Source organism: Meriones unguiculatus, chromosome 14 (genome assembly GCF_030254825.1).
Source record: "Meriones unguiculatus strain TT.TT164.6M chromosome 14, Bangor_MerUng_6.1, whole genome shotgun sequence".
In the NCBI taxonomy this organism is placed as follows: domain Eukaryota; kingdom Metazoa; phylum Chordata; class Mammalia; order Rodentia; family Muridae; genus Meriones; species Meriones unguiculatus.
The window spans coordinates 29,751,666-29,863,431 of NC_083361.1; the positions used below are offsets into that span (position 1 = coordinate 29,751,666).

A 111,766-nucleotide genomic window follows, 5' to 3' on the forward strand; every position below is an offset into this window, starting at 1 on the left:
GGGCCCCTCCTAATAATGACACCCCAGTGTCAGCCTGAAGTAGCCATAGACAATCACCTTGCCCCTCATTCATTTATTTTCAACAACAGGCTGAGATATTGGGTTTCAGACCTAGGACAAGCAGCTGAGGCTCCTATTTGAACACATCAAAGCAGACCAGGCCTCCCAGAATCCCTCAGTCCCTACTGGTTATAGGGCACGCTGCCACACCCCACCATCTCCAATGAACTCTCCAGCCCAGGGACTGGGCTTCCTCCCCTGCCTTCCCCTTACCTCCCAGGCTCTCTGCTCTTCACTATATAATCCAGACATTTTGGTTCTCTCTCTCTTTCCTGTCTTCTCTCTGTGCATGTGCATACTCTTTCTTTCCTCCTCCCCTCCTTCTCTGTCTTCCTGTCTGTCTGTACGGCCACTTCCCTGACCTCGTTCCTTGGAACCAGTGAGCCCACCCTGATAAACTTGCCCCAATAAACCTGCCTTAATACTTTAATTTGGCCTGAGTTGACTCATTCTTGTCGACAGACTATGGGCTATAACTAGCCGCCCCACTCAATTTTAGTTGTTTTATTTTGAGCCAAGGTCTTACTTGTAGGCCTGTATAAGTATCTCAATGCTATGTACTCTACATACTTGCTAAGTTGCTAGGGGGTGACTTTGAACTTCTGATTTTCCTGCCTTCCACATCTGGTTTGTGCTATGCAGAGGATCAAACCCAAGGCTTCCTGCATGATAGGACAGCACTCTTCCACTGACCCACATCCCCAGCACTGCTGACTTCTCTCACTTAAATGTTTTAAATTCTTTATTTACTTGTGTATTGAGGCATGCATGTGCGTGAGCATGCACGTGGCAGGACACATGTGTGGGGATCAGAGGAGGTGAGTGCCTTTACCTGATCTATCTCGCTAGCCTTGATCTCTCTTGTACCTATATTCATATGCTTAAACTCTCATTTCTTGCCAAACGGTGATGTGTCACACCTGTAATCCCAGCACTCAGAAAAGCTGAACACCAGGACTGCTGTATTCAACACTAGCTTGCTCTGTAAACCCCAGCCTCGCTCAGGCTGCAGTGCTCATGTGCTCTTAGACCTATCTCAAAAAAAAAAAAAAAAAAAAAAAGCAAAAACAAAACCACAAACAAACCGAAAACCCACGAAGGCTAGAGAGATGGCTTAACACTCTAGGAACAGTGTGAGGAACACTGGCTGCGCTTTCATCGGGCCCAGCAAGTCAGCTGACAACCATCTGTAACTAGTTCCAGGGATCTGGCGCCCTCTTCTGGCACTGTAGGCACAAGACACATACATGTGCACAGAGATAAATGAGGCAAAACACTCATATACATACATAGAAGAGTGATAAATGGATTTGAAAACAAAACCCACCAATACAGAAACAAAAACTCACCATTTAAACTTATTTTCTGTGATTTATTAACCGCCCATGCAAAAGACTACTGTTTGATGACAGAGTCAACAGGGGCAAGATGTGGGCTGGGAGAAGGCTGGCTGGTTAAAGAGTGCAGACTGCTTTTGCAGACCACCTGAGTTCATCTCCTAGCTCACAAGCACCTAACAACCCAGCTCTAAGGTTCTAACTCCCTGTTCTGGACACCAACCCACACAGGTCATTCCCTCACCCAGACACACACATTCACACACACGATGATAAGAATAATTGTTTTTTATTTTTAGAGACAGTGTTTCTCTGTGTAGCCTTGACTGTCCTGGACTCACTTTCTAGATCAGGCTGGCCTCGAACTCACAGAGATCCACCTGCCTCTGCCTCTGGAGTGCTGGAATTACAGGTGTGTGCCTGTCGGGGGCGGGGGGGATAAGTCTTTAAAGAGAGCAATACAGAAAAAGTAGTGGGCCTGGAGAGATGGCTCAGTGGTTGAGGGGACCGGTTGCTCTTGAATTCAATTCCCAGCACCCACATGGTGGCTCACAACTGTCTGTGAGGGGATCTGATGGCCTCTGCTGTCACACAAGCACGCATGCAAGTAGAGCACTCACATGCATAAATTACATACATAAACAAATCTTTTTAAAAAAGTATTAACTAGTTTTATAGCATTAAAACCTTCTGAAGGTACCCAGGAGTAGTACCAGAACACTTGAGGGAGAGGCAGATAGATTTCTGTGAGTTTGAGTCCAACCAGAGGGACAAAGTAAGACACTTTCTTTTTTTTTTAATTTTATTATTATTTTTTTTATCAGTTACATTTTATTAACTCTGTATCCCAGCCGTGTCCCGATCCCTCATTCCCTCCCAGTCCCTCCCTCCCTCCCTCATCTCCACCGTGCCCCTTTCCAAGATAGGGGGGACCTCCTCCCCATTCATCTGATCCTGTTTTATCAGGTATCTTCAGGAGTGGCTGCAAAGCCCTCCTCTGTGGCCTAACAGGACTGCTCCTCCCTTCGGGGGTGGGGAGGTCAAAGAGCCAGTCATTGAGTTCCTGTTAGAAATAGTTCTTGTTCCCTTCACTTGGGGAAACCAATTGGTTACTGAGCTACCACAGGCTACATCTGAGTGGAGGTTCTAGGTTATATCCATACATGGTCCTTGGTTGAATGTCAGTCTCAGAAAAGACGACACTTTCTAAAGAACAAAAACAAAACAACAATGAAGGTTATGGAAGGAATGACAAATTCAGGGGTCAAGAAAAGCAAGATAAGCCGGTGAACACCTGCAGTTTCAGCACTAGGGAGACAGAGGCAGGCAGATCTCTGGGAGCTCAAGTCCAGGACAGCCAAGGCTGCACAGAGAAACCCTGTCTTGAGAAACCAAAAAAAAAAAAAAAAGAATCTGAGGCAGGGGGATTGAGAGTTTGGGTATCTAGCAAGACTTTGTATGTTGTGGACATTTTGGTTTATGATATATAAACATGTTTTTGTTATAATCCCAAGTAGGGGGATTTTAGCTTGTCCACTCCTGTTAATTGTCTTGTGTGAAGTGTGGTCTTTGCCAGCTAGAATTAGTTGAATTCTGAGGACTTTGAGGGGTATAAGCATGATAGCCCAGGGGAAAAAAGGCACAGCAGCGTGGAGAAGGCAGAGGAAGGCTACTTGCTGTGTTTGCTGGTTACTTGGACTTCTGGATTTCCTGACGACACATGTTCATATTGCCCCCAAAAGAATCCTATGACCCTACCCAGCAGGAAGAAGAGGGTTCCATCCCCTTTCCCTTACCACCTTCTTTTTCTCCTACCTGGGGCTGGAAGTTAGAAGGGAGGTGTAAGTTTTAAGGAACCCCCAAATAAAGTCCTGTTTGAAAAACTAGTTGACCCAGTGGATAATGACTCAGCCACCAAGTCTGATGACCTGAATCTGATTTCCAGGACCCACAGATCCAATGGTTGCAAGTTGGTTGAAGTGCACCACGGGGCATGTGGCCCACCTAGGCACACAAAGTAATAAAAATGAAAATGTGATGGGTCTGGAGAGTTGACTCAGTAGTTAAAAGCGCTGACTCCTCTTGCAGACAACCCAGGTTAGACTCCTAGCACCCATACGGTGGCTCACAACCATCCATAACTCCAGTCCAGGGATCCAATGCCCTCTTCTGGCCTCTGTAGCATCAGGCTCACAAGTGGTGCACACCTTAAGTTCCAGCGCTTGTGAGGCAGAGGCAGGTGGATCCCTGTGAGTCCCTACAGAGTAAGTTCCCAGACAGCCAAGGGTATACATAGAAATCTTGCCTCAACAAAACAAGACACACAAACAAACAAATCCAAGTGGTACACAGACATACATGTAAGCAAAACCCTCATACAATAAAAATAAGATAAATCTAAAAAATTTTTTGAAAGAAATGAAAATGTATACATAAAAGGAGTATGACTTACAGAAGAAAGAAAAACCAGGACTGTGGAAACGGTCCTGTGGCCCTGTGGGAGCTTGCCACAGGACGCATCAGGACTTGAGTGCAGTCATAAAAAAGAGAAAACCAGCCACCTGGTGGATGTGGCCATAATCCCAGCGTAGCAGGAACAGATGAAGGGTGGATGAAGAAGCAGAGGCTCCCTGAGGCTTGCTGGCCTGGTGACCTGAGTTTGATTCCCCTACAAAGACAGAATGAAAGAGCCGGCTCCCAAAAGGAAGCTGCTCCCTGACAGATTCCACATGTGTGCTGTGGTACCTAGACCCCCCACCAAAATAAATACAAATTTAAAAAGCTCTTTTATTTATTGAGGTTTGTTTGGTTGTTTGGTTGTTTGTTGGGTTTACTGAGACAGGGTTTCTCTGAATAGCCCTGGTTGTCCTGGAGCTCTCCATAGACGAAGCTGTCCACCATTGCCTGTTTTGTTTTGTTTTTCTTTAAATAAAAGAAGGAAAGAAATAAAGGAAACAAACAAACAAAATCCAGCCAGAGAGGAATGTTAAGAGGTGAGAGGCCAGCGGGTGTGGTGGTGCACGCCTATAATCCTAGCACTCAGGGAGCAGAGGCAGGAAGATCTCTGTGAGTTTGAGGACAGCCTGGTCTACAAAGCAAGTCTATCCAGGACAGCCAGGGCTACACAGAGAAACCTTATCTCAAAAAACAAACAAACAAAAAACAAAACAAAACAAACAAACAAAAAAAGAACATACTAGGCCGGAGAGATGGCTCAGAGCACTGACTGCTCTTCCAGAGGTCGGGATTCAATTCCCAGCGACCACGTGGCAGCTCACAACTGTCTGTAACTCCTGTTCCAGGGGATTGGACACCCTCACACAGACATAGATGCAGTCAAACATAAATGTACATAAAATAAAAATAAATTTAAAAAATGCATGCAATAAAAACTGTTGACTCCTGACATTGTTGTTTAATTCCTTTTTTGTTGTTGCAACAGAATAACACAGACTAGAACATTTATAGAGTCAGACTTTGTAACACGCACCTGTAATCTCAAAGCCTGAAGGAAAGAAAGAAGGATCAAGGCCAGCCTTAAAGCTATTAAAAATATTATTGAGCACAGCCTGGTTTACATAACGGTTCCAAGCCAGCCAGGACTATATAGTTAAACAAACAAACAAACAAACTCAATAGTTCTAGAGACTGGAATGATTTGCTTGCTAAAGATCTCACCTCTTTTATTTTTATATTTTTTAAACAAAAACAAACAGGCTGGCCTCAAATTCATGGCCATCTTTCTGCCTCCACTTCCTGTGTGCTAGGATTGCAAGAATGAGCCATTACACCCATTAATCCCTTATTTTACCCAACTAAATCTTTTTTTTTTAAAAAAAGATTTATTTTTGTTATTTTGAATTGTGTATAAATAGTTGGGCATGGTAGCACATGTCTTTAATCCTGGTGCTCCGGGAAGCAGAGACGATGTGTGTGTGGGGGGGGGGGGGGTGTCTCGGTGAGTTTGAGGCCAGTCTAGTCTACAAAGTGAGTCCAGGGCAACCAAGAAAAACCCTGTCTCAAAAAACCAGATAGATAGATAGATAGATAGATAGATAGATAGATAGATAGATAGACAGACAGACAGACAGACAGATAGATTGTGTATAGGTATCTTTGTGTGCACGGACAGGCAGGAGTCTGGGGAAGACGAAGGCCCCAGATGCCCCAGAGCTGGAGTTGCAGGCAGCTGTGAACCACCTGACATGAGTGCTATGGACCCAGCTCAGATGCAGTGTTAGTAACCATATGACTTTATCTCCAGTCCCTAAACTCAGTGTCTGAACCTTCAGAGGGCTGAAGGGAAGTTTCTTTGGCTCTAACAAAGGTTAGACAGACCCTATTCCTGCCAAGACAAAGCTAGAAAGGACATTTCCCCAGAGGTGGGGCTGTAGAGCGTTGCCTGCACCTCACAGTGCCTCCCGCTGATGGCCGGGGGCAGCCTGCCCTTCCCTCCTTTCTCATTGCTGCTAAGCAGTGTATCTTGGCTCCCCTGAGCCACCAGTCCAGGACCATCCCACACAGTCCTGCAGGGGCACCAGGCAGCGCGTCCACACAAGTTCTTTTAGGATGCATAGTTCTTTTAGGATGATGCCAACCCATAACACCATTCTCAGTATGATTTTTCTACGTGTGAGAGCATGTCCTTAGGACACAGAATTAGGAACACAGCCAGGGTCAAGGGCATGTGCCCTCTAAACCTATTTTCTTGTATTCTTTTTTATTTTATTATTATTATTTTATTATTTTTTGGTTTCTTGAGGCAGAGTTTTTCTGTGTAGCCCTGGCTGCCCTGGAACTAACTCTGTGGACCAGGCTAGCCTGGAACTGACAGAGATCTGCCTGCCTCTGCCTCTGAGAGTGCTAGTAGCCGATCTACTGTTGCTGTTTCTGATTACAAACAACACAGAAGCAGTTTCAGGATGTTAGAAAAGCCTCAAGGGAGAGGAAAACCTGTCTGAGCAGCTTCACATGGTTAGCTGTTACCTCTGCCCTCCTGGGGTCCTAGGGCACAAAAATTATTCACATTGAGCAAAGATTTCCTATTTTAAAAGATAGGCAACCCTCCCAGCCCCAGGGCACCAAGATTTTTACTCATTCTTTTCCCCTTAGAAACCACAGGGTTTCTGTGGCAGGTCCGGGGACTCAGGCTGCAACCCAGAGCAGAGCTGTTTCCAGCGTCCTTCTTTAGTGCCTTGAGGCTCTGGGGCAGAGTTCTAGGTTCTCGGGAGTCCCTGGCTTCTAAGGGAACCCTACAATAGGTGAGACAACTGGGGACAAAACCGGGGATTGAATCTGGGCAATGGTTCTCAGCCTTCCTACTGCTGGGACCCTTTCTTTAAACACGGTTCTTCATGTTACGATGAACCCCATCCATAAGATCATTTTCTTTGCTACTTCATAAGTATGTTCTTGTCACTGTTATGAATCGTAGTGTAAATATTTTTGGAGACAGAGGTTTGCCGACCAGGTTGAGAACCACTGGCTAGGGCCTTGTGAGTGGTAGGCAAGCACCACACTGTGCCACTGAATTCCAGCTCTGAAATGACTTTTAAGACAGATCTTAAGTCATTTTTTTTCTTCACTTGAATGCATAAAAAATTTAAGAACTGCTTTTTTGTTGTTTTGTTTTTTGAGACAGGGTTTCTCTGTGTATAGTAGGCTGTCCTCAAACTCACAGCGATCCTCCTGCCTCTGCCTTCTTGAGTGCTGGGCTCTAAGGAAGTCCATTGAGATGCCTCATCATGCAAAGGCATTAGAGAAGAATCAACTTCTGCAAATTGTCTCTGACTTCCACATAAATGCACATAGACACACAGACACACACATACACAATGAATATGAAAATGAGAAAAAAACAAAGATAACTAGGTATATTAAGTGAAAGAACTCAAGGGATGCACATTTCCAAGATACATGTTGTACACCTACACGAGCAGTAGGAAGAGAAGGGCTAAGAAAAATGTGTCCCAGAAAGGCAAGCTGCACCATCAGTGTGGCTGAGCCCAGGGGGAAAATGGGTCTAGCTGGGAGTGGGAGCGCACACCTTTGAACCCAGCCCTCAGGAGAAAGAGACAGTTGGATCACTATGAGTTTGAGGTCAGCATGGTCTACAAAGAAGTCCAGGACAGTCCAGGCTACACAGAGAAACCCTGTCTCAAAAAACCAAAAGAAAAAAAAAAAAAAAGAAAATATGAGTCTTCTTTGTCAAATAGCAGGAGAACGTGCAAACAAGTAAGGTATGATTCGTCAGAAACTGAGAATACAGGTGCCAGCAGCAACACTGGGGAGGGGAGGAACAGGGAGTGAGCGAGAATGACTAAGCGTCAGTCTGGGCTGAGAGGCTGATGAGAGGCTGATGAGGGTTACATACCACATAAATGTACTTAGTCCCAGGGCTGGAGAGGTGGCTGGGGGTTAAGAAGGAACCCTGCCCTTGCAGAGGCCTGAGTTGGATTCCTGGCACCCACACCAGGTGGCTAACACTGCCTGTGTAATTCTGGCTCAGGGCTCCCACACATCTGGTTTCCCAGGATGCCTGCATGTGTTTGCCTATACAGTTTTTCTTTTTTAACACTTTAATTATTTTTTTAGTTTTTGGTTTTTGAGACCGTTTCTCTGTGTAGCCCTGACTACCCTGGAACTTGCTCAGTAGACCAGGCTGTCCTGGAATTCAAGCGATCCGCCTGCCTCTGCCTTCTAAATGCTGGATTAAAGGTGCGCACCACCACCACCACCACCCTACTATCAACATTTTTAAAAGATTGATTCATACTTTCAAATTAGTTGCATGTGTGTGAATGGATATGTTCGTGCTGGGGCCCAGGGAGTCCACAAGAGGTTGCTGGATCCTCGAGCTGGAGTTCCAGTCCCTGGCTTGGTGGTGGTGCCTTTACCTGCTGAGCCCTCCTTTCTCAGTCTCCTTTCTCCCTCTCCTTCCTCTTCCCCAGTTGAGCGTTCATTGCTGCTCCTCTCCAGAAGGAAGTAAGCAGAATGTGTGGCTGAAGCATGCAGCTAACAGCATTATACCAGTACTCCCCCCTCCCCCCAGCCTGACAGCCTCGCCCAGGAGACCTTCAGGTTTCCTAGAGTGCTTTCACTGTCTACAAGACAGGGAGCCCCACCCCCACTGCTCCTCACAACTAACTGGTGACTCTTTGAGGTCATCAATTTCCCTTTGAGGTTGGTCTGTCCTGACCAATTGGGTTTGGCCCCAGAGCGAAACTGGGCTTCATGTCCGTGAGTCTGGAGGGCCCCTCGTCTCAGGAGTCACCCTAGCTTAGAGCACAGCTCCATCCTAGTCAGTGGCATGAAACTAGGCCAGAGGGAGGTGACATACTCCTTGAATCCCTACACTCAGGAGGCAAGCAAATCTCTGTGAGTTCAAGGCCAGCCTGGTTTACAGAGCAAGTTCCAGGACAGCCAGCGCCACTATACAGAAAACCCTGTCTGTATGAACAAAACAAAACTGGGTCTCACCCCAGCAGCAGGAAAGCTCTGCAGGGGAGCCTCTGGGGGTATTGCACCTTCAGTGAGGCCTGGTCTTCAGGCCCTTCTGACTCACTCCCAGGATGTACTGTGAAACACTGATCACGATTTGATCCTCAAAGAGAAAATTATTTTCTTTTGTAACACAAACGTGCCTGTTTCCTCTACCAGACCAGGAAAACCAGCTACTGAATGACACATTAGATCACACTTGGATTTCTGTTCCCATAACCCAGAAAAGAGTGCCAAGATTTCTTTCTTTTCATGTGTAAGAATTGCTGCACTTTACCTCAGTGTGTCTAGTGCAGAGGCGGCCAGAAGAAGGCACCAGACCTAGAAGAACCGGAGTTACAGATGGTTAAGAGTCACCACATGTGGGTGCTGGGAATTGAACCCTGGTCCTCTGGAAGAACAGTCAGTGCTCTTTAATCACTAAACCATCTCTCCAGCACCTAAGATTCCTTACAACTAGCCTTCCATAGCCACAGGACTCTCAACTGTGAGCAGGATGTCATCTGTCTTCTTACTAGCCCATCTTGCACTAGTCTTCCTTAAAGCCAGCCCTGGGAAGTATCCTTGACGCTCCTTCCTCTGCACACTCAAGGCCCTGTTCTGTCTCTTGCTTCTGTTACCAGCCACCCTTCTTCTGTTCCCTCCCTCTCTCACCTCCCCCGTTTTTGCCCAGAGGGCTTTCCCCCTCCAAATCTGGATATATCCTGTCTCTCTCACACAGCTGCTTAGGAACTTCATATCAGGCCCTCAGGGACAAATTAAAGTGACTCCTCTCTCCCTCAGAGAACGTCCTTCCCCTTCTCTAGGTGGCCAATGGGGACTTTGGCACTATTCAGGCACATGTCCCCTTCCCATGATTAACTTGTCCCAAACAAATGTGTGCCTTATCTGCACCCTATATCTGGTCTGCTCTACAGCCTAAACTACTGGACACACAAAACTCTATTCCCCTTGGTCCTCTAAGAAAAAATAGCCTGTTAGTATCTCCTCAGATTTCTTCAGGAAAACAAGTGCCTTTTGTATCCCAAACTGAAATTACAAGGTTAACATGTAAAGATTCTTGGCTAGTTCCTCTGCCTTTGTTCATAATAGACATTTGCTCATTATGCAGGGTCATTTGGTATCTTCCCCAGATCTGGCAGGACTGTAACACTATATAACTCTCAGACTCTTAGGAGAACAAAAAGATGTACAAAGGAACCCTTTAATAAATCCAGGCACAATAAAATAAGCCCGAGACCTACCACAGATGAAACTTTATAGCTTAACAATGTTAACAGGCAATTTGAGTTTGTTACATTCTGTCACGATTATAATTTAGATTCAACTCTCTTTTAGGAAACTGGTAAAACAGTGTGTTATGCTGCTCTGTAATAGGACTTAAGGGTCCATGCCTTTAATCCCAAGGCAGCGGAGGCAGGCCTCTCTTTGAGGTATCTCTTGCAAGCCAGCCAGGGCTACATAGTAAACCCCCCCCCCCACACCCACAAAAAAAAAAAAAGAAAGAAAGGAAAGAAACACACACGTGGGGCTGGATGCTCAGTGGTTTAGAGTCCTCTTCTTCTGGCTGTTCTTTCAGAGGCCCTTGGTTCAGTTCTCAGTAATAACATGGTGCCTCACCTCTGCAACTCCAGAAAATCCACTGTCTTCTTCTGGCGCCAGGCACACTTACCCCCTGAGTCATCTCCAGAGCCCCGCTCTTACTGTTCTTTGGCAGCATCCAAAAACTGACCCACTCTGTTGTGAGCATGTATCCTATACTTGTTCCTCCAGGCAGGCTTAACTATCTCTAGACTGAGGCCCTCAAGCTCCACATGGCATTGTCTCAGGTTCATCTACATTATCACGGCATCTATGCCTGCCTGTCACCTCTGAGGACCTTCTGATGACGCCGACAACTGACCCCCTCACTTCTCTCAAGTGACCCCACAGCCCTATCTAATGTGACAGAACACCGCCATCAAGCAGGACCCTCCAGCCTCCAAGTATTCCTACTCAGCTCTGCACCAGCTCTAGAAGCTAACCTTGGTCCCAGCGGAGCTTTGCCCTTGCCAATCTGTGTGGGGAGCGGAGCTGCCACTCAGTGCTGATGGAAATAATAGAAGTGCTAAACTAATCTCAACAAGACTGCTTTGGGCTCTGATAAGGCTGGGCTCGAGAGGAAGGCCCCTGCTGCCTCCCACCAGGATCAAAAGGAGTTACTCTTTAACAAGGCCTGGCTGACTGCAGTCTCTTAGGGCATCCTGACACCCTTGAGAAAATACCAGTCTTTAAAGGAGCACGCTCATTTGACCCCTTGTGACCTTTGCTGCAATGCACAATAAGCATGTCCCAAGGAGAAACAATTCATACTGTAAAACCCATTCATCTGCAAAATAATGAGGTATTGCCTAATCATCCAGATATGAGCACCACACAGGTGTCTCAAAGAACTAATCACCTCTGAGCCCCATGACATGGAGACACTGACTGACAAACCACAGAGACACCACCCTCTCCCAGGACCCCCACTGCCAAAGGGAGTACTTTTATACAGTTTCTCCATACTGTCTTTCCTGCTGAGGCTGTAGTGCAGTGCATCTTAATAAGCCTGATAACTTTTTTTTTTTTTTTCCCTGAGACAGGGTTTCTCTGTGTAGCCCTGGCTATACTGGAATTCACTCTGTAGACCAGGTTGGCCTCGAACTCAGAGATCCACCTGCCACTGCCTCCAGAGTGCTGGGATTAAAGGCGTGTGCCGCCACCACCACCCTGCTCAAAGCTTAGTACTTTGTGTCTTTGTCTTGTAGAATTCTTTTTGTTATTTATTTATTACTTTTTTCCAGAGCTGAGGACTGAACCCAGGGCCTTGCACTTGCTAGGCAAGCGCTCTACACTGAGCTAAATCCCAACCCCTGTCTTGTGGAATCCTTTCACAGCCTGCACTACACCAGCCTGCCACTGTCTTCCCCGGCATGGCACCAAGTGCAAGGCCCGTAACTAGGCCTGGCGTGGAACTTCAAAGACAAGTTTGTAAGAAAAGGGGCTGGAGAGATGGCTCAGAGGTTAGTAAGAGTGTGTTCTCCAGGACCTGAGTCAGTTCCCAGCACCCACACCAGGTGACTCACTACAGTTCCAGCTCCAGGGGATCCAATATCCTCTCCTCTCCTAGGGCAGGCACTACACTCCTGTGCACAAACTCGCACTCATATAACTTAAAACAAAACAAAGTTTTAAAATTACAAACTTCAGCTAGCAGCCACAGTGCCTAAAAACCTAGCTATAAAGTGTGTGTGTGTGTGTGTGTGTGTGTGTGTGTGTGTGTGTGTGTGTGTTTCTTTGGTCTGGGATTAAGGGCGTGTGCCACCAGCTGCCCTAAGTGTAGGTTTCTTTTCCCCTTGGCAACAACCTTCCACTCTGGCCGCTTCTTTTTTCAGTTCCTGATTATTGTTAAATAGTTGCTGACAGGCAACTGATTAGCAGTCTTCTTAAAAAAATATTTAAGCTGGCTGCCATGACACACAGCATTGTAATCCTAGTATTCAGGGAGGCAGAGGCAGGCGAATCTCTGAGTTTGAGGCCAGCCTGGTCTATAAAGTGAGTCCAGAATAGCCAAAGCTACAGAGAAACGATGTCTCAAGAAAACCACCCCCCCCCTTTTTTTTTTTTTTTTTTTTTTAGCAGAACTGTCCATTCAGCACTGCTCAGTCCAGCTAGAAGGGGGCCTGGGATGGAGTGAAGCACTCTGGAATCTTAGGTTTCCATGCTGGGAAGAGTAAGCTTATCCGTGCCTGGAGTAGCAGTTCTGCCTCTCTGAGAGGTCACAGAGATCCGTCTGCCTCTATCTCCCAAGTGCTGGGATTCAAAGCATGAGCCACCACTGCCCAGCTAAAAGAAATCATTTTTTTAAATGGCTTTCAACTCTTGCTGAGAGCAAACAAAAGCTAACACGTTAGGTGGACAGTAGCAGTACTGTGGGTCATACGGGAAACTTTCCTGTGTGCAAAATCATCTGGGTACCTAACTTGATTTAAGACAATTCTACAACAGAGGTGATCTCAAGAAGACCGGAAGCTGGGCAGTGGTGGCAAGTACCTTTAGCCCCAACTCGGGAGGCAGAGGCAGGCAGATCTCAGTGAGTTAGAGGCCAGCCTGGTCTACAAAGCAAGTCCAGAACAGTGATGGCTACATGGAGAAACCCTGTCCCAAAAAACAAAAAGAATTGCCAAGCCTGGTAAACTGGAGACAATGAACTTTAAAATTTCACAAGACTGTTGAATACACAGTAATATATAGAGTAGTGCTTGTTTTGTGCCTGTACAGGATATACTCTCTGCTGTGATATAAACATGTTTTTGTTTTGGTCCTAGGTGTGGGATGTGGGGATGATTCAGATGGTCCACAGCAGTAGGCTATTTGCCTCCTGCAGGCTCTGAAAGGAGCTCTTTGCCAGCTGGAGATCTGAATCTGAAGACTCTGGAGAGAGAATAAATGCCAGAACCTAGACAGTGTGGAGCTGAAAGAAACAAGGCAGCTCCTGCTTTCCCCTTGCTGCTACTGGTTGCTGTTGTGAGACAAGAAGTTGGAGATCTCCTGAAATGAGGACTGGACTGGCTCTAAGGAACCAGATGACCTTCACACCGGCAGGAAGCGACTAAGAGAACTGTGCCCCCTCTCTCACTAACCCTTTCCCTCTCCTACCTAGTGTCGGGGTGTTGGAAGGGATTGGTATGGGGTAGGGTGAAAAAGATAAAAAACAGAAGTAAGTACACCTACAGGGGCATAGGAGAAGGAGGCGGGAGGGGGGACTGGGAGGGGATGGGGGATGGGGCTACAGTTGGGATACAAAGTGAATAAACTGTAATTAATAAAAATAAAATTTAAAGGGGCTGGAGAGATGGCTCAGAGGTTAAGAGCACCGGCTGCTCTTCCAGAGGTCCTCAGTTCAATCCCCAGCAACCACATGGTGGCTCATACCCATCTATAGGGAGATCTGTGTGCAGGCAGAATGCTGTATAAATAATAAACAAATCTTTAAAAAATAAATAAAAATAAATAAAATTTAAAAAAAGTACACCTACAACTCTCTCTCTCTCTCTTTTTTTTTTTTGAGACAGGGTTTCTCTGTATAGCCCTGGCTGTCCTGGACTCACTTTGTAGACAAGGCTGGCCTTGAACTCACAGAGATCTGCCTGCTTCTGCCTCCCTGAGTGCTGGGATTAAAGAAGAGGATAGTGCTTAAGAGTATGTACTTAAACAAGAGTACGTTCCAGCCACCACTACTAGATAGAATGTACTCTTGAACAAGAGTGCAAGGTTATGCTGTCATATTGTGGATACCTGTCTAACATTCCCCAACACCAGACCAATTTAATGAAACAAACAATAAGTATTATTTTAAAAACTGTTGTATTCAAAATCAATAATAAACTTTAGGGTAAGTAAGCTTTAAAACAAAAGCTTAGGAACAAAAATAAATAATTTACATAACCCAGTTTTTGGAGTAAATCCATTCCCAGCCATAGGACTCTAAGCCTAGGACAGACCCATGGGAAACTCTCATAGTTGATTATCATGAAGAACAGTAGCAAAAAATCAGAAGGCTGAGTAGAATCTTAAACAACCCAAACATTGGCTTTCCTTTCTTTGTTTTAAGAGAGTATTTACTCTGTAGTTCAGACTGGCCTGAAATTCATTACATATACTCAGGAACAGTCTCAAATTTATGGTATTCTCCTGCTTTAGCTTCCTTAATGCTGGGATTACAGGCACAAGCTACCACACCCAGCTTCAAACACTGAATTTAATGTTTTAATTTAAAAATAACCAAACTTTGTAATTTTATACACAATCCAATATAATGCTAAAATAATCAGCATTTTAGCTTGAAGAAGTGTTGTATAACAGGGGTGGGACACTATAGATGAAGTCTTCAAGCCCTGAAGTACAAATAAAAGTGGGTATGTAGTGGGACAAAAAAATCCAGACACTAACCCGAGGGACATCTGAAGGCTTGCATCCTTTATTACTGTGATGGCTTTGAAGTTACGACTGTTTGACATGTAGAACCTTCAGCACATTAGATACAGGCTTTATTCTCTCTCTTTTTTTCACAGTAATTTAAAAACTCATCTTGACTGTGTTCAGACCTTCAGTCTTATGGGCAGATCCCAGAAGTCTGCCGTGTGATGAAGAGTAACATGAAGAATTGCTGTAGTGCCCTCATTTCATACTTCCTTGTACACAATGAATCACTTTGGGAATTTATTCCAGGGTCTATGTACACAAAAGCATCAAGAAGAAAGTGTTCTCCACTGCTGCATAAAAATGTGTACAGTGCTTCAGGAATGGAACGTCTGCTCTGCCAAGCCAGGCTTCAGGCATTTTTGCCGCAGAAGGTGAAAGGCTCCTTCTTCCCGTTTTATTGCTGTATGGTTCTGCATATTAATCATCCAGCCCTGGCGTTTCTCCTTGTTGGATCCTAGATGCTATTCTGATAGCTTCTTCCAGAGATGGCTGCTCTCCAAGCTGAAACCAGAACACACACACAACAAACTTTAATAATCCACAGCCTACCCTGGATAATGCCAGAGAACTGTTAAATGGTAGAAGCGCAATTTCTCTCTGTAATTCTGATGCTTGGATTGCTGAAATATTAGTGTTAACTCGATCACTAATAACATAAAAATCAAAACTTCTACATATGAGAAAAATGGAGCTTATTTAAATTCTTCAAATGTGGCCTATTTAAGTCACCACAGACAATGGAGCGACTCCTCAGCCACTAGCTTCTATACTCATAACAAACCAGTGGCTGGCATTTTCCTGTTTATCCAGTCAACATGAGGAAAAGCTACTTCCCCTGTACAGAGGGTCTCTGCACCTGGCAGGCAGGATTTTATATTCTCTATTGGGAACCAGGGACTCTTCCCCAGTAGTTGCTCTTTCCACAGGCCTGGTTTTGAGTGGGACTCTGTGGGCGCTCTTAACGGAATTACTGAGGGTTTGTTTAGACCATGTGCTTTATAGAAACCTGCCTCATTAGACACCATCTTGACAGTGAAGATGGCTGCCTAGGTACACACATAGACACATACCTAACAACTTCTCTCTAGCTATGAATTCCCCAAGAATATGCACAGCAAAGGTGGTGAAGAACATGTTAGTTTATGTTTTGAGTAAGATCTCATGTAACTTGGGCAAATGACCTTCTACTTCTGATCTTCCTGCCTCCCATTTTTGAGTGCTCAGATGACAGGCCCACGCCAGCAGGCCTGGCTCATAGGATGTTGGGACTAGAAGCCAGGCCTGCTAAACATGCACTCTATCAACTAAGCTACATCCCCAGCCCAGGTTGGTGGTTATTTTGCTTTTCTCAGACAAGGTCTCTCTACATAGCCTTGGATGTCCTGGAACTCACTCTGTAGACCAGGCTGGCCTCAACCACAGAGATCTGCCTGCCTTTGCCTCCTAAGTGCTGGGGTTAAAGGTACTTGCCACCACTGCCCGGCTTCTGGTCTTCCTGAGATCACCTCCATTATAGTAATCGTCTTAAATCAAGTTAGGCACGCAGATGATTTTGCACATGGTATAGACACAGAAAAGTTTCTTGTACCGACACACAGTTGCCGGTACTGCTTCTGTCCACCTAATCTGTACTCACCTGAACTGCAATCTGGGTGCCGTTGGATGTTGCCACTAAGGTCAGAGGTCTGGTTTCTGTAGTTACTAAATGATGGCTATGTTGTTGGTGTCCCATTTCTGAAGAGGCTGTATGGAATGCTGTCAGGTCTTGAGCCACAATTGCAACCTTGAGTGAAGCAAAATAAATAAAACACACATAGAAAAGTTAATATCTATAACTCAAAAAGTCTACTTTGTGTGAAGGACCAGAGATGTGTAGGCACTTACTGCTGGAACAGACCTTAGGCGTTGCCTAGGCTGGGCTCTTTAATTTGAGGAAGTTAAGGCTCAGAGAGAGGACTTACCTACAGTCTACAGTCATGAAACAAGGTAATGGCAAAACAGTTACAAGATACTGAGAAATGGATCTCTTAGTTTACCTCCTAGGGAGATGAGGCTGTCCCTAGGTTCTGTTACCTAAGTAGATGCTGAGGAAGTTACAAATGTTGACTAATCCACACCACAGATGTCTATTTGTAACTGACTATGGATCGGACTATCTTCTTCTTGCATTTACAATTAGATTTCCACTTAACTGCTGAGCCTGGAAGGATTGGTGACATTACTAACAAACAGTAACATCTCCGTAGACACACTCCCCACCTTAGACTCATGGATCTTTGCAGCATCTCCTGAAACCTCTAACTGGAAAGGATAACCCAGCCACAATTACAGCTTAAAATCTCTTTATTTTTAGGTGTATGGGTGTTTTGCCTGCATGCGTGTTTGTGTACCACTTGTGTGCCAGGTGCTGAAGAAGGCCAGAAGAGAGAATCAGATACCTTGGGACTGGAGTTAGAGATGGTTGCTGTGTGTGTGTGAGGGTGCCCTTGGAGGGCAGCTGGAGTTTCAGGGAGCAAGCTGCCTTATGTGTCCTGGGAACTGAATTTGAGTCCTCTGGAAGAGCAGCAATCACTCTTAACCAATGAGCTGTCTCTCCAGTTCCTCATTTCATCATACTGGGAACATTATGGTGTTGGTGCAATTGTAACTCCTATTTACAGATGGAGGAAAAAAACAGCTTCAAGGACTAACTGGCTAAAGAAGTTATAAAACTGGGATCCAGCATGAAATTCATGTGCCTAAATAGAAATGTACAACACAAGTTCTGAACAAGTTTTGACAGTGATGTATATATTGACTAACACCAAACAAAAGTAGTTACCTGCTGTCCTTCTGTGCCCTCAGTAGTGACCATAGCAACAGAGTGTGTTCCTGTTGAGGAGATGACTGCATCGTGAGTGGGGACTGTGATGGGTGTGCCGTCCTGTGTTACCATGGTGATGGTGTTGCCAATGGCCTGCATGTCTGCTTGAGATATGTTGACCTGCAAATACAGTGCATTTTACAAATCAGTAAATATTTTTTGTTAAACTTGACAATCTTTTTTTTTTTTTCTCTCTCTCTCTTTTATAATGAAACAGAGTTTCTCAGTGTAATAGTTCTGGCTGTTCTGGAACTCACTCTGTAGACCACGCTGGCCTTAAACTCAAGAGATCCACCTGCCTCTGCCTCCCAAATGTTGTGATTAAAGTCGTGAGCCACCACACTCGGCTCTTTACAAACTTTTAAAATGTATCTTCTATCACTTCAAATCTGCATCTGACACTACTGTCTCAAGAAAACCCAAAAATCCTGTCTCAAAAATCAGAGAGAGGGGCTGGAGAGATGGTTCAGAGGTTAAGGGCACTGGCTGTTCTTCCAGAGGTCCTGAGTTCCATTCTCAGCACCCACATGGTGGCTCATAACCATCTGTAATGAGATCTGGTGCCCTCTTCTGGCGTGCAGGTGTATGTGAAGATAAGGTACTCATATCCATATAAACAAATAAATAAATATTAAAAAAAAATCAGAGAGAGAGAGAGAGAGAGAATTCCAGGCCAGCTTGAGCTATATCAAACAATTTTAAAAACAAAAGCTGTCAAAACAAAGAAAGGCAGATTTGTGGTAGCTCCCACAAATCTAGCTTTAGACCTTGGAAAATAAGGCAGGAGGATGTCCATAAAAAGTCCTGGTGTACAAAGAGCTATAGGCTAGCAGGGCTACCTAGTGAGACCCTCTGTCAAAAGCCACCAAAGCAAACCAAATTCCAAAACAAAATAAAAAAACAAAAGGTACACTGACTGCAGGAGGCAAGTTTTAATACAGATGGGCAGAAAAAGGGCTCTCCATGCAAGACTGCAAGACACAGCATAGGAGGGCAAAGAAACCTGGATAGCCATGTGGTTTTTTTTGTTTTTTCCCCCCCTCTTCTTGTTTTTTTTCTTTTTCGTTTTTTAACCAAAACTAAAACAACTCTAGTAAATGCTGGGAATTGAACTCAGGATCCCTGGAAGAACAACCAGTGCCCTTAACTGTGACACATCTCCATTATTTTTATTAAAAATTCATTTATTTATGTATATTAATACTCTATTTGCGTGTTTGCCTGCATGACAGAAAAGGGCATCAGATCCCAGTATAGACAGTTGTGAGCTACCATATGGTTGGTGGGAATTGAACTTAGGATTTCTGGATGAGCAGCCAGTGCTCTTACCACTGAGCCGTCTCTCAAGCCCCGTCTCCATTACTTTTGAAGCTCACAGTCTCCTAGTGATTTTGATCTTCACTTCCCCTTTGAGCCATACCCCAACATCATTCAGATTCTATGGACACAAATATCCTCTACTATTATTACTTCATACAAAAATTTTCAGCAGACTATGGAAAACCTGTGGGAGATCTACCACTGCCTACAGCAGCAGTTCTCAACTTGCGGGTTGTAACCCTTCAGGGTCAAATGACAGTTTCATAGGGGTCACCCAAGATCATTGGAAAATAGATGTTTGCATTAGAATTCCTAACATTAGCAAAATTAGTTACATATTAGCAATGAAAATAATTTCATGGTTAAGCTCACCACAACAGGAAGAACTCTATTCATGGGGTGCAGAATTAGGAAGGTTGAGAACCACTGCACTAGGGGCTTAAGTTCAAAAATCATGCTTTGCGATTCAAGGGTCTCCTCCGCGGGGACCCAGCCATCTTTCAGTCCCAGGTGCGGAAAGATCCCCTGGTAGACACTTACATGCTGAGTCCCATCCTGGGATATGAGCGTGACCTGCTGACTCAATCCAGCCTGGGTTACTGTGGCCACTTGTGTAGACACAATGTCCTCTCCTTCTACACCTGTGACGTACGTGATCTGGGGCCCTTTAAGAACATCATCACCTTGACCTGTTTAAAACAAATAATTTACTTGAACAACTCATCTATTTGGACAACATCAGAGATTTTAAATATGAAACAGAAAATGGAATTGAGAGCCAGGCATATTAGTGCATGGCTGTCATTCTAGTAGTTGGGAAGTGGTTCAAGGGCAGCCTTGGTTACACAGGGAGTTCAAGGCCAATCTGTGCTGTACAAAACCTTGTCTCAAGAAACAAACAAAAGAAAGCAAAACCCTATTTTTATATTCTAAACCATGAAAATAGATTTCAGGACCATTTCTTCTTATATCTTCACTTCTACCAAGCCAAGCCAAACCAAATCACACCAAATCAAACCCCATCCACCAACTTGAAGTGTCCTCATTTTGGGAGGCCTCTCCTTTACAGGTACATGGGATGATCATGTGCAACTGTGCACATCTATACTAGGGACATGGAAGGGAGGAATTATACACAAAGATAGATTTGCCTTTTCAGTAGGGCAAGTCCAGACCAAGTTTCTGAAGTCACTTCAGACTTATGAAGGTAATAAAAGAGTCTGTATAACATTAACCACAAAACCCAAATGGCTTGTACACACAACCTGATAATTTACTTAGTTTTTTACAGACGTGATCCATAGTACACAATGACATCACTGTGTAAAGACCATGCAATGACTTGTTATCTGGGATAAGGTTAATCATTTAATGAGTGACAGAAAAGGAACTCCAGTCCAGTCCTTCCCCCCACACACAAAGAATCAGCAAGCAAAGGACAATTTTAACAGCCAGAACTACTAGACTGGGCAACTAGGAAGATTACGACCTCTCTCTTCTCTAACAATTACCAGCTTCCATCGGGCAAGAAAGAAAGGGAAACTGATCTAAGAATACTAGTATATGAAGGATTTTAGTGTGCAAATCTAACTAGTATGTGTTCAGATGGCAACAGTCACTGAGTTGTTCTACATACATTATTTTGTGCCTTTTCTTTTCATAGTTGTTTATATACTATTAATTAAAAGGTTTACAAACCCTGGGTATCATGTGAGAGAAAGGAACGTATATACACAGACATGGAAAAAGGCAGGCTTTTCCCTTTGCAAGCTCCCTGCAGGTTGGTAGTTCAGACCATAGACAGGTGCATGCATGTGCATGCTGAGGCTCGAGGCTGACAGGAGTCTTCCTTGATAGCTTTTCATTACTCATCAACGCAGGGCCTCTCAGTTGACCCCGGGGTCACTGATATAGCTAGTGCAGCTAGCCATACACTCGGATTCCAAGCATTGGAATTACAGGCAGAACCCCAAGTGACATCTGGTGATCCTAACTCTGGTCCTCACATTTGCTGCTACAATAGCACTTTAACAATGGTGTCATCTCCCAATCCCCACCGCCTATTTTTTTTTAAATTAAAAAGATTAGCAGTTATATCTTTGTTTCTTCACTCTCATTAGCAACTTTGAAGTATAAAGCATGTTCTTATTAAGTGTAGTCACCACGCTGCACAATGTCTCCAGGACTTACTCCTCCACTGAAATGAAAGTTATTGGCTATTCTGTACTTACTTTGTAGACCAGGCTGGCCTCAAACTCACAGAGGTCCTCCTGCCTCTGCCCCTCTGAGGGATGGGATTACAGGTGTTCGCCACCACACCCAATTCAACAACTTTTTATTTATTTATTCATTTATTCATTCATTTATTTATTATTACAAGGTTCTGTCTACATGTACACCTGCACACCAGAAGAGGGCACCAGATCTCATTATAGATAGTTGTGAGCTACCATATGGTTGCTGGGAATTGAACTCACAACCTCTGGAAGAGCACTCAGTGCTCTTAAGCTGTGAGCCAGCTCTCCAGCCTTCAACAACATTTTTTAAAATTTATTTATTTATTATTTATTACTATTTATTCACTTCATATCCCGGCTGTGGTCCCCTCCCCTGTCTCCTCCCAGTCAACTTTTTTTAAAAAATAATTTATTTAATTTTTATTTTATGTACATTAGTGTGAAGGCATCAGATTCCTTGGAATTGGGGGCATAGACAGATGTGAGCTGCCATGTGGGTGCTGAGAATTGAACTGGAGTCCTTTGGAAGAGCAGACAGTGCTCTTAAACACTGAGCCATCTCTCCAGCTCCCCCCCTCCCTTTTTTTTAACTTAAATATTTCTGAACATTTCACTCAGTTTGCAGAAAATGAGAAAAGAAGTCTCCTTTTTTCCCAGCAGAACTGCTATATTGGCAAGGTTTTCTCCAAAGTCTCCAACTTGCTTTCCTGTTACCAAGCACCCAGCCCTTTCCATGTGCCAAACTCTCCTATGTGCAGGACCCCTGCCTTAGACCTGTTCCCTTCCTTCCCCCAGACCTTGTTTCTTTGCCTCCTTCACACCATCCGCCCTCGTAATCTTTCCAAAAACACTTCAGGAAGCTTTCTCTGCTCTCCCCTAAGATCCAAAGTTCTTCCCCTTTCACAGCTCAGAGCACCTGTGTCTTTCTGAGCACTTGCCACAGTTGTAAATGAAGTTTGTGGATTATACAAATGAAACTGAAGGATTTGAGAAAACAGCATGGGTTATATGGTCATAACTGGTTTTCAAACACAAAACAGATATAATTGTCAAAGCCCTCACCTGGGGGAGGCTCAAAGAAGGCTTCCTGCTCCTCCTCAATGGGCTCTGTGTCATTGTGGGCTGTCCGTTTGTGCATGGCCAGCGTGGAGATCTGTTTGTATGTCTTCCCACAGTGGTTACAGTTGTATGGTTTAGAATGAGTGTGAACGACATGGTGTTTATACAAACTGGAATATTCTGTAAACCTTTTGTCACACCCAGGAACTGTACAGACATATGGCTTTTCTCCTAAATAAAGAAGACACACAAAAAAGTCAGTTTTTACATAGGTAGGCATAGTTTCTCTAGCTGAAGAGTGAGACTTGTAAAAACAAACAACCAAATCATCTATTGATATAACTCTGGTAGAACACTGGATTAGCATGCATGGTGTAGAGCCCAATCCTAGCAATGGGGAGGTATGTTTGTGTGAGGTGTCCCTTCTCTTTTTTATTTTTTATGTGCACTGGGGTTTTGCCTGCATGTATGTATGTGTGAGAGTGTCAGATCTTGGAGTTACAGACAGTTGTGAGCTGCCATGTGGGTGCTGGAAATTGAACCCAGGTCCTCTGGAAGAGCAGTTAATGCTCCTAACCATTGAGCCACCTCTCCAGCTCCAAGGTGTCCAGAGGTGTCCCTTTTCATCCTGAGATCAAATAACACACAAGAAAAAATTCCTTATGTTTTTGAGCCTGAGTGGCTGGAGAGATGGTTCAGTGGTTAAGAGTGCTCCCTTCTCTTGCACAGAGCCAGAGTTCAGTTCTCAGCACTTACTTAAGGTGGCTTACAACCAACTGGAACGCCACCTCCAGGGGACCCAATACTGCCTTCAAGTCTACATGGGCCTGCACTTGTGTGCATACCCTCTCCCTCATACACGTAATTAGAGAAGAGAATCCTTGTGAGAGATGCGGCACACATCATGACCCCAGCACTTGAGAGCAGAGGCATTCCTGGGAGTTCAGTGGTAGCACGGTTGATCTATATAATGAGTTCCAGGTGAGTGTGGGTCATAGTGTGATTAAATACACGTGCTAATCACCTATTACTGAATCTGAAACTCACTGATTTGACTAGCGAGGCTGCTCTCCTGTCTCTGCCTCCCCAGAGATAGGATAAAAGGCACATTTTTGCCATGCCCAGCTCTTCCTGTGGGTGCAGGAGATCTGAACTCAGATCCTCGTGCTTGTGTGGCAAGCACTTATCAATTGTGGCATTTCTGCAGCCCATTACAGTGTCTGATTCTATGGTGTTTGACTGATGCTTTCAGTTTTGGGCTAGGTGTCAAGGTATTAGGAAGAATTACAAACTAATTTCTAATTCTTCTTATAAATTAAGGAAAAATTATGTGTATATCTGTGTAGGTGTGTGCACATGAGTGCAGGTTCCCAAAGAAGCCAAAAATCAGCATAAGATCCCCTCAAGCTAACGTTACAGGCAGCTGTAAGCCATTTGATGTGTGTGTGTGTGTGTGTGTGTGTGTGTGTAACCAAATCAGGTCTTCTGCATGAACAAATTTCAGGAACAGTACTTGCTCTTAACTGAGCCATTTCTTCAGCCCTTTATAAATTAAAAACAACAATAGGTTTTGTTTGTTCATTTGTATGAGACAATTATTCTATGTAGCCCTGGCTATCCTAGAACTCAGTATATAGACCAAGCTGGCCTCCAATTCAGAGATCCTCTAGGCTCTGCCACTAAGAGTGCTGTAATTAAAGGCATGTGGCACCACACCCAGCTATATTTACTAAAATTTATGTGTATGGGTATTTTTCCAACATATATGCCCAACTGTGTGCAGTGTTCAAGGAGGCCAGAAGAGGGCATAATTTTCTCTGGAAGTGGTTTAGGCCCCATGTGGGTGCTGGAAACCAAGTCTGGGTTCTCTGAAAGAGCAGCAGTGCTTGTACCCACAAAGGCATCTCTTTAGCCCTTTTTTTGTAAGCTTAAAAAAATTATGTTCGGGGCTGAAGAGATGGCTCAGAGATTAAAAGTACTGGCTGTTCTTCCAAGAGGTCCTAAGTACAATTCCCAGCAATCACATGGTGGCTCACAACCATCTGTAATAAGATCTGGTTCCCTCTTCTGGAGTGTAGGCACACATGAAGGCAGAACACTGTATACATAATAAATAAATCTTTTAAAAAATTTATGTTCATGCTGGGCACGGTGGCACATGCCTGTAATCCCAGTACTCAGGGAGACAAAGGCAGGTGGATCTCTGTCTACATAGAGAGTCCAGGACAGCCAAAGCTACACAGAGAAACCCTATCTTGGGGGGAAAAATGTTTATGCTGGGTGGTGCTGGTGTACATACACCTTTAATCTCAGTGCTCAGGAGGCAGAAGTGGGAGGATTTCTGTGAGTTCCAAGACAGCTTAGTCTACAGAGTGCCAGGACAGCTAGAACTACAAAGAGGAATCTTGTCTTTAAAAAAAAAAAAAGTTCTTATTTTGAAGATGGGTTGCAGAGGCAGACTGGGTGAGGGAAAAAGAAATTACAGATGATTTTCTTTCTTTCTTTTGAGATAGTGTTTCTCTATGTAGCCTTGGCTGTCCTGGAACTTGCTTTGCAGACCTGGCTAGCCTTGAACTCAGAGATCCACCTGCCTCTGCCTCTGCCTCTGCCCCTGCCCCTGCCTCTGCCCCTGCCCATGATGGGATTAAACGCACCTGCTATCACTGCCCAGGGCAGTTGATTTTCTAAACAGGAAAATGGCTGCCAATTACAATTTGAAACATCAGCCTAATTGCTTTTTAGGCTGAAGCAGAAACCACCACTAGGTGGCACCAAACAGTAAAAAAGGGAACACATTTGACTGCTTTGTTTCTAAGTGTCTCCTTAGCTTAGGCTGGCCTCCCACCCATTTTATAGCTGAAGATGACATTGAACTCTGATTCTGCTGTATCCATCTGCCAAGTGCTGGGATTATGGTGTGCACCAGCATCCCTTCCCAAGATTTTCCCAAGAGCTTCCTCTTGCTGGCTGGACTGCCTTACATAATGTGCTCCATTACATTTTGAATCTTTTCTTTTTCCTCCCTCTTTCCTCTCCCCTCCCTTCCTCCTTCCCTGCTTCCTTCCCTCCTTCCCTTCCTCCCTCCTTCCCTCCTTCCCTCCTTCTCTCCTTCCTTCCTTCTCTCCTTCTCTCCTTCCCTCCTTCCCTCCTTCCCTCCTTCCCTCCTTCCCTCCTTCCCTCCTTCCCTCCTTCCCTCCTTCCTTCCTTCCTTCCTTCCTTCCTTCCTTCCTTCCTTCCTGTCTCTCTTTCCATAGTTCTGGGATCTAAACAGACGCTTACATTCAAACACTGTGTGGGGCTTTGCTGGAAGTCTGCAAAGGTCAGGCTGAAGTCTGCCAGCCCTGGGGAGACATCTGTTCGGGCTTGCTCTATCGTGGTAGATTCCCTTTTCTTAGTGGGGTTCTAAAATTCTCCCCTGATCTGGGTGACCTCAAATCTTGTAAGGAGCATCACATAGTCCTCAGGGCAGATTACAGGCTGGACTCTTTCTTGATAAGGAAACCAGTCCAGCAAGTATCTGGGAATTTCTAGAAATAACCCATCCTGATAAGGATTTAAGTCTTCAGTAGTGACCTTCAATTGTATTTGGAGATTCTTCCCTTCAGCCCTAAGATAACTAGGTACTGTGTTCTCCTTCTTGTGATAGGACCATGCTATTACATGGAAAATGAGGCACTGTACCACTACATGTAACTCAAGTCTCCCTGACGCCCTGACACCAGAGAATCAAAACATATTCACCCTTGAAATCCCTCCCACTGCCCAAGATTTATAAATCCCTGCTGGGTTTTGCACTTTGAATGATACCATCAGCCTCCACCACGGCTGTCTGAGATTCCTCATTTACCCCTTGCTGTGCTGGGTCTCTGGACCTGCCCTCCATCCTATCAGGCCTGCTAGGACTGGGCCTTGCCAGGCCTGTATCTCAGCTGCAAACTGACCAGGCATGAGGTTTCACTTGCACCTCTGCCATGCTCAGCACAGAGCTTAACCAAGAGCTGAAACACTTTGGTATCACCATAGGCTTTGGAATGCTCTGAGTTTCTACTCCCACCAGCCATCTCATTCTAAAAGAGCCAAGTGGTTAACAGTCTGTGGAAAACCATTTTTCACATCCCGACTCAGTACACTCAGGCCTCCACCTAAAGCGTTCTAGTAGATCCTGAGAGAAACCACTCCATTAGGAAGCCAAGCTCCAGGCCCCTGCTGAAATCTAGGTCCCACTAAATGGAGAAGGGCACATTGAGGCACTTACAGGCCTGCCTCTGGCTCTGCCTTCCCAGTGCTGGGACTATAGGTATGCACCAGCACACATGTTGGCTCATCAAAGAAATTTTGAAGCTGCTTAGCCTCTTTTCATCATGTGAACTGGGAGGAAGAGAAGAATTGAAAGAATCATTGAAAGACAGGGTCAAGACAGCAGCAATCATTACCTGTGTGTATCCTCACATGGTTTTTATAATTAGTTGCGCTGGCAAATGCCCTCCCACATCCTGGTTCTGTGCAGTAATAAGGCCTTTCTCCCGTGTGTGTCCTAATGTGCACTTTTCTGATATTTGATGTTGTAAAGGACCGACCGCAGCCTTCGATAGGACATTTAAAGGGCCTTTCTCCTAAAAATACAAAAAGGAATGAATTAAACAGTGCAAAAAATAAAATACACAGAGATGGAAATATCTCATCACATGGCTCCACCCATCTGTAGCCTGTTGGCCCGAGTTTCCCTTCTAAGTGTCGCTGTGTTTATGCAGTGTACCTTCTACTCAAAGCTTGGGTTCACAGAAGAAAACTCAATGGTATTCAACACTCATCAGTAACTATGACTTTCCAAGATAGAATTGTCAAATGAGCAAGCTAAAAACTGAGCTGAGAAAAGCATAGGCCAAAATTTCAAGAGAAAAGATAAACAAAAAATAGGGCTAGGAATAGGATTCAGCAAGATGGCTTAGTGGGTATAAATGCTTGCTGTCAAGCCAAACTGTCTGAGTTGGATCCCTGGAACTCAAAGGATAAAAGGAGAGAATCAACTCCTGAAAACTGTTCTAAGTCCCTCTGCATGTGCCATGGTGCACATGTATAAACATACATACAAAATGCACATACAACAAAACAAAAAAGTATGATCAAATTTTATTTTTAAAAAGGATTAAGTTTGAATCATGGGATTCACAAAAGCTTATTCCTACCTTATTTATTCTATTCTACCATAAAGAGAAATAATTTTGGGGGCCAGTGTTACAACCTTAGTATCAGCTTGAGTTCTATCCCTGGGAACTCCATGGTAGACGGTGAGAACCAAGTTCTGTAAGATGTCTTCTGTCATCCACACACAGTATAGTGTGTGAATCTATAATAATAAATGCAATAAAAAAGAAAATAACTTGCTTTTTCCTTAATCCAGTGTCTCACACAAAACATATCAAAAATATCTGCTGAATATATATGTGTGTGCATACATATATATATATCATTTATTGGATCTTTCTCTTTTCTGGTTTTTTGAGACAGGGTTTATCTATGTAGCCTTTGCTGTCTTGGATCTCACTCTGTAGACCTCAAACTCACAGAGATTCACCTGCCTATGACTCCAAGTGTTGAGATTTCCTTTAGCAGCAGGTTAGAAATCCTGTACTTCAGGGTCTGTTCTCAATACGGCTACTTATCAAATGTGTAATCCTGCCTGGCATGGTGGCCCATGCCTGTGATCCCAGTACTCCAGGAGGCAGAGGCAGGCAGATCTCTGGAAGTTGGAGGCCATCCTGATCTACAAAGGGAATCTAGAACAGCCAAGGCTACACAGAAAAACTCTGTCTCAAAAAACAAAAACAAACAAAATTCCTAGCCTAGTGCAGTCATACTACCCTGTGCTCACAGAACTGGAGAGGCTGCTGCAGAAGTATCAGAAATCCAAGGTCAGCCTGGGATCTGTGATGGGTCAGCTTTATGATAAGACCCATCAATCAAAAGAATAAAGACAAGAATTCTTGGTCTAGATATGATATTCTTTTTGTACTGGTACCTGTATGGGTTCTGATATGCTTCTGTAGGTCTCCTGAAGTTTTGAAAGATTTTGTACAATTATCTTCTGAACACCGATATGGCTTTTCTCCAGTATGAGTTCTGAAATGACTTTTTAATCCATAACCTTTAAGAAAAATTTAACAGAGTTAATAAAATGTAACTAATAATAAATTAATTAATTAACTAATAAAATGCAAAAAAAAAAAGAAAAAAATTTAAAATTAACTTTAGCAATACAGTACTCCTCTAAACATGTATTTGGAGATTAACCTACGGAAACATGCAACAAATAACAAGGATAAAATACTAGGCAGATATAATAGGTTGACTATTAAAAATATACGAGGCAAGCTAGGTGTTGTGGCTCATGCCTATGATTCAGAAGGCTGCAACAGGAGAACTGCCATCAATTTGAGGACAGCCTGGGATGCAGTACCTCAAAACACAAACACACCAAAAAAAAACCAAACCAAACCAAAACAAAACAAAACAAAACCCCAATATTTAAAAAGGGTGGGCTTGAGAGATCACTCCATGGTTAAGTACAGTACACTAGCTGCTCTTGCAGAGGCCCTGGGTTGGCTTCCTACACCCCTGCAACAGAAGGCTTAGTTCTCTGTGGCTTCCTAGGCCTGTATTAGTTTTATTTTAAATCAGCCCTTTTTTTTTTTTTTTTTTTTGTGGGAGGAGAGGAAAGAGGGTTTTTATTATTAGCCTTGGCTGGTCTGGAACACATTAGGTTCCAGGCTCGCCTCAAACTCAAGAGATCTGCCTGCCTCTGCCTCTCCAGTGCTGGAATTAAAATCACGCACCGCCAAACCTGGCTTTTAAAAGCAGGGCTTTTCTTTTTCCTGGTAGTAGATAACAGATGGAAAAAGGAGCAGCAAATATGTAGGCAGGGCTAGATCTCTGAAAAACAGTGGCAACACAGAGAGGGACCCAGAGCAAGCAGGACAGAGGCTTGAGAGACTGAGGGGCTGGACAAATGGCTCCACAGTTCAATGTATGCTGCTCTAGCACAGGACATGGGTTTGGGTTTAGCTCTCAGCCCAGCACCTACATCAGGTGGCTCACAAGTGCCTCTAAGTTCAGTTCCAGGAGATCTAATCACTTCTTTTGATTTATAAGAGTACCTACACACACATGGTGGACATAAATCCATATATATAAATACAGAAAAAAAGTAAAAACATGACCATACGTTCTGTGGTCTTAGGAAATGGAAGGGGTCAGTTCCTGCCTTGGCTTGCTCTGGGCAATCCCTCACTGGAACTAAGAAGTAAAAAAAAAAACAAAAAAAAACGTATTTTTACCTGTCGCAAATGCTTTCCCACAGCCTGAATGCTCACACTGATAAGGCCGGTCTCCTGTGTGTGAGCGCTCATGGACCTGTTATTAAAACAAAAGCATGACTGTTTCTTTTTCTCCTCTGTAAGATGTTCTCAATATAAATCTATGTGTTTCCTCTACTAATAAATCGTTTTATCCCTCCACCCCTCTTTTTCTTTTATCATACTGGTGATTGAACCCAGGCCCTCAGATATGAGACACAGTGCCTATCACTGAGCTATGTCGCTAGTCCTGTTGTATACCTAGAAAAAAAATTTAAAAAGCAATGACCACAAAAACTATGGCCCAATAATTCTTAAAGCAGATGCAGATGTTACATAGCAACAAGGATTCTTTAAAGCAAAAAATAAAGGGGTCATTTGAGTGCTTTAGAGTGGTCACAGGAACTCCTATGACAGGTGTGCCTGATGAGAATGAGGAAGAGAACATGTGGACAGGCTTCTCAAAGTGAACTGTGGCCCAGGACCAGTGCTAGCAAGCCATGCATCTGAGCAAGGTTACACTACTGCCCGGAGTACCTTGGGTACCTGCTTTATCTCCTCCCTCCCTTTCTCCACCCACCTGTCTATCTATCTTTTCAGGTTGGCCTCAAACTCTCTGTAGCCAAGGATGACCTTGAGCTCTTGATACTGTGTCCCACCACACACAGTTATGGGGTCCTATATCTAGATCCCAGGACATGCTAGGCAAACATTGAGCTACATCTCCAACTTGGAACCTGCCCTTCTAAGCCTCAAGGTCCCTTCTGTAGAGTCAGGCACACTACCCACCATCATGGCTGCTGTGAGACATGAGTATGCATGCCAGTGCCAAACATTCATTTTAATGGGTTCATCTTCTTCATAATTTATATGAACAGTATTAATTTATTTAATTTCCATACCCTCTCTGTTAAGGGGATGTTATGTTATAGACATATATAGAGTCTCATGTACCCCAGCCTGCTTTTGCAGTGAGGGTGACCTTAATATTCTGAGGCATCTGCACTGATTATGGGCTGTGCCACCATGACCAGTTTAGGTGGTGCTGGAGAATGACCAGGATCAGGCAAGTACCTTAAAAGATTCAAGCACCTTAAAAATAATTAAATAAACAAAGAGAATGCTTGGCTCAAATATTTGAACAGTGGGATAGTCTTTTCCTTCTTGTACAATGCTGAGGATTGAACTTATGTCCTGTGATAATAGACAACTGCTCTATCACTGAGCCACATCCCCAGCCACAGGACAAATCAACACCAACTTCTGCTAGATTTCAATGACTCACTGATACTAGACTGACGAAATACAACTCTAAGAAAATTTTGTAAATTTTCTTTAATCCCAGCATTCTGGAAACAGAGGCAGGTGGATCTCTGTGAGTTCGAGGCCAGCCTTGTCTATAAAGCTAGTCCAGGAGAGCCATGGCAACACAGAGAAACCCTGTCTCAAAAAAACCAAAAATGAAAGTAAGTTCCATAACTGAAATGTACTAATTGTGTGTGCATGTATGGGCATCTTCTGAATAGGAGTGAACAGGGCTGTCTGAGCTCAAGCACGTGAGCACACAGGTCTGCCATAAGCAACCATGGACTAGCTGCTTCTCTCTGCTATGTACCTTGAGATGATGAGCTGTTGTGTAGAGTTTGCCACACCCGTCATATTTACACCGGAATGCCTTCTCTCCGCTTTGTTGAGATTTAGGAGTTACTCTCGTAGCATGTCCTTGTAAGACAATCTAGAAAAACAAAATACGACAGATAAAGTAACTATTCTCACAATAAAAAGATAAAACGGTATCATGAGCTATAACTCAAGAATATCATTTAGCTGAGAGTCTAGCACTTCAAGTTAAGAAGTTTCATTCTGTTCTAAGGCTGCAGTCAGTGCTCTGGAGCAGATAAAAATGGCGGTGGAGGGTGGAGGCACACACCTGTGATCCCAGCACCAGGGAGGCAGAGGCAGGTGGTTCTTTGTGAATTGGAGGCCAGCCTGGTAAAACAAAACAAAAAGTGGTACTCCAAGAGTGCAATCTAACCTCACTCACCGATCTCCTGCCACCTAGAAAGCCGCCTATATATATGTTAGTGCTATGAAACATTCCTGAAATCCCAGGATTTAGGCTGAGGCAAGAGGATCAGAAGATTAAGGCCAGACTAAGCTCTACAGTAAGAGCTTACCTAAAAATATCTAAATTAAACAAAATTTCTGTTGTAAATTGCTATTTCCTGATATACTCAAAGGATTCATCTCAACAGTTTACATATATACATATATATATATATATGTATATATATAAAGAAAATGGAATCTTGATATCAAATGTATATTTAATTTCAAAAACAATGATAAGGAGGGTGCTAGATCATTTGAATCTCCCATAAGAGATATAATCCACATGATCCCAGTTTACATTTAGATTCATCAGAAAGTCATTTTTCTGGATGCAACACCATAAAAATATAAACAACAACACTTCCCCTATGGTCTTTTTTAAGAATACTGTCTATTTCAGTATTATTATATATTCAGATGGGTTCAATCCTCAATACTGCCAACAACACAAAACAAACCCCAGAAATTGTAAAGCCATAAAAATTGCAAATGAAAAGATGGCTCAGAGGTTAGGACCCAAGTTTGATTCCTAGCACCATGTCAGGCAGAACCAAATGCCTCTGGCCTACAGGGTCACTGGTACTCACCTGCACATGTACTCTCAGACATCCATGTGTGCACACGTGCATGCACACACATACTTTTACACACACAATTTAAAATTAAAAAGAAAAAATGTAAACAAACAAGACTTGGTTTTACATACCTGCATTTTTTTCTCTTGCTCATTTTCCCCAATCATTCCTGTACTTGTTACACTTTCACTCCCATCAATGGACACCTAAAGTAATAAAAGAAAGCTTTCAATGGTTTATTTATTTATTTGCAGTGCTGGGAACTGAACCTAAGATCTCACACACATTAGACAAGCACTGTACAAATAAACTATACCTCTGGCCCCAGGTGTTATATTTTGATAATGGTTTAGGCTGGCTGAAATATAGATTTATTATTAGCTATTATTGTGTAATTTAAAAATTCTGCCAAATCAAAAAGTAATTGACTATTATTAATTTACGATCACTGTGCTGAGGATTGAGCCTACACCCCATGTACTATAAACAGGCACTGTACTACTGAATCATACCAGGTCCTAACATTTCATGCAGTCCAGTCTGGTCTTGAACTCACTGTATAATCAAGGCAGAACCTGAATTCCTGATCTTTCTGCTTCCATGTCACTGATTTTGGGATTACAGTCATTTTCATATCCCAATCTCCACTCAAACTTTTAAATTGTATGAGAGGCATATTGATTAGTGCAGGTTAAAAAAAAAAAATCAAGACCCTTCCCCATTCTCTCTCTTTCATTCTTGTTTTTTTGAGAGAGGATTTTTCTGTGTAGCCTGGCTGCCCAGGAACTCAGTCTGTAGACCAGTTTGGCCTTGAACTCAGAGGCCTCTGCCTCCCAGGCACTGAGATTAAAGGCATGGGCCATCACCACCCGACCACTCTCTATTTTTTTAAGATGAGCTTTTATTATACGGTCCAAGTGGGTCTGAGTTCCTGGACTTGAGAGATCTTCACTTAGCCTCCTAGGTAGCTGGGACTATAGGCATGTATCCTCATGACTGTCTCAAAAACTATTGGTTTTAATATAAAAGTCAGGGCTTTTCTTCATTTTTTTCCAATATCTAATTTCATCTCTAATTTCTACTCCATTATGTCCTTTATGGAACTCATCCTTGACTTTCTCTTTGGGAATTATCAACTATTTATCTATTTTTTTTTTGAGCTTATTGCATTCTGTTATTCTTTCTCAATGATTTCTTTCTACATTTCTTTTTTTAACTTTAAAAATTTTTTTATTTTTACTTTTTGGTTTTTAGGGACAGGGTTTTCTTGGCTGTCCTGGATTCACTTTGCAGACCAGGCTGGCCTCAAACTCACAGAGATCTATTTGCCTCTGCCTCCCAGAGTACTGGGATTACAGGAGTGTGCCAGCCAACATGCCTGGCTTCTTTTTCTACTTTTAAATTTTATTTTATGTTTTTTTTTTTTTTGCCTTCATGTATGTCAGTGCACCAACAGCACTGCAGTGCCTGGTGGCTGTGGAGGCCTGTGGAGAGTGCCAGATCTCCTATAACTGGAGTTTTGGATGTGAATTACCATGTGTGTTCTAGGAGTCAAGCCTGAATTGTAAGCAAGAGTAACAAGTGTGCTTTTTTCTGAGAATTCAAGAGACCGCCGGCTCCTGCCTCCCAAGTGCTGGGATTAAAGGTGTGCACCACCACAGCCACCTCTACAGGCACAAGTGATCTTAACCGCACCATCTCTACTGCCCTTGCTGCATTTCTTTAATTGTTGTTGAGACAGAGTCTCACTACAAGCTCAGTTTTGGCCTTAAACTTGTGATTATCAATCACAGGCAGGCACTACATTCCTGGCATTCACTTATTTGAAAATAAATGTTGAATTCAGTACTGGCGACTCATTTTAATTTTTAATTGCTAGCCTCCTCCTCCTTTTGCTAGTTTTGCTTTTGACACAGGGTCTCATAAATCACAGGCTGGCCTTCAACTTCTCATGTACCTCAGGGTGAAAATGAACTTCTGACCTCCTGCTCTACTTCCAAAATGCTGCAACTGCAGGTGTAACCGACCATGTTTGGTTTATGCAGTGCTAGTACTGACCAAGGGCTTCGCACACAGTAAACAAACACTCTACCAACTGAGCTATATACCTCCAGTCCAGATACGTTAATGCAGTTGCAAAGTGCCATACCTTTGCTGCATACTGTTCCAAAGCACTAATGGTATCTGGGTCGATTGTGGCATCCCCAGTGTGCAGCCCTGCCACTGTCCCATCAGCCTGAATCGCTAAGATGGTATCAGACTGTGGGACCTGCACTGCATGGTGGATGTAAGCTGTTGTTCCATCTTCCAGTTGAACTGCCTGAAGTGAGCTCTGGTCATAGCTATCTGAGGGAGAGGAAGGAAAAAGCACTATATTAAAAGCACATTAGTCCACCAACCCTTTCAGCCTTCCCTTTAGCTCATCTTCATTCCTTTGCATCAGTCACTAATCCAGAGAAATACTTTCTTCCATGGACCCAGTGTCCACGGGATATAGGTAGGTGATTTTTATTGTCCTTCCCGCCCCTATTCTGATCTCTCAGGACTTATGCTTCCTTCTACCAAAGACTGCAAGCGGGGTGCCCTCCTCCCACCCATCTCTACTCCTGAGGACTCTTGATGCAGAGTCCCTTGAGCCCTGTAGAAGAGCCCATCTGCCCTCCCTCCCAGCCCATCTTCAAGCCTTCTGGCCCACCAGAAGTACTCTCTACTACAGACCCCATCGCCACCACACTTCCCTAGAACCCAGAGAAGGCAACAGCAACCAAAGAAGAGAACACCACCCAAAATGACAAGACCAATATCTAAACCAAAACAAATAAAACACCCCAAAACCCACTCCAAGATTTTAACTCCAGATGCCTAGGTCTAGCACAAAACTACAAACATGAAAAACTAAGACAATATACTTCCTTCAGAAGCCAGAAACCTTATTGCAATAAACCCTGAATATGGAATATTAGGTGAAGCACAAGACAAAGACTTCATTATAGCAATTATGAATATGCCCAAGGACCTAAAAGAAGATATGAATAAATGTCTTTTTTTGGTTTGTTCGTTTTTTGACAAGGTTTGTTTTTGACAGGGTTTCTCTGTGTAGCCTTGGCTGTCCTGGACTCACTTTGTAGAGCAGGCTGGCCTCAAACTCACAGAGACCCAACTGCCTCTGCTGGAATTATAGGTATATGCCACCTAGCCCAGCATAAATGAATGTCTTAATGAAGTCTGTGAAAACATAAACAGGGGAATGAAATATTAAAAACAGTTCAGGACATGAAAATACAAGTAGAATATATATTTAATAAAATCACAGAGCTGGGCAGCAGTATTGGATACCTTTAATCCGAGCACTTGTGAGGCAGAGGCAGGCAGATCTCTGAGTTCAAGGCTAGCCTAGTCTACAGACCGAGTTCCAGGACAGAAAGGGCTACTCAGAGAAACCCTGCCTCATATAACCAAAAACAAACCAGAACAGAACAAAAAACAAGAGCCATCTTTTTGCGGCATCCAAGAAATACACTTTACCAAGGATAGACATTACCTCAGGGTAAAAGGATGGAAAAAGATATTCTTAAGCAAAAGACTCCAAGAAGCAAGCAAGTATAGTAGCCAATTAAAGACTCCAAACCAAAACTAAACAGAAGAGTTAGGAAAAAACAGTACATATTCATTAAAGGAAAAAAAAAGCCATCAAGAGGATATTCTAAACATTTGTGCCAAACACAAAGGCATCCACGTTCATAAAACAAATAGCTAAAACTACAGACTGACCCTCACACAGAAAAAACGCTAGAGTTAAATAATGTTATAAGTCAAACAGACCTAGCAGAATATTCTACCCAAACACTTAAGAATATACTTTCTTCTCAACAGCCACGGAACTTTTGCCAAAATTGATCACATACCTGGATGCAAAGAAAGTCTCAAAAGACGTAAGAAAAATTGAAATAATACCCTGTATTCTATTTGACAATCATGGATTAAAGCTGGATATCAACAGAAACAGCAGAGAGTAAACAAAATTCATGGAAATCGAACAATTCATTGCTGAATGAAAAATGGGTCAAGACAAATCAAGAAAAAAAAACGAAAGACTTTTTAGAATTGAATAAAAATGAAAATACAATATACCCAAATCTATGGAACACAATAAAGTCAACATAGCACAAAGGGCCTACATCAAAAAATTGGAGAGCGCTCATTCTTTTCTCCAGCAGAGAGAAATACAGTTTACAAAGGAGCAATAGAGCAAAGCTTAAGTGTAAGATTCTTAAAATCAAGAAACTAGTTGGTGACACACACACAAAAACATTATATTATATCTGAAGGAAGAGAGAAATGGATATTTTTGCATGGTCACTATGAGCATTGTGTAATGCAATTTATTTATTTTTTGTTTTGCCTGTAGCCTAGGCTTTCCTGCTACTCATATGAAGGAAAGGCTATTCCCAACCTTGCAGTCAACTTCCTGTTCCTCCCAAGTCCTAGCATTACAGCCATAAGCCCCCAGAAGACTTCATATCTTCCATGCATGTAATCTGTGCATAAACATTGTGAGGCAGAATTTACCACCTTTACTGTAGAAACAGGAACTTGAGGCTTGAGGTCTGGGACATTAAAGTCACTTTCCATAAGAACATTAAAAAAAAAAAAAAGCGCCTCAACATTTAATACAGCATTTAACCTAAAGAATACCATACTCATTTTGAGTACAAAACAGAGAAATCACAATTTAGACTCCTATCAATTCCTGGTATTCAAACACCTAGCTCCAAAGTTTGTGTAGTTTGTTGTGATAAAGTGTTCCTGGATGGGCTCAAACTGCTACAAAGTTTTTCCTTAAATAATGTCCCAACCTGCTGCTTTGTACTTCAACAAATAAACAATTGTTTCCCATGACAACATTCCAGCAGCCAAAGGCAGTTGTTATTTTTCCCACTCCCACCTCTACCTCACCATGACTCATGTTCACAAAGCTACTGTACCTTTAGAAGTGTGGTGAATAAACGCAGTGGTTCCGTCTTCTAACTGCACTGCTTGCCCATCCTCCAGCCGCAAACTGTCCCCTGCTCAAGAGCAAGGCTTACATTCAGACACCCTATTCTCAGCATGGTCCAGCTAACACCCACAGTAGCCCAGAGTCAGAGTAACACATGCACCTGCTTTAGGAGTCACTGGATGTTTAGCTAATCTCAGCAAAGCTGCTCTGAGAAAGTTATTTTAAGGAAAAGGGAACTGCGAGACTTGTTTTAGGAATATATTTCATCCAGGGATGAGGAGAGTTGAAAGGAGAAAAAGAAAACGAGTGACATGGCATTCTTAGGATTGTCTACTAATCTCCTGAGCCCAGTCCAGCAATGTCTTTTCCATTACTTTTTAGAGGAGTCTTGGATAAATTTGACCCTCTGTTTAGTATCTGTTGAGTCATCTTTTCAGAGAAAGTCCAGAAATCAGACTAAATTTAAGTAGTAAGAACAAACTGAAGGTAGCAAATTCTGAGGTCTGAGAATCAGGGGCATTTCTTTTATCATTTTTTGTTTTGTTTTGTTTTAAATAAGAAATGGCAGCTGGGTGGTGGTGGCAGTGGTACATGACTTTATTCCCAGCATTTGGGAAGCAGAGGCAAAGGCAGGTGGAACACTATGAGTTCCGAGCCAGCCTGGTCTACAGAGCGAGCTCAAGGACACAGAGAACCCCTGTCTAGCTTGTCTGGGACTCACTGTATAAACCAAGATGGCTTCAAACTCACAGAGACCTGCCTGCCCTGAGTGCTGGGATTAAAGGCATGTGCCACCATGCCTGGCTGTTATGTCTTAAATACTTACTACTTTTAGGTATGGGGACATGTTGAACATAGGCAGCCGAACCATCTTCCAACTGAATGACTTGGCCATCAATGAGTCTCCCATCTGGAACAAAAGATTCAAGCCAATAATTTAGCAGCAAAAATAAAATAAAATAAAATAAAACCGTATACAATTTCAAAATGATATCAACTATAAAAACATACACTACTTAAGCTCATGTTCATCTTGATTCTTCCCTCAATGTTGAGGCAATTCAATATCACATCCAGTGATCCTACAGAAAGCAGAAAATCCTCCCTCAGCCATCCTTCCTCCCTCCAATTTTCCATCACAGCAATTCAAGAGGAAGAGTGGCCCATCACAGCAAGCTACATGCACGAACTTCGGTGTGCCTCTCACTTGGTGCCAATGACCCTGACCATTGGCAGCTGAACAGTACACGAATCCAACTGACACTCTCAGTCCTAGCAGCTATATGCACCTTTGTCTACACACATATGTACAAGGCAGTTTTCTACACAGACAAGGAATTTTAGAACTTGACTACTTCCTGAAACAAACTAAACACCAATTCAGAGACAATGTCTTCTTTACATTAAATCATAACCTAGTGTAAAAAAGCAAGAAATGTCTTACCCCCCCTTCCCTTTTAGCCCCACAGTGTCTTCCAGCTATTTCAAAGGGAAGCTCAAAATTATCAACGCAAAACTTAAGCTAAACTAAAGCAACTTCAAGAATCAAATGCAGTACAGCATCTTTAGGAGGCTGAAATGGAGGTGTAGTTGATGAAAGTTTTGAGTCACTAGCGTTAACTGACTGGCCACACCTGCTCCACTTACCTTTAGAATTATGCTGTATGTAAGCAGTAGAGCCATCTGCAAGGGTTACAGCTTGTAAACTTACACCTTCCATATTTTCTAAATTGTCACCATCTATGACAAAACAAAATTGTTCTTCAGATAGCTACAATGTGCATACTAATAACATCAAATTATTATCTATAAAATAAAAACTAGGCAACAAGCAAGAGACTCAATGGCAGGTGTCACACACCTTTAATTCCAGAGCTTGGGAGGCAGAGTCAGGCGCTGTGAGTTCACAAAGTGAGTCCAAGACAGCCAGGCAACACAGAAAAACCCTGTCTTGAACCCCCCCAAACAAAACAAAAAACAACAAACAAGTAAAAAAAAAAAACCACACACACACAAAAAAACTCAAATAAAATATTTTTTAGAATCTCGAAAAAAAATTATCTTGCCAAGCTGAAAATGTCAGAGAGGGTATGGATATCATCAAGATATACTGGATGTGTGTATGGGTTTTTAAAAAGTTAAAAAAAAAAGAAAGTTGTTTAGTTGAGACTACCACGACTCTTGGCAGCCTGACTGCTTACCTGCCACGGTCACTGCCTCTGTCAAGCACAGGGTAACATGTTGAGCCTCCATTCCTCCTCCAGGAAACTCTGTCATTCCCTGAGAATCCCGATTTATTTGTGCTAGCAACATTTTCTACCTTGAAGAAAAATATGAATGCTTGAGTACAAGGAATTATTCACATGAGATAAAAGGTGAGATGGCTCAGCAGTTAAAGGCACTTACTTTCAAGTCTGATGACCTGAGTTTCATCCCCAGAATTCCCTTAGAGAGAGAGAACTGGCTCCTGCAAGTCATCCACAGGTACACACCACTGAGCACACTACATACACAAATGTAAAATCTTGGCCAGGAATGGTGGCACACACCTTTAATCTCAGCACTGGCTCAGGAGGCAGAGGCAGGAGGATGCCTGTGTGTTCCAAGCCAGCCTACCTGGTATACCATAGTGAATTCTAGAACAGCCAGAACTACATAATTATTATTATTAATGAATGGAAAGCCCAACAGCTCAAAGAGCCCCAAAAGCCAAAGAGCTAAAGCTCCTTTTGCTTTAGGCTGTCTTAAATACCCCTCAACTAAAAGTCCCTTCTACTCTTTAATCCCTGGCAGCTGGTTACTTGCTCCACCTCTTGACCCAAGGTTATCTTTAGTAAGTCCTGTGTTCAGAACACTCTTGGATTAAAGTTGTGTGCTAGGGATGGCTGAACCACATCATAATCACTTGTTTATAATAAACAGAAAAATTATTGGTTAAAGGTATGTGATAGGATTCAACCATGCCAAAAAGAAACAGGATATACAGTTCACAATTTTGGGGTACACAATCTGATCAAATACCCCATGATGACAGATAGTGAGATCCTATCTTAAACAAAACAAACAAAACTTTTGTTTTTTAAAATTTGCAAATACAGCCAGATGTGGGGGTGCATGCCTGTAATCCTAGCACTCAGGGAGGCAGAGGCAGGGGGATCTCTGTGCGTTCAAGGACAGCCTGGTCTACAAAGGAACAGCTGAGGCTGCACAGAGAAACCCTGTCTCAAAACAAAACAAAATGAACAAAAATTTGCAAATAACACTTGTGAATCATGAAAAAAATTCTGGAGGATGCTAACAGTGGTTGACAGAAGATGAAATTTCACTTAATATGAACAGTGGCATTATTAAACTAACAAACAGCTGGGGGGGGGTGCACACCTTTAATCCCAGCACTGGGGAGACAGAGGCAGACAGATCTCTGTGGATTAGAAACCAGCCTGGTCTACAGAGAGAGAGAGCTCCAGGACAGCCAGGGCTATACACAGAAACCCTATGTCAAAAAACAAAACAAACAAAAAACTCCCAAAAGTTCCTGCCTGGTCTACATAAGGAGTTTCTACCTCTGAAAGTGGCTGCTAATTCTTGTTTGTGGATGAAGTCTGGTGAACCCCAAGATGAAGTTACCCAGCGGCAGTCAGACCAACAGGTCAAAATTAAGCATAACTGTCAAAAGCCCAGAGCTTACTGACAGGAGCATGAGGTGAGGACTCAAGGCCTGGCTCCTGATTGCCCAATACTGGTTATAGGAGCCATGAACATGCAAAGTGAATGCTATCCCAGTGGTTTCTAATGAACTTTACTATGCTGAAACCGATTACCATGTTTTCTCCCTAAAGCCATTTGGGAAAGAGTGGCCTGGCTGGCCATTAGAATCGCTAGTTTCAACAGGCCAAACAGCACAGGAAATGAGCAGGCATTTCACATGCACAATTTCTTCATGCTTAAATGCCACACAGACACACGAAAGAAAGAAAAAGAAAACAAAGAAAAAACAAATTAGGATTACCCCATGTCTTTTTTGGTTGTTTGTTTTTCAAGACAGGGTTTCTCTGTGAAGCCTTGGATGTCCTGGACTTGCTCTGCAGACCAGGCTGGCCTTGAACTCTTCCCAGAGTGCTGGGATCAAAGGCATGTGCCAACCGGCCTGGTTTCCCATGTCTTTTTAATGAAGTGTTTTGTGGTGCTGAGGGGACATCCAGAGCCTTATTCAACATAGTGGGTAAGCTCTACTCCAGCCCTGTCCCCCAGTTTAGAATTCAAGAAAAGGGCACAGTGGTGCACAAAAAAGACATGAGATAATCCTAATTTGTTTGTTCTTTGTTTTCTTTTTCTTTCTTTTAAACTCAGCACAGAACAGAACAAAACAGAGAACAGATCTGGCAGAGGCAGGGGCAGAGGATCTCAGTGAGGTCAAGGCCAGCATGGTCTGCAAAGCAGGACTACATAGAGGCACTCTACTTCAAAAAACAAAACCAATACAAAATAAAGGTTGCCAAGATGTGGAGAAACTGAAATCTACATACGCGCTGTTAGTGTAAGTGGTACATGCAGATCATTCTTGTTCTCTTTCAGCCTTGCCACCACCCCTTCTTCTGGAAGCAGGTTCTTTCTATGTGTCCCTGATAGCCTGGAGCTCAATTTGGAAGCCCAGGCTGGCATTGAACCTGCAGCAATTATCCTGCTTTTGCTGTCCATGTGCTGGGATTATAGATGGGGGCCACCCAGCTGTGACCATACTTCCATTTCTAGGATAGTACACCTGAGACATAAAACCCTGTCTAGAGAGGGTCAGTACAATGACTTATGGGTAAAGGTGCAACTCCCTGGACCTACATGGTGGAGGGAGAGAACAGACTTCATCAAGTTGTCCCCTGACCTCCACATGCACACTGTAGCACACACACAGAATACGAGAAAAGTTAAAATTAGGGAGCTGGAGATACGGCACTGGTGAAGATCCCTGGCTGCTATTCCAGATAATCCAGGTTTGGTTCAGCACCTACATGGAAGCTCACAATTACTCTAACTCCAGTTCCAGGGGACCTTCTAGGCAGCTTAGTCATGAGGTCAAGAATAATTTTCTTTTTGAGACAGGGTTTCTCTGTGTAGCCCTGCCAGCCTGTCCTGGAACTCCATCAGTATGTGAGGCTGACCTCAAACTCAGAAATCCATCTGCCTCCAGAGTACTGGGATTAAAGCCTATGAAAGGAGTGCACCATCTCGCCTGACTAATTCTTTTTTCTTCCTTTCCTGAGACAAGCTCTTGTGCAGCCACAGCTGGCTGGCCTTGAACTCCCAATCCTCCTCTCTCTACTCCCAAGCGCTAGAATTACAATTGTGTGTCAGCATGGTAAGTTAATTTGCAGTTTAAGGGGCTAATTTTAAGGCCTTATACAAGGTAAGTAAGCATTCCACCATTGTGCTACATCCTTAACCTGCTTCTCACTTTTTTGAGATAGGGTCTTACAACTAGGTTGCTCTAAAGTGGGAGCAAGTCTTAAATTTGCAATTTCTCCTATCTAAACTTTGGTAGCAAAGATTACAAAGCTGAACTACTAGACTCAGTTCCGATTACATTTTAGAAGGTATGTGAATTCAATCAAAAAAGCTGTAGTTCATATACTTGGTAGCTCACAGTGTGCAGACTGCTGTAAATAATGTAATAAAGGGTAGCCTTGAACTCCAGGCACTTCTCCAGCCTCAGACTCCCTGAATGCTAAATGCCACGGAACACAGATATAACTACTCAAAATAAACAAAGAGGAAGAGAATATTTGTAGAGTCGATTAACTCTCCAAGTAGTCAAAATGTCAGGATAAAATTTCTTATTGATGTTTTGTGATCTCTACAGTTCACAATAAATTTAACATATACTTAGGATGAAGAAAGTATTAAAAAAGTTAAACAGGTTTTTGCTAACTACAGCAGAACACGTCAAATCAAGGACCAAACTAAAAACATCTGAAACTTGCAATTTCTCAAATTTCCAACGGAATATGCCAGCTGATTTGGATATTTCAAAAGCGAAGGAAGAGCTGGATTCTAAATAGGTGGGCAGCGGTATTATTAAAACTTCGTGTAATGGAAGGGAGAAAGTTAAAAGAGTGACCAAAGTCACACTAGAAAACATTCCAAGAGATTATTTTTGAATATTCGATGTTAGGCCGCATTGACTTTTGAGGAAGAATTGTGAAAAACAACAAATGTGCCTACGATCAGAATAGGAAGCAAGCCGGGTGTGATGTGCAGGCGGTGTCCCCAGCCGCCGGGGCCGCGCCCTGCTGGGGCCCGCTGTGAGCCGAGGCCCGGAGGCCCGTCCCGTCCGGCTTCGCCACGGAGCGCCTGGGGACTCGCTCCACGCGGAGGTCAGGCCGGGCAAAGTCGCCGGCTCCCGTGAGCTCCACCCTCCCCGCTTGCTCTCCCTCCCCTCAGCGGCCCCCTGAGGGGAACAGGCGGGGCGCGGAGAGAAGGGGGTGTGGGGTGGCGTCTCAAGCAAGAAAAGCTCAGCCGCCCCAGAGTGGCGGCCTCGGGTTATTAATAAACTCCGCTTCTGGCCGGTCTCCGCTACAAAGGCGGCCGTACGATCGGCCAGGCCTAAGGCCCGGCATGAACAGCTGAAGGTAGAGCCCGGGCCCATGTGGGCCCGCGCCGCCGCGCTGAGGGCGGCGGCCGGGCGGAGAATAATGCACACTGGGTAAAAACACATTTATATACGAACCTCCGAGAAAATTTTCCAACAATTCCTTCGTCCGACCACCATGCACCAGGACAGGAAACAGCCGCCCGGCCCCCAGGCCCCGCAACCCGCATAGCAATTCTGAAGCCCGCCCCTAGCCTCCATTGGGCTGTCCTTACGTCACTCACTGGAAGATTCTTGATCTCCATTGGTCCATATTTAGCTGACGAGCAGAAAAGAGCCACTAACCACGCCCACATGCGTACGTCACCGCACCTTGGCCTTCCTGCCAGCGCCTGAGTGGCTGGCGCTAAGAACAGAATCAAAGCTTCTGTGTCTGACTGGTTGACAGAACCGCTCATCCCGGACCACTCCGCCCCACTGACGAGTGAATTATGCCGATTCTGGGGCCCCAGCGGGAGGCGCCATTTTGTAGCAACGGAGGGAGGTTGGTCCTTTTGATTGCCCGGGAGGGAAATGGGGTGATGGGCGCCATTTTCCCTACAGGACAGAGGTGGAGGATGTGGAGCTCCCGGTGGGCTTGTCGGAGCGCGTGTTGGAGGCCGGATGGGCCTCGCCATGCTATTGCCGAATGTTATTCCATTGGGAGGAAAGATGAAGTGAGGAGTAGGGCAGCACGGGAGGCCCACGAACTCCCTGGGGGCTATCGGAACCGGCCGAGGCCTTCACTTAATGGGCTCTGCAGTCCCTAGCGCTGCAGATGGCGGAGACTGGATTCGGAACTTGCCTGCCCTTCTCCAGTCTCGGGGCACGGCCATACGATGGGAAGTTGAGCGTTCGGCTGCTGCTGAAACTCCGGCGGAGCCTAGCTTCCTCTGGGAGATAGTGCGAGTGCTCTAGTGTGTTCGTGAACTTGTGGTTCTTAAGTTTGAAGTCAACCGACTTGGCGTCGCTGCGTTCCTTTGTATGTGCTTTCCCTGTTGTGTCGAACTCAAGGATGGAGAAAGCATCAGTCAGGTTCTTTAAGCCTATTGAGACATAAGTTGTGGTGTGTGTGGTATGATGTTTCTTGGTGCTCCCGGCCCAACCCTTTTTTAAAAAACCTTGTCAGATACGATGCATTCCAGTCAGTACTTGGGAAAGATGAGATGAGCATATATTATCCGCAGTTAAATCGAGTTGCCAGGTGTATAATTCCAATAGTATAGGGAGACTAGCTAGCATTTGCAGATTTTATAAAGTTTCTTGGATTTCGGGTGATGATGGGATAAGAGAGTAAGTAAAAAATATGTTAAAGATACCAAGTAGAAAACTAAATACAGTCGGGACTTACAATGTTACCTATCCTTGGCAGTGTAGTCGAGGCTATGAATATCCTATATTGTATACACTATGCCACCACATCAGGCCCACCAACATCCCAGTTTATTATGTGTGACTAAGGCTTACTTATAATGGTACTCTAATGCCATCTGAAGGGAACAGGACTTGGAATATACACTATTTACTTTTGAGAGCATCTCACGTGGCTGTCTGGCATCAGATTTGTAATGTAGAGGGTGATGACATGATCTTCAACTAATGATCCACCAGGTAACATCAACCAAACCCTGGCCAGTAATGGGATTATAGGCATGTGCCACCATCTCAGGTCTGAACAATATTAATACTCTTTTTACAACAGTGGTTCAACCTTCTTAATGCTTGAACTACTACCGCCTAGCTTGTTACAGGGTTTAATCCTGGGAGTGAAAAATGAAGTTGGATGTACTCCTTAGCCCTTGGGGGGAAAAAAAAAAGCATTGGATTAGGCTCCTTCCCACTGTCTGGCTTTGCTTATTTAAGTCTATTAAATTTTCAATACAGAATTGAAACTAAAAAGATTTAAACGTATACTTTTGATACCATAATAAAAAATTTAAGATATCCTTTTTGAGGTTTATTAAGTTCTATACCCTAGTCTACTCATTGACAAAACTGTTAAAGTGTGCCGGTTCTGTAGGAGTCATTTTAGTATCAGAAATGTCTAAATTAACTGCAGCCTACTAGGCTCAAATCTGGGCACTCAGATAATGCTGGGGGTGTTTCTTTAAAACTGCCTTGCTCTGGTAAAGTTTCGGTGCTGGAGAAAATCTAGAGCTTTCCACTTTGGAGGTTTTCAGTTTTTGGGTATCAGGCAATCAGATTTGTGATGTACTAGCATTTTCTTGGTTGTGTTTTCAGGCTACTGTTGGGACTGAAAATTCAGCCTTTAAATGTGCATTGGTGTTTTGCCTGCATATATGTCAGTGTGAGGGTCTCAGATCTTGGAGTTAAAGGCAGTTAAATTTTTTAAAAATAAGTTCTTAAATGTTATAGTTTATTAGCAGGGTGTGGTGGAGCAAGCCTTTAGTCCCAGCACTCAGGGAAGCAGATGCAGGTGGATTGCTGTGAGTTCATTCAAGACCAGCATGGACTAGAAAGTTGACCCAGATTTATCCTGTGCATATGTAAATCTAGTCTAATTTTTGTGATTCTGCCCTGTCTAAAGTGAGGATGATCTTCAGAGATCTTTGATCCATTTAGGTCTACTCTATGCATTTGTATGTAGGCTCTTTATTCTTTGACCAGGTTGTTTCATTATTGTTCTTTGAAGACAGAGTTTCTCTGTTTTTAGCCCCGGCTTCCTGGAACTCAGAGGGCCAGGTTGGCCTTGAACTCTGCCTATCTTTGTCTTTTGAGTACTGGGACTAGAGGTCTGTGTCACCACTGCCAGACTTAAACCATGTTCTTTCTCAAGATTGTTTTGTACATTCTGGTCCTTCTATCTCAAACTGAGTAAAATTGTTAATTCCTGGTGTGTCTGGAGAACATTGTGGACTTATCAGGATCAGAAAGTTCTTTTCCGAGTTAGTTAAAAAAAAGTTGGATATGGCAGTTGGCAGTGTACGGATTGAATCCCACTGCTTTCAAGTCAAGGCAAGCTGGTGGGTCTCTATGACCCCAGCCTGATCCACAAAGTTCCAGTCCAGCCAGGGGAGGCTAACTATTCCAGCCGACCAACTTCTCTTGACAGGTATGGTAATAAAAAGCCTTTTATGGCTGTATAGCTCCCGAAGCACTTGAAATCACAGCTGATTAATACAGTATATGTATAAATACTGTTGGCTGTTCAATTTAAGAACCTCTGTTCTGGATCAGGTTAAGAGCACAGACTCCTCTCCCAGGAAACTCTGGTTCAATTATTTCCATCCACATAGTAGCTTATACCAACCATCTGTAACTGAATTCCTGAAGATTGAACATACACTCCTGGATTTGTTGGATATCAGACATGCAGGCAGCTGTAACACCCATTAGCTTAAAGAAATCATGAGGCTCAAGAAATGGCTTAGTTCCCAGTCATGGTGGTACACAGCTGTGATCCCAGCACTTGAGGCAGTCATGCTGTTCTATAAAGTAAAGTCAGTCCAGGACAGCTAAGGCTATAGAGAAACCCTATCAACATAAGCATGGCTGCTCTTGTAGAGGACATGGATTCAGTTCTTAGCACCCACATGGTCTCACGGGCATTCTGGTTCTTGGGGATCTGACACCCCCTTCATAGGGCATAGAACTGTGCCTTCATGGGGCAAAGTAACATTCTTTTAAGCATGGGCATCATGGTAAGTTCGGGAAGCAAAGGAGACATAGAAACGTGAATGTCTGAAAAAGTCCAAAGTATTCTAAAAACTTGAGTATTAAAACAACAAAAATTTAGCTATGTCTGATGTATAACTACCCCTTAAATACTATTTAAATAATTACCATCGAGTTACAGACATATAAATGGACATCAGATTATGTTGCAGAAGAGGTCTTTGTTTTGTAGAAACAGGGCTTCTCTGTAAGTTTGAGGTCAGCCTGGTCTACTAGAGGTAAGCCCTCCAGCCTCTGGCTGCCAACTGCAGTACCACCGCCTGGCCACAGTAAAGGTTCTTAAATATATGTCAGTACAGATTCTTGAAACAAAGAACCTCCACAAATGAGATTTTTCATTCTATAGTTAGTGTATGGGACTAACTAAATAAAACTTTTATTAGATACCCTTTTCCAGTAACACTGTGAAAAACTGGATCAATTCAAAGATTAGAGCAGTCGGAAAATGTAAAAAGTAGACTAGGTACAAAAACAAAGGAAGACAATAATATTCTCTCCTCTATACACAATGTTGCATTATATATAACCATTCCATTTTATTTTATTGGTTTTATATAATAGTGACATTCCCCTAAGCAACCTAGGATATGTACTTGGGTGTCTCAACTGTGAGACAAGGGAATAGAAGCACACTTGATTAAATTGCACCCACATCTTTTTAGACATTTTTCGTTTTGCCAAGATTTTAGTTCAGAATTACTTTGACTCAGACAATGCCAACAGTGGCTTGTTATTGGTATACAAGAAAAACACAACACCAAAGGGTTTTCTTAATTATCCATTTTTAAATATCAATATGTGCATTTCATTTGTACAATTATAAACTTTGTTTTAGACAACAGTATGTAGTAGTTTTGAATCCACTGAGATGTTGCTTTCAATTTGAAATATTGTGTATACATGTATATAAAAAATAATCCAATGTATGACTCATCTGACAGATGTTTAAAGACCAATAAAGGCCAATAACATGCATTTAGGAAGAGAGGGGAGAAGCCCACCTCGCTATCCTGTTGTTGCTGGCTTATTTCTGCAGTGGTATCAATAGTGGTTTTTAGAGTAGAGGGAATCATGTGCCTTCAGTCTACAGAGTTAGGATGAGATACCATAATCAAGACGGGGTAGAAGAGATGAGGAATGGGAAGGGGCAGACGTTAATCTTAAGTATATTTGCACTCTTTCTGGTACAAGATAAAAACAAGTCAGTGGGGATTGGGATTAGTTAGGAATGAACTGCAATCAGATCAAGACATAATTGCCGAATTAAGTTCTTTTAATAGATTGCATATATAGATGTTTGTTTAGTCATACTCTAGATCAACTCTTTAAGAGTAGAATTTTATATCCAATTTACATGCTTCAGATATCACCTTTGTTTGTTACATAAGGTCTTGTATCCAAATGTCCACTTGTACACTGAGAGCTTTAAGGAACAAAAAAGGACAGAGGGAGTTGCCATTTTTAGCAGCAATAAAACATCACTAACCCCTTTTTACATACCGAATTCAAGTCACTACCAGAGGTGAGTGCACCACAAAGTCACCAGATACAAAATTGCTAGTTCATTTTTAAATTAATAATTAACCTAAAATTACCCGTGCCCCCCACCCTATTACATCCCTTTTTATAAACAGCAAACAGTTTTGCTTTTATACATAGGCTAGCAGGCTTGTTTCAATATGAAAGTGCTAATTCATTTACAGATTTTAAAATCAGTTATGTAGTGCTACAATAAATGTCCAATCTACATAGGAACAATCTGATGAATGAAAATGATAAAGACTGAATAAGGCTATCTGATTACCTTATCTTATTTACATATAAAGGATACCCAATGGTAAGGAAGAGACAAAAATCGGACAAATACTCAGAGGTGTAAAAATTACATCTAGCTTTGAACTTTATACTGTAAATGAGACATTTTAAATAGTCCTGTAGCCCATGCCTATTTTTTCCTCAGAAAAAGAAAAGCTGCCTTCATGACATTCCCTCGTTTCGTATTTCCACAGTGTCTCTTGAAGCTTCAGAGTCAGGATCTTACTTTCTTCAAAAATAAAGAAAATAGCCCCCCAAGATAACCCCACCCCAAATCCCTCTAGTTTCTCGTCCAGTGCCAGGTTACATGATCAGCTCCCACCTCCTGGGGTTTCTGTCCGTCTATTGATCAGTTAGTAGATAACATGAACCAGTTCTGGAACCACTACTAGGAGGAACACAAGCTCTTCACTACACTCACACAGCAGGAAAGAAAATAGAAACTCAATTCATCCCTGGTGCCGGGCCTCCAAAATTGAAAGAACTTGGCACAACTGGAGCACTGAATTTGTATCCTCCATGTTTCTCAATCATTTTGGATTCTAGAAAACAAGGAGTGAAAAATTAATGGTCAATCTGATCATCTGTACTGCTTTGGAGGAAAACAACTGTTAATATATTTCCAAGGAGAGCTTAACACAATAGCAGACACATGCACTATGTAATCTATATTCTTAGCCAATTTTGATTGCTAAAAAAAGAGGCTTTTTTTATTATACAAATAATCATTAGGAGGATCGTATCGAAAAAGAAACAGATCTATCGAATGTAAACCTAAAATATAAAATACATCACAATGCTATGCTTGACTTATACAGAAGATCCTTGTTTGATTATTACTATTCAGATGGTTGAATATTAACACTTATAGAAAGCTGTATCATTATATAAAGGTATATTTTAATTAAGATGAAATGTCAATGATTTTAATATATTTGTGAGACCAGTCCAAATTTTAGATCTTCAATAGAAATTCCATTACATTATCCTGATTATACAGTTTTACCAAGCTTCTACACACTGAGTATAATCTAAAGTTAAAGGCCATTCAGTGTGTACCCCTCCACTCCACATACCTTTACATAATGTTCAATTCCTTCACATAATTTTAGAGCTGTATGAAGTCATTAATTGAATCAGAGGAAGTTATGGTTCACTAACATACCATGGGCTGCTCTTCTTTGATCAGCCAGAGTTGCTATGTCCTGTAACTGTTTTCTTTGTTCTTCATTAAGACCATGAGTCAAAGCTTGATACCACACAGGATTACGATTTTGAATAGCTGTATGGGGTGTGGGTGGTTGATGGGAAGAACATTAGATATAATAATGAAAATGAAACTTCATGTCAAATGAAATAGCTCTAATAACTCATTTTTTTGAGACAGGGTTACTTTTTGTATTCCAGCTGTCAAGTAGACCTGGCTAGCCTTGAACTCAGAATTCACCAGCCTGTGGGATCAAAGGCTTTCACCATCACCACCTAGCTCATCAATTTTCGTATTTAATAACAAACTTGACAGACTGAAGAAGCAGATTACAGATAGATGCTGTATTTCAGTACTTTCCTAACTAAATCCTGGATGGAGATGTAACTTGGTAGAAGACACTGCTTACATAGCATGAGATCCAATCCCCAGGCACCACATAAACAATAACCATGTATTTTTATTTTATGTTATATTTTATTTTTAGGCTAAACAGTGATAATTTTAATGTATCAAAAAAGAGAAAAACATTTCTCCAAAATGTCACGTAAAAATCAAGTTATCATATGGCTCATTGCAGCTGTAATTCCAGTTGCATAGGCACAAACACCCCATTACAAATAATTCAAAACAAAGGACCATACAAAACAAAGCCATTATTCCTCAATTTTGAACAAAACTACTCTATCATTAAACAATAAGGAACAGAAAAATGCACTTAAAAATGATAAAAAGGACAAGAATGCACATATAGCAATTTTCAAGTTAGTTGGTGTCTAGCTTGAAGCCTTGGGGTTTAATCTCTTTGTGTTTTGTAGTTCTGTAATCCCAGAACTTGGGAGGAAGAATCAAGTGAATCAGAAGTTGAGGGTCTTCCTCAGCAACACAGAAAGTTGGGCAATGCTGAATTACAGGAAACCCTATCTCCAAAAAGAAAGAAGGAAGAATGAATCCCAGATACAAGGCATAGAGAAACTGGTCAGTAAGTGTTGCTGTTGCAGAGGACCTGGGTTTTGTTTCTAGAACCCACTTGGTAGGACAGAACTGCTAACCAAACTTTCCATTAAAACAATCTAAACTAAGGAGGACGGTAGCATATGACTTTAATTGCAGCACTCAAAAGGCAGAGACAGGCAGATCTCTGAATTGAAAGCCAGCCTGGTCTATAGAGTGAGTTCCAGGACAGTCAGGAGTACAAAGAAAAGACTATGCAAATAGGTATGCTTCATACATGAATTTGTTTAGAAAACCTTTTCTGGAACTAAAAATATAATAAAAGGATTTAATCACATGATTTTCTGTTTCACTGTTATGAGATATATGGACAGGCTGTATAACTGACATATTTATTTCTACAAAATAGAAAGGCATGAACAATGCAAGTAAGTAGTTCTACCATCGATTAATTCTTAAAGACGTTCAAGGCCAACCTGATCTACAAATGGAGTTCCATGCTAGCCAGGGCTTGACACAAGTTAACAAAACAACCCATGTTTCTGTACTTTGTACCAAAACAGTTGTCAAACTACATGTGGTGACACGCCTGTAATATACAGTATGGGAGACTGAAGCAAGAGCATCAGAGGTTCAAGGCAACCTGAACTACATTTGTAAACGATGGGTTCTAACTCCAGCTCCAGGCAACCTAATGGTTACTTATGGGCTCTGAAGCTTCCTGCATTCACAAAAATATTAACAGAAAACACTGGGGCTCTCTCTTCTTCCTCTTCCGCTCTGTCTCTGTCTCTCTATCTCTCTTCCTCTCTTCTTCCGCTCTCTGGCTCTGTCTCTCTCTTTCTCTGTCTCTGCTCCCCTCACCCCCTTCCCTTAATAAACCTCCCACGTGGGGAAAAAAAAAAAACCAAAACACTGGGAATCCAAAAGAGTGGGATTTTAAACTTTAATTTTTGAAATATACTTTTCCTTATAATGTACCTTTTTCAAATTACAAAGTAAATGTAAGTAACAAAATATACATGTTAAAGGCAGCCTGGTATGCAAAGTGAGAACACATCTCCAAAAATGGGGAACCAAGACCTTAAATGTCAAAGGAAGCAAATACTTTCCATTGCTTTGCCTCACATGTAGAAAACTCATGGCTGCTCTGGCAGGAGATCACATCCAAAGACCTTCTAGGTCTGTGTGATCTGGCTCTAAAACCAATAGCCTTTAATCTGAGTGAAGATCTGAGTTCAAGGCCAGCCTAATAAAGAACAAGTTTCAGGTTAAAAAAAAAAAGAAGGGGAGGGGTGGGGGAGGCCTAAGGTCTAGGTATGGTGGTACACGCCTTCAATCCTGACAATGAAAAGTTAGTTTGTAGAAGGAAGCACCCATGTTTGAAAGTGATATTTAATTGAGCTGCAGATATTGAGACAAATCAAAGGAAGATTTGACAAAATAGGATCGAACTCTTGTAAAAAGGGGAAAGGGAAGTTATTTAAGGGGCAATTCAGTGAGGAGGCAGTTTTACTGGGAGAGAGAACTGAGAGAGGTTAGACATAGGTAAACAGAAAGAGAGACGATCAGAAAAGAGTGCTGGAGTCAGTTTGAGAGCGAAAAGAGCAATTTTAGAGGCCCAGAGAAAAGACAAAAAAAAAAAAAAAAAAAAAAAGAGTAAGCAGGCCAGACGCAGTAGTCCACACTTGGAGGGTCTACGGAGGTGGATGGATCTCTGTGAATCTGAGTTCGAAGCCAGCCTGGTCTACAAAGTCCTGGACAACCAAGGCTACACAGACCGTGTCTCAGAAAAAAAGAAAAGAAAGGGTGAGCTTATTAAGTAGTAAGTCTCAAAGGCTGAAAACATTCTAGACCTAGGTTAGATTGTACAGAAGCCAGAAGTTCCGCAAGTAGGCCACGATTAACAGAGAGGCAGGAATCCTCTGTAAACAATTTGAACAATCAAATAAATGTTCCTTTTTACAGACACTAGAATACTGTTCAGCTAAGTGTTTCTATATAGAAGAAATGGACTTACTTTGAAATATAGCTTTAAAGATCTGATACTCATCAACAGGGTTGTCTTCATCATCGATGATTGTGGAATAGCCTTCCAGAGCAGTCTCCTCAGCATCATCTTCTTCCCAATCATCATCATCTACATCTTCACCAGTTTGCTTGGCCAGAATCTCTAAATATTCCTGCCCATCTTCATCAATATCATCTTCATCGCTTCCTAGTTCCTCTGCCAAGTCAGTTATTTATGACAATGAAATGTTCTGTTACTCAGGAAAATGACATTTACTTCAACATTTTTAGTAAATTATAAATCATGAAAAAAGTTCAAGAAACAGCTCCAGGAATTAGTATTTAAATTACAAGCCCACAGGCAGATGTGGTGGTGCACTCCTTTAATCCCAGGACTTCAGAGGCAGAAGCAAGTGGACCTCTGAGTTAGAAGCCAGCCTGGTCTACAAAGCCAGTGCAGGATAACAAAAACTACAAAGAGAAATCTTGTCTTGAAAAACCGAAAAACAAGCAAAAACAAAAGGTGGCCAGAGGAAAAAAAGAAATAAAAGTTCCCACAGATGTCCATGAAACTTAACTGATAATAAATCTGTTGATGTACATAAGGAGTAATTTCGAGGCCAGTGCTTTATAGATAGAACTTAACTCAAAAAACCAGACAGACACAGAAAGAGCACTTGTAAATGAATTTTTTTGGTGAGATTACTACAGTCAGATTATTGGCTGCTGCTACCACTTGTGGTCAGTAGAGATTCTGAGATTACAGGTATCAAATTCAATCAATTCACACTGGTAGCGTCTTACAAGTTAAATGTTCCATCCAATATCTAATTATCTTAATTGCAGTTTATGAGTGTTTTGCCTTCATATACATTAAATACAGCATGTATGTGTACTCGTTGTAGAGGCCAGAATAGAGCACAAATTTGATCTTCCTATCTCTAGAATGCCAGGCATATGTGATGCTGGATGCTTTGTGAATACCAGGCACATACTCTACCAACTGAGAAACATCCCCAATTTACCTTCCTAAAGTTTTTGTTTTGTTACAAGATTTCTTTACGTATATCTGTTTAGTCCTGGAACCTGCTCCGCAGAGGAGGCTGGGCTCTGCCTCTTTGCTGGTACTGAAGGCAATGCACCATCATCACCACCCAGCCCCAGCTTTTCTGAACCTCTTACATAAACTCAACACGTTCAATTAATTTAGTTAAATAATATACCCTTCTATCACAAAGACAGAAAACTTTCAAGTGTAACTTAAAAAAATATGGTCTCACTATATAGCTTAAGCTGCCCTTAAATTTGAGAACATGTAAACTGTTTTAGTCTATCAGGCACCGACCGAAATAGGGGTATGGGCCATTACACCTGGCTTCATATGAATCAAACAGAAAGTGTTTGGCCATGATCCTATCATAAAGAATTCTATCATGCTTCAACGCAACTGGCTCTGTTTCTATACAGCACAAATCCCTTACCAGTTTCATCATCATCTTCGGCCTCATCGTCATCATCACTGTCATTCTCATGTTCTGCATGGCAGGCATATGCTCTTTTTAATCCATTAAATAAAAGGATAAAAGCTGGCAAAATTTGTCCTGAAACCTGGTTTAAAACCTGTGGTATCTGTTCCATATCAATAAGGGCACACAGACCCAGAACACACATCTTCCGATCATGAAGCCTAAAAGAGAAAATAAAAAAATGATACTTACACTTTTAGTGTATTTTATTACACAAGCAGGCTCTCGTAAAGTCACAATTTATTGTTACTTACCCCAGGAAACAGTCAACGTCATTAAGCCATTGTGTGATAAAGTGATTTGTAACAGGTTCAACATTATTAGGGAAGCGAAGATTTTCTAAGGTATTAAGTAGTAGGTGTGGATTATAATACAATGCTGCAATTGCAACTTGCAGGCACATTGTTCGGAGTTCACTTGTCTTAACTTCTCTTGTCAGTCTCTCTAAAGCTGCTTCCACAAATAATGGAATACACTGTAAAGAGAGATTACAAGTTGTTCCAAGATTGTAATAACATCCTCCCTAGCTTACTAAATTAACTTACTCATTAACTCAGGTGAATCTTTTGTCGCTTAAGATGACTAGTATTTAATTGCTGAAGCATTTTCATAGAAAATCTAATTTTAAGGGACACCAAGTCTTTCTTGTCCTGTGAGAGCCTCACTAATTATCAATCCTGAATTCAGAGTGTTTCTACTTAAGGTGACAGCTAATGGAGTTAATGAACCAACCTAGCAAAACTTTAGCCAAGCTAACTTACATGACATCAGAACATACTAATCGTATGATTATTAAACGTAATATAGACTAACATTTAACAATGCTGGCTCAGAAAATAATGTACAAAATATATACATATATGCCCCAAAGAAAATTTGAAAGCACAACAAAGACCGACATTCTGAGGCCACAAATAGAAAATTAGTCTTATTGACCTGATCGATGCCACGCCCTTTGCACTGTAGAATGATGACCTCTAACAATTTTGCTGCATGACATTCCGCATCTTCTCCTGCAACTCCAGTAAGAACCTGACCAACAGAGTACAAATTGCAAGAAAGCTTTGTGAGATATTTAAATCGGAGAAATAATTCCCCCATATGTATAATTATGTATTTACTGTTTGAACATAGTTTACAAATTCAAGAGGACAGATGTTATTTGTATGACAAAGCCTACCTTTCTAGTACCCTAATTTGTAAGATAAACGCACATATCCTGACTTTTTATTCTGGATTCCAGCATACTAATGGAACATTATATTCTTTCAAAGAGCTCTAAGTTAGAACACCTAATCTTTCTCAAGAAAAACTGTCTATCCTATAAAGAACTAAACAAAAAAAATCCATCACCACTCCAACTGTACTAGTCCATGCCTATAATCGAAGATGTAGAGAGGCTAAGGCAGGAGGATGAAAAGGCTTGGATTGGTCTAACACCAACTTAAAATACACATACACGCACCAAATGGCAGAGTACTTTTAGTCAGTTTATAAGGTTTGTTTGTTAGTTTGTGTGGCTGAAGATAGGGTCTTACTATGTAACTCAGGCCAGCCTGGATTTTGGTATATAGGGCAGGGTATATAGGTAGCCTCTAACTCAACAGTGTCACCATACTTAGCCTAAACACTGAAATCTTCAAGCATTCTTTTTTACTTTTTGTTTTTTATTTTTTTGGTGAACATCTCTAGTCTGATCTTAAAAAAAAAAAAGAAAAGAAAAATCAAGCTCAAAATATTTTAACTATTTATCCAGAATTTTCCACATGCTAGGCAAATACAGATCACTGTTGTTATTTTCTCAAAGGTAGGCTTCCTTTCAACTCCCAATTCTCCTGCTTCACCCCACAACTATGAATCATGCCTTTCCTTGAGAGAATTTCTATTTATAACTTTTAAAATCCATTAATTGTCTGGTGCATGTATGCTGTGTTGAGCAAAATCTAGTAAGTATATCTTTATCATTTTATAGCAACAACCTTCTGATATCTGGTATCATGAGAGGGGCCTACCTTTTTACACATACTGTATATCATCTCAAGATACTTGGTATCAGATAGAAGGGTATCTGTATCAACTGTAACATAGTTATGCAGAAGAGGCATCATGTCTATAGTTTTAAAAAGGAGAAAGAGAAAGTCAATTGCAAAGTACATTCTTTACCTCTGTTTATTCCTCTTTAGCCCCAAGGCAGAGTCTCATATAGCTCACGCTAACCTCATACTGAAGAGGTAGCCAAAGATGACTCTGAACACCTGATGCACCTGCCCAAGTAGGTACAATCACACCAGGCTCATAAATATCTGTAATAAAAACATGTCATCTTTTTCTCTATCATCCATCCACTTAAAAAAGATTTCCTTTGTATTGAACAAAGATAATACGTACATGTATTTATATAGAGAATTATAGGACAATAACAAAACCTGACATAATAGCTGTTAATGTCATTCTTGGGTATTGTTACTGATATTTAAAAAATGCATCAGTTGAAGAAAAAGTACCCAACATTCAAATTAAAAGCTATATTTGTATGACAAAGCCTACCTTTCTAGTACCCTAGTTTGTAATCACAATGGGGGTAGACTAAAAGTAAATATTTTCATGCTGATTTGACTTTACCTGTAAAGTAATCAAAGCCATCTTGCTGAAATACCTCAAATACAAGGGGCAGTAACTGCCACATTTGTGGAGACACTTGCTGACACGTCAGACTATGTGCCAAAGAGAAGATCTCCTCATAGAATTCTAGAAGAAAAACCAAGCTGTCATAAAATGCTTACTGCGACTAAATAACAAAAAACAACAAATTCAGGGGTAGTACCTAAGACGTGCTGCTGTAAAACGGTCCCAATGACTTGTAAGCATATCCCCTCCAGCTGCTGGGTTATCTAGAAGAGAAGATAAATTGGGAAGAATACTAACTAACATGTAACATTTCTGTTAAGAAAGGCCTTTGACTCTATTCTGAAAGACAAAATTCTGAACAAGTCCAACACTGACATTTATGAGAACAAAAAAGTAACCACTTACTTTTACAAAAATAACATCATGAAAAAATACTGTGACAAATATCTTAAACATAGGAAATTATGTATTTTGAGTATGCATAACACATATAAGCTCAGTCCAGATAAAACTAGAATGCCTCTGTGGTTGATTTACAATGAAATTGTCTGAAGAGAGGCATTCCTACCAATGCCATTAACTTTATGTCACTTCCATAAGCTCCACCCTTGGTTTTCTAAAACTGGGTTTTACTATGTAGCCTTGGCTGGCCTATAACTCATTATATAGAGCAGACTAACGCTCCATTTTTCAAATTATCAATAGTGACCCATGAAACGTAAGCTTAAGCCTCAACTCCATCAAGAATAATGGGCAATACCAAACCCATGGGGTGCTACCTACAGACCATTTAATATTAAATGCAGAAGGTAAAATAAAGTAAGATATTAATTTCAAACATATAGCATGTTTAGAAATCCCTTTTCAACCTCTAAAGATATGTATTTGCTAAATAAAAACAAGGACAGCATTTTACATGGATTCTGGCTATTATGCAAAATAGAAAATTGGCTTAATGAAGTTTATACAAGAGCTTGTAGACATCTGCAAACATATATCCATAGTGCAATTATTGATACCAAATCCATGGCTGAAATTATCTCTAGCCAAGCATGGTGGTAGTTATGAGGCTAGGTTGTGAGGATGTAAGTAATATAAAACCAGGAGAGACTTTTCTATATAACTATTTCAAAGTCCTTGTGGGGCACACATACATAGAAGTACCAAACTAAAAGAAAAAGAAGCAATCTCGGAGGGATGTAATTGCATTGATTCCTAACTGTGCTAGGGATACAGCTCAATGATACAGCACTCATATTATAAGCCCTGCCTAATTCCTAGCACCAGAAAAATAAAAATTAAAGCTGGCTTTTTACAAGAAAACCAAATGTTATATAGTAAAAATGTTAAAATGCTATAAATTTTTAATATACTGGTGTTTTCTGGTTTTTAAATTTTATAACTTACATAACTCTAGCTTTTAGCTGGGTGGTGGCAGAGCATGCCTTTAATCACAGGACTCAAAGTAATGTCAATCTCTGAGTTCAAGACCAGCCTGGTCTACAGAGTGAGTTCCAGGACAGCTAGAGCTAGAGAATCCCTTGATTTAAAAAAAAATAAAAAAATTAAAATTCATTACTGTATTTCCCTTACATTTAACAGGGAAAAAAAAAGGATGCAGACAATAGTAACCTCAGAGGAATGTATATTCAGTATTCATAAACTGGAAATTAGAAATGGCAAATGTTTTACACTTATTATTTATTTATACATTCATTTACATGTATATGCTGTGTCCAGGAATGAACTCAGGCCAATACACTTGTAGAAAAAGACATTATCATGTTGAATTATCTCACCAGTCCAAAACTAACTTCCAACTGAAACTAGCCCTTTTTTCCAAGTAATCACCATACAGTGGATCCAGATTTTTTAGTTAAAAAAAAAAAAGGTAAAGCCAAATAGCTCCTGCTTCCAAATTAATTAACCTGTGAATACTTTAAAATTTAACATAAATTTAAGGTACCAATCTTAAACTGGAAGTAATTAAGTGATCAAAACAAAGCAAGTGAAATAGCTTTATAATATCCCATGAGTCTTTCTATTTTTTACCTCTTTGTGATCTTCAACTACACTCAGAAGTGTGTCAATTGTATTTAGAATTCCCATAGCAGTAACTGCTTTATCATCACTTCCTTCCTCATCTGGCCCAGTCTGGATTACTTGATTAAACGTCATTGCCTAGAATGAAAAGAATGAAAATGTTTTGGTTTTAAGAATGAGTGGTGGCATTCATCTTTAATACCAGGATGTGGGAGGTAGCTCTGGTCTACAAAGGGAGTTCAGGACAGCCAAGGCTACACAGAGAAACCCTGTCATGTCAAAAACTCAAAACCAAAACAAACAAACAAAAACTTCAGAGAAGAAAGAGACAAAACACAGAAAGGATGAGGTAGGCTGTGTATCCCAAGCAGGCCTCAAACTTTCTTCCTGGGAAACACAGCCTACAGATTGCTGAAATTACAATAAATGCATAATACCTGGTGATTTACAGGTAAAATGTACTGGAGGGACTACAACAATGTGTCTAAATTGGGTAACAAGAGTGCGGGCTCTAGAGTGAAATGGTACTGCGCTGCCACTTGACCTCTCTTTCTTGACCATTTCTGACATAGCATGTGGGAGAGTTCAGACTAACACTAGCAGGGCAATGAGGCAAGGCATAAAATGTACTTATTGTTATGTTATCATAAATTTTCCCACTGCAAAACAGATTAAATCATCCAAAGATTTCAGTGCTAACACCAGCCACATATTGAGATCCTTTCTTTGACAATGTCCAAATACAAATATATTGAATGGATGATTAAGCTGTTGTTTTGACTTTTAAATTTTCATTTAAATTATACCACTGTTTTGTTTTAAAGTATGTCTGTGTAACATTTGCATACCTGGTAACTAATATAAATCAGAAGAGGGCATCAGATGATGTGAAAATGGGGTTGTTACGAAGTTCTAAGCCAACATAGAGGTGCTGCGAGTTGAACCCAGGTTCTATGATTCTGGAATCGCTCTGAATTACTGAATCACCTCTCCATCCCTGATTTACCTGATTTATAACTACAACAACTGTTCTGAGTATTCAAAAAACTCCAGAAATGATGAACTTAATACACCTAAAAAACCTGCACTGTGATAGGATAAGCATTAATCCCAGCCACACTTAGCTCTGTCAAGTTATTTTATAAAACAGGAGTAATTTTCAATGAAACCATATGAAATAACTATTGATCAAAGTTTGTTTTTAGGGGCTGGAGAGATGGCTCAGAGGTTAAGAGCACTGGTTGTACTTCCAGAGATCAAGTTCAATAGCCGGCAACCACATGATGGCTCATAACCATCTACAATGAGATTTGGTGCCCTCTTCTGGCTTGCACACATACATTCAGGCAGAATACTATATACATAATAAATAAATAAATCTTAAAAAAAAGTTTGTTTTTAGATTTATTTATTTATTGTTTTGTTTATACAGCATTCTACCTGCATGTGTCAGTGTACACCAGGAGAGGGCACCAGATGTCACTATAGATGGTTGTGAAACACTAAGTAGTTCAAGGAATTGAACTCAGGATCAGGACCTTTGGAAGAACAGCCAGTGTTCTTAACCTCTAGCATCTCTCTAGCCTCTTGATCAAAGGTTTTAGCCTACAGGTTACATAGTAAGTTCCAAGGAATATTTGTTAACGGAATGGAAGCAAATTGTGACATACTACAGGGATCATGCAGAAAACTAAATCAACATCTCTGCAACAATAAGTTTAAACAACATACCAGATGCTGTGTCATTTCTACAGCAATAGGAGTGACTTCTTCACTATATTCACAGATCATTTTCTGAATGACATTTGTAAGATCATCATTTTCTGTTTCTCTTATAATATGAAGAAGAGCCTGCATTACAGGTCTGATAAATGGAGTGATGTATTCTTTAGCTGTAATAGAGGGGGTTATGAAATAGGTAAATAGTAAGTAGGATACAAAAACAGCACAAACCAAGTACTTTCATTTTCCAGAATTCTACCTTACAGTTATGTGTAAAGTTGTCTGTGACATACAAATCATTTACCTTTTTCTTGATTGCTGATCAACACCTGCAGTGCAATGGCAGCTTCCACCTTCACAGGCATTTCACGATCATCAATCAGACATCTTCTTGTCAGCTCTAAAGCTGTTTGGAGGTTCTGATCACTTTTGAATTTCACTTCACAAAAATAGTGAAGTACCCAGCAAGCCTTCAAAAACAGGATAGAGGGACAGCTGTATGTGCCATTTTAAAGACCTTACAATAGATTCCCCCAAAGTAAGTTCTTTCTAGAATTTTGTGTCTGGGAATTTGGAGGCTGGCCAGTGGGAGATGTGCTCAAACACGTAACACTAGACCAGTACTATGATCCCAAGTTACTTTTTGGCTGCACACTCTTTTGTGTGGATAGCAAGATCTGAATGCAAAACACAGACAGACACTGCTACCAGACATAGACGACAACTATGCACACAGCACTACAGCAGCCAGATGAAGACTCACAGAAAAAGAAATCTTAACTGATAAACTTTTTAAGCCAAAGTTCAGTCATTTCTTACAAGACATATAATCAAATAATGCAACTATAAAACTTACTCTTGCTCTCATGTAGCCTAGCTCACTGCTGAAGAGAGGAAATACGTGATTCTGCAACATGTATTCCATTTGATCTTTGTAGATCTTTTTCTGTGGATATAAAAAGAATTGATAAAAGTTCCAAACACCATTCTCTCAAGCTGCAAATACACATGACAATGTTAAAAGGGAGTAATAATGAGACACACATTTATTGTCATATACACATACACAATCCATGAACTTTCATACTACTATAACCAAGTCTGTGATGGAACTTATTAGCTCCTTAACCAAGGTGAATTCTGCCTCCAGCCCCCAGAGTCCTGAAGTTATACATTTTAGAACGCTCTACTTAGAAAACAATCACCCCAAGTGTCAATAGAAACTTGTCTGATTAGAAACTTGTAAGGTTGAAGAGATTGTTTAGTTGGTAAGATAAATTCAACAAAAGCATTAAGACTGAAGTTTGAAGCCGGGGGTTGTTAGTGCGTATCTATAATCACAGCACTCAAGGAGACAGAGGCAGGAGAGTCTCTGTGAGTCCAGGAGAGCCAAGGCTACACAGAGAAACCCTGTCTCAAAACAACAAACAAACAAACAAAAACTAGAAGCCAAAAACCAAACAGACACACCCTAGCAACTTTAAGCAGCAGCATACAGGGGCACAGTGGCCTATGCTTATAATCCAGTAATTCCAGCACATGGGAGGTGGTGCTGATCTCCAGGAGCCAGCAAGACCCTAGCCCCAAAACATAAATTATGATTTCTTCCATGACATTCAAATGTACACATGTACGCAGAGGAAATACAATTTGATTCCAATTTAAAGGGGCACATGTAAATATTTTCAGTATCAGTGTATTAGCCATAAGAGACCTACAACTCAAGAGAGATGCCACCTCACATAAGATAGCCTTAGCTAGAAACATTACTTTGTAGACCAGTGTGACAGCTCACACGTGAGCTTAGTACCTGGATGCTAATATGGTAAAAGATCACCATTAAACCTGATGTTACACTTAGATGGCTAAAATGAAAGAGAAAGTAAACACTTAGAACAATACTAGAACTCCTGAGAATACTGAGAACTCCTTAGTCTGTTAGTTTAAAATCAAAAACATCAAAACCAAAATAAATACAAAGTAACAACCACAGATATGCATGTGGAAAAAGAAAGCCTTCATATGCTGCTGGTGTTAAAACCTTACAGGCATTTTTGTAAAACTTTTTTGGTTTTTCAAAACATGAGGGGCAATTTAGGCGCTTTGATACATGTACAATGAAAATATATACACCCCTACAGAAACTTATAAAGGAATGTTCTTAGCAGCATGGTTTAGAATAAAACAGTAGAATCAGAGATAAAGTACATTAACTGAAGAATGAACAAATAAAGTGCAAATTTTAATAGTTCAGTATTTGGAACTGAGGAAGTAAACACAGCTACATGTTAGATGAGAAGAAAACCAAATGCAACTCACAAAGAACATACTATATCCATCAGCTTATATGAAAGGTCCAAAATAAATTCACAGATAAATGCAGCCTAAGGACTGACTGGGAGGTGTGGTGTGAAATGGGGAGAGACAGACTTCTTTTTTGTGGCAATGAAAATGTCTTGAAATGAGATGGTTGCAGTACTGTAAAAATATTAATGACCATTCAGTTACATATTTTTGTTTGCCACAGTACTATGTAGATGACAGAAGACAACTTAGTGGAGATAATCTCGCCTAACCATATGAGACACAAGGACTGAATTCAGTTCCATCAGGTTTGTTGGTTCAGCAGCCATAGCTATACACTATAAATAGACAATCTGCAGGGTATGCATTATATCCCAGGAAAGAAAGGGGGGAAAATAAATAAAAATAAAAAAGCCGGGCACCTGACTTTAACCCCGTACTTTGGAGGCAGATGCAAGGACAAACGCGGCGGGCGCGTGCACGCACACACGCACGCACACGCACACAAATACCTTCAGAAGTATTTCAGCTAAAGAGCCAATCATATGCAAGGCTCCATCTTTTTTACGAGGATCAGCATTTGGTTCAGTAAGAATCTGGTAACAAAATCCCATAGTCTTTTGCAGTACCTGAATAAGAGATAAGCAACACTTTTAACATATGATTAACATTCAATAAGAGTACATCTGAGGGGCTGAAGAAATGGTTTGGGTTAAGAGCACTGGCTGCTCTTCCAAAGGTCCTGAGTTCCATTCCCAGCAACCACATGGTGGATCACAACCATCTGTAACGATATCTGGTGCCCTCTTCTAATGTGCAGGCGTACATGCTTATAGAACACTGAATAGATAATAAATTAACCTATCCTAAAAAAAAAAAAAAAAAAAAAAAAAAAAAAAAAAAAAGGTGTATCTGAGTGAGGAATGGTAGCTTACACCTGAAATCCCAGCACTCTGAGAAGCAGAGGCAGGCAGATCTCTGTGATTTCAGGGCTAGCCTTACAAAGTGAGTCTAGGACAGCAAAGAGAAATCGTGCCTTGAAAAAAACAAAACCACAAGAAACAAAAGAGAAAAAGGTATATCTAAAGGAATTTAAAATAATAACTCACCTCTTTCCTTTTACTACAGGCTGTAAACAAAAGTGTCTGGGCAGCAGTAGTAGGAGAAATAAAGTCTTCAAACACATCTAGAGAAGGAATGTAAAAAGAAAATTCAGCCAAATCAAATTTTTGCTTTGTTTTGCAATAGGATGAGATATATCATAGATCAGCCTTGCCCTCATTAAACTTCTGTCTATAATGCCCAAGTATGAGGATTATAGACATAGACTATATATAATGGCTGATTTACTAATTTCTTATTTCATATTTCAAATTTATAAATTCCGTTTGGCAAAAAAATAAAGCTTGAGTGAGATATATGGTTGAGGCATACCTGTATTTCCAGCACTGAAACAGGAAAATCTTGAGTTCTAGGTTAATCCCTATCTTAAGAAATCACAACCAACCATGTTTAATGGGATCAGGGTGTAGCTCTATGCAACGAGTTTGCATGGCATACACAAAGCCCTACATCTGATTCCTACCACTGGAAAAGAAAGTATATGATAAGCAAAGCATTTAAAAACTAAATCTTCCCAAGTGCAAAAATTAATCTAGGCATGCACCTAAAATCCCATTATTATCAAGGTAAAACAGGCAAGAGCTATTCCTTAAAGACAAGACCATTTTGCAAAAAGGTTTTTGTTTCTGAGATGTGATCTTAGTATTTCTCAATGCCAAACTCAAGACTTTTAAATGTTCATCCAATAACTTATACGAAACACTACTAGAAATAACTTTTACAGCACAGTCGCAACACGAGTCAAATAATTTTTTAATTTCATGTAGATTTCCATATGAATCACAATATGCATCTTTCTAGGTCCCGTGCATACAAGACATGAGACTCAAAAAGATAGTATGTGATATGTCAGAAAAACACTAATTAATACACCTTAAGAACACAGTATGTTTGCTAAAACTAAAAACAGATAGGTGCAGTCATGAACAAATAGGCTTAGAAAGATACACAAGACATAAATTACTAAATTTATGAAGTGGATACTGGCTTCATACAACCTCTATAATCTTAAACCAAAATATTTGGTTTCTAAATGTAGAAATTAAAAAAAAAAATTAAATCTTTTTATTAGCCAGGCAGTGGTGACACATGCCTTTAATCCCAGCACTTGGGAGGTTTACAGAATGAGTTATAGGACAGGCAGGCAGGCCAAAAACCAGAGGAACCCGGTCTCAAAAAAAAAAAAAACAAACAAAAAACAAAAACAACAACCAAAAAAACCTTTTTTATTAGCCAGGACTGTTATACAGAGAAACACCCAAACACACAAACAAATGTACATATACATACTTTCTTAGAAAAATTATTATATTCATTTATTTATGTGTGTGTAGACGGGAAGTTATATAAAATAGCAGGTGTGTGGTAGTGTTCAGAGAAAAACCTGTAGGAATCATGTCTCTCATCCCCTAAACAAGTCCTCAGGTTTGGCAACAAGCACCTACCCCATTGAGCCTTCTGATTGACCTTGTTTTGTTTTTGGGGTAGTCAATACTAGTTACTTCAGCTCTAACTGAACTGACTCAGACTTGTTTAATAAGCTGAGGATAAACTTCCATTTCCCTTCCTAGTTAGAGATTATAGGCCTGTACCACCATACCCAGACAGTGTAAATTCTCTTACCAAACTTCATGCGTATATATTCATAAGGATCTTCTTGCCAGAGTTCCTCATCAGCATCTGTATAGCACATCAATGGAAAAATAACATCTTGGATAATGCCCTGCAATTTAAAAGTTAAGAAAGTAATAGTCTTCAGCTTTCAAGTTTAACCTGTCAATCTCCTTTAAATAGCAAAACAAAGTAACTATATATAAAATTTAATAGCAAACTCTAGTAATGTATTTAAAGCATTTCAGACCAACATCCAAGCTGAATATCTACTTATAAAAATTACATACTAAGACACATATGTACATAGTACTGTAAATACCCTGAAAGTATGAACTGTAGGCAACTGTAGTGTTATAGTGCAGCTGTGCAGAGCTTACCCAACAACCACTGGGGCCAGGTTCAATCACCAATGCTCAAAAAGAGGGAAAAAAAAACAAGACAAGCAAATTCTGGAACTCTAAAAGCTAACAGATTACCAAAATAACCTGTAAACTAATTATCCTGCAAAACAATCTGAAGAAGTAGTCCTTTGCTCAGTCCAAATCAAATATCAACTATAATCCAGTGGTCAGAGCTTAAGTATTAACTTGAAGATTAAGTTTTAGTCTAAAGTGTAGCTGGATATTCTTAAACACCTCTGATTACTTTGTCAGACTGTTCCTTTTCTTCCATTGCACTATCCAAAAAACAAACAACAACAAAAATCACCCAGCTACACTAAGTAACAAAACTAAGCAATTTTCAACTTTATGGCAAGTAATGCATTATTTTTAAAAAAAATACTAAGAAAAAAACAACAACAACAAAAGAAACAAAGCAAAGAGAAGATAATTACTTGTATATGAGGCTTCAGGTTCTTCCACGTAAGAGCATGGGAAACTCCTTGATTAATATAATTTAATGTCTGCTGTAAAACTCGAGGAGCCATATATTGTTTCTCCTTGTACTGATATAACACTTTCAATAAAACCTTTGAAAAAAGAAAAGTTCAATAAAACAACAAAGTTCAGATAAATTTTAACCACTGCAAGATAGTAAAATAAAAAACAAATTTCTTTTAAAATACATTCAAGGGCTAGGCATGGTGGTCCACTCCTGTCATCCCTGCACTATAGGAGGCAGAGAGAGGTGGATCTCTATGAGTTCCAGGCCAGCCTGGTCCATAAGTGACTCCAGCATAGCCAAGGCTACAGAGAAAAACGCTGTCTGAAAACAAACAAACAAACAAACAAACAAAAACTTTTAAAAACTTTTGTGGAGTACTATATTTTTAAAGCATTTAAAGTAATAAATGGCACAGTAAGGTGGCTCTGGGCAAAGACACCTGCCACCAAGCCTGACAACCTGAATTATAACCCTGTCCCCTGACTTTACATGCATACAATGGAATTCATACTTATATAAACATTTTTATATAAACAAAATTATTTTGAATATAATAACAGACCTAAGGAAGGCTATGCCAAAGGTCTGGTTTCTGGTAAAGTGAACAGAACAAACCCTCTGCAAGAACTCAACATACCAACCACACAATGCAGAGAGCCCTTTGCTTGATTTCATTTTAGAAAAGTCTTACTAGGCTTGTCACTTACCATCTTGCTTTAACAACAATTCCAGTTCTACTTCATATTTTAGAATGATGAATTGCAAAGTGGGAGACCCTTTCAGAAACTCTGAGACATAGATGACAGCTATTGTAAAAATTAATGACAAGATATTTGTCTTTTTCCTTATTTTATTTACTCAGGGGTCCACTATGTATCCCTGACTGGCCTGGATATTATACAATTATGTACAGACAAAGGAGTGGTTCCATATACATCGTACACAAATAGATACAAGAGCTAAAAGATGGCTCAGCTGGGCACGATGGTGCACACATATAATCCTAGTACTAGGGAGGCAGGCCTGAGTTCGAGGTCAGCCTGGTTAACAAATTGAGTCCAGAACAGCCAAGGCTACATAGAGAAACCCTGTCTCAACAACCCTGTCCCCCGACCAAAAAAAAAAAAAAAAAAAAAAAAAAAAGATGGCTCAGTTTTTAAAAGTACTGGCTACTCTTCAGAGGACCCAGGTGCAATTCCAGAAAACCTACACCACAGCTCATGTCACTAACTCCAGTTCCTGAAGATCTGACATCATTACACAGACATACATTCAGAAAAGAAACAACAATGCATGTAAAATAATTAAAAACAAAAAGAAAAACAGTCTACAGCAGAAAAGATAAGCTTGAAGTACAGCCATAATAGGCTGCTTTGGCAAGAAAGGTCAAATGGAAACTCTAGCCTCCACTCAGGGTAGTTTCTGCAGCTTGGTGTTGTTAGCCAATTTCATTCTATCTCTGATATTGTTCTTTGACATGAAAGCCTCACTAAGAGAACACTCTACTCTGGCCCCCAACTCTTTCAATTGGGATCGTCTGCTAACTGGCATGAAGACACTTCCTAAGTCAGTTTCTGCTGAATGTCTTCAAATATCGCTTTCCCTTTGCCCACCACTAGGTAAATCCATTCATTCAAAACTGAAAAAAACTGGCTGGAACAGTAGTACCCCTCTCCCTCAAAAAAAAAAAAAAACAAAAACAAAAACAAAAAAAAAACCACAGGCCAAAAATGTTTGAAATAGTTAAAACACACAGTCTTTAGAAAAAAAGAAACAAGACAAAGATCAACATTAATCCAAACAAAGTTATAGCAAACATGTAAGTCCCAGCACTAGGTAAAGGCAAGATGACATGTTGTTGTGACAGCTACAACCATAAAATTGTTTCATTGCTGCTACTTCGTAAGTTTAACTTTGCTATTATAAAATGTAATGTAAATATTTGATATGCAGGATATGTGACCCACAGACTGAATACTGCTGCTCTAAATGGTAACAGGTATGCTCAAGTGGGACACAGATATACATGCATGCCAAACACCCATGAACATACAAGCTTTAAAGCAACTCAAACTTCAAAGTGCTATGTCTCTACTTAATGTTAGACTTACTTGCTGGACACCAACAGCAAAGGCCTTCAGAAAGACTTCAGCAAATTCATTGTATTCCTTAGAAACATTCCCAGGGCTCCCATACCTGTATGAACATGAATGTGTCCATTATTTCTTTACAATGCTTTACATCTATATTTATAATAGCTAAGGTTCAAAAGAAAAAAAACCATACCTTTCAAAAAGTCTTGCTAAAATATGTAAGGCCCATTTCTTACATTTCCACCAGGGTAGCTCTGGTCGATCATCTTCTTCAACTTGAAGTGTTTCCTTAAAAGAGACATTAATTTAAAAATATTGAGAGACCATACTCATCTGCATCAAGTAAAATACAGTCTATGCTAGGCCACAGAGGAGGACATTACAGCCAGTCCAGATAAGACCTGATAAACTAGGGTCAGATGGAAAAAGAGGAGGACCTCCCCTATCAATAGACTTACAGTGGGGCAGGGAGGAGATGTGGGAAGGAGGGTGGGATTGGTGGGAATGAGGGAGGGGACTACAGGTGGGATACAAAGTAAATAAACTGTTATTAATATAAAAAATAAAAATTAGGAAAAAAAATACAATCTATCATAAAAGCAAATAACCTAAGCATTCAAATAAAGTAACAAGTAACAACGGAATCATTAAAAAATAATCAGGGGCTGGAGAGATGGCTCAGAGGTTAAGAGCACTGGCTGCTCTTCCAGAGGTCCTAAGTTCAATTTCCAGCAACTACATGGTGGCTCACACCCATCTATATTGGGATTTGATGCCCTCTTCTGGCATGCAAGCACACATGCAGACAGAACACTATATATTGAATGAATTAAAATAAAATCTTAAAAAAAAAAAATAAGCACATAAGGACATCCATTACATTTTTAAATTAACAAAGGGAAAACACAGAACTGAAAACCTTTCTATAACACCATTGAGAACTATACCAAATCAAATGAAAGTTACTGTGGAAGTTATTATTCAAACATATATCTGTTCTATGATCCTTCAGTATTTAAAACAGTGAAAGCATGTGATGCAAAATACCCACTGTCACAGTATCTATACTACTCAAAGCATACAGACGCTCAGCTGGTGACTACACCATAAACTATTATATGGGTACAAAGGGTACTACATGGCAAAGAAAAATGTGCAAACGATGAGAAAACATGAACAAATTAATTTTTTTAACAAACTGAAAATACTTAAATACGAGCAGATGTGTTTGCATTTGTTCTTAGGAAACTGAGTTCTATCCCTAGCACTTCTAAAAATCAAAGTGAAACAATATAACAAAGATAGGATCTCACCAGTGGCAGTAGCTCACACCTTTATTCCCAGCAATGGGGAGGCAGAGGCAGGCGGATCTCTGTAAGTTTGAGGTCAGCCTGTTCTACAGAATGAGGTCCAGGATAGCCAAAGCTACACAGAGAAACCCTACATATAGACTCATACATATAAAATTAAAAGAATTTTTTTTACAGTAACAAAACCACAAAATTTGGTAAAACTAGCATTTAATCCTCCGTCAGTTTGTGGCCATCTACAAACAGTTAACTGAAATGAAGGAAATAGCATGAAATATTTGCATACAAGCAACTGAGTTTTCTAGGAATAACTCTTTGAACATATAAGGAAACAGAAGAACTAGAGACTGAAACAGAGACAGACTGAAGAACTTACATTAGGCACATCCCTATTCACAACAGTCTTCAAAATTTCCACCCATTCAGTCAGATTCTGCTGGTTTATTAGCTCCAGGGGTAAAGTATACTAAAAATAATAATAATAATAATAAAAAGTTATTATTTTTCAAGTCCCAAGGAAATTCCATTTCTTTTTATTCTACAATACCCACCAAAGGTAAAGATAATTCAACCAATCCCCATTTTGCCCAATTTCCTTAATGAACAATGGCATTTACCAGGGACATCCTTCCTTTTCTCAGCTTACTTGGATCACATCTTATTTCCACCTGCAAAAACCTATTTATCACAGATTTCTATCTATTTATTTTTGCAATGCTAGGGATCAAACCTAGAGCTATATGCTAGGCAAATATTCTATCGCTGTATTCCCTCAGCCTTGTTCTCTTTTTTTTATAAAGGAGGAAGTGCTTAATAAATTGTAACTGATCTTTACTGGGTATCTAGAAATATAAATCATGCAATGTTAAGATTTCTATTATTTTTGAGACAGGGTCTCATGATGTAGTGCTGATGACCAGAAACTCGCTATTTACATAAGGAAAGCCTCAAATTCTGGCAAACCTCTGCCACTCAAAGTGCTGGGACTACAGGAATATATTACCATTTATAGTCATCCAATTCAAGATTAAATGGGCACCCACTTACATAAACTAAGTGGTACTATATATACTATGGTATCAAGACAGGCCAGTCAATCTGTGTGCATGCACTGTGAGTGCAAGTAGGCTCAGAAGTCTCAACAGATACTCTGTTGCTGGAGTTTCATGGTTATGAACAGCCCAACACCCTGATGTCAACTAAAATGTCTTCAGTTGATCAATAAGTGTTCCTATCAACTGAGTTTTCTCCAGCCCAAAATGTGCTTGCCTTCAAAGAATCTGGAAATGGCGAAGCGTATCTTTAGTCCCAGTACTCTGGAGGCAGAGGTAGGCAGATCTCTACAGGGCTAGCCTAGTCTATAGGGCTAGTTCCAAGACAGCCAGGGCTACTTATAGAAGCCTTGTCTTAAAAAAAAAAAAAAACAAGCTATGTGGCAATGGCATTTGTTTTTAATCAGAACACTCAGGGAAGCAGAGACATGCAGATTTCTGTAAGTTTGAGGCCAACATGGTCTACAGAGCAAGTTCCAAGATAACCATGGCTGTTACACAGACAAACTGTGTTATACTGATAGACAAGTCCAGATGACAAACCTCTCAGAGAATAAAGATGAATGGCAGCCTTAGTGGTGCAGTGTGTACATTTCATATCAAAGGGTTGCAAGGTAATCCAAACCCAGAAGACCCAAAAGTTGTTGAATAGACTTTTTCTTAAAATCTTAAAAACAATCTTTTTCTACACAGATATATCCAGTCTTAGTTACTCAAGAGGCTGAAGAAGGAAGAACACTTGCAACTAAATTCAAGACTTTCCAGGGCTACATGGCAAAACCTCCATCTCAAAAATAAAAATCAGTCATGGTGGACAGCTATGAGAATTCTAATTGTCCATCAATAATGTCAGACCGACTAGTATTGATTGTCTGCGGGAAGCATGCTTGTTTAAACTTTGGACGTGTAATACTGGCAGCTTACCCTTTCCTAAGACATAGCTCTTCACTACGTAACAAAAACTAGTCTCAAATGTGTTCCTTCCAACTCTACCTCCTGGATGGTGATATCCAGGCACATTTCTTTTTCCTCTCCAAGACAAGATCTTCTGCTATGCTATCTAGACAAGACTTAACACACCATATAAGCCCAGATTGAACTCAAACTCACAACTTTCCTAACTCGGATTAGAAGCACACACTACCATATCCAGGTTAGACTGTTAAATGTTATTAACACAAATGCTGAAATTCTTCTTCTTTAATGTGGTCAATGATAAGCAGTCTTTACATATATATGTGCACACATGTTCCTTACAAGGCAAACACAATGGTACATGCCTCTAAGTCCAGTACTCAGGAGGTAGAAACAGTGGGACTAAAGCATTTAAGGCCAGCATGGGCTATATAAGAACTTGCTTCAGACAATAAAAACATTAGCATAGAGGGAAAAATGACCCTAGCTTTAAGTACTAGAGCCAGGCAATGGTGTTACACACCTTTAATCCCACTACCTGGGAGGCAGAAGCAGGCAGATCTCTGTGAGCCTGAGACAGGCCTGGTTTACAGAATGAGCTCCAGGACAGCTAAGGCTATAGCTGTTTGGAAGAAGAACAACAACAAAAATCCAAAAAGGTACCTGAACAAGAGCATAGAAGATCTTGAATATCTGCTTTTGGATGAGGACAGACTGGTCAGATTGATCAGAAAGCAGCTGGATAAATCGATCCTTCAGAACTGGCAGGAAGTGTTGCATGGCTGCCACTAATGGGCTTCGCTCTTCTGGTTTCTTGTACCTGTGAGTAGGAATACAAACTAATTCTGTAAGAATGTACTGCCATAACTGATACAGACCAAAATCTGCCTTCTTTCCCAAGTACCAGCAACAGTCTCTAACCAAACTGAGGACACTTAGGAAAAGAAACGCCTGCTGTGAAATAAAAACAAAAAGGTTTTGTTTTGACAGCTAGTTTAAAAGGTCAAGGGAGGTGATCACTTCCAGCATATACATATTGAACTTGAAATGATACAAAAACAACTGGCAGGACTTCTGGCTGAGGATGACAGACTTGTAAAACATTCCATATTTAAGGGTAGGAGATGGAGATAGGTTTTCTTTAAAAGTTGTTTCCTGGGCATACCTTTATTATCAGCATTGGGAGGCAGAGGTAAGCAGACATCCCAGTTCTAGGTCAGTAGTGGCTACAAAATGAGATCGTTTATTTATTTTTTTCTTTTAGTTATTTTGTCGGTTGGTTGGTTCTTCAAGGCGTGGTTGGTTTTGTCTGTAGCCCTGGCTGTCACAGAGCTCACTCGGTAGCCAGAGCAGCCTCGAACTCAGGAGCCCACAGGCCTCTGCCTCCTGAGTTCTGGAATTAAAGCCATTGTCAACATGCCTGCTTAGTAACATTGTCTTAAAAAAAGAACTTCCCAGCCAGGCACAGTAGTAGACACCTGTAATCCAAGCATAAAGGCTGAAGCTGAAGGACAGTAAAGCCAACATGGATCACACCAGGCAATCTTGTCTTAAAGAACAACAAAAAACCTGGATTCATTACCTTACAGAACTTAGTGATAACCAAAGTAAAATGTCAAGAATAAAAAAATACCAAGAGGACTGAAGAGATAGTTCTGCCCATAAAATGCTTGCTATGCAAGCATAAAGATCTGAGTTCATCACATTAAAAATCTAGGTGTAAAGCTGGAAGCAGGTGAATCTCTGTAAGCTCAAGGCTGGCCTGTTCTACAAAGCAAATCCAGGACAGCCAAGGCTACAAAGAGAAACTCTACAAACACACAAACAAAAAAAAAACCAGAAAAGCTAGAGATTGCTCAGCAGTTTATAGCACTCAGTGCTTTCGCTGAGACCAGCGACTAATACCCAGCACCTACATGGTGACTCACAACTGCCTGTAAATCCAGCTTGAGGGGTCTGATTCCTTCTTCTGACCTCTGTAGGCTTTTACACACACATACGCCAGGTACACACATATCCTTAAAAATTAAATTAAAAACTACAGGTGCAGAACATGCACATAATCCCAGTAAGTAGGAAAATCTCTCCCGGGTCTTTGCCAGTTAGCCAGACTAGCTGAATTGGCAAACTCTTATCTTTATTAATAAAACTAAGATGGCAGGGTCCTCAAGCAGGTAAGGATTACCTGAGTTCAACTTCTGAAACCCATGTGGTAAAAAGAGTACCAACTTCTACAAATTTTCCCATGACTTACACATGCACACTGTAGTGTGCACATACTAAGAAAAAAGTTATAGAAAACCAAACAGGGGTCTGAGAGATTGCTCAGAGGTTAAGAGCACTGGCTATTGTTCCAAAGGTTCTCAGTGCAATTCCCAGGAACCACATGGTTATTCTTAACCTTCTATAATGAGATCTGGTGTCATCTTCTAGTGTGAAGGCACACGTGCAGGCATAATATTGTATAGCTAATAAATAAATCTAAAATAAAAAGCCAGGACAGCCAGGTCTAACGAACGAGTCCAGGATAGGCAGTACCACACAGAGAAGCCATCTCAAAACAGACAAACAAAAGGGGTTCCGGCTGGACAGATGGCTCAGTAGTATGTACTGCTTTCACAGAAGATCAAGTTTGATTAACAGGATGTCAACTTACAGTGCCTGTAGCTCAAGACCCAAAGTATCCAACATCTTTGCCTTCCTAAGGCACAAACAGACATATAGCTTAAATACACATGTGGTGTGTGTGTGTGTGTGTGTGTGTGTGTGTGTGTAAAATACAGACACCAGATGTCATTTTCTGGCCGCTACACAAAGAAGTTAAATATAGAGAAGAAATATCCAGTCTAATGGTAAGCAATGTGGCTATTAACCTATTAACTCATTTTAAATATTTTAATAGGTCAAGAAATTATACCCAGCATATGTTAGTAAATGATTATCACGGGCTGACAAGATGGCTCAGCAGTTAAGAACAGACACAACCTGGGATACAAAGTGAATAAACTGTACTTAATGTAAAAAAAATTTTTTAATTAAAAAAATTATATATATATATATATATATATATACTTTGTTTTGAAAGGGAGTAAAAAATGAACAAGCACAGCAACCTGAGTTCCATCCCCAAAACCCACGGTGGAAAGAAAGGAACTGAACGTTGTCTTGGCTCCACATCAGTTCTGTAACTTACATATGTCCTGCAACATACACACACATCACACACACATTTAAATACTTTCTAAAATCATATGCTAAATCAATAAACAGTAACAATTTATAAAAGAAATTCATATGATGAGGGCTAGAACAAACTGACCTGAATCTGAATCCCAGCATCCAGAAAGGGGGGAGGGGGGAGGCAGCCAAGGCTGTACAAATGTAGGCAAAATGCTATGAGGCATAAAGGAGTAAGAGGAGCTTGTTGGGTTTTCAGCTAAGCTCCTAGGGTTCAATGTTTCTTGAGAATAAGGCAATAATGATAGAGCAGGACATCAGGCTTCCTCCTCTGTCCTCTGTTCATTTCCACTGGAGATGTGCACTCTGTATCTGTGAGTCAACGGTCTCATACTGAGATTCTCAAATACACTACAGAGACACACAGCCAGAGAAAGCCATATAAACTCTCCAGTTGGACTACATAAACTACAGACAAAATTTCCTCTCAACAATAAAAGTAAACACTGTATTATGAACTTTTTTCCAACCCTGCTGGTCATCTACAATAAATGGAAATTTACATGGTAGAACTCTTCTCTTATTTCACTAATCACAATGAATATTAGCTGGAAGTTAGTTTCTTCTCTTATTTCACTAATCACAATGAATATTAGCTGGAAGTTAGTTACCAAACTAACATAAGCTGGTGGCAATTAAAGTTTCAATTTATGTATAAAATACATTATTATACTATAAGAGACCCAAAAGCTTCTAAATGTATACCCTACACCAGGCAGAGGCAGGTAAATTTCTGTGACAAATTAAAGTAAATCAAAATAAAAAGGCTACCATCACAAGTCTCCAATCATATATATAATTGGTGAACCACACTCACAGGAGTCTATAAAATTGAATTTTTTGTCCACTCACTCATTTATTTTTGGAGACAGTTTCTCTGGGTAGAGGTCTGTCTGCCAAGTGCTGGGTAGGATTAAAGGTATGCATCATCACACCTGGCTTAATTTTTTTTTAATAAAAAGCCATTGGTTCTTCGATATTCATAATTCCTACCTTGCCAAGCAAAACAATTCAACTGAAAAGAATGTTTGTCTAACATTTATAAGGGCCCAACTTTGATGCTCAACAGCATAAAAACCAAGTTTGTTAATATCCAAAACTATTATCCTAACTCTAGCTCACCAGGGATTAACTGAATTTCTAGCATTTCTCGAGAGTTTAGCTTTACCCCCAAAATCTACACAGGGGCTACCTGTGGGGTTAGGTGTCCCCTTACTTCTTACTTCTGGCTCTCTACACCTTTTCTCATTTGTTCATGTTATTCAGTAATATTCAGTAAGGTGTGATACAATTTCCTTATCAAATGCTCCCCTTGATCTCCTAAAAATAAACATTTCCTGAGGATATTTGGTGCTGAAGGCCAAAGTTCGATTTCTTTATAAATTTTCTTAGACTTGCTTGAAGCCACAGATCCCTTGTGATACCTTGTACTGTATATAAACATCACTTGAAAATAAACTTAAATTCCAGCATTGTAGTAGTCTCCTCTATATCCCATTTAAAAATCTCTCATAGTCTTTCCTGCTAAGGTTATAAAACTCAAACCCTGAGACACTGCCAACTTATTGTTATTTTCTCTAGCTTTTGTCACTCACTTACCAGAACTACACCTGGTACTCTGATAGAAGTTGGAGCAACAGCTGGAACATTCCTTAGCAGGAAGATGGGTAGCTGGTAGGGACACAAGAAAACACCAGTACCAAGGGTGTAAATGGTGTGTTTTCACACCTATGCAGAACAGCACAGTTCTTTGAAATGGGATTCCAAAGGGTATCAGAGGCTACCTACACGTTCCAGAACTAGAGGGCTCACCGTAACATCTATCTAGTTCTTAGGAATGGAGGTCAAGTCATGAATACCATACTAAATTCTTCCTTAAAATTTTTCCACATCATACTTTCATGTGCCTATCAATTTCACTGTTTTGACCACATGAAAAGCCTTTACCATTTGGCTTACTACACTTAAACAAACAAACAAACAAAAAAAAACAAAAACACAAAAACAAAGCTTTTTTTTCTTTTTAATGGCTGTGTGTTTTACCTGCATGTTGTATGTTCAATACACTATTGTTTACCTAGTGCTGCCAAAGGTAAGAAGAGGACTTTGGATTTCCTGGGACTGGAGATACAGATGGTTGTGAGACACCATGACAATCTGGCTTTTGAGCATCAAAACCAGAGCTATGATAATTCTTTGGTCTAAAATATTTCTAACTACTAAGACCTATTTAAATGAACTATAATTCACTCAAAATCAGGAAATTAAGTAGGTTAATATGAACTTCTCAGAATATATTAACTTCAAAAATGTCAAAATATGGATATGGTAGCGCACATTTATAATCCTAGCCAGGCAGATGCAGAAACTTACAGGAACAAGAGGATCAGAAACTCACACAATAAAGTGCTCCACTGTTCAATGTACTCCCATGGTCTTCAAACAAGCACACACTCACAAATCTAAAAGCCTGTCATCAGTACCTCCTGAGAAGGCCCAATTTTAGAGACAATTTTTGAATGAGATAAAAATTTTAACAAAACACTTGAGGACAGTAGGTAGGGCAAACACAGTTTCTCAGGGGCACTGACAGAAAAATGTCAGGATTAGCAAACAGGGCTCAGCAGGTGGGTGTATCCACCCCTGAACCAGGCATAGTAGAGGTAGATGTCACGGTTTGTCCTGCAAGTGTGCAATGGAATACTTGAATGCACATACACATACACACACACACACACACACACACACAATAAATATAATAAAGAAAATTTCAGAATAAGAATCCTACTTCAATTGGAAAATAATAAATTAACATAGTTCACTAATTCTCTTATACGGAACGTAACTTTCTATGTTCAAATTGACTATTTCACAATTATTCCCACGTCTCAAATATTTAACTGTATAATTAGGAGGGGCACTTACTCATAATTTTTCACAAGCTGATAAAGGCAAAGAAGGATTCCCAGCCAACAAGCACTGTTATCAGACTGAAGATAAAAGCCAATCTTGTCCACAATAGCAGTCCAGCGGCTTGGATAGTCATGTTTGATGATATGATGAATGCAAGTAGTAAGCTGTACCCTGAAAATCAAAACTCATCAGTAAGGAAGAAGAAACCTAGACAACACTTTGCTAACTCAAAGGAAAACAAACCATTTCAATGAAGCTTAATTTCAAATGATCCATCAGATATTTGGATGCACATAAAATGCAGATACTTTATACAACTCACTGAGTAACAACTACCTCTTCCTATCAATTTTAAAGAAACACAATAGTCATCCAATCCTGATTACACACACAGATGAATGCAGAAAGCATGAGGTAGAGGCAGAAGGATCATGTATTTGAGGCCAGTTTGAGGTACACAAGTCTTAGGCTCAAAAGGCCTTTTTAGTTTCCACTGTAGAAAATTTCAACCACAGGAACACTTGTAAAGTCAAACAAAGTGGCTCCTACTTCTCAGAAAAAGTTTAGAGTTCAAGGCTAGCCTAGACTACCAGGTTAACTAGATTTAACAAGACCCTTTGCAAAAACCCAAAAGATCAGGGTCAAGGATGCCGCTGTCAGCACAGTATTTGCTTTGCAAAGCATGAAGACCTGAGTTTGATCCTCCAAAACTCATGGATAGAGTCAGGTACAGCACTGCACACCTGCATAATCCTGTGGTAGAGATAGTAAGATTTCTGAATCTTGCTGGTTAGCCAGCCTAGTCAAATCAATGAGCTCTCTTGAGTTCAGTGAGAAACTCTATCTCAAAAATCTCAAAAAGTAACATCTGGGGGCTGGAGAGATGGCTCAGTGGTTTGGTTAAGAGCACTGTCTGCTCTTACAAAGGACCCGGGTGCAATTCCCAGCACCCACATGGCAGCTCACAACTGTCTGTAATGTCCATTCCAAGGGATCTGATACCTTCACACCAATGCACATAAAATAAAAAAAATAAAAAACAAGTAACAATTGAAGACAGTCAACATCAGACTCTGCCTTTCCCACACAAAAATTTACAAGGTCCTATAAAATAAGAGTGCTAGCCAGACACACCATTAATCCAAGCACTTGGGAAGCAGAGTTCAAGGCCAGCATGATATAGTATGTACCAGGCCAGACGGGGCAGTGATAAGGGCACCTGTCTCCCATAAGAAGGCTTTATTTCAATGCCTGCTCTGTAGAGGTAGAGGTCTTCCAAAATCATCCTACACAGTGTAAGAGAGCATTCTGTAGTTTTTGTATCTTTATCCTTAGTGCAGGAATAAAAGTTGGGGCAGCATATGATAGTAAAGTACCCTACTACTGAACTATGCCCTCAGGACTTGCCATTTTGAGACAGGATCTTTCTGCTGTTCATAAACTAACCATCTTCCCACTTCTGCCTCTGAAATGCTGGATTACAGCCATGCACCACTAAGTAGGGCTCTACCATTTTCTTTATTCTTTCATCTGATCGTGCTACGTTCCACAAGTTTTCTATAAAAATTTACAAACATGAAACTTCAATTACAATATAAGGAATCTTAAGTGTATTCTACAACATCACGCACTAACTTTTATGCTATAAAAATAGCAGGCAGCCTTTAATCCCAGCACTCAGTAGACAGTAGTAAGCAGCTCTGAGTTCAAAGCCATTCTGGTCTACAAAGTCTCCAAATAACAGATAGATGACAGATAGATGGATAGAGATAAGAGTTTTTAAATGGCTGTTTGTTCTGAAAAAAGAAAAATTAAAATAGACATACACAAACATACACCTGTTACAATGGGTAAATTTCAATAAAGATACCTGATAAGCTCAGGTGAGTGGATAATGGCTTCTACAATATTTTCTCGAATGCAATGTCGGTCTTCTTCTGGAATCGTGTATGGGGAAATGTCCCCTGGTGTGGCTTCTCGATCAGGCCAATACTGTGTTATCATATTTTTCAAATAAATAACACCTAAAATATAGACCATCCATAAAACAATGTTTACTGTAAAAACAGAAAGAATACCTCTTGGCAATATCAGTATTAGGAAGACAATACCCAATTACTTCAAGTCAATACTTAAAACACACATTTAGCAACCAGTTGCAGGCATCACCCACAAAACCATTAACTATACAGCCCAAGAGAATCCAGCAATACACATAGTATACCAAAATACTTTTCTAAAAAAATCCTGCATGAAACCAGGCACGGTGGGTGGTGCACACCTTTAATCCCAGCACTCAGGGAAGCAGAGGCAAGTGGATCACTGAGACCATGCCAGCAGCCTGTGTCTACAAAGCGAGTCCAGGACAGCCAAGGCTACACAGAGAAACCCTGTCTCGAAAAAAACCAAACAGAAAACCCAAACAAACAAAAACAAAACACAACAACAAACAAAAAACCCACCCCTATAGACCAAACCATACAAATACAGTTCTTACAGCTGACCACATGAACATGGTAACATGTTTTATCACAGTATATAAAAGTTCTCAATGTCTAAAATGTACTATTACACAGCACTTCAAATTTGTATTATAAGAAAATTTGATGTGCTCAAAAATCATAGATAACAACACTGCTACCTTTGCACATTGCTGTCTGACATTTAACAAGCTAATGATGCAGTGTAATGTAGATCACTAACAAGACTTTTTACTCAGATATCTGGGGAATGTGAATTACAAATGTGTAACATGAAATTGATTCCTGAATTCTGTAGGAGACATACTTTTTTATTGGGAAATTCAACCTGAAGTCCTACACCCATTTAAAGAAAGGTAACTAAATCTTAAGAATTTAATTAATAAGTTAAAGTACTTTTTAAAAAAGAACTAAACTATACAATAAAAAAGATGGGCCTGACATAGTCTAGATTATCACTACTTTATAATTAACTTAATCCCCCAAAACACAAGAACAAAATTAGGATCTGACAGTGCTGTCTTAGTATACTTTCTTCCCATTATAATGAATACATTATATATTTCATTATATAATGGAATGCATACTTATCTGACTTGGTAATGTGAAAGTTTTTCATTATGACAGAACAAACAACTGAAAACTACAATGCAACTATATTAGGATTCAGTCTACCCCAAATGCACTACTATGAAACCCAAATGAACTCAAAGCCTAGCAAATGAAAGGCTAGTATGCCATGCATTAGAATGTCAATTAGCCCAAGAATGTCACCTTAAAACTAATGATTACATCTTAAATTTATATTAAGTTCATAGGAAGTTAGTTGGCCAGTCTTTCAACCAACTATCATAGTGCCAAGGATAGAATATATGGTCTTAAACACTAACATGTGCTCTTACTACTAATGTGCTTTGGAATCCCAATTATATCGTTTAATTGTTTCCATTTTATACATACTAAAATAATTATCCATATAATCTAATCTTCCAACACATAAAATCAAGACCATGTTCTCAGATGTTAAATTCACAACTGGAGTTACAGGCAACTGTGGTTAATAATAAAACTAAAATCTTTAAAAGAACACAGAAAGACTCAAAGCTTTGGCTGCTCTTCCAGAGTACCCAGTTCAATTCCTAGCACCTGCATGATAGCTCACACCAAGGAGACGTGATGCCCTTTACTAGCCTCCAGACATAAACAAAGGCAAAAACATCCATACACATAAGTAAAGCTTTCTGAAAAAATGAAGTATCCAATTCTCCATTTACAGCTGGAAAGATGGATCAGCAGGTAAGAGCGCTGGTGCTCTTCCAGAAGACCTGGGTTTATTTATCAGCACCTACATAGCTTTTTAAAACTGTCTGTAAATCCAGTTCTAGAAGATCTATCTCTAATGGCTTGAGGGCAATGAGTGCACAGACATATGTGTTTAACACCCACACACATACAATGAAAATAAATAAATCTCAGTTTTTTCCTGTAACCCCTACCAAAACTATCAAGACACTTGCTGTTGCTATGAACACCAAAAGTAAATGGATTCTCAGGGAAGGAAATCACTGAAGGGCCACCTCATGATACTTCTGCTTTTTCATTAACATACCTTTCAATCAATATATTTGTTTGTACACTCAAGGAAATAATTCAAGAAACTTGCCTGCCTGTCTCACAGGTAAATCCAGTTGTTCTGACATAGTAATCTGGAGCAGTGTTGAAACAAAATTCAGAGACTTGTGTGCCTACAAACAAGCAAACAAACAAAAACGACTTTAAATTTCTGTAAATGAACATATTTTCATTTATTTATAGACAATCTCACTATATAGCCCAGGCAAGCCTTGAATTCACCATCCTCCTCCTTCTGCCTTCTCAGCACTGAGATTACTGGGATATGTCAAAGGCTTTGTACCTACCTTCTGCTATTTTATACAGATATATTGTTTATAGAAACTGATTCAGTGGCTCACCCTCTTATCCCAGCTTTTGGGGAAGCTGAGACAAGAAAATGAGGCCAGCCTGAGCTACAAAGTAAGAGACACTCAATCTCAATTGGCCAGGTGCTTACCTAACACACACAAAGCCCTAGGTTTGATCCCTAGCACTTCATAAACCAGGGGTGATGGTACTGGTACATACATACCTACAATCCCAGTATTCAGGAGATGGAGGCGGGGAAATCAGGAGTCTGAGCTTCACAACCATTCCCTAACCCCAGTTCTTGAGAAACAAACTTATTTTGGTCTCCAAGGACACTGCACACATGTGGCACACTCATACACATAAAATGACAACAATTTAAAAAGATAATTGGAGCTGGAGAGATGGCTCAGATTAAGATCACTGATTTTTCTTCCAGAGAACCTGGGTTTAATTCTTACCACCTACATGGAGGGGCACAATCACCTCTTACTCCAATCTAGGAAATCTAGGGCATACTCTGGCCTCCCCAGGCACCAGACAAGCAAGGGGTGGATAGACATACATGCAATCAAAACAATCATATACATAAAATATTTTTTTAAAAATAATATATTTAAAAAAGAATTATGAAACTGCCAAGTGGTAGTGACACATCCTTTAATCCCAGCACACTGGTGGCAAAGGCAGGCGAATCTCTGAGTTAAAGGCACATTCCAAGACAGAGAAACTCTGTCTCAAAATATCAAAAATAACTATGAATCATAAGGAGGTTAAGTATTAAGACACCAGAGTAGTAGGACTAAGACCAGGCTGAGCATTTCAAATAACAGTAATATGTACATGCTTGCCATATTAGAGGTGGTGGTGCACACCTGTAATTCCAGAACTCTGGGAGGCAGAGGCAGACGAATCACTGAGTTCAAGGTTAGCATGGTCTACAAAGTTAGTCCAGGACAGTCAAGTCAAGGCTACACAGAGAAACCTGCCTGGGGAGAAAAAAAAAAAAAAAAAAACAGGAAAAAAAAAAAAACGACTTAAAAGAGACCAAAAAGCCCACTTATCATTAAGCCAGGTGCTGTGGCACACACCTGTGATTCCAGCACTCAGGGAGGCAGGTGGATCTCTGTGAGTTTGATACCAGCCTGATCTACAGAATGAGTTCAGGACAGCCAAAGCTACACAGAGAAACCCTGTCTCAAAATGAATGAATGAATCAAGCTATCATTAAGGTGCCACTGACAGAAATAACAAACTATCCACCTACTACAATTGACAGATGATTTGTCTTTTTAATTTTTTTTTATGTATGATTGTATTGTATTGCTTGTATCCTCATGACCCCAGAGGGAGCAAGTAATTTCCTGAAAGAGCAGCCAGTGCTCTTAATCACTGAACCATCTCTGCAGCCTGTTTTTATAAATTTTAAATGATGACTTCATAGCATTGGTTTAGCCTGCTTACAAAGACAGGGATTACAAAGACTAATATATAGTATTATCTTTTACATCTTTACAGTGCTGTCACTAAGTTCTTGTCTCATAGCCAAAATTTTCAGAAGGTTCTCTCTCCAATTCTGAATAGCATTCTTGGTTATGAAATGTTATGAAGCCAGGCAGGTGGCACACAACTGTAATCCCAGCACTCAGGGAGGCACAGGTATCACTATGAGTTTGAGGTCAGCCTGGTCTGTTAGAAAAAGAGTCCAGGACAGCCAAGGCTATACAGAGAAGAAACCCTGTCTTGAAAAAACACAAAAGAAAAGAAAATGAATTTGCTGGGTGTAGTAAAGCATTGGTGAGGCCAGAGGACTGGAGGTAAAGGTCATTCTCAGCCACATGGTCATTTCAAAATTAGCCTAGGACACTGTCTCAAAAAAACAAAAACAAACAAACAAACAAAAAAAAAAAACCAAGCAAACAAGCCATGTTTTAAAACCACAGATAATTCTAGTCTCTCAAAAATATCCCAAATATCCTAATATTCAAATTAATTTCAAGACACATCAAACTGTCCAACAAATGGGTCATTATTTTGCCCCTTTTCAATTCCATTTCTTTGTTTTCTTGAGATCACATTTCACTGTATAGCCTTAAATGGCCTGAACTCAAAAGATCTGCCAGCCTGTGCCTCCCAAGTACTGACTTCAGTAAACATTTTAAGTCTTTTACAAGACTTTTTCTTGGATGAGAGGAGTACTGGAATTGAACCTAAGACTTCACATATTCCAGCTCTTTATGAATAAATAATAATCAGACATCCTTCTCCAGGGTCTAGCCCAGAGTCCAGAACCAGAAACACATTGCATGTTCTCTTTCATTTGAGGATCCTAGCTCCAAAACTTCAAATATGAGTACATATCCAGGACTAACTGTAAAAACCAGTAAAGTAAAAAGGGACCATAATTGGAGGGGAGGAGGTAATAGGAGAATACTAGTATACAAATGATCTGATCTGGAAAATGGGGAAAAGGGGGGACTCTAATTAAGGAATGGGGAAGAAGAGAGTAAAAACAACAGTACTGATGTCTAAAAGACACAAGGAATCATACAATTAACTATCTTAAAAAGGAACCAATAGAAGGGTGTTGTGGCACAAGCCTTTAATAGCAGCAGAGGCAGAGGCAGGCAGATCTCTGTGCATGGTCAACAGTCCAGGACAGCCAACGCTACAGAGAAGAAACCCTGACTTGAAAAACAAACAAAACTACAAACAAACAAAAAACCTCTAACACCAGGCAAGAGAGAAACTTTATCCTCCCAACTCTATACCTGAAAGGGCTCTTCTGTGTAGCCCTATAGTTTCTCTCCTGTTCTCAAAGGAACTCTATAAACTAGGCCAACCTTAAAACGCAGAGATCCTCTCTCCCTTTGCCTCCCTAGTGCTGGGATTAAAGGCATGTGCCTTAGAAGCCCAATTTTGAGTTGTTGGTCAGTTTTCCAAGAGACTCCCAGAACACAAGCTATTGCTGTTGTCCTGAAAAGATGGTGTAAGTCCCTGTTGCTGAAGACAGAAAGCAATGTTTTCTAAACCCAGAGACCCCTCAGCTAGAGGTGATCAGAAAGCTTCCTCCCTGAGGGACCAGCTTTCAAGGTACCAGAAGATACCACACAAGCTTACAAAAGAGGGAAGCAACCAACAGTCCTATCCAGCTATAATGCCTATGAACTACTGAAATGATAAGCATGGCATGATAACCCTACAGGAGCAAAAGTGGCACATACACCTTGGCTGTAACCAACAACTCTCTAATTGGACTTAAAGATCCAACCTAGCCAACTACCCAAGGCTAGTAAAGTCATGGATCATGGGAGGAAAATCTTCAACTTCAACTATTATTTTACTAAATCCCTAACTACATTCTAAATATGTCTTTATACCCACAAATAAGTGTAGTCTTCACTCTTCAAAGTAACTTCCCTTTGCAACAGATTAAGACCATTACAGAAAACCACAACCAAGCAAAAAGCCGAGTTGTGAAGCCTAGGCCCAATGAATACATCTATAAACAACTTCTACACCTCAGGCTCAGGGATCATTGTGGAAAAGATCTTTCACACTCTGCCCTCTTTTCCAGGGACAGAAGAGTTTTGCTACTATGTGATTGTGTCTCCTACAAATGTCAGAAGCTACATCCATAAAGTATAACCAACACAATTACCTAAACACAAACTGAACAAGGACAATAGCAAAAGCCCAAGAAGCCTCAACCCTACACAAACTACAGGAAACTAAGGAATGCTCAGAGTGGGGAAAAGTCTTTTCCTGGGAAGATCACATCTATTGGTTATCTAATATGAAATGGTCAGCCCTGAAAACATATATACAAATAACATTAAACAGACTGAGTAGATTGTAAGCACATGCTTAGGAATACATATGTATATATATGTATGTAACAATTAATGAAAAAAAAAAAAAAGAGGCCAAATAGTTTGAAAGAGAGCAAGCAGAATATGGGAAGGTTTGGAGAAAAGGGGGAAATAATTACAATCTAAAAAGTAAAAAATAATAAATAAAAAGAAAAACAAAACAAATATTAGATTATGTTTGTAGCTAATACAGGAGGACCAGCTCAAGGCTATCCTTAACCACATAGTAAGTTTGAAGCCAGCCTGAGCTACATGAAATCCTCTCTTAGAAAAAAAAAAAAAAAAGATAAATAAACATCATAGTAGTGAAAGTATTACCTGTGGCAATCATCCCAGGACTCATAGTTTGAAACACAAAATATAGATATTTATAAATATCAAATCCACATGACGGTGCACGCCTTTAATCACAGTGTTTGGGAGTCAGAGGCAGGTGGATCTCTATGAGTTCACTGGCCACCCTGGTCTACAAAAGGAGTACAGAACATTCAGGGGTCTGTTACCTAAGAAAAACCAAATCCACTTACTTTCTCAGATAAAGCAGCCTGGATTACAGACTAAAATCTGGCCCTGCAATCTAAAATGTTATTTGCCACATATTAAGCACTCAAGATTGTCCTGTAAATACTGGTATTGTCTACTGTAAGCTAATACTCTCCCATGTTAATTCCCACAAAAATGTGCTGTGGTACACCAACATATATACATACAGATATATAACATATACACTGAAAAGTATAATTTTTCTTCTAATTAAAACAAAAGAAATTGGGGGCTAGAGAGATGGCTCAGTGGTTAAGAGCACCTGCTGCTCTGTTCTAGATATCCTGAGTTAAATTTCCTACAACCACATGGTGGATCACAAGCATCTATATTGGGATCTGATGCGCTCTTCCAGTGTGCTGCTATACAGCACTCATATACATATAAAACATTTTTAAATAAATAAATTACTTTTAGATAAGTACATACCAATTAATCTCCAAAATATGGTACTCAAATGAAGTTATATATAACAAATTTATTTATCTATTTTTTGAGACAGAATTTTACTTTTTCGCCCAGGCTGAACAGATCTGCAACTCACTAGAACCTTCCTTTCTCAGCCTCCCAGATGCTGAGCTGCCATGCTTGACCAGAAATCTATTTTAAAGATTAAAAAATGAGGGGCAAAAAAAAAAAAAAAAATGAGGGGCTGGAAAGATGGCTCAGCAGTTTTCTTCCAAAGGACTGGGATTCAATTCCCAGCAACAACATGGCAGCTCATACCTGTAACTCCCATTCTAGGGGATCCAACATCTTCATACAGCCATAAGTGCAGTCAAAAGACTGATGTACTTTAAAAAAAAAAAAAAGGTTAAAAAATAGTGTTTTAGGGGCTGGAGAGATGGCTCAGAGGTTGAGAGCACTGTCTGCTCTTCCAAAGGTCCTGAGTTCAATTACCAGTAGCCACATGGTGGCTCACAACCATCTATAATGAGATCTGGTGCCCTCTTTCTGTCCTGCAGGTGTATATGCATGCAGAACACTGTATACATAATGTGTCTTTTAAAAAATGAGCGTTCTAGATGGCTCAGTGGTTAAGAACCACCTGTTCTTCCAGAGGACCCTGAGGTTCAACCCCCAACACCTGCACTGTAACTCACAACCATTGATAATTCCAGCCCTAGGGGATGTAATGTCTTCTGGCCTCCAAGAACATCAGGCACACATGTGGTACAGACATACATACACCCATACACATAAAATAAAATGTTTAAGTGTTCTTTAAAGAAATGTGTTTGCTAGGTTTAATTTATATGCATATGTGTGTTTTGCCTGCATGTATGTGTACCATATGCTCCCAGTGGCTAAGGAGGTTGGAAGAGGGCGTCAGATCCCCTGGGAACCAAATCTGGATCCTCTGGAAGATTAACAAGGACTCTTAATTACTGAGCTATCTCTTCAGCCCAAATGGATGTTCTAAACATTTCTATTTAACCAATATTTCCTGTCAATTATGTGCCAGTCACTATTCGCCTAGGACTGTGTCAATTTTCCTTCCTGTCAATAATGCTACCTCATAGTGACTTCAGTGTTCAAAGAAGCACTTCAACTTAAGACAAAAGGAATAAGATAGGAGTAGACTGAGACAGGCTCAAACTCTAGCCTTCTTCAAGTGACATTTGCAGTTCAAATAACTTAAAGGACTTCTACGCCACTTCCTTAAACCACACACATGGCAGATACTATTTCTTTATACACACAAGGAAACCAGCACTTAGAAGATTCTACAGCCTGGTATTCAACTAACCCTTTTTTGTTTGTTTCTAGAGACAGGGTTTCCCTCCTGAAATTCACTCTATAGACCAGACTGGCTTCAGCAATCTCACAATCCACCTCGCTCTACCTCTTGAGTGCTGGTATTAAAGGCATACTCCAACATTGGTCTCTTTTATTAAACAATACTGTAAAACTGCTGTTTACAGAGCATTTACAATGTACTACTGGATTATGAAGATTTAAAGCAAATGGGTCTAATGATATAACTCAGTAGCACATAGGGCAATATGTAAATATTACCCATTTTACATAAGAGAGTTGACCACTATTGAAATCCTTGGGGAGACATATTGTTGCTTAGAGAATACTGTACAGAATTTTGTATTTTTATTACATGTATGTTTATTACATGCATGTATGTTTTATTACAGGTATGTTTATTACATGTATGTTTTTATTACATGTATGTTTGTATGTGGACACCAGCAAATACATTGACAACTTGCTGGACTTGGTTCTCATACCACATGGATGATCTGAAAATACTATCTAGGCCAGGCATAGTAGTGTTATACCTGTAATCTCAGCATACAGGAGTCTGAGGCTAGCCTAGACTACAAAGAGACCATGTCTCAAAAAGAAAAAAACAAATTTTTAATTTTTAACTTTAATTTTAGTTTTTAATTTTAGTCAGACGTGATATAAAAAAATATCTCATATACTCTTTAAGTAGAGATGGTATTTATGAAAGCTAAGCTTTATAAAACAAGGGAACTCCTCCTCCAGGATAAGGAGACTTTTGAAAAGACAGAAGTATAAAGGAGTTAGTCAGGGTGATACCCGAAGAAAGAATTCCAAACAGAATTCCAAACAGAACATACAAGTTCATTAGCCAGAGTACTGATATACTCTCAAACTTAAAACTTTGAAAAGCTGGGCATGGTGGCACATCCTTTAGTTCCAGGCAGATATATTTCTTGCATTCAAGGACAACCAGGTTGACAGAGCAAATTCTAGGCTAGCCAGAAACCTAGTGAGACCCAAGCACCCTCCCTCAAAAAAATTTATTAAAATAAAAATGCTGTGAATATCTACAGTTTTTAGCCAATGATTACCTCACTTAGTGAAGGGACTCACTCAGTCAATTGTCAAAGAGCAAAGATCTTTTAACACAATAAGCAATATTTAATGCTTTAATGGATGGAAGATAAATTGTGCACTTTACCATACCAAAAGCAAAAGCCTCTCAAGATGTTCTTTTCTCATTCAAGACTTACCTCGATTGTTTTTCCTAAGTCACAGTAAATATTCTAAAAATTACCTTATAAAAATCACTTAAGAATCTAAATGAAGTAACTGAAAAACAGAAGAAATAGCTTTAAAAAAAAAAAAAAAAAAAAAAGCACAAAACTACCTGGCCAAATAATAGATTTTTCTTTGGCAGAAATGATTATCAGTGTTTACTGTTCAGTGCATTCCAGAACAGCAGATCAATGGTTGAGTAAAAAGCTTTGATTACTGTTTTGATTATTTGTTTATCTTTTAAAGCATAACTTGTGAAATACTTTCTCAAGTCTTGATTATGCTGGCGCACATAAGTAGGCATGCAAAACTGGATGTGCTGGTACATGGACTAGGAAGGCTGAGGCAGAAAGATTACCCAGCAATTTGGGACCAACTTAGGCTAAAGGGTGAAACCCTGTCTGAACAAAAAACTAGAAATGCAGTAACTGTTCACAGAATTTCAAATTTGAAAAAAATATTATTTACCCAACCTTTATTCAAGAGAAATCAATTCTTTTAATTACGCGTCACATGCATTCATGACGGAAATATCTAAGACAAAACTTTCAGGTTTTCTAGGCTTATTTTATTTTAGAGACATGGTCTCACTCTGTAACCCAGGCTGGCCTCCTGAGCGATCCTCCTGCCTCATCCTTCCAAGTGCTGAGACACGAGCCACCACACAAGGCTTGGTACATGTATTAATACTTCATAAGCAAAATAATCATCCTAAGAAAGGTCCAGCTAAAAGAGAACAAGTGACTCCAAACTCCTTGTGTGGTTTAATGGTATTTTAAAGGGACAATATGTTCACCTTACCATTTTACATCCCACTGTAAGCTCTTACCAAGGTGACTTTGGGTCTAAATGAGTATACCACTATCTTTTAGCATGATCTAATTTACATATAAAAGACTTACCTATTCATTGTGAAATAACTCAATTTACCTGAACTGTGGGTAGTCTTGTGGACTGTAAATTCCTTGAGGGCAGGGATATCTAGCACAGCACAGTGAACTTTACACTCTCAATTAGTAGTTCTCTAAACAGACATTTCTTTTTATGTTAACATGTTACTGTATTGAAATATAGATATGAAATACACTCATATACGAATACTATAATGCCATACAAATTTATTTCATATCTATGTTAATAACTAACATTACTATTATATGCTATATAATATATACAGTGTACATGGTATAAAGTGCGTAGATACACATACAACTAATTAATATTATAAACTAAATATATACTATAATACAAGTATAGTGTATGTAGTGGTGTGTATATACGTACAACTAATATTAATATTATATGCTAAATATATGCTATATAATACTAGTATATTTAATGTATATAGTATTTACAGTGTGTATATATACATACATACACATATTCATACATATGTCCTACATATGTACATACTAAACCTAACACTGAGACTCAGTAGTATACCAAGATACAGTTGTTACGGAGAAGTTATGGAGGCCTTCTTATGAACCTAAATTCTTAACACATAAAATTGCAAAGTTCAGAAACAAAGAATGATGATGAAATCAGTACAGTGCATAGAATATCCATGCAACACTACTGTTTTCTAAAAGGCACTCCCCAAAACATCTGAGAGAGAAACCAACTCTCCACAAACGTAGTATATCTCACTTGACTATCACAGCAATCCTGTTTTACTAATAAATGAGTGAAACTCAGGATCAGGAGAGGTTAAGAGACTTGCCCAAGGTCACTCCAGTAATCAGTGAGGCAGCTATACCTAGAAGGTCGCACTTCATCTGACCCTTTCCACTACATCATCCAGTCTCCCAACTGTGGCACTGTGGCAGTAGGAGAGCGGGCATCACACTGTGTAACCCGCACTACCCCTGCTCTGCCAAGGAGCCGCAGGCTTACATCTGAAATCTGTCCCTAGCAGCTCGCCGCCGAGAAGAAAGTTGTACCCGACAGGCAGGTCACTGATCCGCCCAGAGCTGAGACAACGCTGACAGGCGCAGCCCCCAATGGACCAGCTAGCCTTCCCAGGAGTCCCGGCCGACCGGCGCCGGCAAGACTGGTCTGGGACGCGTCTCTACATTCTCCCACTGAGCTTAGCCCCCTCCCGGGAGAAAGGAACATGCTGGGAGCAAGCCAAAAGGCGGCGGGCCACCGGAGCCGGCCATGTGTCCAGACCGTCACGCCCGCCTAGCCCGTCCGGCTCCTTACACCAAGACCGCGGCCAGAGGCCCACTCGGGAGCCGACCGAGAGGCGGCCTGAGCACCGCGGCCCCACAGGGAGGCGCCCGAGTCTGGCACGGTAGGCAGCTTTCCTCCCCACCCTCCAAATGGAACCGTCGGCGACGCCGTCCGTGTCCCCGGCCAGGCCCGGAAGGCTCGGCCTGCCGGTCCCCCAGCCCACAGCAGCCGCTAGCCGGCCGGCCTTACTTCATTGAGCTGGCGCTCCGCGGCCTCGCGCAGGGCTGGGTCCATGGTGCCCCGCAGGGCCTCAATGATGGTATTGGGATCCATCGCCGCGCGGTCGGTCAAATCCGGGACACCGGTGCTACTGAGCCAGAAATAGCGCCACTCACTGCGCACATGGACCGGCCGCGCTCCGCAGCGGCAACCGGCGCGAAAGGAAAGAGAAGCGCCAAGGCCCCGGATAGAACCTTCTCGCCTCGGCGTGGAGGCGGGAGATGCTCCGGCCACTTCCTGTCAGCGCACCCGCGGAGCACCTTGGGAGATGTAGTCTGCAAACGCAAGCACGGCTCAAGGGGCTGGCTCTCGCAGAGTCATCCAGCTATTGAAAGAGAAAACATTCAAATGTTACAGAAAGAAAAATAAAACAGTTACAAAGATCTCTCTAATGTTCCTTAGAGGATCTCAAGCAATGTGTGAGGCAATCCGTTGCTACTAACTGTATAATTAAAAGAAACTTTTGTTTTGCTTTTTGAGACAGGCTTGCTAAGTAGCCCACACTGACCTGAACTTGCTGCAGTGCCACTGCCTTAGCCCCTCAAATGGAACATTCTGACAAATGATTTGAGATGTATTTGTAAATGCCATAAAAACTCTTCCATGCTGGTGCCTGGCGCGGTGGCGCTCACCTGTAGTCCCAGCACTCAGGGAGGCAGAGGCCAACCTGCTCTACAAAGTGAATCCAGGACAGCCAAGGATTCACAGAGAAACTCTGTCTTGGGAAAAAGCAAACAAACAAACAAACAAAAAATCTGCTCCACTCTGATTCACTAACCTCATTTGTGAGACTTTATCCTAAGAAAAGAGTGTGTTATAAAGCATTGAATACAGTTTTGTGTGTAAAATATGCCAATTTAATCTGTAGCTACAATATACTGGTTATCTTAAAAATAGTGTAATAACTTATTAATGAGTGTTAGCTAGGTCATTATATAAAGTATATGCATAACGTTTATGAAAACTCACCTTCTTCCCAGGTATAGGTACTTAAGCTCTAATTCAGTGATTCTCAACCTGGGGGCCATTACCATTTGGGGGTTAATAGACTATTTCACAAGGTTAGCATAACAGATGCCCTACACATCACATATTTACATTACAATTAAAAACAGTAGTACATTTTTATCTATTTATTTAATGTATATGTTTTCATTCTCACCAGAAGAGGGAATCAGATTCTGTTACTGATGGCTATAAGCCACCATGTGGTTGCTAGAAATTGAACTCAAGACCTCTGGAAGAGCAGCCAGTGCTCTTAACCACTGAGCTATCTCTCCAGCCTACAAAATTATAGTTCTGAAGTGGCAACTAAAATAATTTTATGATAGGGGGTCACCACAATATAAGGAACTGTATTGAAGTATTGCAGCATTAGGAAAGGTTGAGAACCACTGAAATACAACTCAAATAATTTTTCAGCTAGAAATCAAGTCAATTTTCAATTGGAGTCTAATTGAAGCAATATACTGAGCTTCAGGCAGGCTTAGGCTAGTGTTTGAACTACCAAAAAAACAGAGCAACAGGAGATGCAGAGATGACTCAGTGCTTAGGACCTCATGGAATTCATGAATTCAGTTCTCAGCAGCCATGTCTGCCTGCTATACCACCTATAACTACAATGATCCAGTGACCTCTTCTAGCCTCTGCTACCTGTACACATGTGGCATACACATACAAATAGAAATAAAAATAAATCTTTTAAAAAAAAAGAATAATACTTGAGAGATTGGAGGCTAGACTACATAGCAGGAGTGTCTCAAACAAAACAAAGCAAAACAAAACACACCAACTTCCAGGAATTCAGTGCCCTCTTCTGGCTTCTCTGGGCACCTGTACACATCTGCACAAACCTGACCTTAGACACATACATATATATATATAATTAGAAAGAAAAAACGAGGGTCTGGAGAGATGCTCAGCAATTAGGAACACTAGCCACTCTTCCAGAGGACCCTGGTTTATTTCTCAGCACCCACATGCAGCTCACAACCACCTGTAACTACAGACTCAAGGGATCATACAGACCTCTTCTGGCCTCTGCAAGCACCAGACATGCAGGTGGTACATGGACATACATTCAGGCAAAATAATCATACACATAATTTTTTTTTTTTTCTGAGACAGGGTTTATCTGAGTAAACTAGCTAAAAAGGAACTCACTCTGAAGACCAGGCTGGCCTTGAACTCAAGAGAGCCAACTACCTCTGCCTTCCAAGTGCTAGGATTATAGGCGTGTGCTACCACCAGCCATCTAATAAAATATTTTTTTTAAATAACAAAAAAGAAAGTCAGGTGTGGTGGCCCACGCCTATAATCCCAACACTCAAGAGGCAGAGGCAGATGGAACTCTGAGTTTGAGGCAAGCCTGGTCTACAAAGGGAGTCCAGGACAGTCAGGGTTACACAGAGAAATTTGTCTCAAAAAAAAAAAAAAAAAAAGAAAGAAAGAAAAAGAAATAAATACTATAGTATGGCAATTATTTGCATAACATTTATATCCTGTTGGGGATTAAAAGTTATTTATAGGGCTGGAGAGATGGCTCAGAGGTTAAGAGCACTGTCTGTTCTTCAAAAAGGTCCTGAATTAAATTCCCAGCAACCACATGGTGACTCATAATGATCTTTAATGAGATCTGGTGCCCTCTTCTAGTGTGCAAGCACACATGCAGACAAAATACTATATACACAGTAAATAAATAAATCTTTGTTTTTTAAGTTATTTACAGGAGATGACCATTGATTTACCTTACCCCCAGGTGTCCTAAGAGGAGCTCAGGGAAGACAGAAACCTCCCTTGGAGCAGAAGGGCAAAAGCTCACTTGTTCTTGATTTTCAGTACAAATACAGATCATGAAAGCAGGGCCTCATGAACCTTCTGACCTTTTGGGTTTTAAGCAGGAAGTGTCAGAAAAGTTAAGACAGGGATAACTGGCTTGCGGCAGAAAAAAAGAAAAGAAAAGAAAAGAGAATTGCCTTACCCCTTGGGCTGAAAATTAATTGACCAAATATGAATAGAACTATTTTTGAACTCTACGTAGTTCTATTGATCTATTTACCTGTCCCTATGCAATACTAAGACATCTTCATTAGCAGGGAGTAGAGGCTCATGCCTGTAACCCCAGCACTCGGAAAGTCAGAGGCAGTCAAACTGCTGTGAGTTCAAGGACAGCCTGGACTGAAAAGTGAGTCCAGGACAGCCAAGGCTATACAGAGAAACTCTGTTTCAAAAAAAAAAAATTAGTTAATTAAAATATAAAAAGATGTCATCATTAATGTGGTATTCATATAACCCTTGAAGCCAGTAGTCCTCCAATCTTGTTACAACTTTTTCAAATGCTTAGATTGCTCAAGATTATTTGCATTTCCAAGTACAAATAAAAAAGCGAAGCAAATTAATTTCTAAACAAAACCTGCTGGGATTTTCATACTTACTACATTTAATCCATAAATCATTTTGGGTAAAATTAATCTCATAGCAATATTAGTATTCTGATCCATGAACATGATATAGCTCTCTATTTAATTAGGACTTTAAAAGATTGGTTCATTTTTATTTTACGTATATGGGTGTTTTCCCTACATGTATTTCTGAGCATCATGTTCATGCAGTGCCTGTGGAGGCCAGAAAAAGGTATCCAGTCTCCTGGAACTGAAATTACAGCCAGTTGTTACAGTTGTCATTGGGAACCAAGACAACAAGTGCTCTTAACTTTTTTTTTTAATGTCTATCTATCTATCTATCTATCTATCTATCTATCTATCATGTATACAGTGTTCTGACTGCATGTACACCTGCACTCCAGAAGAGGGCACCAGATCTCACTATACATGGTTATTAGCCACCATGTGGGTGCTGGGAATTGAACTCAGGACCTCTGGAAGAGCAACCAATGCTCTTGGCCTCTGAGCCATCTCTCCAGCCTCTCTTCTTAACTCTTGAACCATCTCTTCAACCCCAATTTATTTAGAACTTTTAAAGAATCTTTTAGCAATATTTATAAGTATATTTGTTTTGGGAGTTTTGATTTGGTGTTTGTTTTTTTTTTTTTTTCCCCAAACAATGTTTCCCCAGGTAGCATATACTGTCCTTAAATTTGTAATCCTGCCACGTTCCATGCCCTGGGATTATGGAAATGTACCACCATACTTGCCTATAAATTTAAATTCTGATAAAAATTTTTAAAAAGTTTTTGATTCTTTGTGAGATTCACATCATGCACCCCAGTCCATCTCAACTCCCCATCTCCTCATATCCACCCTTCACTCTTGCAACTTCCCCCCCAAATAAAATACCCCCCCCACATACACAAACAAAACAAAAAAGGCATAGAAAAACATTGCATCCCTGGAAGCTGTACTGTCACAGTGTGTCCCACAGTATATCCCTCTGTCCACACATCTTCACTCAAATGCTCATGGCAATAAGTCACTGGTTTGCTTCAAGCTTCTGCAATACATCACTATTGGATTGACTCCCCCCACCCCCAAGTTATCCTGTGTTGCTCTGTGTCATGGAGATTTCAGCTTTGGATCAGCAGGACTGGCCCTTTTATTTGTCCCAAGCATTTGCAGATGATGTAGTTTTTGAGGTGGGCCAACTCAGAGGCCTAGGCCTGGATGGTGGCCAAGCTGGTGGGTGCACTGGCTGTCCCTTATCAGCACCAGCAGAGACTGTTCTCCAGACCCGCTCAGAGCAGGCCACCCAATGCTGCCCTCAGCAGGAAGCAGAGTCAGCTCTCATGCCCTCAGGGCTGGCTCACACCCCCCTCCCATGCCTCTACCACTCTACCACTGAGCTACATTCCCAGCCCAGCTCATCAATTTGGTTTGGTTTGGTTTGGTTTGGTTTTTATTGCTTTTTCCAGGACAGAGTTTCTTTGTGTGTGGCCCTGGCTGGCCTAGACTCACTTTGTAGGCCAGTCTGGCTTTGAACTCACAGAGAACCACCTGTCTCTGCCTCCAAAGTGCTGGGATTTAAAGGCATGCACCACCACTGCCTGGCTAGCTCATCAATTTTTTATTACATTTATTTACTTTATTTCTATATGCATTTACACTTGTGTGAGTCAGAGGCCAGAGAACAACTTGTGGGAACTTATTCCATAATGTGGGAACTAAGGATTATACTCAGGTGGTCAGGGTTGGTAGAAAATGCCTTTACCTAGAAACATCTCATGGCTCCTGTTGCATTACTCCTAAAAGTTCTAGAAATCGTTCAGCTACCAACTTCTTTTGTTTTCAAGCAAAAGACTCTGTAGTGCTATTTTTTTCTAAATACTTAATGTATATATGTATATATATACATTATATATATATATGAGTGCTCTGATTGCATGTACAGCCATATGCCTGAAGAGGACATCAGACCCCATGATAGATGGTAGTGAGCCACCATATGAATGCTGGGAACTGAACGCAGGACCTCTGGAAGAGTAGGCAATGCTCTTAACCACAGAGCCATCTCTCCAGCCCCTGTAGTGCAATTTTTTTTTTAAACTCTATTTGGAGTTCCTTAAGCCTCTACCTCCATTCCAACTGTATGTAGGAAAGAAAGAAGGTTAGAACCGATAGGGGAGATAGACCTCTTTAGACTTAGTTCCAGCTGGTTAGAGTGATCAGGTTAATTGGAGGAAATACTAATCTCAATGAAGCAACAGAAATGGAAAATGCAGAAAGACAAACAAGGAGCCTTCTCTCTCCTCTGTCCGTCTCCTCCAAACCCTCATACCTTCTCTCTAGGCTCTCGTATTTATACTGTATCCAAGTCCTCAGAATTCCACTACCTGCATCTGGCAAAGACCACAAAGCAATTATCAGCTGTGGACAAACTAAGACAGGCCTGTATCCCACACTTGGGATTAAAACAAAAACCTGCTTGCATGACATAACTCAGTTTTTAAAGAAACCAAAACTTCCACTACAAGACTCTATTTAAGCTACTAAGGAAGGTAAATACTCTGTTCTTTTTCAACCCTGAGAATCAAAAGAGAACTTATAAATCAAATATATTATATTACTTATAATGGAAAATTTCCTATCTCTGCATAAATGGAAGAGATGCAAAACAATCTGATGTAGAAACCCAATACAACAGGAAGACTTAAAGAATAAAGTTAAGAATATATTTGAGGTAGCTTTAGTCTTGACACTCAAGAATCTCTGATAAGAAAAGGACTTGCCTGGCAGTAGTGGCACACACCTTTAATCCCAGTACTTGTGAGGCAGAAACAAGCTTGGTCCACAGAGTTTCAGGACACAGGACAGCCAGAAAAGCCAACAAACAAACAAAAGAAACCAACAAGACAAAAAAGAAAACAAAGAAAGACCTTGGAGCCAGGCATGGTGGTGCATGTCTTTAGTCCTAACACTTGTAAGGCAGTGGTAGGAGAATTTCTGTGAGTTTGAGGCCAGCCTGGTCTACATAGGGAGTTCAGAACATTCAGTACTATACAGAAACATGGTGTCTAAAAAGGAAGAAGAAGGAGAAGAAGAAGGAGAAGAAGAAGGAGAAGAAGGAGAAGAAGAAGAAGAAGAAGAAGAAGAAGAAGAAGAAGAAGAAGAAGAAGAAGAAGAAGAAGAAGAAGGGGAGCAGGAGGAAGACAGACAGAAAGGAAGAAAAAAAAAGAAAAAAGAAAGAAGGAAATAAATAAAGGTACCCCTTCTCCCAGAAAAAGGGCGTGCATATGAGGATTTGATATTCTTGTTTGTTCCTCTCCTTTTTTATTCTTTTGTTTGTTTTGTTGGTGTTGGTTGGTTGGTTTCGGTCGCTTTATATTTATTTATTTTCTGTATATGAGTGTTCTACCTGAATGTATGCCTGCACACCATGTACATGCAGTGCTTGATGGGCTAGAAGAGGACAGTGGATTCTCTAGGGCTGGAGTTAGACAGGGTTAAGAGCACCACATGGGTGCTGAGAATTGAACCTGGGTCCTGACGAAAAGCAAAGTGACTACTGCTCTGAGCCATTTCTCCAGCCCTGGTTTTTTGTTTCATTTTTCAAAACAGGTTTTCTCTGTGTAGCCTGGCCTCCAATTCACAGAGATCTGCCTGCTTCTGCCTCCCAGAGTGCTGGGATTACAGGCATGTATCACACGCCTGGTTTTTTGTTTGTTTGTTTGTTTTTCAGTTTTTTTTTTTGGAGGAGGTTAATAATTTAACTTTATGTGCATTAGTGTGAAGGTGTCAGATCCCTTCAGATCCCTTGGAATTGGTGGTATAGACAGTTGTGAGCTTCCATGTGCATGCTGGGAATTGAACCTGGGTCCATTATGGAAGAGCAGATGGTGCTCTTAACCACTGAGCCATCTCTCTAGCCCTGTTTTTTACTTTTTTTGTTTTTTGTTTTTTTGAGACAGGTAGCCCTGGTTGTCCTGGAATCACTCTGTAGACCAGTCAGGCCTCAAACTCAAAGAGATTCAGCTTCTGCCTCTGCTGAAATTAAAGTGTGTGCCACCATACCCGGCTTCCAGCCCTACTTTTTAAGGCAAAATCTCATGTACTCCAGGCTGACATCAACGTAATATTCTGAAAATATCTCTTTCATTCAAAGAGACTTGAATTTTTGCTGGACCTTAAAGCCAAAGTCAAAGTGATTTCATTTAAAACGTAAGACTACTATCATACTGTGATGGCTATCCTTGGTTGTCAACGTGACTACATCTGAAATTAACTAAAACTTAAATGGCCTTCCATTGGTAGACAATCATTATTGAACTAGCTGGACCATAGCCTGTAAGCCATTTTAATAAAGAGAGAGGGGGTCATTCTGTAAGTTCTGTTCTTCTATAGAACCCTGACTAATACACTTATCTTGCACTCAAGCTGTTTGTTTAACCTGCCTTTAAGAGAACAATGTAACAACCAACATTACTTGTCTTGCATTTCCCATGTAATCAAAATTTACAGCCTAAGCTAATGAGTAGCTGCAGTCTTCAGTATGTACTCTTTCATGCCCCTGACCTCATTAATGCATGTGTACCATTTGCTGAAAGCAGCAAATACAGAAGCTAAAAGAAACTTTCTAAAATCTAACATAAAGGGTAAAAGCAATTACTTATGGATATTGCTTAATAAACAATGATGTTCTTTATCTGGTCAGTTCTGATCAGATTACTTGGAACCAGGAACTCTGTTAAAATTTTCTATAAGTATCCCATTCATTCCCCGTATCATAATTTTTATTCTGTACAATAACTACAGTCATTCTACTCACAGACAGAGACAGACAGAAACACACACACTGGGACAAATACAGAGACAGGGACAAAGTGATTCACAAGACTTTAAGCTTTGAACTTCTGGTCCTCTTGTTGCCATTTCCCAAGCACTGAAATTACAGGTATGTGCCATCATATGGTGCTAGCAAGCACTGAACGAGGGCTTCCTGCATGCTACACAAGCACTCTACCAACTGTGTTACATTCCCAGCCTCTTCTTCCTCCCTACACACACACACACACACACATACACACACAAATTATGAAAAAGAACATTAGGAAAACCATATCTAGCAGGGTACTCAGGTAAAAGAATGTTTAACAAAATGCACATTGGGAAGAGGAAAACAGGTACAAACACACAATGGTTTTGTTTTGTTTGTTTGTTTTAAGATAGTATCTCACTGCATAGCCCAATATATCCCTGAAGTCATCACCTTTCTGTATCTCCCTTTCAAGTGCTGGGATAACAGGCATACATCAGTTATTATTATTTTGGCTGGGCATGGTGATTTCATTCCTAAAGATGAGTTTCTTAGGAAGTGTGTGCATACATGATTTTATGTGTATCATGTGTGCACAGAACCTTCAAAGGTTAGAAAATGACATTAGAGCTCTCTGAAAATAGAGTTATAGATAGTGTGAGTCACCATGTGGGTGCTGGGAATTGAACCCAGATCCTCTGCAAAAGCAGACTGCTGTTAATTCTCGAGCCATCTATCCAGCCTCCTCCAGGCCTGAAGTATTTACTAGCCAGTTATAAACAGAGATGAAGTCTTCCTTACCATATAAAGGGTATTTCCAGACTCATTTCTCAGTGTACTTCCCAAATCATTTGATGTAAGACACTTTCCATCTGAGTTTCCTTCAACAAAAAATGAACCAAAGACTCAGAAAGCAAAAGCAAAGACAAGCCGTGGTGGCACACAACTTTAGCCCAAGCACTCAAGAGGCAGAGACAACTGGATCTCTTGTAAGTTCCAGGCCAGCTTGGTCTACAGAGTGACACCCTGTCTCAAGAGAGGGATGGGGCACAAAAGTGGAAGACAATCTGGGGGCAATCAAGGAAGAGGGAGGAGACAATTTAAAATGGGCTCAGGGCTCAGCCCACTTGATTTGGATAATTGAGTGCTAGATCTTGTGAGACCTCTTTAAGGATTCTTGGGAATGCATCTCAAGACTTTCTATTTACTGGAAGATATGAAAAAAAACAATTATATGTCTACTCCTATTATACTAATGATAAAGGGTCGCCTCACCAGGCTTAAACCTGACTGAATACCTCTGGCCCTACCACATGCTAAGATCTTCAACAGGTAGCTGCAGGAATGCAGAGACGCATAACACAGACATCATATATATATATATATATGGTTGTGAGCCTAGCCTTTAATGGCTAGGCCATCTCTCCAGCCATAACACAGACATCTTAAGGCAGAATGGCAGAGATAAATACAGGTGTGAAACGGGATGCTGCCAAGTTGTACCTGCAGGAAGGTAGGTGTTTGACTGTTGGCATTTTTTTAAAATCTATTTTATTTGGGTTCTTATATCTACCACCCTTCTCAACCACCATCTATTCCAACACCAGGTAGAAGAGAAAGAAGGCTAGTGGGAAGAGGGGCGTTCAGATCTTTTTAGACTATTTCTGCTGAGTAGGGGCATTGAGTTCCTTGGGACAATTCCAATCTTTGTTTCTCAGGATATCTCCAATTTCTTTTTATTGTCTCTTTTCTCATGACCACTTGACAAACCAGCAACAGCAGGAGTAGCAACGAACAGGAGGAATAGTTTTACCTCTTTTCTTGGGGCTCTGGTCATTTTATACTCTCTCTAGAGTTTCCAGAATTAAACTGTCTTCAGCTGGCAGAATCACACCCCTTCCAGAGCCCACCAAGGCAAATGATCTGCTGCTATGGACAGTTTGAACCCTCTCCATATTCCAACCTGGGATTAAAACAAAAACATGTTCACACAACCAAACTGGGTTTTTATTATTATTTTTTTTTCCCATAACTGGGTTTTTAAAGAAATTCTCAAAATGGACTTGAAGGGCTACCTAAAAGATGTATGAAAGAGCCTTGTGGGCTGGGGAAATGACTCAGTAGCTAAAGCACTTACTAAGCAAGCATGAAGGACAGGGTTTGGATCCCCAGAACCCACATAAAAGCAAAGTTGGTGTGACAGCCTCCTAGAACCATGGGCAAGCAGGCTAGCTAGCCCAGCTGGGAATCTAGAGCTCCAAAATCAGAGAGAGACTCTCCACTGATAAATAAAAGAGGAGAAAAGTTAAGAAAGACTCCCAACATCAAGGTCACGCCTCAACCTGCATGCACACATACGTGCATGCACAGAACCACATATGTGGGAACACTACACACACACACACACACACACACACACGCACACACACACCTGTGAACTTAACCTCCTGAAATACTGCTCTTTAGTAAAACCTGTGCGCTTATCTCTCCCCTGTTCTACAAAGCTCTTTCATCTATTTTATCTACAAACCCATCAATTCCTTCCAAGTCAACCCTTATATTATCACTGGGGTCCTTGTTCCAAAATAACAGGTAATAATCTAGTTCAAATAATGATTATGATGATAAACAAGTAATAATAAGGGCTGGTGAGATGGCTTAGCTTGCTGCTGCTTGATGACCTCAGTTCAGTCTCCAGGCTATATGGTGGAAAGAGAAAGCCAAGTATTACCAACTGTCCTCTGACTTAACATGCGCACCACAGGCGCGCGCGCACGCACACACACACAACACTAAATAAAGTAAATAAAGTGAAATCAAATTTAAATTATGTTAATTTGGAGGGAAGTAAACATTCAAATGACAGTACTACCTAAAGGCCTTCTTGGTAATTATCTGCTCAGAATTTACTATCCCACATTTTTAGACCTAGGTGTGGTGGTTGAATTAGATAAGCCCTCAGGAGACAGAGGCAGGAAAATCTCTGTGAGTTCGAAGCCAGCCTGATCTACAAAGTGAATTCAGGACATCCAAGGCTTCTCTGTGTACAGAGAAACCCTGTCTCAAAAAACAAAACAACAACAAAAAGTATAAGCAAGGCCTGGTCTATTTTTCTTATTGCTGCCTATAGATCTGGATGTAGCAGTCTTAGCTACTTTCATAGCACAGTCTGCATGCTGCTATGCTCCATCCCATGATGGTAATTGACTACATCTCTGAACCTGTAAACAAGCCCCAATTAAATGTTTTCCCTTATAAGAATGGCCTTGGTCATGCTATTTTTTCACAGCACTAGAACATTGAATAAGACTCCAAGCTAGCTTCTGGTTTCAAATTTACCATACATCAGAGGCTAGTCTTAAATTCTGTTCCTTTTTTATAGGCATGTGCCAGCATGCTACTTGGCCCATTTTTATTTGTTTTTCTTACTGTTGAATTTTAAGAGTTCTTTATATATTTTGAGTGCCAATCTTTTTCCAGTATAAGGCATGTTTTTAAAGCACCCTGCCATACACACACACACACACACACACACACACACACAGGGTTTCACTTTCTAGTCCTGTCTGGCCAAGACTCACTTATTAATCTAGGTTGGCCTTGAACTCACAGAGATCCTCTTGTCTCTGCTTCCTGAGTTCTGAGATTAAAGACATGTGGTTTTTTGAATCTCTTAACTTTGTCTTTTAAAAATCTTTTTGTTTATTTTTTGAGACAGGTTCTTACTGTGAGGAGTTCTTTACATAAACCAGGCTGGCTTCAAATTCAGACATTCACCTGCCTCAGCCTCCTAAGTACTAGGAGTAAAAGTGTGTGCTGCTATATCAGAAGTGTTTAGTAGACATGCTGATATATCATCTAACTGATGAGTGCTGATGATAATCATACAATTTTCAAATAATAACAACTTTGTCTTTTTCTTCCTCCTTCTCTTCCTTCATTTTTTTTCTTTTTTTAATCAACCTTTATTTATTTGATTACAAGGATACATTCATGCCAGAGAACATGTTGGAGGCCAGGCCGGAGAACAGAGAAAATTCAGTTGCAAATAAAAGACTCATAGGACCTGGCTAATATGTCTTCACAGACCCTGAAGAAATACAGGTTAAGGGTGTAGACCAGAGTTAGAATACAAAGCTACAGGAGTGGGAATTCATTGACATGGAATGAATCATCTGTGACTCAGATTCAACCTCTTGGCAAGAGCACATATAAGCCATTCTTGAGACTCTGCCTCAGTGAATGTTTTGAAGCCTGAGCATAGGCAGCATGTGAATACAGATTCAGCAATTGTGCAACTTTGTAGAATGTAAGAACCAAAGGCAACTTGTCAACTGTATATGGTAGCATGAACTTACAACTGAGAGACCAAAAGATTAAAAATCAGCAGTTATTAAAGTTTAAGGCCTGAACTAAGGCTAGCTGGGTGGAAAAGTCCAGTAATGCCCTGAAGGGAAGAACAGCCTTACTGCATTCTTTCTCCACCCACAACAGATACAGTTGCTAGGAAACTAGCCAATCCCCCTAGGGAGGGACACCAGATCATTAATGGTCTGGAGACCTTCCTATAGCCAGTCAATTCAAAATGTATTATTTTGACTAATAGATGCTTGGCAGGCAGGAATTGCCCTTGCCTTGGGCATGCTGGGAGGGGCCAGAATCTTTAAATCACCCAACTAACCTGAGCCTGAGTGCCCCAATGCTGCTTTAACTTTCTTACGCATGGTCATTATGTGGTCTTCAGTAACCCTGATCTCTTAACAGTATACAGATTTATCAATCTGGTTCAGTATATTGAAAACTTCAGGCTAATTGGACCTGGAGCAAGGCATTAAGCACCCAAGTCTTTAGTATGTATGTAAAGCAGAGAGTGAGAAATGGAACTAGAATGTAATTCAGTGTCAGAGTGCCTGCCTGCCAGACCTAAGTGCTCTAATTGCTTTGTCATTGGTATCCTAAGGTAATGACAAAGGTCTGCTTGGGTCCCAGTTATATAGCAGATTTTCTTCAAGAGTTAGTAAAGGACAAATAGTATTTTATACATGTACAACACATACTATTTCTTTTGCTTTATATATATATTCCTTTGAAAAGTTTAAAAAAAACCCACAATGTTCTAAACTTGTGGGCTCAAAGAAACAGGCAAACAACCAAATAACAAGCTCTATTTTACTCATAGATTATGATTTGCCAGCCTCTGGCCTAGAACTGGAGATATGCTATGGGTGGGTTTTTCCTTCCCTCCTCCTTTTCTCCCCTCTTTCCCTTATCTCCCTTTCTACTTCCTTTTCTTTCTTTCTTTTTTTTTTTTTAAATCTTACTTCACAAAAGACATAAAGTGGCTGTGAGTGGTGGAACATGCCTTTAATCTCAGCACTTGGGAGGCAGAAGCAGGTGTATCTCTGTGAGTTTGAGGCCAGCCTGGTCTACAATGTGAGGCTAGGACAGCCAGGGCTTCACAGAGAGAAACCTGTCTCCAAAAAACAAAAGGGAAAAAAAAGGACATGAAATGTTTAAACTCACAGCTTCTTGAACCACAGGACATGACTGACCCCATAGAAATGTTATACAGTGTGGGGAATCTCAAAATATTTGGCAACAGTAAGATTCCTGAATGTATACAAATAATAATGTAACCACTTTGGAAATCAATCTGATGCTTTCTCAGAAAATTAGGAATAGTGTTACCTCAAGATCCAGCTATACCACTCCTAGGTATATATCCAAAAGATGCTCAAGTATACAACAAGGATATTTGCCCAGCTATGTTCATAGCAGCTCTATTCGCAATAGCCAGAATCTGGAAACAACCTAGATATCCCTCAACGGAGAAATGGATACAAAAATTACGAAACATTTACACAATGAAATACTACTCAGCTATTAAAGACAAAGAAATCATGAAATTTGTGGGCAAATGGTGGGAACTAGAAAAGATCATCATGAGTGAGGTATCCCAGAAGCAGAAAGACATACATGGTATATACTCACACATAAGTGGTTATTAGACATACAGTAAAATCCATACACCTAAAGAAGCTAAGCAAGAAGGAGGACCCTGGGTAAGATGTTCAATCCTCATTCAGAAGGGCAAATGCGATAGATATCGAAAGTAGAAGACATGTAACAGGACAGGAACCTACCACAGACAGCCTCTGAAAGACTCTACTAATCCAGATATCAAAGCAGAGACTGAGACTCTTAGCCAAACTTTGGACAGAGTACATGGAATTTTAGGAAAGAAGGAGGCGATGGAAAGACCTGGAGGAGACAGGAGCTCCAAAAGGAGACCAACAGAGTCAAAACAAGACAAAACAAACAAACAAAAACAAACAGGGCCCTGGGGGCCCTGCAGAGACTGAGATCCCAACCAAGGAACATGCATGGAGAGGACCTAAAACCCCTACTCAGATGTAGCCCATAGACTCAGTCTCCAAATGGATTCCCTAGTAAGGGAGACACAGGTTGTCTCTGGCATGAACTCAGTGGCAGGCTCTCTGATCACCTACCCCTGGGGGGTGCAGCCTTGTCAGGCCACAGAGGAAGACAATGCAGTCAGTCCTGATGACACCTGATAGGCTAGGGTCAAATAGAAAGGGAGGAGGATCTCCCCTATCAGTGGACTAGGGGAGGAGCATAGGGGGATAAGGGGGAAGGAGGGTGGGATTGGGAGGAGATGAGGGAGGGGGCCACAGTCGGGATACAAAGTGAATAAACTGTAATAAATAATAAAGACAAACTAACTAACAAAATCAGAAAGGAAGGAAGAAAAAGAAAGAAAAGAAAGAAAGAAAGAAAGAAAGAAAGAAAGAAAGAAAGAAAGAAGAATTTTTAGTTGGGCAGAGGTGATGCATACCTTTAATCCCAGCACTCAGGAGGCAGAGGCAACCTGCCTCTGAGTTTGAGGCCAACCTGGCTTACAGAGTGAATTCCAAGATAGCCAGAGCTATACAGAGAAACCATGTCTCAAAAAGCAAACAAGTAAAAATCATGTTTCCACAAGAGTAGACAAGTTTGTATGCATAGTAAAACTACCACAGTTCATAATATCCAATGTAAACCAGAGTGTTTCAGGCAGCATTCACCTGTGTTGTGTGGTGTGTTGGCACATGTATTGCAAAATACACACACTGTGTGTCCAGAACTAAGTCTGTGAAAAATACCAGGTTACAACATGGGCAAGCACTGCTAGCAAGAACTCAGATTCATTGCTGGTTTGATTTTGAACTATTATTTGTTTGTTGCACATTCAGAAATCTTTTACTGTTGCCAAATATTTTGAGATTCCCCACACTGTATTTCATAACATTTATATGGGGTCAGTCATGTCCTATAGTTCAAGAAGCTGTGAATTTAAACATTTCATGTCCTTTTTTAAAAGATTTTATTTATTTATTTTATGCATATTAGTGCTCTATCTGCATGTGCACCTGCATGCTAGAAGAGAGCAGTTGAGGGGATAGATGATTGTAAACCACCATGTGGTTGCTGGGAATTGAACTCAGGATCTCTAGAAGAGCAGGCAGTGCTCTTAACCACTGAGCCATCTCTCCAGTCCCATATCCCGCAGCTTTTTTTTTTTTTTGGGGGGGGGGAATGGTTTCTCTGTGTAGCCTTAGCTGCCCTGGATTTGCTTTGTAGAGCAGGCTGTCCTCGAACTCACAGAGATCTGCCTACTTCCGCCTCCACAAGTGAGTGCTGGCACCTAAGGCATGTGCCACAATGCCCAGATTTGTACATGCCTTTAATGTTTGGACCTTATAGGCTGAATCAGAAGGATTATGAATTGGGATTAGTCCTTGTCTCAAAAACAAGAAAGAAAAGAAAAGTAGAAGAATGTGGAGAAGAGAAGAGGAAGAGAAGGAGAAGGAGAAGGAGGACCTCTGAGCAACAGGGGAGTCATTACTTGTAGCTAAAGTATCAGGGATGGCAAGTTGTCGGAGGAGCCATCTGAGCTGGCTCTGGACTCTGAGACATGACAGTAACTGTAGTACTTCATGGGCAGAACAGTCACAGTGGAGGAGATGGCAAATGTATCATTTATGGGAGAAATGGGAGAGCCTTGTTTGGAGAATACGATAGCTAGAATCTTTGGTTATAAAGATCACATTACTTAAGATGATAGTGATTTATTTCAAGGTTAAATGGAAAAAGAAAAAGAATTTCAGTCATGTAGATTAAGGCTTTGAAGGGTATTAAATTCAGTTTGGGACCTTAGAGGCTATACTAGACCCCAGAGAACCCAGAAAATCAGGTATGTTGTCTGGATGTTTTTCTGGGCTCTGTCTGTATCTAATGGTCCTGTGTAATTTCCCTCTATGCTTCTGAATACTAAAAATTCCTGTCTGCCTCCTGCTTCTGCTGTGTCATAGCTTCTAGTCAGAACACTTTTTCTGTGTACCTTCCAGCTTCTGACTCTGTTATTAAGTACTTATTATCTGAGTCTCAAATTCAATCTTTGAAAGAAAAAATTTGATTCTTCTGGTTAATTATTATCATTTCTATTGAACAGCCATCTGGGACAGGCTATGAATAGCCTTGATTAGGTCAACTGGATGTGTCAAAGGGAACAGTGTTCCATAGAGCTCTACATTCGGACAACAAAGACTTAGCTTAGTTAGTTGACTGCTTGCCCAGCCTTGGGCTCTTTCCCCAGAACCACAGAAAACTGGGCATGGTAGTGCGTGGCTGTAATCCTGGCATATAGGAGAGAATTGAACTTTGGGCCTCAGGAATGCTAGCAGAGAGCTCTACCCTGAAGCTATATAGCTATATTCTTATCTGAGGAATGATTTCTTGATGGTCCTTTCCCTCCACGTACAATCTCACTGCCCATGACAGGTCCAAGTTTCTAAATACATTTTTTTAAAGATCTTTTGTCATTATATATATTTTCAGCTTCATCAATTTCTTCTTTATGAAATCATTGATCTGATTAAGAATGACTTAACTTGCAATTGATTTTCATAGGTGGGAAGAGTTTTCAAAGAAACATTTTCATCTTTTCATCCATGACAACCATGCCAGACTCCCTGAAAGCTGAGTGCAGTGGTTCAATGCCTGTGATCTCAGCACTCAGCAGGAAGAGCTAAAAAGGACCAAGAATTCAAGGTTGGGATGGAGGGATAGCTCAATGGCTAAGAGCAGTCATTTCTCTTATAAAAGCCCCACTTAGGTTCCCAGCACCCAAATAGTGTAATTCCAGTTTCAAGGGCTCCTGCAGTATGTGGTACACATACTTATGCTAAGGCACATACAAACAGATTAAAATTAAATAAGTGTATTTTTAAAGAGTTCAAGCAAATCCTAGCTACATAGCAAATTCAAGGCCTATCTGGGCTTGCCTCATAAAGCCAAACCAAGACAAAAACTGAATTGACAAACAAATAAACAAAAAAATGATTCACTGCACAGCCAAGTTTTCTTCAATAGCAAAACGACAGTATATTTGTTTATAGGTAAAGCACTAATTATATCACTACAAGCACTCACAATATGATCTCATTTAGCTCTCACAATAATTTATGTAGGGGCTGGAGAGATGGCTCAGAGGTTAAGAGCACTGGCTGTTTTCCATAGATCCTGAGTTCAATTCCCAGCACCCATGTGGGGCTCATAACCACCTATAATGAGATCCGGTGCCCTCATATGGCCTCCTGGCACACATCCAGGCAGAATACTGTATAAATAATAAATAAATCTTTAAAGAAAAAAGAATTTATGCAGTGTTATTGTCTCCATTTTTTCAAACAGAAAAACTGAGACAGATGTTAAGTCACCTGTTAAAAGTCACATAGTTAACTTGGTGTGAGGGTTCATTTCTTTGATCCTAGCACTAGAGAAAAAGAGGTACTCTGAGCTCCAGACCAGCCTGATCTATACAGTAAGTTTCATGTTAGACAGAGCTACATAGAGACCCAGTTGCAACCCCCTCTAAAAATAAAAAGAGGGAAGAGCGCGCCTATCCAATCTCATTTGAATTTTATCTTGAATCTTGGCGATCAGATTTTATTTATTTCTTCGAATTCTTGAAATTCCCCTTGATTAATTTATTTTTAAAATTTTAATTATTTTTTTAGTCAGTATCTCAATAATATAACACACACTGATTACGATCCTTCTACTTTTAACTCCTGAGTGATGATGAGATTACACAGCATGATTCTTTTCGTTTTGTTTT

At 40.6% G+C, this 111,766-nt stretch overlaps 2 protein-coding genes and 1 non-coding gene across 9 annotated transcripts; all 3 read right to left on the reverse strand.

The window, feature by feature from the left end:
• Positions 1-14,876: 14,876 nt before the first annotated feature.
• Znf143 (zinc finger protein 143) lies at positions 14,877-44,225 on the reverse strand. Of its 7 annotated transcripts, none has more exons than XM_060367051.1 (17): positions 43,637-44,082; positions 39,827-39,887; positions 39,622-39,740; positions 39,068-39,160; positions 38,247-38,330; positions 37,407-37,490; positions 34,571-34,767; positions 32,553-32,627; positions 31,350-31,469; positions 29,717-29,792; positions 28,402-28,527; positions 26,816-26,995; positions 22,386-22,613; positions 19,627-19,775; positions 17,725-17,886; positions 16,540-16,686; positions 14,877-15,404 (listed from the first exon to the last, which is right to left on the reverse strand). In XM_060367051.1, the coding sequence occupies exons 3-17, from the start codon at positions 39,731-39,733 to the stop codon at positions 15,321-15,323; spliced, it is 1,917 nt and encodes a 638-aa protein (XP_060223034.1). In that variant the 5' UTR covers positions 39,734-39,740; positions 39,827-39,887; positions 43,637-44,082; the 3' UTR covers positions 14,877-15,320. The 7 variants fall into 7 exon arrangements, with proteins under 7 accessions (XP_060223034.1, XP_060223033.1, XP_021491941.1 ...); XM_060367050.1 differs by having other exon boundaries at positions 39,827-39,923; XM_021636266.2 differs by lacking the exons at positions 39,827-39,887; positions 43,637-44,082 and adding an exon at positions 44,142-44,225 and having other exon boundaries at positions 39,622-39,736.
• Positions 44,226-48,503: 4,278 nt separating this feature from the next.
• Ipo7 (importin 7) lies at positions 48,504-93,603 on the reverse strand. Its single transcript, XM_021636257.2, has 25 exons — positions 93,352-93,603; positions 83,232-83,313; positions 80,959-81,112; positions 79,101-79,259; positions 73,602-73,758; positions 71,348-71,437; positions 69,855-69,949; positions 69,680-69,764; positions 67,519-67,653; positions 66,693-66,792; positions 65,057-65,133; positions 64,460-64,576; positions 62,500-62,589; positions 61,948-62,113; positions 61,653-61,813; positions 59,931-60,059; positions 58,075-58,141; positions 57,873-57,998; positions 57,263-57,360; positions 56,187-56,282; positions 55,505-55,725; positions 55,206-55,411; positions 53,735-53,941; positions 50,719-50,835; positions 48,504-50,095 (listed from the first exon to the last, which is right to left on the reverse strand). The coding sequence occupies exons 1-25, from the start codon at positions 93,433-93,435 to the stop codon at positions 49,998-50,000; spliced, it is 3,117 nt and encodes a 1,038-aa protein (XP_021491932.1). The 5' UTR covers positions 93,436-93,603; the 3' UTR covers positions 48,504-49,997.
• On the reverse strand, positions 62,201-62,385 carry LOC132647544 (small nucleolar RNA SNORA23). The gene has a single exon (XR_009585906.1). It is a non-coding gene; the product is annotated as a small nucleolar RNA SNORA23 (small nucleolar RNA).
• Positions 93,604-111,766: the final 18,163 nt, after the last annotated feature.

What these genes read in the sequence shown, in the direction of transcription:
- Znf143 (XM_021636266.2), bottom strand. Translation starts at nt 44,183, where the DNA reads ATGGTGGTCGGACGAAGGAATTGTTGGAAAATTTTCTCGGAG. An exon ending in AGCAAGAGAAAAAAATGCAG is followed by an intron (nt 31,470 to 32,552) that starts GTATGTAAAACC and finishes TTGTTTTTCTAG; the next exon opens with ATTGTCTTACAAGGACATGC. An exon ending in TGGGAAAGCATTTGCGACAG is followed by an intron (nt 28,528 to 29,716) that starts GTAAAAATACGT and finishes TTTTTCTTAAAG; the next exon opens with GTTATGGATTAAAAAGTCAT.
- Ipo7 (XM_021636257.2), bottom strand. Translation starts at nt 93,435, where the DNA reads ATGGATCCCAATACCATCATTGAGGCCCTGCGGGGCACCATGGACCCA. An exon ending in TATACAGTATGTGTAAAAAG is followed by an intron (nt 56,283 to 57,262) that starts GTAGGCCCCTCT and finishes TCTGTTGGTCAG; the next exon opens with GTTCTTACTGGAGTTGCAGG. An exon ending in GACGTTGACTGTTTCCTGGG is followed by an intron (nt 55,412 to 55,504) that starts GTAAGTAACAAT and finishes TTTCTCTTTTAG; the next exon opens with GCTTCATGATCGGAAGATGT.